This window comes from Microcaecilia unicolor, chromosome 3, assembly GCF_901765095.1.
Source record: "Microcaecilia unicolor chromosome 3, aMicUni1.1, whole genome shotgun sequence".
Lineage (NCBI taxonomy): Eukaryota > Metazoa > Chordata > Amphibia > Gymnophiona > Siphonopidae > Microcaecilia > Microcaecilia unicolor.
The window spans coordinates 255,352,022-255,496,200 of record NC_044033.1 but is presented as its reverse complement, the minus strand read 5'-3'; the positions used below and the strand labels follow the sequence as shown (position 1 = coordinate 255,496,200).

At 48.1% G+C, this 144,179-nt stretch overlaps 3 protein-coding genes across 3 annotated transcripts; 2 read left to right on the top strand and 1 right to left on the bottom strand.

Annotated features, from left to right (window-relative positions):
- The first annotated feature begins 19,724 nt into the window (after positions 1-19,724).
- HRC (histidine rich calcium binding protein) lies at positions 19,725-40,418 on the top strand. The gene is made up of 6 exons (XM_030195423.1): positions 19,725-20,888; positions 26,662-26,759; positions 27,299-27,367; positions 27,734-27,788; positions 39,207-39,243; positions 40,294-40,418. Exons 1-6 carry the CDS (start codon positions 20,141-20,143, stop codon positions 40,322-40,324), a joined length of 1,038 nt encoding a protein of 345 aa, XP_030051283.1. The 5' UTR covers positions 19,725-20,140; the 3' UTR covers positions 40,325-40,418.
- Positions 40,419-46,196: 5,778 nt separating this feature from the next.
- Positions 46,197-53,323, top strand: LOC115465024 (G1/S-specific cyclin-D1-like). Its single transcript, XM_030195422.1, has 5 exons — positions 46,197-46,429; positions 47,636-47,851; positions 51,850-52,009; positions 52,235-52,380; positions 52,630-53,323. Exons 1-5 carry the CDS (start codon positions 46,226-46,228, stop codon positions 52,777-52,779), a joined length of 876 nt encoding a protein of 291 aa, XP_030051282.1. The 5' UTR covers positions 46,197-46,225; the 3' UTR covers positions 52,780-53,323.
- A 3,434-nt stretch (positions 53,324-56,757) lies between these two features.
- PPFIA3 (PTPRF interacting protein alpha 3) lies at positions 56,758-121,861 on the bottom strand. Its single transcript, XM_030197952.1, is given in 29 exon segments — positions 56,758-60,933; positions 61,713-61,786; positions 62,597-62,771; positions 63,094-63,162; positions 63,337-63,512; positions 67,346-67,443; positions 67,785-67,960; positions 69,623-69,685; positions 70,044-70,244; positions 70,833-70,914; positions 71,307-71,403; positions 71,541-71,701; positions 71,845-71,941; positions 71,944-72,001; positions 72,553-72,775; positions 73,214-73,434; positions 75,315-75,462; positions 76,965-77,044; positions 81,986-82,048; positions 82,561-82,692; positions 83,228-83,311; positions 83,990-84,124; positions 100,180-100,326; positions 114,170-114,394; positions 114,818-114,904; positions 115,183-115,257; positions 115,442-115,606; positions 116,270-116,371; positions 121,521-121,861. Coding segments are annotated over 28 exon segments (3,633 nt in total). The 5' UTR covers positions 121,755-121,861; the 3' UTR covers positions 56,758-60,933; positions 61,713-61,727.
- Positions 121,862-144,179: the final 22,318 nt, after the last annotated feature.

Below are 144,179 nucleotides of genomic sequence, written 5' to 3'. Positions count from 1 at the left end.
CATTTCTGGGAGGTAGGTCCACAAGGTCTAACATATAGGCCGGGGCATCTCCGTAAATGATTTTATGCACAATCGTGCAGATCTTGAACGCGTTCCGTTCTTTAAGTGGGAGCCAGTGTAGTTTCTCTCTTAGGGGTTTTGCACTTTCATATTTTGTTTTTCCAAATATGAGTCTGGCTGCGGTATTCTGTGCTGTTTGAAGTTTCTTGACAAGTTGTTCTTTGCAGCCAGTGTAGAGTGCGTTGCAATAGTCTAGGTGGCTTAGTACCATTGACTGTATCAGGTTGCGAAAAATGGATAGAACATCTTCCATAGTTCCACATTAGTTATGTTCTTCACGTGGTTTTCGAGTGTGAGATTTCGATCAATGGTAACTCCAAGAATTTTCAGAGTGTTTGTTCAGCAAGGTGTGAGCCATTTTCAACGAGACTACCTCATACAACAGCCAGAACTGACAGCCTGCACATGGGCAATTTACTGAGCCTTGGTTCTAATCCCCGGCTCTGTCACAGACTCTGTGTGTGTGACCCTGGGGTGGGTCACCACATCTTCCTGTGTTTCAGCTCTAATCCCCGGCTCTGTCACTGACTGTATATGACTCTCGGGTGAGTCACTTTATCTTCCTGTCTCTGTCAGTGACCCTATGGGTGGCCCTAGGGAGAATCACTGTCTCTGTGCCTGAGCTCTAATCCCCAGCTTTGTCACCAACTCTCTGTCTATGACCCTTCCATGAGTCACTGTCTCCCTGTGCCTGAGCTCTAATCCCCAGCTCTGTGCTTGAGAAAGAGAAACGGTATTAATTCTCCATAGGGTAAAGAGGAGGAGCAGGAACCCCTCCCTTTCTCCTTCCCTTCTGCTCCTTCCTTGGTACCTCAATCAAAATAATGTCAAGGAATGTGTCTGGGCTGTTGTAATCTTTACTGCCAAAGATTAATGAAGTACAAACTGCAGCTCCCAGGTCAAGCAGTGAGAGTCAGAGAGGCAGACACACACACACACACATATGCATAGAGAGACAGAGATGCCCACACGTACAAAGATACATGCACATACAAACAAATAAATCTAGGCATACACACTCATATAAAAGACACACACAGCTGCAAACACAGACTCACATACACACACAATTCTGCCGCTCCCATTCCTGACAGAAACACATGCCTTGTCATTGTGAAAGAGCAGTTTTCAGACAATCGGGGCACCTCTGTCAGAGGGGACAAGGCATTGTCTCAGGGAGACTAAGGGGCAGTGGCGTACCAAGGGGGGGGGGCGGTGGGGGCGGTCTGCCCCGGGTGTCAGCGGGTGGGGGTGCTCCACGAGAGCCGACAGCTTTTTTTTAAAATCCATGCAGCGATTGCCGATGCAGGCAGCGCCTCGCGTCTGCCCTGCATGAACTGAAAAGAGGAAATCGCTTTGCTGACGTCGGGCCTTCCCTCGCTTGTTGTCCCGCCCTTGAGGAAATAGGAAGTTACCTCAAAAGAGGGCGGGACAACAAGCGAGGGAAGGCCCGACGCCAGCAAAGCGATTTTCTCTTTTCAGTTCATGCAGGGCAGACGCGAGGCGCTGCCTGCATCGCTGCACGGATTAAAAAAAAAAAAAAGCAGGGTGGTGGCTTTAGGGTGAAGAGGGCTCAGGGCTATCGATGGAGGGGGGCTCAGATAGGAGTGGGGGGGCTCAGAGGGGAGAAGGGGATTGGTGAGGGTGCTCAGAGGGGAGAAGGGGATTGGGGAGGGGAGAAGGGGATTGGGGAGGGTGCTCATAGGGGAGAAGGGGATTGAGGAGGGTGGGGGTGGTCATAGGGGAGAAGGGGATTGGGGAGGGTGGGGGTGGTCATAGGGGAGAAGGGGATTGGGGAGGGGAGTGCTCAGAGGGGAGAAGGGGTCTGGGGTCTGACAAGGGGGCAGGAGGGAAAATGGGTCCATGCCTGGGGCAGGTGGGAGAATGGGTCTGGGGCTGAAAAGGGGAGATGCAAAGCATGTGGTGGATGAAGGGGGCTGGAACTGGGGGCTGAAAAAAAGGTATTTGGGATAAGGGGGCTAGTACTGGAACTGGGGGCTGAAACAGGGCAGGGGCTGAAACTGGGGGCTTTAAAGGGGACAGGGAGAACTGGCTGGGGCTGAAGCTCAGGACTGATGGGAGAAAAGGGCTGGGGACTGGTGGGATATTGGGGCTGAAAAGGGGGGCAGGTGGGAGATGTGGGCTGGGGCTGGAACTAGGGGCAGGTGGAATAAGGGGGCTGAAAAGAGGGGGCAGAGAGAGAGGGGACAGACCCTGGATAGAAGTGGGGAGCGTGAGGGAGGGCAGACCTTGGATGGATGGGAGAGGGAGGGCAGACGGATTGAAGGGGCAGAGAGAAAGGGCAGATGGTGGGTGGAAGGGGGAGAGAGAAAGAGGGCAGACTGGGGTAAATGGTGGATGGAAGGGGCAGAGATAGAGGGCAGATGTGGATGGATGGAAGGGAGAGAGAGGGCAGATGTTGATGAAAGGGGGAGAGAGAGATGGCAGACTGGGGCAGATGGTGGATGGAAGGGGCAGAAATAGAGGGCAGACAGTGGATGGAAGGGAGAGAGAGGGCAGACAGTGGATGGAAGGGGCAGAGAGAGAGGGCAGACACTGGATGGAAGGGACATTAGAGAGGGCAGACACTGGATGGCAGAGAGAGAGAGCGAAGACAGATGCTGGATGGAAGGAAGACAGTGAAAAGAAGATGAGGAAAGCAGAAACCAGAGACAACAAACTGTAAATATATATTTTAATTATTTTGCTTTAGGATATAGTATTGTAGCTGTGTTAATAAATGTTTATAAATAGAACATGTAAATAAGGTAATCTTTTTATTGGACTAATTTTAATACATTTTGACTTAACTTTCAGAGAACAAAACCCCCTTCCTCAGATCAAGATAGGATAATGTAACAGCACTATACTGTATTGGCCTGAGGAAGGAGATTTTGGCCTCTGAAAGCTAAATATATTAGTCCAATAAAATGATATTATTTGTTTTATTTCTATTTGTTAATTTGTAAAGTGGTGATTGGTATTTGTTAGTTTTTTCAAATTTACATCTGCTGTCTTTATATTTTGCACAGTACTAGGGGACATTTTCTGTTTCTGTGGTGTTGCATTGTATGCAGAGTCTGGCATCTTGGGGGTTCAGTTTAATTTTTGTCTAAATAGAAAGTTTAAATATTACTACTTTTTCTATAGTGGATTAGGGTGTATCTGTGTTTGTGAAAAAGACATGGCTTTCAGTTGGCATTGACTGTGCAGGATCGACGATCTATATTATTCTGTCTGGTTTCGTTTTACAATAGGTGAATTGATGTTCTAGTGCTCACTGTAGTGTTTAAGATGCTTTCCTTTTCCTTGTGTGACTCGTAGAAATTACTGCTTATGGTATGGTAGAATCGCTCTATAGGTCCTGAATGTTTTGTATTCTCGGTATGCCTAGTACTGGATTGGGGGGGGGGGGGGTGTTAAAAAATGACCGGCCCCGGGTGTCAACTAACCTAGGTACGCCACTGCTAAGGGGTTATCAGAGAGGGCTGGGTGATATATCAGAGGAACTGTCCCTCAAACCCCTAGACAGGGGCGTAGCCAGGCACCCAATTTTGGGTGGGCCTGGACCCAACATGGGTGGGCAGAACTCCGCCCTGTCCCACAAGTGATTTGATCTCTCCCTCTCTTGCCTGCATGCCATATGGTCTCTCAAACATCCCTCCTCCCCTGCATAACTTTTAAGTAGCAGATTTTCACCGGCAGTGAGCAGCAACTAATACACACTGTTCGTTGGCCCCACAGCCTTCCCTCTGATGCAACTTCCTGTTTCTGCATAGGCGGGAATATATCAGAGGGAAAGCTGTAGGACCGGTGCGAACAGCATGTATCAGTCGCTGCTTGCTGCAGGTGAAGATCTGCTATTTACAAGGTATGCAGGAGGGACAGTTGTTGGGTGTGCTGCTACTGGGTGGGCCTGATCCCAAAGTGGGTGGGCCTGGGCCCACCCAGGCCCACCCTTGGCTACGCCACTGCCCTAGAATAACGAGTATTCTCTGTAACACTTTAGAAGGCACAGAGAAGAAAGGATTGGTGGCAGTCATGAAACAGGTAAGATTCACCTATCTCCATAAGAACTTCTCCTCCTTCCTTCTCTGGGATCCTTCAAGATCCTTCCATTTCTCTGTTTCAGTATAGGTCTTCTCCATATTTCCTGATGGACTAGCATGAGGAATAATGACCAACGTGGGGGGGAGAAAAAAATCTTAATAAATCCCAATAAATAAATATAGAAACATAGAAACGATGACAGATAAGAGCCAAATAGCCCATCCAGTCTTCTCATCCACATCAACCACTATCTCCTCTTGCCTGTCCCACGCTTTCTTAAATTCAGACACAGTCCTCGTCTCCACCACCTCCACTGGGAGGCCATGCCATGTGTCCACCACCCTTTCTATGAAAAAGTATTTCCTTAGATTACTCCTGAGCCTATACCCTCTTCACTTCATCCTATGCTCTCTTATTCCAGAGTTTTCCTTCATTTGAAAGAGGCTGATCTCCTGTACATTAATGCTGTAGATGTATTTAAATGTCTCTATCATATCCTCTCTCTCTCCTGCCTTTCTTACAAAGTATAGATATTAAGATCTTTGAGTCTGTCCCTATACGCTTTATGACACAGACCACTGACTAGGGGAGAGATATGGCTGAATAGGAGGAATAATGACAGATAGGGTAGAGATGTGGCTCAGCAGGAGGAATAATGCCTGATAGAGGAGGGATATGACCCTAGTAGAGGAATAATGACTGACAGGGAAGAGATATAACCCTACTGGAGGAATAATGACTGACAGGGAAAAGATATGACCCTACTGGAGGAATAATGGCTGACAGGGGAGAGATATGGCTCAGCAGGAGGAATAATGACTGACTGGAAAGTTATAGCCCTGCTGAAAGGCCTCAGACCTATCAACAATCGATAGTAGAAACCAATTTAATTTCACCACTGGAAAATACTCATATCAAAACCAGCTGCATTTTATATGATAAGCTGGGAAATTTTTCTATATTTTTATGAGCTGGAGTTGTAGTCTATAACTTCTTTTTATAGCCAGAGAAAGGCAGGTTGCTAAGGGCAACAGGCTGGGTCTTCTCTCTGTATCTGCCGACTGCTCCTCCCAGGCCTAATTCAGAAGAGCAGGTGAGATTCATAAAGATTTACAACTTTCCAATGAAATACCAAATCAACAAAGGTTTCTCTGCTATTTTTTGTGTTGATCACCGCACTGAAGTATCACAGGTCACCAGCTTGGGCAATTTTGGTTCAGGATTAAGAGGCAGCCATTTTGTTTTCTGCTCCAGCCTAATATGAAGCAAGGCATAAGCTTAGCCTTCATTTCTGAGCACTTGATGTCCAAGAATGTCCCTTCCTTGCTCACTCATAGGCCTCCTGCCAATTACAAGAATAATTAGAATTTTAATTCTCTTGATACAGTTAATACCAAAGATTCTGAATGAACTGGGTTCTAGAGGGAGACTCTAGGCCTGTCCTTGTTTTGTTGAACTGGCATCCATCCCATAGTTGTACTGTGAGATTTGTAGTTCCCATTTCTTTCATCAGAATAATGATGCAGAGACCAGACTGCAACTCGGGGATAGGGTGCAAGAAAGGCAGGATCTGAACAGCCTAGAGCAGGCCCATGGCATTAATTGTAAGATGTGTCCCTGATAGATCCTTGTAATGCCCCTTGAGAATACCTCCACCCCGAGGGGAAGGTAAAAGGCAGCAGCTTGGGCTCCCCGCTTGTTCCTCTGCTCATTCTGGATGTGCTCGGGGGGGGGGGGGGGGGGGGCTGGGAGTGACGTGGAAGGGGAGAGGAATGTCTGAATTAGGGGATTCTTTCCAGGCCTGTGGTGACAGAATTCCCCTGCCAGCAAAACCCAAACCATAGTAACATAGTAAATGACAGCAGATAAAGACCTGTACGGTCCATCCAGTCTGCCCAACAAGATAAACTCATTTTACATGGTATGTGATACTTTATATGTATACCCGAGTTTGATTTGTCCTTGCCTTTCTCAGGGCACAGACTGTAGAACTTTGCCCAATACTGTTCTTGTACTAAGTTCTGAAGCTAACATCGAAGCCCCTTAAAATTTACACTCCAGCCCATCCCTATCTATTCAGTCACAATCAGGGCCTAGACTGTAGAAGTCTGCCCCGCTCCCATCTTGTTTCCAATTACCGGCGTCGCCACCCAATCTCCGTTAAGATTCCATGGAACCATTCCTTCTAAACAGGATTCCTTTGTGTTTATCCCACGCATGTTTGAATTCCATTACCGTTTTCATCTTCACCACCCTTCCCTCTCCCCCTCCTTCACCCTCATAAATAATTCAGAGAACTGATCAAAGTTCTCTGAATTATTTATGTTACGCTCATGACCAGATTCAAACAACTGATAGCAAACGGCAACAACATACTACTGCTACAATTTGACATGTCAAGTGCATTTGACATGGTTGACCATGGAATTTTACTACACATCCTCGAATACTTTGGAATCGGAGGCAACGTTCTCAACTGGTTTAGGGGGTTCCTAATTACACGCTCATATCAAGTGACATCAAATTCGACTACATCAGCTACATGGACACCTGAATGCGGAGTCCCACAGGGATCCCCCCTCTCACCGACCATATTCAACCTAATGATGACACCATTGGCCAAACTACTATCGAATCAGAATCTAAACCCTTACATATACACTGATGATATAATGATCTTTATCCCATTCAAACAAGACCTAAGGGAAATCTCTAATGAAATCAACCAAAGCCTACACATCATGAATTCCTGGGCAGATGCATTCCAGCTGAAACTAAATGCAGAAAAAACTCAATGCCTAACCTCAAAACTCACCTCGCAATACAATAAGAATAAATTTACCATCATCAACACACCCAAACTAAGTCTACCAGTTTCGGATACCCTAAAAATTCTTGGAGTTACCATTGACCGACACCTAATGCTTGAGAATCATGCGAAAAACATAACTAAAAAGATGTTCCATTCAATGTGGAAACTAAAAAGAGTTAGACCATTGTTTCCAAGGAACATCTTCCGCAACCTGGTACAATCATTGGTAGGCAGCCACTTGGACTACTGGTAATTCACTCTACGCCGGCTGTAAAGAGCAAATACTCAAAAAAACTCCAGACAGCTCAAAACATGGCAGCCAGACTAATATTCGGCAAATCAAAATATGAAAGTGCAAAACCCCTACGAGAAAAACTACACTGGCTCCCACTCAAAGAACGCATTACATTTAAACTCTGTACTTTAGTCCATAAAATCATCCATGGTGACGCCCCAGCCTACATGTCAGACCTAATAGAACTTCCACCCAGGAACGCAAAAAAATCTTCTCGCACTTTCCTCAACCTTCTTCCACCAAATTGCAAAGGCCTTAAATACAAATTAATGCACGCATCTACCTTTTCCTATATGAGCACGCAGCTCTGGAACGCGTTGCCATGCAACTTGAGAACTGTCTATGAACTGACAAATTTCTGCAAACTATTGAAAACCTATCTCTTCACAAGATATACAACAAAGATCAACACATGTAACTGTATAATCTTTGACTTATCCAGAAATGTTTTATATTATCTTTTGCTTTAATACTATCATTTAACCCAAAACTCTCTGTTAATAATAAATGTATGTTCCCTTCTATTTCCCATATCCACGATGAATTGTAAGCCACATTGAGCCCGCAAAAAAGTTGGGATAATGTGGGATACAAATGCAATAAATAAATAAATAAAGCAAGGAGTGGGTGGAAATAGGGTATTAGATTCTGCTGTGAAACCCCTGCTAAGGGTCATGGGGCTCCTTTCCTCCCAAGAAGAGGGAGAAGGGCTTCTCTCAACATCTGACCTTACTTATCTTGAGAGGGACCCTTTGATAGCTGTGGCTGCTTACAGTGCCTGCAGTGTTTCTTGGGGGAGGGGGGGGGGTTAGAGAACATTCATTATTCTTTTGCTTTCACCTACCTTCCCTGGTGTCAGCCCCTCTCCCCCTCTTGAAAGCATTAGGAAGGGGGGCAGAGATGTCCCCAGCCTGCTGTCACCACTGAGACCATGTTTAAGGCCAAGGCCTCCTGTCTCTCAGCTAAAATTGGGTTTTTTTTATCCCCTCTCTCCAGATGGAACCAAGAGGCAATGCACCCCAAATTTACTGTCACCAAATACCTACCAGGCAGGTCTATATCTTCCATTCCCTACCTCTGGCATTTGATCCTGGGCATCTTCCTGTACCTCAGTTCTAATCCCCGGCTGGCTCCATCACTGACTGTGTGTGTGACCCTGGGGGAGTCACTTATGTCCCTGTGCCTTAGCTCTAATCCCCATTTTGTCACCGACTGTCTGTGTGTGACCCTGGGGGTATCACTTTATCTCCTTGTGCCTCTGCTCTAATCCCGGCACTGTCAGTGACTCTTTGTGTTTGACCCTGGGGTGGGTCACTTTATCTCCCTGTGCCTCAGCTCTAATCCCCGGCTGGCTCCATCACTGACTGTGTGTGTGACCCTGGGGGAGTCACTTATGTCCCTGTGCCTTAGCTCTAATCCCCATTTTTTCACCGACTGTCTGTGTGTGACCCTGGGGGTATCACTTTATCTCCTTGTGCCTCTGCTCTAATCCCGGCACTGTGAGTGACTCTTTGTGTTTGACCCTGGGGTGGGTCACTTTATCTCCCCGTGCTTCAGCTCTAATCTCCGGCTGGCTCCATCACTGTGTGTGTGACCCTGGGGGAGTCACTTATGTCCCTGTGCCTTAGCTCTAATCCCCATTTTGTCACCGACTGTCTGTGTGTGACCCTGGGGTGGGTCACTTTATCTCCCTGTGCCTCAGCTCTAATCTCCGGCTGGCTCCATCACTGACTGTGTGTGTGACCCTGGGGGAGTCACTTTCCAGCTTATAATCAAAAGAGAAAAACGCCTATATTGCGACCCAAATCGGGAGATGGGCGTCTTTCTCCCGTGGGCACCCAAATCGGTATAATCGAAAGCCGATTTTGGGCGTTTCCAACTGCAATCCGTCGCGGAAACTGGTAAAGTTGATGGGGGTGTGTTGGAGGCGTGGTGAAGGCGGAACTGGGGCGTGGTTATCGGCCAAGGAGAGATGGGCGTCTTTAGCTGATACTCGGAAAAAAAGGCATTTTTACCGCGATTTTGGGTCACTTTTTTTTTACCCTTTTTTTTCACGAACAGGTCCCAAAAAAGTACCCCAACTGACCAGATGACCACTGGAGGGAATCGGGGATGACCTCCCCGGATTCCCCCAGTAGTCACTAACCCCCTCCCACCAAAAAAAAAAACACTTTACAAACTTTTTTTCCAGCCTCTATGCCAGCCTCAAATGCGGTACCCACCTCCATGACAGCAGAATGTGTTCTATCCTGTGACAGCCTTTCCCTGGTTCTGATGTGGCTCTCGGGTGAGTGTGACACCTTTTCTGTTATGCGCACTGCAGAGTCACATCAGCAATGCATTGTGGTGGGTGTAGGGTATTGGGCTCTGTGATTCCACTAGCTTGTGGCAAATGCTCACGATGTTGGTAGTTGGTAGGCTCTACTCCCATGATGCTTTTCCCCCTGCTTATTGGGTCAGAGTGTGCCCTGTTTTGTTTCCGGTAGTCTATGAGGTAGTGGCCATTTTTGTAAGCCAGTTTTAGATCCCTTTCACTTGTTAGCCACGTTAGAGAACTTAGTTCTTCCCTTGAATGTGGCTGAAAGAGGGCATTGTACAGCATTCTGCCAGCTCGGACCTACTGCTCATCTCAGTACCAGGGAGACTCGTTGCCAGTGGTGCACAACCTCTGATCTGCAGTTAAATGTGAGTAAGCGTGCTTATTCCAATAAAGGACGTTTTCGGAGAGATTAGTCTTCAGGTGTGAACTGCTGTGCCAATGTTATATAGCAGCAACCAGTCCTAGTGGCCTGCGTGTATACAGGTCCCTGGAGCACTTTTAGTGGGTATCGCAGTGCACTTCAGCCAGGTGGACCCAGGCCCATCTCCCCTACCTGTAACACTTGTGCTGGTAAATCGGAGGCCTGCAAAACCCACTGTACCCACATGTAGGTGCCCCCTTCACCCCTAAGAGCTATGGTAGTGTTGTACATTTGTGGGTAGTGGGTTTTGGGGGAGGGGGGTTGGGGGCTCAGCACCCGTGGTAAGGGAGCTCTATGCATGTGGGAGCGTTGTCTGAAGTCCACCGCACTGACCTCTAGGGTGCCCAGTTGGTGTCCTGGCATATCAGGGGGGCCAGTGTACTACGAATCGTGGCCCCTCCCACGATCAAATGGCTCGGATTAGGACGTTTTTGAGCTGGGCGTTTTTAGTTTCCATTATCGCTACAAAAAACAAACGCCCAGCTGAAAAACGTCCATTTTTTCAAAAATACGGTCTGTCCCACCTCTTCATGTACCCGTTTTCGGACATAGACGCCCATGGAGATAGGCGTTCGCGTTCGATTATGCCCCTCCACATCTCCTTGTGCCTGTGCACTAATCACGGCACTGTCAGTGACTCTTTGTGTTTGACCCTGGACTGGGTCACTTTATCTCCCTGTGCCTCAGCTCTAATCCCTGGCTCCATCACTGACTGTGTGTGTGACCCTGGGGGAGTCACTTATGTCCCTGTGCCTTAGCTCTAATCCCCATTTTGTCACCCACTGTCTGTGTGTGACCCTGGGGGCATCACTTTATCTCTCCAGTCCAGTGGTTTCGTGGAGTCCCAGTTTCTTGCTACACTGTGCCTTTCAATGTGCCCTGACCATTCTTAAATCCTCAGCTCCTGCAGCACATTATCAGGGGTCCATGGGGGGGGGGGGGGGGGGGGAGGTGTAAGAAGGTAGGTAGGCAGTGGCAATGGAGACTCTGTCACCCCTTTGCTGACCAACGTAGATCTGTGTTGGAAACTGGAAACTCAGCAGAGGCCGGAGTAGAATTTATTGGGATGGGGGCCAGGGTTGGGGCCATTACTCTACTATTTATAGCATCAGGACAAACTGGCATCCCTTACACCCCGTTCCAGTTACAGGGGTTAGCACTTTTCTCATCTCTACCTCTGCTTGCTCCCAGCATTATTATGTACTGAAAAGGTCTCTGTGCTGTTAACAGCCAGGGGCTAATGTGTTGGGAGTGGAATGGACTGGATGGGACAGCAACAGAGGACAGGTGTGTGGGCGGAGTTTTTAAAAATAGGAAAGACAGCAGGAGTGTGCAGGGCAGTCTCTTGTGTATGAGAGACATTGGAAGAGGCAGATGGTGCAGTCTTGGGTTCATATAGAAGCCAATAACAGTCATTACATCACGGGAAGACTTGACTTTTCTGAGATAGGATGTCAGTGTAAGGCAGGATATGGTCTCTGTGGTTGGTGTGCATTACGTAGGCATGCTTTGTGCAAAAGTGAGGCCTATGAATGTAGCAATATGTCTAGTGATGAGTGTATGTGTTTGCACATATGTTAGTTCATTAATATAAGAGCAAGTAGCCTCTTTGTGGAGGGTGTGAGAGCGATCCTGCCTTCATCTCTCAGACAGGAAGTGACATGCTAGACCCACAGGAAGTTCAAGAGGGCCACAAAATGGCTGCCCTGTTGTATGTCCTGAGGTTACAGCTGGCCTTTCCAGGAAGAAAGCAGTCAATGAGTGTTTATGAGCATTTTATTTTTTAAGTACATCCCTTGGGGTCCAGTAGAGGCTACCTCTGATACACTGAGTGCTCTCTTTTAAGGAGTGACAATTGTTCTTACAGCCAGGGGCGTAGCTACGGGGCGGGCCTGGGTGGGCCCAGGCCCGTCCAATTTCACCTCAGGCCCGCCCAAGCGCACACACTGCAGCGCAGCCTTTTTTCAACGTTTTCTACTGAGTCATCGCACGATCGCGTAGCGTACGACCGCAAACAGCACCCGCTCAGCTGATCTCCACTGCTCCGTCCAGCCCACTGAAATGCAGGTCACGTCGCGCAGCTTGGTCCATCCTAAGTGCGGTATGACATGGCAGCATGCACAGCCTCGACCTCACTCACTCCGCTCTGCTCCGCTCATGGCCATCTGCAGCACAGTGAGAGTGAGGGAGGGAAAAGGATGAAGTAATGCTGACCTGCGGGGTGGACTGGGAGTGAGTGGCTGTACTTGCAGGGTGGGAGAGGGGCAGGCTGGGAAACAGTGGCTGCACCTGTGTGGGGTGGGGGACTGGAGGCCGAAGAGAAGGGAAGGGAAAGGAAAGGAAAGGAAAGAGGTTCTAGACCTACAAAAGGGAGGGGTTGGCTGGAAAGAAGGCAGAGAGGTTCTGGACCTGCAAGGGGGGAAGTGGCTGGCTGAGGCAAGGGAGAGAGGTGCTGGATTTATTGGGGGGGGGGGAGGGGCTGGACTCTGGAGTGAAGGAAGAGAGGTGCTGGACCTAATGGGGAGAGGCTGGGGGCTGGAGGAAAGGAAGGAAGTTGCTGGACCTGCAAGGAGGGGCAGGCTAGAAGAAAGGGAGGTGCTGGACCTATGGGGGGGGGGGGCTAGAGGGTAGGCTTGCAGGGGAGGCTCAGGGAAGGAACAGAGGTGCTGTAGCAGGGGGAGAGATTAGGAGGGAAGGGAGAGAGATGACTGGTCAAGGGGATGAAGGAAGAGGGAGACAAATTTTTAACTCACAGTAGGAGAAAGAGCCAAAAGCTGGAAGGAAGGAGAGAAGCTGGATAGGTGGGATCGCAGAGGAAAGAGAGACATTGGTGTGGGTGAGGGAGAAAGGGGAGATACAGAAACAGATCTGAGATGCTGTATGGGGATGGCATATGAACACAGAGGGGCAATGCCTGACAGAGTGGGGGGGGGGGGGAATTTGGGAATAGAGAGGCTATGCTGGACACTGGGAGGGAGGGGTATATGGACACAAGGGAGAGATACTAGATATAGGAGAGAATAGGAACTCAGAAGGGAGGTAGTGGATATGGGAGGGCATAGGGACACAAGGGGTGATGTTGGACACAGGGATAGGGGATAAAAGGGTGATGGATGCAGGATTTTAAACACAGTGGAGATACTGGACAAGGAACTTTGGGGACACAGAGATGGGAGATGGATCGTGGACATGGAGAGAGAAGGCATGACAAATAGACAGGAGACCTGGTGAGTGAACTAAGACGGAGGAAAGCAGAAACCAGAGACTAGGACCAAGCTGATTTGAAAAATAAAATAGCCAGACAACAAAAGGTAGAAAAATAATTTTATTTTCTATTTTGTGATTAGAATATGTCAGATTTGGAATGTACATCTTGCCAGAGCTGGTGTTAGACATGGCTGGAGCCCAGGCCATAAATTTGGGAGGGAACCCCAAAGCCCATCACGAGACTGCACTGCCTTCAGCTTCCATCATGCTTGTGGCTCTCTCTGGCCAGGGGACCAAGAGCAATTGCTCCAGTTTCATTCTTCTAACACCATCCCTGGCACTTACTATCTTTACATTTTGCACAGGAGGAAATGCATTTCTTTCTGTTTCTCTGCAAGGTCTGGCTTCTTGGGGTTTTGATTAAATTTATGTTTATAATTTGTAGTTGATTATTCTATATTTTGGCATTTTTGGTCCATGTGTGTGATTGAGGTATTCTGTTAGTATGAATTTTCTATGTAGCCTTCTGTAGTAATTTTGGTTTGTTCAGTTTTCCCAATAGACATATTGCTATTTTAGGACCCCACTGTAATATGTAGGGCAATGCCTTTTTCATAGGTAGGATCCTTGTTTTGGAAGTTAGTGCTGGCATCGTAGATTTGCTCTAGGTTATGAGTGACATTTTGTTTTAAAGATTGTTTTATTTACTATATGGCGGCTGTTGAGATTATGGTGAGTTTTATTGGGAAATGTCCTAATTCTGCTCTGCACCCATTGGGACGGGTGTGGGGGGGGGGGGGGGGATGTCAGGGGGTTCTGTGGATGCAGAATTTATTTGCCTTTAATACTACATTATACTTTCTGGGATTGTTTCTATAGCGTGTACCTAGAGACATGTGTTGAAAAGTGTTTGGTCTTGCTATACAGGCTAAGTATGTGTGTTAGGGGACCGAGGCTGAAGAGTGCAATCTCTTGTACTTCTCCCTAGCCCTCGATGTGGCCTGCAGTCACTGAAGCCTGCACTGCTACCCTCATTGAAGTTATTGGGAGTGGGGTAGAGGTGGGGCATCGGGAGGCAAGTTTTTCAATTTCAAAAAGTTGGCAACCCTGGTGCCCACCCATCTGACCTGTTGGCCCACCCAAAAATTGCCTTCTGGCTACGCCACTGCTTACAACAGAAATGGATTTTGCCCCTGATGCAGGCTGGGTAGTTATTTAACATTTGAATAATAGGACAATACGAACACACTATATTATGCAGTACCACCAAGGGTTGCTTTATCAAGAAATTATATTCTGACGGTTATTGGCTGCTTCCTTGCTAGACCTACATTTTGCTGCAGCCATTGTTGTGGTTCTCTCTTTCTTCTGCACTTCTTTCCATAATTGGGGCACGAGTTTGGATTTTAAGATTTACTTACCTTTTTTCAAATCCAAGCTCAAGGTGAATTACAAGTCATTTTCAGTCCCAAGCGAACGTACCATCTAAGCTGGAATTGAAGCAATGGAAGGTGAACTGACCTGTCTAAGGTCACCAGGAGCATCAGTGGGAGAGAAGGGATTTGAACCTTAGCATCCCGGAGTAACAGCCTGCTTTTAACCATTAGGCTTCCTCTCAACTCACTGAATATGAGAAAAACAAGAGAAGGGTCACTTCTAGAAGCCATAAACAGTCTCTCCTGTGAGCGAGAGGGTCTCTGGCTCCACCGTTCCTGAATTCAGAAACAGATGGTTTAGTAAAGACCACAGCTGCTTTGCAAGTGATTAGGTGATACTCTAGTCCTCAGCTCATGGTCTTTAGAAAGACTCTTTCAGACTGCAGAGCTTCCAGTCCAACTGACAAATCTTTCTAAAATACTCCTTCCTAAGATTTCCTAAAAATAATAAAAGGGGAGTATATCTCTGATCTCTTCCATCTCATCCAGTGCCTCCTCAGTCCACATATGGGTGACACCCATTTACTGAATCACCATGGAATATGTAGAATATAACTCAAATCAATATAGCAACTTTCTACAATTATTAGAGTGTTGAAAGGTGTTCTAGGATCTGCTTATATGAAAAAAGATATGGAGAAAAAAAGACCTCAGTAAGACCGGCCACACCTCCCTTCAAAGGATACACCTTATAATAAGAAGGAGTGCCTCATTAATCATCAGTCTTTAAAAAAACTCCACATTATATAACTTCTTAAGCTGTTATCCAAACACCTAATCAATCACCCATCAGTTGATACACAAAATTTCAAATATCTTGTACCATACAAAAATGTTACTTATCTTGGATGGTAAGCCAATAGACAAACGTCTTCCACAAGTCCGTATTATACCTCAAAAAATGTGGCATTGTCTTCCTATCCCGACAGGGGGCCCTGTTTCGCCAAACAATCGGCTGCGTCAGAGGAAAGATTTCGATACCAACATCCAAGAAATGAGCTCACCTTCTGTGCTTCCTTAGGCTTACAAATGAAATGAAATGGCCGCCATTTTTTTTATGTATTTAAACTTTTAGAATTTTTACAAGCCATTTACAAACTTGAACAGGCAATACAGACCCATATTTTGAAATCATAACTTATTCAAATAATTTTCCATCCTCCTTATACCACAAAAATAGGGGACCACATGAAGGAAAAATAACAGGAGAAATCTTAAGGAAAAGAACAGTAACAAATATATAGCCTAACACACACCTAGCCACATAAACATTCTTCTCGGCTCTGGTTCTAACCAGTAGACAATTTCTTAACTTTAACAAATTCACTAAGATGTTCAGGTTGAAAAAATATATACTTTATCCCTAAATACTTAACCACACACTTACAGGGGTAATTGAGATAGAATAATGCGCCCAGAGCTAACGTTTCAGCTCTAAGAGCTAAGAAAGCTTTCCTTCGCTTGAGTAGATTTAGTCACATCTGGGAACATCCATACCTTTTTGCCTAAGAATAGGACTTTTGCATTTCTAAAATACAGACGTTTAACCGATTCTAAATCCTGCTCAAATACAAAAGTCACTAATAAAGTCCATCTTTCAGAGTCCTCGGTCATAGAAGTCTCTAGAAAATCAGACAAGTTCAGAGTGTCCTTATTTTGGTTTAACGATTCAGTAGTTTGTAAACCTGGTTGAAAATCAGACGCTTTTTTTGGTTGAATATAGTAAATCTTACTTATCGGGGGAAACATTTCAGGAGAATAATGTAAAATTTCTTGTAAATATTTCTTAAATACGTCTAATGGGCTAACCCCCAAGGACTTTGGAAAATTCAAAAAACGTAATGTTAGTCTGCGGTGAAAATTTTCAATCTGTTCTATTTTCCAATGGATAAAAGTCCTATCTTTAACAGTTGTTAAATTAAACTCTTGTAGAGTCTTCATTTCTTGTTTAACTTCCACCAACTGAGAAGAAAATTCTTGTTTTGTATTTTCCATACTATTAGAAAGTGAATCTACTTTACTCACGAGAGACGAAATTTCCTTTGTAGAATTGGCTACTGATATGTCCAAATGCTGGAGAGCTTCCCAGATACTCTCCAGCATCACCGCCCCAGATCTAGTAGCTAGAGCTCTCGGCTCAGGAATGGGGATTCCCCCCTTCTTCCCTCCCTCTTGTGTACCCAATCCCGGTCCCAAGAACCCCGGCTGAAGATAGCGCCCTTCGGGTTGGGGCGGCGGATCGAGTTCCGGGGGAGATGTGGAGGGGCATAATCGAACGCAAACGCCTATCTCCATGGGCGTTTATCTCCGAGAACGAGTCCGTGAAGGGGCAGGCCGAACCGTATTTTTGAAAAAAATGGACATTTTTGAGCTGGGCGTTTGTTTTTTTTAGTGATAATGGAAACTAAAAACGCCCAGCTCAAAAATGTCCTAATCTGAGCCATTTGGTCGTGGGAGGGGCCAGGATTGGTAGTACACTGGCCCCCCTGATATGCCAGGACACCAACTGGGTACCCTAGGTCAGTGCGGTGGACTTCAGAAAAAGCTCCCACATGCATAGCTCCCTTACTACGGGTGCTGAGCTCCCAACCCCCCTCCCCCAAAACCCACTACCCACAAATGTACAACACTACCATAGCTCTTAGGGGTGAAGGGGGCACCTACATGTGGGTACAGTGGGTTTTGGAGGCCTCCCATTTACCAGCACAAGTGTTACAGGTGGGGGGGGATGGGCCTGGGTCCACCTGGCTGAAGTGCACTGCGGTACCCACTAAAAGTGCTCCAGGGACCTGCATACACGCAGGCCTCTAGGACTTGTTGCTGCTGTATAACATTGGCACACCAGTTGACACCTGAAGACTAATCTATCCGAAAATGTCCTTTATTGGAATAACCGCGTTTACTCACAGTTAACTGCAGATCAGAGGTTGTGCCCCACTGGCAACGAGTCTCCCTGGTACTGAGATTAGCAATAGGTCAGAGCTGGCAGAATGCTGTACAATGCCCTCTTTCAGCCACATTCAAGGTAAGAACTAAGTTGTCTAACGTGGCTAACACAGGAAAGGGAACTAAAACTGGCTTACAAAAATGGCCACTACCGCATGGACTACAACAGGAAACACAACAGAGCACACTCTGACCCAGTAGGCAGGGGGAAAAGCACCATGGGAGCAGGGGCGTAGCCAGACAGCAGATTTTGGGTGGGCCTAGTCAAGAAGTGGGTGGGCACCAAGTGTTCTCCCCCCCCCCCCCCCCCCCCCATGCGATGAGGCCAGTATCAGCAGCTTAGGAAGCTTAGACTGCTGAAGTGGAAAGCAGTGTTTTCAGCACCATCAGGGGGAGGTCTTCAGCTGGCAAAGCTTGGGATCCCCACTAGCTAGCACTAAATATGTGCTGCTGTTGGGTGGGCCTGAGTCCTAAGTGGATGGGCCCAGGCCCGCCCAGGCCCACCCGTGGCTACGCCACTGCATGGGAGTAGAGCCTACCAACTACCAACATCGTGAGACTGTAACACAAGCTAATGAAATCACGGAGCCCAATACCCTACACCCACCACAATGCAATGCTGATGTGACCCTGTACTGCACCCGAGAGCCACATCTGACCCAGGGAAAGGCTGTGACAGGATCGAACACATTCTGCTGTCATGGAGGTGGGTACGGCATTTGAGGCTGGCATAGAGGCTGGAAAAAAAGTTTTTAAAGTGGGGTTTTTTTTTTGGTGGGAGGGGGTTAGTGACCACTGGGGGAGTCCGGGGAGGTCATCCCTGATTCCCTCCAGTGGTCATCTGGGCAGTTGGGGCACTTTTTTGGGACTTGTTCATGAGAAAAAAGGGTCCAAAAAAAGTGACCCAAAATCGCGGTCAAAATGCCTTTTTTTTTTTCGATTATCAGCTACAGACGCCCATCTCTCCTCAGCTGATAACCACGCCCCAGTCCCGCCTCCACCACGCCTCTGACACGCCCCATCAACTTTATTCGTTTCCGTGACGGAGTGCAGTTGGAAACGGCCAAAATTGGCTTTCAATTATACCAATTTGGGCGCCTTTGCGAGAAAAACGCCCATCTCCCGATTTGGGTCGAAATATAAGCGTTTTTCTTTTTCGATTATAAGCTGGAGAGTAACATTAAGTCCCATACCCCCATGGTCTCCTTCCGAGGAGGTTGCAGGACTATCCCCGGAAACCTGGATAGGTGCCGTTGTGGCGTATCTCTCCATTGTTTGCTGCCCTGCGGGAGGCCTGGGAGTCGAGGTTTCTCCCCTAACTGTCCCTTTACGCTTTGTATGGGGCATTCTTGAAAAAGGTAAAAGTTTTTGGCATACAAAATTCAGGAGCTCACAAGCCACAAACTAACGTGCCGCCATCTTGTCACGTGACCGTTGGCAATGTTTCGCCACATTTTTTTGAGGTATAATACGGATTTGTGGAAGACGTTTGTCTATTGGCTTACCATCCAAGATAAGTAACATTTTTTGTATGGTACAAGATATTTGAATTTTTGTGTTTCCACTGATGGGTGATTGATTAGGTGTTTGGATAACAGCTTAAGAAGTTATATAATGTGGAGTTTTTTTTAAAGACTGATGATTAATGAGGCACTCCTTCTTATTATAAGGTGTATCCTTTGAAGGGAGGTGTGGCCGGTCTTACTGAGGTCTTTTTTTCTCCACATCTTTTTTCATATAAGCAGATCCTAGAACACCTTTCAACACTCTAATAATTGTAGAAAGTTGCTATATCGATATGACACCCATTTACCCCAAGTCCGAGCCATTCAGTTTCCTATACCAAAGTCCAAACACGAGGAAGATAAATGTCCTCCATGATCCAGGCATCAAAGGAAGGCGACTAATTTTCCCATTACACCTCAGATCACAGTACCCTTAGTAGAGAAGGCCCAGCTTCCATTATTCAGTAATCAAGGGTGGGAGGGAGGCAGCTAAGGAGGAGGGAGCAAAAGGAATCCGGAATCCTCCTGTGCTGTTTGTCATGATCAGATGTGACATCTAAGGTCTAATTATAGTAATGTAGGAGCTTTGCTTAGTGGGTATATCTGACAGCTGACCTCGGACACAAAGTCAGATTCAAATATGGTAAGGTAGGACCATGTGTCACTGCCACTTTCTATATTAGAGGTTCTGAAGGGGGTGAAGTGGAAATTAGAAAAGAAAAAAAAAAGCATCTACCCACATGGTCATTGGCTGGCAAAGGATAGGTTTTACTTTGTACATCTGCTGCTTTCAGTCAGGCAAGCTCAGTTCCTTCATTCTTTAGACTCGGCCTCCTCCGGCAACTTTCTCTCTGGATCTCTGGACATTGAACTTCTGAGATAGTTGGATCTGTTCTGGAGTTTAAGGATTATTTTATTTCCACAAGGAACAAGAGGTTTGCTCCAATCAGATATTGGCTTTGCCTTTTTTTCACCTGCCACGCAAGCTGGCTCTTTGTGGATACTAACAGACTTCTTTGGGTGGAGAACTGATTGTGCTACTTTGCAGAAGGGAAAGAATAACCTGAGGCCTGCCTTTTCCCCTCAAGATGGCCTCCCAAAAGGTGTGGCTTATTTGTTTGCTTCTCACATTCGTCTGTTCTTTCCATCTGTATTTAATACCCCAGGTCCAATGCCAGCCAGCTGGTGGAGCTCACCATGATAGTGATATTAATGATGATGATATAGGTAACGATTCAAATATTAATCACCATGATGATGACAATAACGTAAAAGAGAATGAGGGTGGTATAGACAGCAATGATGATGACAGTAGTGATGATGATGATGAGGATGATGATGATGATGAGAAAGATGATAATGACGATGACAATAATGAAGATGACAGTGTCAATGGAAAAGATGATGATGAAGATGAAAAAAATGATGATGAAGATGAAGACAATGATGATGACAAAAAAAATGATGAAGATGATGATGACGACAATGAAGAAGATGATGATGATAATGAAGAAGATGATGATGATGATAGTGAAAATGAGGATGATGATAGTGAAAATGAGGATGATGATAGTGAAGATGAGGAAGATGACGATAGTGAAGATGAGGATGAAGACGATGATGATGACTACGATGAAGAGGGCAAAGATGATGATGAAGATGATGACAGTGACGAAGATGATGATCATGATGGCAAAGAAGATGAAGATGATGATGATGACAGCAAAGAAGATGACAAAGACGATGACAAAATTGTAAAGAGACATGAGGATGAAGACGAAGATGACAACACTGATGATACAGTTGTAACACAGCACGATACTGACGACAATGAAGGTAACAATAATTAAACTGTTTCATACTTTTGAAGTGAGATAGGGATCCGTTCTATCCATTGTCTTTCTTTACCATAGCTGTTCTTGGGGTATAATTATTAATAAACTGTTGTTTGTGTATCAAAAACAGAAATATTAAACAACTTTACTCACTCTTTGACTTATGCTTTAAGTAGTATCAAATCTATGATGCTCACACAAACTTCCCTGGCCTACTAACAGTTAATGGTGGGTTATAAGTATAGTCAGGATGCTGCCTCTAGCTGCCGGCTTCTCTAGAAAACAATATGCTTTGCCCTCCACTCTTTTCTGTCTTCTTTTATCAGAATCTAGATATTTCAAAGTGGAGATAGCATTGGCTTGAACTGGGTTGGACTGGATGTCTATTGGAATGAATTGGTTTTCTAATGGTATGAACTGGTGACCTCTGTATCAAGAGCCTAAGAGGTTTGCTGTACAAATCCCTTCACCTCAAAAAAAGGTAGGAAATACCCACAAAATAATTGGATCTGGAGAGCATCCCAAGAGTACATCTTCAAAATCTAATCTAGGGCAGACATGTGAAAAGGAAAAGGCACCCCACAATGGCTTTCTACTTCAGATGAGACTTGATTCTTAGTGGTTTTGGTCGCATGCACCAGTTCAGAGAACAACCTCTTCACCAGTAAACCAGACCTGTCAAGTGCCGGAGTTGGCCTAAGGCTCTTCCTGAGCCTCCCTTGTGAATTCTGCCATTGAATCACTGTTAACTTACCTACTGGTATTTCTGTTGGTGTTGCCTCCGGCTATATCGGAGACCAACACGTGTCCCAAAGGACTTTCGGGACTAAGTGTACGGCTGCTTGGTCTACGACTTTTCTTTTCATTTATTATAAACTGCTTTGAATCCTTTCTGGAATGATAGGGGTATATAAAACTCCAGTAGTATAGTACAGTATAGTAAAAGAGACTGCTCTGTAGTTGTGCTGTCACACGCTTCATCTGTGTCTACACACTTCACCAGCACCGGATCCAAGTTCTCTTCACATGCCCATTGCTGTTGAAATGGATGGGAATCTAGATTTTTCTCATGCCGTTTTCATCCAGTCTTGTTCACTATCATTTACACACCTTGACAATGGTATTGTCACTATGTGTGTGTGTTCCAGAGTGTTAAGCTGAATACGACTAACTGTTAGAACATAGTAGCCATACTGGGTCAGACCAATGGTCCATCTAGCCCAGTATCCTGTTTTCCAAACAGTGTCCAAGTTAGATCACAAGTACATGGCAGAAACCCAATTAGCAGCAACATTCCATGATACCAATCCCAGGGTAAGCAGTTACTTCCCCATGTCTGTTTCAATAGCAGACTATGAACTTTTCTTCCAGGAACTTGTCCAAACCTTATTTAAACCCAGATACATTAACCGCTGTTACCACATCCTCCAACAAAGAGTTCCGGAGCTTAATTATTCTTTGAGTGAAAAAATATTTCCTCCTATTTGTTTTAAAAGTATTTCCATGTAATCTCATTGTGTATCCCCTGGTCTTTGTACTTTTTGAAAGCGTAAAAAAATCAATTCACCTCTACCCATTCTACACCACTCAGGATTTTATAGTCCTCAATCATATCTCCCCTCAGCCATCTCTTCTCCAAGCAGAAGAGCCCTAACCAGCAGCATACCTACATTATACAGCACCCAGGGCAGAGCACACACCCTCTGGGCAGAGTGCGTGCACACATACCCCCTCCTCCAAGCAACGGACTGCGCACAGCAGGTCTGCACTGTTGGCTTTGCCAGTCCCCTGCCACCTCAGATGTCAACTTCCTGTTCCAGGGCAAGAGACCCACATAGCCGATAGCATGCTCTACACACCCCCTCGCTGCCAGTACCCAGGGCAGAATGCCCCCACTGCCCCATCCTAGGTATGCTAGAAGCCCTAACCTCTTTAGCCTTTCCTGTTTGCTTTTTTTGGCTGCCACCACACACCGAGCAGATTTCAGCGTATTATCTACAACAACACCTAGCTCATTTTCTTGGGTGCTGACCCCCAAGGTGGACTCTAGCATCAGTTAACTATGATTTGGTTTATTCTTTCCAGTGTGCATCACCTTGCATTTGTCCACATTAAATTTCATCTGCTTCTATGTGCAGTGTTATAAATACCTGCAACCATACACAGTCTGAAAATGGTTTATAAGCACAGCAGGGGCAAGAGAATATCCACAATCAATACATCAACATCTTCAAGGAAAATATGGGTAAAGCTAATAAATCAAGTCATGTTGAAGCCTCGGAAGCAAATCTCTTCACACGAGGATACCACTCTGTGGCTGCCCAAATCATCATCAGCTCCCCTGCATCATGGCTTTGTTCTCTTTCTTATGCAGTTTTGCCATTTATAATTTTCATTTTAGCAAATATTTAATATACTATCACTCCGTGTGTGTCTAGTATGATTTTCATGAGAAACAGGTAAGTTTTAAAAGCGATAGTAAATTAAGGGCCCCGTTAGCGTCTTTAATGCGTGTTAAACATGTACACGCGTTAACCATGTAGGCATCTACAATATCCCTATCCCCTACATGGTTAACTTGCCCACTAATTGTAGGCTTGTTAAAAACGCTAATGCGCCTTAGTAAACAGGGCCCTAAATATTTGTTAAAATTAAAATTATAAATGGTAAAAATGCATAAGAAAGAGAACAAATGAGGATGAGGGGGGCAGGGGGAGGAGGGGGAATAAGGGGGGAGGTAGGGGGGAGGGTGGGACGGGGGTTACTTGGGGGGAAAATGAGTTGTGGAAATTGTTGGAAAACAAAAACAAATGACGTTTGGAATGTTATGGGAGTCATGAGCTCCAGAAAGTTGTTAAATTGCTGGTTTAATAAAAATTTTATAAATCAAAAAAAAAGAGAGAACAAAGTCACGATGCAGGAGAGCCGATGTTGATTTTTGGCAAGCCACAGGGTCCTATCCTTGTGTGAAGAGAGTTGCCTCCAAGGCTTCCACATGACTTATTAGATTTACTCAGGGGGTCTTTTACTAAAGCTTAGCTCGAGTTATCTGCAGCAGGGCCCATTTTATTCCTTGAGCTAAGCTTTAGTAAAAGACCCCCTCAAATTTCCCTTGAAGACATTATGATGTATTGATTGTAGGTATTATAAATACTGCACGTAAAAGGTACTTTCATGAAGGTCACCGAAAGTTAAGATGCTAAACTGCTGGGTACTAACAGCAATTTCTGTATTGCGCATTCTGCGTGGGATTCCCGTGTTAGGTTACTGGTGTACGTTGGCATTTTAGCTGTGAACTGACAATGGCTGGTGGAAACACACTTAAATGTGACCATTACGTACACGACCGACGGGCTTCTATAAACTCTGCATGTATTTGCTTGGCATGCTCCCTGCGATTTCTGCACTGTACATATTTATTGTTAAGCTTAGAGAATAGTTATGCTACTAACTACAAATTAATGACAATTAGTGCTTGTCAAAGCTAAGTATCAGTACCCAAAACCAATTAAGTGCACATCGCCCCTTTATAATCACTGAAAGAATCAGGTACCCTTACACTCTGCCAGGGGCCTGTGCCCTAGGCCTAGAGAATGGCATGGGGATGGGGACCCGCGATAACCACGGGGACAGAGCCTGAGGAGACAGAGACAGATCCCACAGGGATGGGGACAGAGCCTATGAGGATGTGGACAAACTTTGTCCCAGTGTCATTTTCTACTTTGAAGCCTGTTAATGAACTGGACTGTTATTTATGTTTGAGGGATGCAGACAACGATTTTTAGATTTTTTGGAAAAACAAGCAAACATGCTGGCCCTAGCTAGCAAAATTTGCATGGGGGATCCTGTACATTCCTGCTACCAGAACATCTTCTAAGAAGACATCTTCTATTGTAGGAAAGACTGTGGAAGGCAGGAGAGCTAGGCTGAATCCTGAGATGACTTATTCATCCACAGATTAAAAAAATCATAACAGTGCTTCATAGGGCATATTTCTTCCCTCTAGGGCATACAGAATGGGTTGTATTTTGTACCCCTGGACATTTTAACAGGGTGGATTAGGATTCCCTGGGGTAGTAGAAGTCAGTTATTGTTGAGGTTGGAAGGGTAGAGGGTGGTGGTGGTGGGGTTATTATAGTTGCTCGTTGTTATTATTTTCTATTTGTTATTTATAAACAAAAACTACAAAGTATATTCCTTTTTATACGTTAATAAAAAGATTTAAATATAAAATCATAAGTGTTTGAGGCTTCTGCAGATGAGGACAGGGCCCACAGGGCTGGGGACAGGGACAAGCTTTGTCCCCGTGTCATTCTCTACTGTGCCCGTCATCACTTTATAATCACTAAAAGGACCAGATGCCCCTACACCCTGCCAGAGACCTTATCCAGCTCGATTTCACCTCCTCTTTTGACATTGTCAACCATTTTGTTCTGCTGACCCGCTTGAGGGAAGCTGGAAGAAAAAGGTATTGCACTTGACTGCTTTCATTCTTATGTGTCTCTCCGCTCCTTTGAGCTTTCTCTGAACAACAGAACATCCATTCCTTCCCTTTTCACGATCCCATGGTGATCTACAAGGCCCTGGCCCTGCTGTCATCTTCTTCATTGTCTTTATGACTCGCTTGGCAACCTTCTGACAGGCTCTGGGCCTCCATGAGTATTTCTACGCAGAAGACACACAACGTTTTGTTAACCTCGATGCCCGGAACAGAGGATTCACATTGCCTCTTGCGGTCTGAGCACAAATTAAAACTTTTAGCGCCTCAAAATCTGAAGCTGTCCACAGAGCAGATACCAGTGCTAGTTACACCTCAGGCCCTTTCTTCTACGTAGTACCCTTTCCTCTGGACCCATGTCTCCTCTCTTATCCTAAAATCCGTTCAGGCCCACCTCAAGAGGATTTGAGTCCCTCAAACCTTTGCTAGAGTCCTGCACCTGGAAGCCCTGGTTATCGTAGCTCCTTATGTGCAAGAACATTTTTCTTCACTCAATGTGTAATTAAACTCTGGAATTTGTTGCCAGAGAATGTGGTAAAGGCGGTTAGCTTAGCAGGGTTTTAAAAAGTTTGGCTACCTTCCTAAAGGAAAAATCCATAGACCATTATTAAAATAGACTTATGGAAAATCCACTGCTTATTTCTGGGATAAGCAGCATAAAATGTTTTGTACTTTTTGGGGATCTTGCCAGGTATTTGTGACCTGGATTGGCCACTGTTGGAAACAGGATGCTGGGCTTGATGGACCTTTGGTCTGTCCCAGTGTGGCAGTACTTATGTACTTATGTAAATCTTCCTATCTCCTCCTTAAAATGTCTCCAACTCATCCAAAACAATGCCATTCAACTGATTGATGAAGAAAATAAATATGGTTTTACCTGTCCGAAGTAGAACTGCTTCTCCGCAGTGTCCATCCCTCAGCAGCCTTATGTACCTTGCGCTCCTCAAACACAAAGCTTCTAGTCGACCGTCCAGTCACCAACCAGGCTGGACTCTTCATGTGTCAAGAACCTTGGCCCTCCTTAAGAAATTGGCTTCCTATAGACCTTCGTAGCAAACCTTCTACTTAGAAATTTAAATCCAACCTAAACCTGGCTCTTCTGAGGAGCTCCATCCCCCAGAGGACAAGAAGATCAGTCAATTGCCCTCTTAGGGATCTTGGGAGCTCTGAATCACACCTGATCAGCGGACATGGTGAAGAGTTGGGGGGGGGGGGGGAGAGAGATACGATTATGCTGAATATCTTTGCATCCTCTGCATCTGCTTTCTTGTTCCAGAGGAAGAAGATGAAGATGAGGAAGACAAGGAGGAGGAGGAGGAGAAGGAGGAAGAGTATGAGCTGGGTTCCCTATGCAATTACTGCTCCTTCTGCAAGGTAATATCCCCTACCCTGGGAACAATGCAGCCTCTTAAATCAGTCACCTTACTTTCTAACTCTTCTTACTCTCTTACCTATCTATATGTTCCATCTTTGCTTTACCCTTCGCTATCAAATAAATGTTCTATTGTGTTGACATTGTAAGTAGTAACTATGCCATACTTTATATTGTTATTTGAATATTTTTACTGCTGTAATTGTCTATTGTTCATTTTTGTTCTATTCTTACTGTATAACGCCTTGAGTGAATTCCTTCAAAAAGGCGGTAAAAAAATCCTAATAAATAAATACTAAATAAACAGCCATAACCCCTGAGTCCCCTCACACAGAGCCACAGACACATCTTTAGGAAATATGAAGTGGGCTATAGATCCAGATAATGATGTGTCATCATCTAGATCCTGGCCCAGCCCCCCCCCCCCCCCCACCAAGTGAGCATGACAGCTCTGCAGGGCAGGACCTGAAAGGAAATCCACAGAGAAGAGCGGGTGATCTCAGGGGCTGGACCTCATCATCTCTATCTCCCTCTTTCACAGCACTGTGATGAGTGTGACAAGTGCCCCTGTGAGGAGAAGGACCAGAGCGAGCACTGTGAGAGCTGCGAGGTAAGATCACACCCCACCCCTCCAGGACTTAGACTGCAGGTGACCACAGTGAATAACCCACACTCACACCAAGCCTCAAATCCACACACCCACTGTGAATGACCCACACTCCACACACCCACCGAGCCCCAAATCCACACTCCAAATCCACCGTCAACAACCCACACTCCGCATACCCACTGAGCCCTAAATCCACACTCCCACTAAATAACCCACACTCCACACACCCACGGACCTCCAAATCCACACCTTAGGCACCCACAGAGCCATAACCCCTTATGCTCACCTTGAGTCTAGCAGCCACCTTGTCTCTTGCACTTTCTTGAAACGGTGTCTTGACTTCCTCTGTCTTGTCCTCTTCTCTAGTACTGCCATTTCTGCTACATTTGCCCTGTTCTCTGTGAGACAGCCTGCAAACCAGGTGAGCTGACACAGCATGTATCTAAAGACCACACAGGTAGTGGGGACAAGAGCGACTGTCACTGGTGGGGCCAGACGTGGGCTGGGGCAGGAGGCTACAGAGAACCAAGCCCCATCTTTAAAGTGGGCTTTTGGATCCTGGGAAAATATGCCACAACCATGCAAACCCACAATACTGAGCTCTGAAGTCCTGGGTCCTTGCTTGCCAGCTCACACCCCACAACACCCGTAATGGATCACTTCCTCTGCAGAAGCTAATCCAGCTCTCTTTTTAGATGGAAGTGTTCCAGGTCATCAGGGACAGGATGAGCCAGGCCTGCTTTTACTTCCAGTGTAAGTGGCATTAATAAAACCAGGCCTGGCTCTATCTGATCCTGAGGACAGCCATCGCCCTCCAAGCAGAGCTGGTGCTTCCATTAGGCAAACTAGGCATTCGCCTAGGGTTACCATATAGCTCCAGAAAAAGGAGGATAGATTGAGCCAGTCTGGGTTTTACTTCCATTGCTTTCAATAGAAGCAAAACCCGGACTGGATCAAAGTGTCCTCCTTTTTCTGGAGCCATATGGTAAACCTACATTCGCCTACAGTGCTGGGATTCTGGGGAGGGCAAATGACAGCCGGGAGCTAATTTTAAACCCTTCCCTCCCAGAGGCCCTGTCCCAGCAGTTCAGTCCCCATGGCCAGCATGATGAGGGCACTTAAATAGTTCTATTTCCTCTTCTTTGCAGGAGCCACAAGATCCCATACCAGCCCTGCACAGTAGAGAATGCTGGAACCAAGAGGGTTGATGAACAGGAGACGGCATGAAGTCACAAAGCTGAAGCCGGTCCACCCAAGCAGGTTTTCATTCTCCGCAATGCAGCCACTGCCATGTTGGTACACCCAAAACAATGTAATTGATAAGGTGACACAAGCTCTGCCTTCTGGCTGCTGCCGTCTCCTGTTCATCAAACCTCCTTGGCAGGAACAAGCGCCCTTCCTCCTGCAGGCTGAGCAGCCAGGGAAAGTGCTGGGTTAGGGCCTCTGGGGGAGCCATAAGTACATAAGCATCATCATACCGGGATAGACGAAAGGATCATCAAGCCCAGTATCCTGTGGCCAGTCCAGGAAGTTACAGTGTGTGTTGGGCAGACTGGATGGACCGTACAGGTCTTTATATCACCAATCTACTACATTTCTTTGAAGGGGTGAACATACATGTGGATAAAGGTGAGCCGGTTGATATTGTGTATCTGGATTTTCAGAAGGTGTTTGACAAAGTACCTCATGAAAGACTCCAGAGGAAATTGGAAAGTCATGGGATAGGAGGTAGTGTTCTATTGTGGATTAAAAACTGGTTAAAAGATAGAAAACAGAGAGTAGGGTTAAATGGTCAATATTCTCAATGGAGAAGGGAAGTTAGTAGGGTTCCCCAGGGCTCTGTGCTGGGACAGCTGCTTTTTAACATATTTATAAATGACCTAGAGATGGGAGTAACTAGCGAAGTAATTACATTTGCTGATGTCACAAAATTATTCAAAGTCGTTAAATCGCGGGAGGATTGTGAAAAATTACAAGAGGACCTTACGAGACTGGGAGACAGGGCATCTAAATGGCTGATGACATTTAATGTGAGCAAGTGCAAATTGATGCATGTGGGAAAGAGGAACCCGAATTATAGCTACGTCATGCAAGGTTCCACGTTAGGAGTCACGGACCAAGAAAGGGATCTTGGTGTTGTCGTTGATGATACGTTGAAACCTTCTGCTCAGTGTCCTGCTGCGGCTAAGAAAGCAACTAGAATGTTAGGTATTATTAGGAAAGGAATGGAAAACAAAAATGAGGATGTTATAATGCCTTTGTATCGCTCCATGGTGCGACCGCACCTCGAATATTGTGTTCAATTCTGGTCGCCGTATTTCAAAAAAGATATAGTGGAATTAGAAAAGGTGCAGAGAAGGGTGACGAAAATGATAAAGGGGATGGGATGACTTCCCTATGAGGAAAGGCTAAAGCGGCTAGGGTTCTTCAGCTTGGAGAAAAGGCGGCTAAGGGGAGATATGATAGAGGTCTATAAAATAATGAGTGGAGTTGAACAGGTAGATGTGAAGCGTCTGTTCACGCTTTCCAAAAATACTAGGACTAGGGGGCATGCAATGAAGCTACAATGTAGTAAATTTAAAACGAATCGGAGAAAATGTTTCTTCACTCAACGTGTAATTAAACTCTGGAATTCATTGCCAGAGAATGTGGTAAGGGCGGTCAGCTTAGCGGAGTTTAAAAAAGGTTTGGACAGCTTCCTAAAGGAAAAGTCCATAGACCGTTATTAAATGGACTTGGGGAAAATCCACTATTTCTGGGATAAGCAGTATAAAATGTTTTGTACTTTTTTGGAATCTTGCCAGGTATTTGTGATCTGGATTGGTCACTGTTGGAAACAGGATGCTAGGCTTGAAGGACCTTTGGTCTTTCCCAGTATGGCAATACAGCGAGGTTACTAACCTGTAGCAGGTATTCTCCGAGGACAGCAGGCTGATTGTTCTCACGATTGGGTGACGTCCATGGCAGCCCCAGGATCGGAAGATCTTCCTAGCAACAGAAGTTTGCTAGCTCTCGCGTGTCCCGCGCAAATTGCACATGCGCGACCATCTTCCCGCCTGTAGCGTGAACGTGCTCCCCAGTCCAGTGAAAAGCAAAAGATAAGGGAAGACACAACTCCAAAGGGGGTGGAGGAGGGCGGGCTTGTGAGAACAATCAGCCTGCTGTCCTCGGAGAATACCTGCTACAGGTTAGTAACCTCGCTTTCTCCGAGGACAAGCAGGCTGCTTGTTCTCACGATTGGGGTATCCCTAGCCCCCAGGCTCACTCAAAACAACAAACATTGGTCAATTGGGCCTCGCAATGGCGAGGACATAACTGAGATTGACCAAAACAACAACTAACAGAGTACAGTCTGGAACAGAATAAAAATGGGCCTAGGGGGGTGGAGTTGGATTCTAAACCCCAAACAGATTCTGCAGCACCGACTGCCCGAACCGACTGTCGTGTCGGGTAGCCTGCTGTAGACAGTAATGAGATCTGAATGTGTGGACTGATGACCACGTCGCAGCCTTGCAAATCTCTTCAATAGTGGCTGACTTCAAGTGGGCCACTGACGCTGCCATGGCTCGAACACTATGAGCCGTGACATGACCCTCAAGAGTCAGCTCAGCTTGGGCGTAAGTGAAGGAAATGCAATCTGCTAGCCAATTTGAGATGGTGCGTTTCCCGACAGCCACTCTTCTTCTATTGGGGTCAAAAGAAACAAACAATTGGGCGGTCTGTCTGTGTGGGCTTGTCCGCTCCAGATTGAAGGCCAATGTTCTCTTGCAGTCCAATGTGTGCAACTGACGTTCAGCAGGGCGGGTATGAGGACAGGGAAAGAATGTTGGCAAGACAATTGTCTGGTTAAGATGGAACTCCGACACCACCTTCGGCAAGAACTTATGGTGAGTGCGGAGGACTACTCTGTTATGATGAAATTTGGTATAAGGAGCATGAGCTACCAAGGCTTGAAGCTCACTGACCCTATGAGCTGAATTTACTGCCACCAAGAAAATGACCTTCCAGGTCAAGTACTTCAGACGGCAAGAGTTCAGTGGCTCGAAAGGAGGTTTCATCAGCTAGGTGAGAATGACATTGAGATCCCATGACACTGTAGGAGGCTTGATAGGAGGCTTTGACAAAAGCAAACCTCTCATGAAGCGAACAACTAAAAGCTGTCCCGAGATAGGCTTACCCTCTACACTACTACTACTACTTAACATTTCTAGAGCGCTACTAGGGTTATGCAGCGCTGTACAATTTAACAAAGAGAGACAGTCCCTGCTCAAAGAGCTTACAATCTAATAGATAATAATACACGATAATGAAAAGCACTAATTGCGCTAAGATGAACCCTTACAGAGTTGGTCTTAAGACCCGCCTCAGACAAGTGCAGAAGGTATTCAAGCACGGTCTGTGTAGGACAAGAACGAGGATCTTGGGCCTTGCTGTCACACCAGACGGCAAACCTCTTCCATTTGAAAGCATAACACCTCTTCGTGGAATCTTTCCTGGAAGCCAGCAAGACTCGGGGGACACCCTCAGAAACACCAAAGGAGGCAAAGTCTATGCTCTCAACATCCAGGCCGTGAGAGCCAGGGACCGGAGGTTGGGATGCAGAAGCGCCCCCTTGTTCTGAGTGATGAGGGTTGGAAAACACTCCAATCTCCACGGTTCTTCGGAGGACAACTCCAGAAGAAGAGGGAACCAGATCTGGCGCGGCCAGAATGGAGCGATCAGAATCATGGTTCCACGGTCCTGCTTGAGTTTCAGCAAAGTCTTCCCAACCAAGGGTATGGGAGGATACGCGTACAGGAGGCCCTTCCCCCAATGAAGGAGAAAGGCATCTGATGCTAGTCTGCCATGGGCCTGAAGTCTGGAACAGAACTGAGGGACCTTGTGGTTGACCTGAGTGGCAAAAAGATCTACCAAGGGGGTGCCCCATGCTTGAAAGATTTTGCGTACTACTCTCGAGTTGAGAGACCACTTGTGAGGTTGCATTATCCTGCTCAACCTGTCGGCCAGACTGTTGTTTACGCCTGCCAGATACGTGGCTTTGGAGAAACATGCCGTCCTGGCGAGCCCAAAGCCACATCCTGAAGGCTTCCTGACACAGGGGGCGAGATCCGGTGCCCCCTTGCTTGTTGATGTAGTACATAGCAACCTGATTGTCTGTCTGAATTTGAATAATTTGATGAGACAGCCGATCTCTGAAAGCCTTTAGCGCGTTCCAGACCGCTCGTAACTCCAGGAGGTTGATCTGAAAACCTGTCTCCTGGAGGGACCAACATCCCTGGGTGTGAAGCCCATCGACATGAGCTCCCCATCCCAGGAGAGACGCATCCGTAGTCAGCACTTTTTGCGGCTGAGGAATTTGAAAGGGACGTCCCAAGGTCAAATTGGAGCGAATTGTCCACCAATGTAGGGATTTGAGAAAAACTGTGGACAACTGGATCACGTCTTCCAGATCCCCCGCAGCTTGATACCACTGGGAAGCTAGGGTTCATTGAGCTGATCTCATGTGGAGACGGGCCATGGGAGTCACGTGAACTGTGGAGGCCATGTAGCCGAGCAATCTCAACATCTGCCGAGCTCTGATCCGCTGAGACGCTCGTACCCAGGAAACCAGGGACAAAAGATTGTCTGTCCTGGCCTTGGGGAGGTAGGCATGAGCAGTCTGGGAGTCCAGCAGAGCTCCTATAAATTCTAGTCTCTGAACTGGAAGAAGGTGGGACTTTGGATAATTTATCACAAACCCTAGTAGCTCCAGGAGTTGAATAGTCACCTGCATGGACTGTAGAGCTCCTGCCTCCGAGGTGTTCTTTACCAGCCAATCGTCAAGATAAGGGAACACATGCACTCCCAGTCTGCGTAGAGACGCCGCCACTACTGCCAGGCATTTCGTGAATACTCTGGGCGCAGAGGCGAGACCAAAGGGTAGCACACAGTACTGGAAATGCCGTGTTCCCAGACGGAATCGAAGATACTGCCTGTGAGCTGGTAGTATCAGAATATGAGTATAAGCATCCTTTAAGTCCAGAGAGCATAGCCAATCGTTTTTCTGAATCATGGGAAGAAGGGTGCCCAGGGAAAGCATCCTGAACTTTTCTCGGACCAGATATTTGTTCAAGGCCCCTAGGCCTAGGATGGGACACATCCCCCCTGTTTTCTTTTCCACAAGAAAGTACCTGGAATAGAATCCCAGCCCTTCCTGCCCTGGTGGCACGGGTTCGACCGCATTGGTGCTGAGAAGGGCGGAGAGTTCCTCTGCAAGTACCTGCTTGTGCTGGAAGCTGAAAGACTGAGCTCCCCTAGGGTAATTTGGAGGTGTTGAAATCAAATTGAGGGTGTATCCTAGCCGGACTATTTGAAGAGGTTACGAGAGGCCACCTTTGGTGAAAAAACTTTAACCTCTCCCCCCCCCCCCCCCCCACAACCGGCAGATCGTCCGGCACAGACACTTTTATCTCGGCTATGCTCGCCTGGAGCCAGTCAAAAGCCCGTCCCTTGCTTTTGCTGGGGAGCTGCAGGGGCCTGAGGAGGCGCACGCTGTTGATGGGAACGAGCGCGCTGAGGCTTGGCCTGAGCAGGCTGGCGAGAAGGTGAATTGTACCTACGCCTATTAGAAGCATAGGAACATTCCTCCTTCCCCCATAAAAACGTCTACCTGAAGACGTAGATGCTGAAGGGGTCCGGTGGGAGAGCTTTAAAGAACAGACGATCAAGAAACTCCAGACGGCCCAGAATACCGCAGCCAGACTCATATTTGGAAAAACAAAATATGAAAGTGCAAAACCCCTAAGAAAGAACCTACACTGGCTCCCACTGAAAGAACGTACCATGTTCAAGATATGCACGATTGTTCATAAAATCATTCATGGAGATGCTCCGACCTACATGCTAGATCTAGTGGACCTTCCACCCAGAAATGCTAAACGATCTTCCCGCACCTTTCTCAACCTACACTTCCCCAGCTGTAAAGGGGTCAAATACAAACTCACACATGCATCCAGCTTTTCCTACATGAGTACGAAGATGTGGAATGCACTACCAACTCACTTGAAAACGATCAACGAATTAATTAGCTTCCGCAAAGCTTTGAAAACCTATCTCTTTAACAAAGCCTACCACAACCCATAATGACTTGAACACAACCCTTACACGCCTTTATTCAGAATGTCTCACTGTAAAGCTGCATAACCAGATCCTCTTGTTTTCTTCTATCTCTTTGCAACACCAATTGTATTTCTTCCCTGTTATGACGATGCCATAACAGATCTTTGTAAGTCACATTGAGCCTGCAAATAGGTGGGAAAATGTGGGATACAAGTGCAATAAATAAAAATAAAATAAAAAAAACATCAAAAGTGTCGTAAACACCCCTGGACAGGAATTTTCGACACGCCTTCAGCTGCCTGACCACCTCCTGAAAAGGCTTGGCTTGCTCCGATGGGAGCTTATCGACCAAGTCCGTCAGCTGCCGCACATTGTTCCGCATGTGGATGCTCGTGTAGAGCTGGTAAGATTGGATCTTGGACACGAGCATAGCAGAATGGTAGGCCTTCCTCCCAAAAGAGTCCAGAGTCCTAGACTTCCGCCCCGGGGGCGCCGAGGCGTAATCTCTAGTACTCTTGACTTTCTTGAGAGCCAGATCCACAACTCCAGAGTCATGAGGCAACTGGGTCTTCATCAACTCCGGGACCCCGTGGATCCGATACTGGGACTCAATCTTTTTGGGAATCGTGGGGTTACTTAATGGTTTCGCCAGTTCGCCATCAATGTCTGTTTCAGGACATTATGAAGGGGAACAGTGGACGACTCCTTAGGTGGCGAAGGATAGTCCAGGACCTCGAACATCTCAGCCCTGGGCTCATCCTCAGTAACCACTGGGAAGGGAAAGGCCGTAGACATTTCCCGGAGCAATGACAAGAAAGACAGACTCTCCGGGGGAGAAAGCTTTCTCTCTGGCGAAGGAGTAGGATCAGAAGGAAGACCACAAGACTCCTCGTCAGAGAAATATCTTGGGTCTTCCTCTGCCTCCCACGAGGCCTCACCTTCGGTATCGGACACCAGTTCACGAACTTCAGTCCGAAGCCGAGCCCGTCTCGACACCGAGGAATGAGGTCCTCGATGGCAGTGCCGAGAAGAAGACTCCCGCGCCGCAGGCGACGAAGCTCCCTCCAGCAACGTTGACGGGGAGTCAACCTGGGTGGCAGCAGAGGCCAATGCCGCAAGCGGTACCGGCATCGCTGTCTTCACCACGGGCGGACAGCCAACTGCCACATCTCTCGACGGTACCGGTGGCGCAGGCACCGAAGGTACCAGAGCAGATAAATGCAGCAGCCTTTCCAGGATCCCTGGAAGAAAGGCCTCGAGGCGCTCGTCCAGAGTGGCTGTCGAGCAAGGCAGCGGGGCCGGTACCAGTGACGAAGTCAGAACCTGTCTGGGGCGCGGAGGCGGTACCGGGCTGTCCGGAGCAGAGCACATCGACACTTCCTGAATGGAGGGTGAGCGGTCCTCCCGGTGTCGACGCTTCGCGGGTACCGAATCCCTCGGTATCCTGGAGCTCTCGGTACCGTGACGGGAAGGTGACTGATGGCGATGCTTCTTCGCCTTAGCTCGAAGCACGCCAGTGGTATCTCCCGGTACCGAAGAGGACGATGTAGAATCCAGATATCTCCTCGGGGCCGGGTCCGAAGGTGGTCTGTCCCGCAGGGTCTGTACCGCAGGAGCCCTCGAGACAGGTGGAGACCCACTCGATGGCTCACTGCTACCAGCATGGGACCTCTGGACAGCCATCACCTGCACTCCGGACGTCAATGCACCCTCCGATGCCGACATCGATACCCGCGATGACCTTGGTACTGCTGGCTCCGCCGACATCGAAGGACCGGATGAGGATCCAAACAGAACGTTCCACCGAGCCAATCTCACCGCCTGAGTCCTCTTCTTGAGCTGGAGGCACAAAGTACAGGCGTTAGGGCGATGACCAGCCCCGAGACGCTGAAGACACGAAACGTGCCTATCAGTGAGCGAGATCGTCCGGCTGCACCGCGTGCACTTCTTGAAGCCGCTGGCAGGCTTCGATGACATGGGCGGAAAAATCACGCCGGCGAGGTCAAACGCGATGATGCCAAAAAAAGGGCACCAAAAAGGGGGAAAAGACCTGTATGGGCGGCAAAAAAAGCCACTCACGCCAAAGAAAGAAAACTTACGGGAAACTTCTACGAAAGTAAACGGAAACAAACCAAAACTTTTTTTTTTTTAATGAAGCACACGAGAGTGAGAAGAAACAAGCCGAAAAGGCGAAAAACGTGGAGAAGAACGCAGCGAAGGCCTCTCTGGGGTAGAGAACGAATGATACACGGCTGTTCTGAACCGCAGAAAAAGAGAGACTGGGGAGCACGTTCGCGCTACGGGCGGGAAGATGATCGCACATGCGCGATTCGTGCGGGACACGCAAGAGCTAGCAAACTTCTGTTGCTAGGAAGATCTTCCGATCCTGGGGCTGCCGTGATGTCACCCAATCATGAGAACAAGCAGCCTGCTTGTCCTCGGAGAATTATGTACTTATGTTATTATGTTATGTCTGCAATACTAAAGATTAATATCCTTGCATTGACCCTGTCTCCACAGGGGATTTTTTTTTTTTTTTTTTAGTTCATATCTTTTTTATTACTTTTTTTTAAAGTAAAGTAACAAAAACATGTACACAAAATGATGTTTCATCAGAGTAATGCCATAGGGAAATGACATACAGTGGTGGAAATAAGTATTTGATCCCTTGCTGATTTTGTAAGTTTGCCCACTGACAAAGACATGAGCAGCCCATAATTGAAGGGTAGGTTATTGGTAACAGTGAGAGATAGCACATCACAAATTAAATCCGGAAAATCACATTGTGGAAAGTATATGAATTTATTTGCATTCTGCAGAGGGAAATAAGTATTTAATCCCTCTGGCAAACAAGACCTAATACTTGGTGGCAAAACCCTTGTTGGCAAGCACAGCGGTCAGACGTCTTCTGTAGTTGATGATGAGGTTTGCACACATGTCAGGAGGAATTTTGGTCCACTCCTCTTTGCAGATCATCTCTAAATCATTAAGAGTTCTGGGCTGTCGCTTGGCAACTCGCAGCTTCAGCTCCCTCCATAAGTTTTCAATGGGATTAAGGTCTGGTGACTGGCTAGGCCACTCCATGACCCTAATGTGCTTCTTCCTGAGCCACTCCTTTGTTGCCTTGGCTGTATGTTTTGGGTCATTGTCGTGCTGGAAGACCCAGCCACGACCCATTTTTAAGGCCCTGGCGGAGGGAAGGAGGTTGTCACTCAGAATTGTACGGTACATGGCCCCATCCATTCTCCCATTGATGCGGTGAAGTAGTCCTGTGCCCTTAGCAGAGAAACACCCCCAAAACATAACATTTCCACCTCCATGCTTGACAGTGGGGACGGTGTTCTTTGGGTCATAGGCAGCATTTCTCTTCCTCCAAACACGGCGAGTTGAGTTCATGCCAAAGAGCTCAATTTTTGTCTCATCTGACCACAGCACCTTCTCCCAATCACTCTCGGCATCATCCAGGTGTTCACTGGCAAACTTCAGACGGGCCGTCACATGTGCCTTCCGGAGCAGGGGGACCTTGCGGGCACTGCAGGATTGCAATCCGTTATGTCGTAATGTGTTACCAATGGTTTTCGTGGTGACAGTGGTCCCAGCTGCCTTGAGATCATTGACAAGTTCCCCCCTTGTAGTTGTAGGCTGATTTCTAACCTTCCTCATGATCAAGGATACCCCACGAGGTGAGATTTTGCGTGGAGCCCCAGATCTTTGTCGATTGACAGTCATTTTGTACTTCTTCCATTTTCTTACTATGGCACCAACAGTTGTCTCCTTCTCGCCCAGCGTCTTACTGATGGTTTTGTAGCCCATTCCAGCCTTGTGCAGGTGTATGATCTTGTCCCTGACATCCTTAGACAGCTCCTTGCTCTTGGCCATTTTGTAGAGGTTAGAGTCTGACTGATTCACTGAGTCTGTGGACAGGTGTCTTTCATACAGGTGACCATTGCCGACAGCTGTCTGTCATGCAGGTAACGAGTTGATTTGGAGCATCTACCTGGTCTGTAGGGGCCAGATCTCTTACTGGTTGGTGGGGGATCAAATACTTATTTCCCTCTGCAGAATGCAAATAAATTCATATACTTTCCACAATGTGATTTTCCGGATTTAATTTGTGATGTGCTATCTCTCACTGTTACCAATAACCTACCCTTCAATTATGGGCTGCTCATGTCTTTGTCAGTGGGCAAACTTACAAAATCAGCAAGGGATCAAATACTTATTTCCACCACTGTATACAGCCATAATAAACCGACAGTTTTCTGTGAATAGCAAAGGGTATTGAGTAGATATAAGACACAAGGGTCCTTTTACAAAGGCATGCTAACATTTTTTGCACGTTAAAAATAACACGCTAAATGCTAGAGACTCCCATGTATTCCCATGTAAAAGGGCCCCCAGTTGCCTTGAGCCTTTATATCCATACATAGAACGTCAATGTGATGACAAATCTTGTTTTAATTATGCATCCAAAGGTTTCCAAAGAATGGCCTGTTGGTTATTTGTTTTTTTTTTTTCAGAAGATTTGAATTCACATTTTGGTATCATATATACTGTGTTCCACCAGAATGTAGCATCTAACATGTTTGCATCTGCAGGGCAATGGAGATTAAAATATCAAAAACTTTGAGATCTGATTCCTGCACATCTAACTGAGGATGTGCAGAACGTACAATTATTATATTAATTGAGAGCTTGGCTTGACAGTGGAATATTCATTTCTCTCTGTTTTTTCCCTTAGGGAGCTATATTGATGAGTTTTCAAGCGCCTTGTATCAGTAAGTAACCTGGTCTCCTAAAGGTGCCATCTCACTCCAAGTCACAGTCTGATCCACTCCTGGGTTTCCGTAGTTAGGCTTTTTCCCTAGGAAATCAGAGCTACAGCTCCCAGGATGCAAAAGGGTGGGAGGGGGGAATATAACCTGGGCTGGATCAAGTGAACTGAAGTGAAGTGCCACCCTAATCCAGGGGCGTAGCCAGACAACCAATTTTGGGTGGGCCTGAGCCTAAAGTGGGTGGACATCCGGCATCTCTCCCTCCACTCCCTCCCCTAGGCGACCAATAATTTCTCAATTCCACCCTCCTCTCCTCCCCTTCATACCTTTTCAAATCTTCAGTGCTTCACTTTCTGCAAACAGTGACTCATACCCGCTGCTTTCACCAGTCCAGAGCCTTCCCTCTGACATGGTACCACTATTGTGGAAAAAGGAAGTCGCATCAGAGGGAAGGCTCTGGGCTGGCACGAGCTGCAGGTATGAGTCGCTGTTCGCAAAACATTGAAAGATTGAAAAGGTACAGAGAGGTTGGGGGATTGAGTTGACAGATGCCAAAATGTCTGTGGGGGATGGGATGGAGAGATGCCAGGAGTCTTCTGCTGACAAGGCTTAAGGAGCCTCGCCAGCCAAATCAGAGTTCTGCCACTTATGGGTGAGCCTGAGCCTAAAGTGGGTGGGCCTGTGCCCACGCCACAGCCCTAATCTCTTCTTTAAGCATTCTGCAGTTCTCTTTTCTTTTTAGTGTGGCACTGTGGCTACTGCACAAATGCCAAGTTACCTGGTTCTAGGCTGGAGATTTGGGGACATTCCTGGGTTTGAACCTATATTCTAAAGCAGTGTGAGATTTGTAGTACCTGATTTTGCCCATTGAAATCAGTGCTGCAAATCCCAGAGTGCACCAGGATAGAGTGGTCAGAAATCCAGGACTGACCTTAAAATTTCCAGCCTGAAACTGGGTAACATGGCAGCTCTGCTACTGCAGAGGGAGAATGGATTGGAAAGCTGGGGATGTGTTCTTGGAGATATTTATTGTATCCCTTCTTGTCGCTTTAGGTCAGTGGCAAATATCTTTGAGCAGAACTGAGGAGCCTGGCCAGTCCTCACTACGAGGAGCCCTGGATGGGGGCAGGGAATTGTTTTCCCCCAGCCTTGTGGAAGAGGGGCTGCTGGGTGACAGACAGGACTCTTACATACTACATCATAACCCCCCACCCCTTTCTGCACCATGCAACGGTCAAGGTCTCCAAATGAAAGAACTGAGGAAGGACACAGATCCCCAACAGACTGTCCTGAAGGCAGACAGAGACAGTGTCCGGTGCCCAGTGTCCCTTGAGTCACCTCTCTCTTCTGCCTCCGCTGACCTTGAGGGTCTTAGACACAGAGACAAAGACATAAAGTATATCAAAATGCCTGGAATACCAGGCTTAGCGCAGAGTAACCCTCAAATAAAGAATGGTGGCTGGCAGTCCTTTCTGTGCGCTGCTTTCTGTGGGTCCCAGAGGGGTCAGGGGTTGCCTGCGTTAAACATGGCCAGGAGGACCAGAGAGAAGACCGTGCCTTGGATGACCCCCCTCCCCCCAATGCCTTCTCCTGAGCTCTCTGGCACCTGCACTGGGACCTCCTTGCCTTTGTCCTGTTCTGTGGCATGTGGCTGCAGTTGTCGCTGGTCATACTTGGTGGTTGTCTGTCCCCTGCACATCACTGTACTATCTCAGTCTGCACTGATGACCAGTGGCCAGCAGGTGGCAGTAGGGACTGCAGGACTAGCCTGTGGGCTCAGTCTGAAGTAACCCCAGGCTGGTCCAGCTCAGGAAACGACCTAAAGTCCTGCAGAACTACAAATTCCAACATGTAAAGAGGAGGAAAAAAAAAACCTAGGGTTCGCCTAACATTACAGAACTAGACCCCTGAAGATCCCAGAGCCAGCAATGAGTACTGATAAACTAGCATCCCTCACCCCCGAGAGGCAGCTACCTCTGTTATAAGGATATTCCCCCTCCCAAGACACCCCCTTAGATCTCCCCCCAGAGCCCCTTTATAAGAATATTCCTTCTTTGTTTTCTTTTCCAGGAATCCCTGTTATAAGAACATCCTTCCATCCTACAACACTCCTTGTGCAGGCAGCACAAGGTCTTTTGGGTCTTATGTTTCTAAGGTTCTGATGGGTTCTGTACTGTATGGACCCCAACCCAGAATGGTCATTGCAATGACCCAACTGCATGTGTGCTGGATGAGAGGTGGGATGTTTGGAGACTATAACCCCATGTAGTATGAATTACAATGGTCTCACCCTGCCTCTGACTAACAATGAGAGGTCTCTTCCCTGGCCCCCAATTCCCTCTCTCTGACATATTTTCAGTACCATCTTCCCCCCTCTGCTCCTAATAAAAGAATGAAACATTAACCAAGTGCCATGCTGCGCCCTCCCCTCTCCCGGGGTGCATTACAAGCCTGGCTGCCCCTGAACACTGAGCCCTGCTGTAATAGGGCTTGAAATGAGGGACAGGGACAATATTGACACCTGCTGCTTTTTAAGGAGGGAGTCGTCTGGGAGGGAGTGACTGTGGAGGGGAGGGCTGATAGGGGTCAGGAGGGGTGGCATCCAGATGGTGGCAAAGGCTGTAAAACAATCAGAACCCCATCCCACCCCTCCATGCATAAAACTTCCTAGTTTATCCATCCTGAAAATGAGAAGGGAGCAGCTGCTTAACCACTACTTAACCACTGCTTAACCACTACTCAGCTAGCGATGAAGAGAGGTAAGGCGAAACAATCCAAGTTGTTAAAACAGCTGAGGAGTGGGAGAAATTGCAGAAGGATCTTGTGAGTCTGGGACTGGGTCTCTAAATGACAGATTCTTTTTAGGGGAAATAATCCAAATTACAGGCACAAAACGCTGACGTCACCACCCAAGAGAAAGAGATTCTCTGAAAAGGGCAGCAGAAGAAAACGCAGAATCTCATGATGCCTCTGTTTAGGTCCCTGGTCCTTTGAGCTGTTCTTGTCGCCCCTTGTACTGCTTTGGGATCTTGCCAGGTATTTGTGACCTGGATTGGCCACTGTTGGAAACAGGATGCTGGGCTTGATGGGCCTTTGGTCTGTCCCAGCATGGCAATACTTATGTAAGGGCGACAAAAATGATAAAGGGGACGGAGCCCCTCCCTTATGCAGAAAGGCTAAAGAGATTAGGGCTCCTCAGCTTGGAGAAAAGACTAAGAGCATGAGGGAAGGTCATAGAATCTTTGGTGGGATGGAAGTGAACTATGGGAGATAGATCTGCTGCACCCTTGTGACCCAGACTGACCACTGTGGGAGAGGCGATGCTGGACTCTGTGGACCTCAATCAGACTCTGCAGGACTTTTCTGATGTTGCTCAGTTGCCCCCTTACAGCTTTGTAAACCTCCTTGAAAGTCCTCTAAACAACTTATACTTCAAGAGGTCCAAAGAAACCCCCCCATTCAAAGGAATGGTGGGGGGAAGAGATGGAATTGGATTATATTTTCAATTTAATTATTCACTTTCCAAACCCAAGCACAGGGCAAATTACATTCAGGTAAAGCATTGAAGCCCCTTCCCCAGAGGGCTTTACAATATAAGTTTGATGGCTGAGGCTTGTTGAAGGCCACAGAAGCCATCAGTGGAAGAAGCTGGATTTGAACTCCGGTTTTCCAGCTCCCTTCTCTGAGCCTTAAGTTTTGACAGAACTGGGAAGGAGGGAGGGAGGTCGAAGCTGCCTCTATCCTTTCCTATAGTATGAGATTCAGTCATTAACACTTACAATGTGTTTTCCACAGACTGGTGACCCCAAACCTCTTGTTCAGTAGTGACAGGCAGCAGACACAACAGGGCACCTGCTGGGGGAAGTGTGTGGGGGTGGGGGGGCTGGCCGCTGAGACTTGCCTTCATGACATAGGGAACAGTCATCCCTCCCCCTGCATAAGTTACTCATTTGTAGGCTTTTATTCAGGCAGAGATAAAAGGACCCCCCCCCCTTCACACACACAAATACATCCCTCAATAGTCTCTAGGGTCCCCTGCTTCAAGTTCAGTGGCCTGAGATAATGTTTAAAAGGAAAGGGGGCGGTGGGGTCTGGCCATTAGATTTTCATGAGAGTGGCCTTCATTCTTCCTACAATGGGTGGAGGGACAGCTCCTGGATTGGGGGCGAGGGGTGAAATAGATTCATTGAGGTGGGTCCAGCTCCCATGAGCTTGCACATATGGACCAGGTTCTGCCTCGTGTCCTGTCTGTAAGCTATAAATCAGATAGAGGGAAGTATCCCAGGACACCCTCTATCTCTCAGCCTCAGAATCACCGGATACCCAAACCCTTCTTTTAAGCCTTTTACCAGTCTGCTGAACTTTTCTCTCTCATGTGCATCTTTCACGCTGCAAAAATAAGGGCGGCTGAATCCAATACCCAACTCACACACACAGCCATAGCAATTCCATGCCAAACATGAATACAGTACAGACAGCTGAACAGTGGATCTTCTTCAGAGCTCTATGCAGGTATCACACACATGAAGCATGAATGCAGCACAGATAGCTGAACAGTGGATCTTCATTTGAATACCACACAGACAGAACCCTATACAGGTGTCACACATGTGAAGCATGAATACAGCACAGACAGCTGAAGAGCAGCTTTCTATCACAGCCCATAGGAATAAAGCACAAATGATGAAATGAAGAAGTGGAAGTGCGCATGATATCAAAGATGTTAGGAGAACACAGAGGAAGACTGATCCCCATAGAAAAATTTTCTTGAAAGGAAGGCAAAGGTTGGAGTCGGGAACAGAGTAGGCTGGGGGGAAGGGGGGCCCCAGGAACCACTACTATCCTTCCATCCTGACACCCCAGTCTCCTCTTAAGTGGGGGGGGGGGGGGGGGGGGGAGCGGTATTTCTTATCAGCTCCCTGTGCTCTCGGTGTGAGCTGGGTTTTAGTTGGGTTGGGGGTCCACTTTGTTCAGACTCAGAGACCCTCCATCCCTATTTTGTCTGACAGTATTTCATTGTGCTCTAGAAACTGTTACTTAAAAAAAAACTTTTATAATTTCCCCAACAGGCTGGCGGGGGGGGGGGGGGGGGGAGGAAGGTGTCAGACCCAGAGATTCCCTCATTGTTCTATTGAAAAATCTTTTCATTTGGGGGGGGGGGGTGAGGGGGTGCATGGCATGGGACCATCCTTAGAAATCCAGGGAAGGAGACGGACAGCTGTCGGAGAAGGGGGGGTGGTGTAGGGTGTCAGAAGCTGAGCCCTTCACCCTTCATCCCTCACTCCCTCTATGCCCCATGATTTGAGTTTATAAAGAGGGGAGATCAGTAGGAAAGAGCTGCTGTAGCCAGCTCAGAACAATCAAAATAGATCCTGACAGTAACATCACCACCTACACTTTAATGCATTTTTACAGCATCATTTTAGAATGAGGGTATTAGGGGGATTCTTGTTTATAAGTACATAAGTATTGCCGTACTGGGACAGACCAAAGGTCCATCAAACCCAGCATCCTGTTTCCAACAGTAGCCAATCCAGGTCACAAATACCTGGCAAGATCCCAAAAAAGTACAAAACATTTTATGCTGTTTATCCCAGAAATAAGCAGTGGATTTTCCCCAAGTCCATTTTAATAATGGTCTATGGATTTTTCCTTTAGGAAGCCGGCCAAACCTTTTTAAAACCCTGCTAAGCTAACCGCCTTTACCACATTCTCTGGCAACAAATTCCAGAGTTTAATTACACATTGAGTGAAGAAAAAGTTTCTCCAATTTGTTTTAAATTTACCACTTTGTTTCTTCATTGAATGCCCCCTAGTCCTAGTATTTTTGGAAAGAGTAAACAGACGCTTCACGTCTACCCTTTCCACTCCACTCATTATTTTATAGACCTCTATCATAGCTCCCCTCAGCCATCTTTTCTCCAAGCTGAAGAGCCCTGGGGGGACGGACCTACATCTAAAACTTGAGTGGGTGCAGGGTTGAATATTTGCCTAAGGTTCATTCACTGATTGCAGATACACTGGTTATAAACTCAGGTCACTGACTAATTATAAAGATGCTGCTCGTTCAGTTGTTACCTTGCTCAAGCTGTTACTTCTCCATGTCCTGTCTTTTCATCCTGTTATCTGTGAGGAGCATCGCTCTTCAATATTTTATGTAACAGGATGTCAGATCAGGGAAGACCATCCCTGCAGAACTTCAAATGAAAACAACTTAATGCATATTTATTTAAGAAAGATATAGCAGCATTAGAAAAGGTTCAAAGAAGAGCGACCAAAACGATAAAGGGGATGAGCTCCTCTCATATGAGGAAAGGCTAAAGAGGTTAGGGCTCTTCAGCTCAGAAAAGAGAGGACTGAGGGGGATATGATTTTATTTTATTTATGGCATTTATACCCCGCTCGACAGCAGGTTCAGTGCGGCTTACAAGGTATGGTACAAAGTATCACAGAGATAACACGAAGGGAGTCTTTGTCCCGTATGAATTCATTTTTGAAAAAATGTATTTAAGGGGGTAGAATCTCCACTGAGTGGATGAACGCTAAATCCCATGAGGAGAAGATACAAGAAAACAAAGTGGGAAGTGGTCTACAGGCTGTCGAATGGCTTTTCATGTAACGCGCGCTAAATCTGTTAGTGAAATTAGTACAACTCCTCCTTTGTGTCTTTCCTGCTTGTTTTCATTCCCTAACAACATGAAACAATCTTTGCCATGTTGTTTTGAAGGAATACACATCAGTACTGCTAAAGGTAACTCACATGTGCCCTCTGTGGACACAGGGAAGGAGTTTACCCAATACAGAGCTGGCACCTTTGGGGTGTGTATCTGTCCTCCCTGTATCCACCCTCTTCCTCCTCCCTCCCTCTCTCCCTTTAATCTGTGAAAGGGGCTGGGCCTGAGCCATCCCTGGGGTATTTGGAAGACTGGGTGCCAGTTTAAAGGGATGAGGGACAGAGGCTCTGCAGATGAGAAAGTAACTGGAGATGGACGAGGACAGGCAGCTGCTGTGCTGGGAGGCTGGATTGGAACTCAGAGCCCGGAGGGACCCAGTCCTGCTGCAGAGCAGAGTGCTCCAGGAGCTGCTGGATACTGAAGAGCGTTACCGGCCCTCAGCCTCCTATTTCCAGCAGGTGCAAGAGGAGGTACGGCCACACATGAGAGGCCTCCTGGTACGCTGGATGATGGAGGTGAGTTACACACTTTTCCCACCTTTTCTATCTCATTTCTTTTTCCAGGTGGAGTTAAAAAAAACTTCTGGAGCTGTATTTATTTATACCCCTGTCTGTCCTTCATGCCTACAACAGAGTAAGAAGGATTAAAGACCTGCCTTAAACTGGGATCAGGGTATCGTAACATAGTAAATGACGGCAGATGAAAACCTGAATGGTCCATCCGGTCTGCCCAAATCACACTCATTATCAATTCATAATTAAACCAACAATGTATGTGATATAAAATACTTGATTGTCGTCTCTCTTTGGTGATTCTGGGACATAGACCGTAGAAATCCACCCACCCCCATCCTTAGGTTCTAACTACTGACGTTGGGGGTCAAAGCTAACTCCAGCCTATCAAAATCCGTCTTGTCCATTTGTGGGACACAGACCATAACGGTCTGCCCGGCACTGTCCTCACGTTCCCATTACTGGAGTTGCTGTCGGAAAATGGTATAAAGGAGACCTGCTTCAGGCTGGTTTAAGAATGTAAAGGACACCTGTCAATCAGGCTGGGATCACAGAGTAAAGGGGACCTATTTTTCTCTGAGGCAGGGATGTCTGTGTTATGGAGACCTGTTTCTCTGTTTGAGATTAGAGTGTAAAGGACAGTCTCCCTCTGAGGTTGAGATCAGGGTATAAAGGAGACCTATCTCCCTCTGAGGTTGAGATCAGGGTATAAAGGAGACCTGTCTCTCCCTGAGGCTGGGATCAGAGTGTAAAGGAGACCTGTAGCTCCCTGAGGCTGGCATCAGAGTGTAAAGGAAACCTGTTGCTCCGAGGCTGGGATCAGACCTGTAGCTCCCTGAGGCTGGAATCAGAGTGTAAAGGAGACCTGTCTCTCCCTGAGGCTGGGACAGGTCTCCCTGAGGCTGGGATCAGAGTGTAAAGGAGACCTGTAGCTCCCTGAGGCTGGCATCAGAGTGTAAAGGAGACCTGTCGCTCCCTGAGGCTGGGATCAGACCTGTAGCTCCCTGAGGCTGGCATCAGAGTGTAAAGGAGACCTGTCGCTCCCTGAGGCTGGGATCAGAGTGTAAAGGAGACCTGTCTCTCCCTGAGGCTGGCATCAGAGTGTAAAGGAGACCTGGAGCTCCCTGAGGCTGGGATCAGAGTGTAAAGGAGACCTGGAGCTCCCTGAGGCTGGGATCAGAGCGTAAATGAGATGTCTTTCTCTGACAGGTCTGTGAAGAGCATGGATGTGAGCCTGAGGTCTTCCCACTGGCTGTGAGTTGCTTGGATCGCTTCCTGTCTCTCCGCTCCATGGAGAAGAAGCGACTGCAGGTTCTGGGGTCTGCGTGCCTCCTGCTCGCCTCCAAGCTGAAAGAGACCACCCCGCTGAGCACAGAGACCCTTTGCCTCTCCTCGGACTTCTTGTTCAGTGCGCCCGAGCTCTGGGTAAGGACCAGACTGCAACCCTGACTCTCTCTTGCATCTCCTAAACTTGAAGGACCCGGATAGGACAGCTCTCTCTCTCTCTCTCTCTCTCTCTGCACTCTCTGGAGTGCCAATGTGTGCATGTATTGCCAAAGGAATGGTTAAATTAAGAGGGAAAAGATATAGAGTTATTAATCACAGCGAACTAAACTGACAGAGTCCAGAAAGGACAGTAAGAGAGACAGTTCCAGAGTTCTGGTGCCAGCCCAGATTGTCTCATTTCTGGCCAGGTGGCAGACACCACAGATTCTGTGCCTCTAGCTGCTCTGTCCCCCAGGATGATGTCAGTTTTTCTGCTTGATCTTTGCAAGGCAGTCTTTGATTTCTCTTTGGGAAATGTGTCTCTTCTCTCTGGATTTTGCTTCTTTCTCTGCTCTTGCGCTGCAGACAGACTCTGACATCTCAGGGTTTCAGGCTCAGTTTGTGTATGCAGGTTTCTATTTCTAAGTACTTTGTGGTCCCTTATTTTGTGTTTCCTGAGGCTCTATGTTCGGTGTGTAATCAAGGTGGGGGATCTGTCAGTCTGGCTGGTTCTGTTCTCCCCCTAGGAGGAGACGAACTACCTGTTCCTCTGATCCCATTCCTACCCACCTTCTTAACACCATCTCTCCTACTCTCACCCCTTTTATCTGTCATATCCTCAATCTCTCTCTTTCCACTGTGACCTTTCCTGATGCCTTCAAACATGCTGTGGTCACACCGCTCCTGAAGAAGCCTTCACTTGACCCTATCTGTCCTTCCAACTATCGACCCATCTCCCTCCTCTCCTCCCCTTCCTTTCCAAGTTACTTGAACGCGCCGTTCACCGCCACTGTCTTGACTTTCTCTCATCTCAAGCTGTTCTTGACCCATTCCAATCTGGCTTTCGCCCTCTTCATTCAAGTGAAACTGCACTTACAAAAGTTTCCAACGACCTGTTCCTGGCCAAATCCAAAGGTCTCTCTTCTATCCTCATCCTTCTCGATCTGTCCACCGCTTTAGACACTGTTGATCACAGCCTACTCCTTGATACGCTGTCTTCATTTGGATTCCAGGGCTCTGTTCTTTCCTGGTTCTCTTCCTACCTCTCTCTTCGCACCTTTAGTGTACACTCTGGTGGATCCTCTTCCACTTCTATCCCTCTTCCAATCGGTGTACCTCAGGGTTCTGTTCTTGGTCCTCACCTATTCTCCATCTACACTTCTTCCCTTGGCTCTCTGATATCATCCCATGGCTTTCAATACCATCTCTATGCTGATGACTCCAAAATCTACCTCTCCACACCCCACCCCCCGAAATCTCAACCAGCATCCAGACCAAAGTTTCAGCCTGCCTATCTGATATCGCTGCCTGGATGTCTTGTCATCTGAAACTTAACATGGCCAAAACCGAGCTTCTCATCTTTCCCCCTAAACCTACCTCTCCTCTCCCCCCTTTCTCTATTTCTGTGGATGGCACTCTCATTCTCCCTGTCTCATCTGCTCGTAACCTTGGGTCATCTTTGACTTCTCTCTCTCTCCTTCTCTGCTCACATTCAGCAGATTGCCAAAACCTGTCATTTCTTTCTCTATAACATCAGCAAAATCCGTCCCTTCATCTCTGAGCACTCTACCAGAACCCTTATCCACACTCTTATCACCTCTCGTCTTGATTACTGTAACCTGCTTCTCACCGGCCTCCCTCTTTCTTAGCCATCTCTCTCCTCTTCAATCAGTCCAAAACTCTGCTGCCCGACTCATTTTCCACCAAAGTCGCTATGCTCACATTAGCCCTCTCCTTAAGTCACTTCACTAGCTCCCTATCCGTTTCCGCATTCAATTCAAACTTCTCTTACTGACCTATAAGTGCATTCACTCTGCCGCTCCCCAATACCTCTCCACTCTTGTCTCTCCCTACGCCCCCCCCCTCGGGTACTCCGTTCTGTTGATAAATCTCTCTTTTCTGAACCCTTCTCCTCTACTGGTTTTCCTCTTATCTCTCCCACCGCACCTTCAGAGTACACTCTCATGGCTCTTCCTCCACCCCCATCCCGCTCTCTGTTGGAGTTCCTCAAGGATCTGTACTTGGACCCCTTCTTTTTTCAATCTACACCTCTTCCCTGGGCTCACTGATCTCATCTCATGGTTTCCAGTACCATCTTTATGCTGATGACACCCAGCTTTACCTCTCCACACCTGACATCACTGCGGAAACCCAGGCCAAAGTATCGGCCTGCTTGTCCGACATTGCTGCCTGGATGTCCAACCGCCACCTGAAGCTGAACATGGCCAAGACCGAGCTTATTGTCTTCCCACCCAAACCATCTTCTCCTCTCCCTCCACTCTCTATCTCAGTTGACAACACCCTCATCGTCCCCGTCTCATCTGCCCGCAACCTTGGAGTCATCTTCAACTCCTCCCTCTCCTTCTCTGCGCATATCCAGCAGATAGCCAAGACCTGTCGCTTCTTCCTTTACAACATTAGCAAAATTCACCCTTTCCTCTCTGAGCACACCACCTGAACTCTCATCCACTCTCTCATCACCTCACGCCTCGACTACTGCAACCTACTCCTCACTGGCCTCCCACTTTGCCACCTATCCCCCCATCAGTCCGTTCAGAACTCTGCTGCACGTCTTATCTTCCGCCTGGACCGATATACTCACATCTCCCCTCTCCTCAAATCACTTCACTGGCTTCCGATCAGGTACCGCATACAGTTCAAGCTTCTCCTCCTAACCTACAAATGCACTCGATCTGCAGCCCCTCCCTACCTCTCTATCCTCATCTCCCCTTACGTTCCTACCCATAACCTCCGCTCTCAAGACAAATTCCTCCTTTCAGTACCCTTCTCCACCACCGTCAACTCCAGGCTCCGCCCTTTCTGCCTCGCCTCACCCCATGCATGGAATAATCTCCGAGCCCATACGCCAAGCCCCTTCCCTGCCCATCTTCAAATCCCTGCTAAAAGCCCATCTCTTCAATGTCGCCTTTGGCACCTAACCACTACTCAAGAAATCTAGACTACCCCAACTTGTCATATCGTCCTTTAGGTTGTAAGCTCTCTTGAGCAGGGACTGCCCCTTTTTTGTTAAATTGTACAGCGCTGTGTAACCCTAGTAGCGCTATAGAAATGTCAAGTAGTAGTAGTAGTAGTACTGCTAATTCCAGACTCCGTTCCTTTTATCTTGCTTCACCTCACGCTCGAATAGACTTCCCGAGCCACGTCTAGCCCCCTCTTTGACTGTTTTCAAGTCCAAACTTAAAGCCCACCTCTTTACCACTGCTTTTGACTCCTAACCACTGCTCACTTGCCCTGTCCTTTTTATCCTCACCTCTTTATTCCCTTACCCTTAATTGTTCTGTCTGCCTTTATCTAAATTGTAAGCTCTTTGAGCAAGGACTGTTTTTTTTGTGTATGGTGTACAGCGCTGCGTATGCCTTGTAGCGCTATAGAAATGATAAGTAGTAGTAGTAGTAGTAGTATTGGGGTTCCAGGGCTTGGTGTAACATTTGCAGTGCTGCCTTTCCTGGGCAGGGTTCCTGCTATATCAGGTCCTGGCAATTAGTGCTGTTATTGAGTGGCAGGTTTGCTCCATAGGTGCTGTGTCCTCTCTGACAGCTTCTTACACTGCCCTCTCTCTCACCTCTGGCTGTCTCTAGAGCTGCTCTCAGTCTCCCCTGCTACTCTCTCTGGCAGTCTCTGCAGCTGCTCTCCTCCTGTCACTGTCCTTCAGCAGTTCTCTCTGGCAGTCTCTGGAGCCGCTCTATTCCGGTCACTGTACCTCTGCAATTCTTTCTGGTAGTCTCTGCAGCTGCTCTCTGTCACTGCCCTTCTGCAGTTCTCTCTGGCAGTCTCTGGGCTGCTCGCTCCCTCTCACTGTCTCTCCGGCAGTCTCTAGAGCCGCTCTCTTCCTGTCATTGTACCTCTGCAGTTCTCTGGAGCCATTCGCTCCCTGTCACTTTGTGGAATCACTCTCACATCTTCCTTGTCTCTTGCAGTCTCTGGAGCTTTTGGTGCTGAACACCCTGAGCTGGGATATTGGGGCTGTCACCCCACTCGTCTTTGTCCAGCACTTCCTGGAGCTGCTGTACATCCCCCAGGAGAGGAGACCTGTGGTCTGCAAACACACGGAAACCTTCATTGTCCTGAGCGCACACGGTGAGCGTGTGCATGAAAGAAATGCTGGGGTTGTAAGTCATGGTATCTGAGAACTGCTGGAATTATGCAGGAATCAAATAGGATCCTTAAGGGAAGGGAAAACTGAATGAAAGCCCTGGGATGAGTCTTGGATGGCAGGTGGGAGAGGGTGGAGGAAACCATGCAGTGGGCCACACCGCTATCTTGCTGTGACCCTCCTTACGCCTCTTCTCCCTCTTTTTTCAGACTGCAGCTTCCTGGTGTTCCCCCCCTCTGTAATTGCTGCTGCCAGCATTTGCGCTGCCATGACGGGGCTGCGCCTGGGGGTCCCTTCTGCTAGCGCTGATATGACAATCACAGCTCTCCTGGCCCACACCATCCAATGTGATGTGGTATGAAACTGTACCCCATTCTCAGATACCTGTTCCCCATTCCAGGACACCTTAACCCCCGTGGCCCCATTCTTAGATACCTTAACCTCCATGGCATCATTCCTGCATACCTCAACCCTCCATATCCCCTTTCCTAGATATCTTAAACCCTTCATATACACCTTAACCCTCTCGTCCTCTAGATATTTGTGTACGTCCTGTGCCCCTCACCCGTACCTCCCTTAACCCCCTGCCTGTCACCTCCTGTAGGATGCTGTGACAGACTGTCAGGAACGGCTGGAGCGAGCCCTGGTCACCTGCCTTCGGGAGGGGCAGCGGTACCAGGCGCGAGTGGACAAGGCTCAGGACAGGCAGCAGCGGGCAGGAACACCCACAGATGTCCTCCATGTCCACCTGTGACCACCAGGCCGTCTGCCACAGGACACACTGCAATTTCTGGCATTTCTGTCACTCACCTGGGACCCAGTGCTGTTATTTACGAGAGGATATTCTGCCCTGAGAACAGCTCTTCGACTCCACTGGGATGCAGCAGCAGCATCTTCTAGGAGAATTATAACATGAACACATCCAGTTTTCACATGTACAACTGGAACCTGTGGCCACCTCAGGGCTGGAGGGCTTAGCAACCCTAGCTCAGTAAGCACAGGCCCAGGGGGATGCAATGACTTCCCCCCAGAACCACACACACAGAGTCAGTGACAGAGCCGGGGATTAGAGCTGAGGCACAGGGAGATAAAGTGACTCACCCTCGGGTCACACAGAGATTCAGTGGCAGAGCCGGGGATTAGAGGTGAGGCACAGGGAGATAAAGTGACTCACCCTCAGGTCACACAGAGATCAGTGGCAGAGCCAGAGATTAGAGCTGAGGAACAGGGAGATAAAGTGACTCACCCTTGGCTCACACAGAGATTCAGGGCCAGATGCACTAAACTTAATGAGCCAGCAACCTGGTTTTTAAACCAGTTCTAGCCAGTCTAGCAAGCAAGTAGTAAAACAAGACATGCACAAAAGGGTTCTCTGAGCCATTTTCCTGTCACAGTAGCAGCTAAGGAAAACGGAATGCAAATGAGCTAATTAGTATTATAATGCGCATGCAAGGCAGATGCACAGCCGTTTTCCGACCCCATGCACCATGGAAAACCTAACGGGAGGTCTGCACCTCTCGTTGGGGCTGCAGTGGGCGGGACCCATGCAGAGGAGGACGCCCATCGCAAAAACCGGAAGAAAAAAAAAACATCCAAGTGCTCGTCAGGGACGTCCTTTCAACTGCCTAACAGTTGGACGTCCTTCACTCAAAAAAAAAGGACATCCCTGACGAGCACTTGAACGTTTTTTTTCTTCAGATTTTGTGATGGGCGTCCTTCTCTTGGATGTGTTTTTCTTACTACTAAGGTGCCCGAAATGACCACCGCCGGAATCGGGGATCAGGACGTGCTAGGACGTCCAAATCAAAACTATTTGGATGTCCCTTTCGATTATGCCACTCCAGGTCTCTCTCAACCAATCACAGCATGTTTAGCTGTCACTGGTGTCAGCTAAATGAGCTGTGATTGGCTAAGAGAAACCTGGAGGGGTATAATCGAAAGGGATGTCCAAATAGTTTTGATTTGGGCATCCTCGCACGTCCCGATCCACGATTCTCTTTCTAGGGCCCCGCTCTCTCCTGCACAATGCCCAGCAATTTATTGGTTGTAGACGGCTATTATACACTCAGCTTGTCTCCAATGACCTATTAATTGCTAAATCCAGAGGTCAATATTCCATCCTCATTCTTCTTGATCTTTCCGCTGCTTTTGACACTGTCGATCACAGCATACTTCTCGATACCCTGTCCTCACTTGGATTCCAGGGCTCTGTCCTTTCCTGGTTCTCTTCCTACCTCTCCCTCCGCACCTTTAGTGTTCACTCTGGTGGATCCTCTTCTACTTCTATCCCTCTGCCTGTCGGCGTACCTCAGGGTTCTGTTCTTGGTCCCCTCCTCTTTTCTATCTACACTTCTTCCCTTGGTACATTAATCTCATCCCATGGCTTTTCCTACCATCTCTATGCTGATGACTCCCAAATCTACCTTTCTACCCCTGATATCTCACCTTGCATCCAAACCAAAGTTTCAGCGTGCTTGTCTGACATTGCTGTCTGGATGTCTCAACGCCACCTGAAATTAAATATGACCAAAACCGAGCTTCTCATTCCCCCCCCCCCCCCAAACCCACCTCCCCGCTCCCCCCATTTTCTCTTTCTGTTGATGGCTCTCTCATTCTGTCTCCTCAGCTCGAAACCTTGGGGTTATCTTTGACTCTTCTCTCTCCTTCTCTGCTCATATCCAGCAGATCGCCAAGACCTGTAGTTTCTTTCTTTACAACATCCGTAAAATCTGTCCCTTTCTTTCTGAGCACTCTACCAAAACCCTCATCCACACCCTTGTCACCTCTCGTTTAGACTACTGCAATCTGCTTCTTGCTGGCCTCCCACTTAGTCACCTCTCCCCTCTCCAGTCGGTTCAAAACTCTGCTGCCCGTCTCATCTTCCGCCAGGGTCGCTTTACTCATACTACCCCTCTCCTCAAGACCCTTCACTGGCTCCCTATCCGTTTTTGCATCCTGTTCAAACTTCTTCTACTAACCTATAAATGTATTCACTCTGCTGCTCCCCAGTATCTCTCCACACTCGTCCTTCCCTACACCCCTTCCCATGCACTCCGCTCCATGGATAAATCCTTATCTGTTCTCTTCTCCACTACTGCCAACTCCAGACTTCGCGCCTTCTGTCTCGCTGCACCCTACGCCTGGAATAAACTTCCTGAGCCCCTACGTCTTGCCCCATCCTTGACCATCTTTAAATCTAGATTGAAAGCCCACCTCTTTAACATTGCTTTTGACTCGTAACCACTTGCCTCCACCTACCCTCCTCTCCTCTTTCCTCTGCACATTAATTGATTAGTTTGCTTTATTTTTTTGTCTACTAGATTGTAAGCTCTTTGAGCAGGGACTGTCTTTCTTCTATGTTTGTGCAGCGCTGTGTATGCTTTGTAGCGCTATAGAAATGCTAAATAGTAGTAGTAGCAGTAGTAGTCTTTGGCATGCGCAGAGCAGCCAGCATAACGTTTGGCTGCTCTGCGCATGCTCAGCTGGCCGACTGGCTTCCCCTCCTTAGGAAGAAAATCACATGCAAATGAGCTAACAGTGAGCAGCTCATTTGCATACGATTTCCTTCATGTATGCCCGTTTTTTACCGAATCGCTAAGGGATCGGTAAGGGAAAGGCTCTTTCCGTGGAGTTAATGCATCTGGCTCTCAATGGCAGAGCCAGGGTTTAGAGCTGAGGCACAGGGAGATAAAGTTACTTACACAGGGTCACACAGAGTCAGTGACAGAGCTGGGGATTAGAGCTGAAGCACAGGGAGATAAAGTGACTTCCCCAGGGTCACACACAAAGTCAGTGACAGAGCCGGGGATTAGAGCTGAGACACAGGAAGATAAAGTGACTCCTCCAGGGTCATATACAGAGTTTGTGTGACAGAGCCAGAGACTGGAGCTCAACGTAGTCTGTAGTCTGTGGTAGTGTCATCCTTACATGATGATTTTTGTTTTTTTGTCTTAAGTTATTTGTATAATATTAATAATTTATTATTTATTGTGTTATCATGTTGGTTATATTTGAAATTTATTATTGTAAGATTCCCTATTTCCCTGCTCCTGAAGGTTGTGGAGCGGATTAAACCCTCCCTGTGTCCATGACCTATAATTGCTGGGGGGGGGGGGGGGGGGGGTTAAAAACGCCCCAGGCAGCACAAGTGCATGGTGGACAGGTTGGAAGAAAGAATGGGCAGGGGGCTGAGCCCATCCCTGTAGGAATCACCTGCTGGCCTTGTCCCCAGCCCCTCTTGATAAGGAACCTATGGAATTCTGAGAAAATTATATTAAAATTCTGCGCACAATAGACCCGATATTCAAAATAAAAGAGCTGATAAATTCAGGTGGCTAAGTCAGACTCTGAAAATGTGTGCCCTATTTTCAGCTGAAAATTCATCTTGATGTAGAAGCTTAAAAGTTGTCTGTCAATATTCAGCTGGTGGCCACTTTTTTAAAAAAGAAATGCTGACCTGATAAGGGCAGAATAGGTTAGGCAGTTAGCTTAGCGGGGTTTAAAAAGGTTTGGATGGCTTCATAAAGGAAAAGTCCACAGACCATTATTAAAATGGACTTGAGGAAAATCCACTGCTTATTTCTGGGATAAGCAGCATAAAATGTATTGAACCTTTTTGCGATCCTGCTAGGTATTTGTGACCTGGATTGGCCACTGCTGGAAACAGGATGCTGGGCTTGATGGACCTTTGGTCTGTCCCAATATGGCAATACTTATGTAATAAGGGCCCAGATCCTCAATGCCAGGCCATATCTGGAGCCACCTGATCTTATGCAGGTCTCGAATGATATCGGCCAGGACTCACGTAAGGGAAGCAGGTGTCCTCACTCCCTCTAAATCCCACCCTTCTCCCAAAAACAATTAGAGCTGCCAATCAGCCCCCCCCCCCCCCCCCCCGACGTACTTTGGATATCCTTGGTGATGAGGGGGTTCTACAGGCAGTACAGATGACCACTCACTCCAGCTCTGGCCTCAGAACGGTGTCTGCCTGCCTCTCCACATATTCATCCGTGTAACTGAGTATCGGCGCTAACCACCACTGCAGTCCACGGCTGGAGCCAGTACTTAACCAGTTAGCTGTGATATTTAATCTGCTAACCAGCCACGTGGACAACGTTAGGAGAACAGAAAGGCTGTCTTAACTTCATCTGCTGAGTTAACCGGGCACTGCTCTGAACATCAGCCGGGTGACTGTACATGCCTAGATATTCAATTACCGCCGGGCACGCCCCCAGCACTAGAAAATACAAAAATATTGGCGCGCAGTGTGAGTCAGAAGTCTACCACAGGACCAAACTGCCCCATGGCAAGCCCATGGTAGGCTTGCCACGCTTTTGTAAAAGGACCCTTTATGAGCTTAGTGCTAAAAATCAGAGCTAAGCTCCTCCCTGCCCTAAATCTGCCCCTCTTACCATCCACTTGTCATGCTCCTAAATTTAAGAGTTTAGTGAAATTTTCAATAAAAGGTTCTGCATTCAGCCCTAGCCAGTTTTCAAAGAGGTCAATTTATGAGCATAACTAGGGCACAAAATTAGGAGCAGCTTTTTCTTGAATACTGGGGCCAGTATTTTCTTGGGGAGGGGCCCAGCAAGCCAGCCCATCCCCATCTGAGTCAGTGACGGATGTATTTTAGGGCACTATTATGCCTTTAACCTATTTCTGTAATTTTGAATTGCTTCTCTGGTATAAAATGCACTTTATTTGTTAGGTCTGGGCGAAGGGGGGGGGGAGTGCACGGAGCCAATGTTTTATACTGAAATAATAATGTTCGCAATAAAATAAAACGTAATATATAAAAGAATCAATCTGTCTGTTTAACTGTGTGATATGAGCAGAGCTTCTGAGAAAAAGATTTTTAAAAAGTGAAATAAAATTCCAGAAAGAATGGCACAATGGAAAGAGAACAGGGGCTGAAAATGACAGAGAGACAGCGGCACCACAGAGGGACTCATAATGCAGAGAGGGCAGGGGCAGAAAATACCAAACAGCAGCACCACAGAGGGATTCATAATGCAGAGGTTGAAAATACCAGACCGACAGCTGTAGCAAAACACAGAGGGGTAAATATTCATCTGGCAGTGGTAAGCGTTTTGCTGGCTGCTGGCGGTGTTATTCATGGATATAAAATGCCAGGCTGTGTCCGGGCTTTGGCACTGCATATCCAGTTTTTGCTGTGCCGGCTAACATATAGCCAAATATGCCAATATTCAGAACGTAACCAGCCATGGGCTGACGCATAAACATATGACTGTGTTTTATTTGTCCCATTTATGTGGTTTCCCTGGTCGGTTAAATGTTGGCTCCGCCCCCGAAATAGCTGGTTTTCATTTAGGCGCTAATTTTCCACAGCAACAACCAGTTAAGTGCGGTTGAAAGTTAGCGGATATCTCTGAACAAGCGATTTAACTGGTCAGCAACTGTTTCTGGCCAGTTAAATCATTTTGAATATTGACCAGAGACAGCACAGGAGAGCAAAAATACCACAGATACAGCTGCACCATAGAGGGCATCATAACACACAGAGTGTAAACGCTTAACATACTGAACTAGAAACATAGCTGCAGGATGGAGAGAGGGAGGGAACTGAAAATCCCCCTAGAGAGTGCAGGGACTGAAAATACCAAAGACTGTAGCACGAAGCAGGAAGCACAGAAGACTGAAAATATCAACCTGTAAGTACATCGCAGAGAGCACAGGAGAATGAAAATATCAGCTTGTAGTACATTGCAGAGAGCGCAGGAGAAAAAAACGCCAAAACCTTGAGCACAATGCAGGCAGCGCAGGAGACTGAAAATATCAGCCTGTAGTACATTCCAAGAGATCAAAGGAAATTGAAAATTCTAAAGACTGAAGTACAAGGCAGAGCACGCAGGAGACTGAAAATACCAAAGACTATAGAATAATGAAGGCAGCTCAGGTAACTGAAAATACCACAATGAGACTGCACTCTCTTGCTCTCTCCTTCCAGTCCAGAATTTCACTGTTTCGGACTCCAGCCAGATGACGGACGCAGAAATGACACACCCCAGCACCAATGAGGCCTGCTTTGTGATTTTCAATCGTCTTTTTTCCAGAAACAATTTTCATGACATCATACACACAGCGTCTGACAAGTGCCATGACATCACAGCAGGAAGGAGAAAAATATATCTATACACAGGGAACCGCCCCACCCCGCCAGCTGCAGAGGTTTGGGGAGTGGGGTACCCTCTTTCTTTTTGTTTTTTTTGTACATGAGGGAGAGATGTTTAGTATTTTCATCAGAGAGGAACTGGCTCCTCCTCCCCCAGATTTTCATAATGTCATGCAAAAAAATTAAAAAGTTAACATTCAAAAATCATTTACACAGTTCCAACACGATATAACATTATACATATAAATACAATTTATACTATACAATTGGCAACCTGTGCCCCTCTCCCCCCTCCCGCCCTCTCCCCTCTCTCAGGCTTATGCAGAGCTTCCCTGCAGCTGTTTTTGCCCCAGATCAGGGGGTGAGGTCAGCTGTATGATTCAGGTCTGCCACAGCTGGATGGAAGGGGACAGCTGTATTCAAGCCCCCAGGGCTCCCATTCAGGGAGGGGTTGGACACGGAGAGGGGGAAAGCTTGGAGATATGGGGAAGTATCAGTGCCCAGACAGTATCACCATTGGCGCCAGCCAGGAACAGCCATACTAAGGGTCTCACATTTGCAGGAGGATAATACAGTAAGAAGAGCAGAAGCGCCGAATTGAACTGCTAAGAATGACACTGGCCATGAAAAAATCAGATGGAGATGTTAACCCACATCTGAGGATTCAAGTCAAAGGATTTACCCATAGTAAATGTGCCAGGGAGACATAAAGGAAACGGGGCCTGGGTCCTTCCCAAAGTCACTGTACCAACACGAGGTACAAGGAACAAGGCTTGGGACCTATCTAAATTCACACAGGTGACATAGCCTGGGGCCTGCCCAAAGTCACTTTATTAGGCCTGAAGCCTTTCCCCAAAGTTAATGTACCAACGTGGCGCTGGAGTCTTCCCAAAATCACAATACCAATGTGACATACAGGGAACCGGGCCTGAGTCCTACCCATAATCAATGTACTAGTGTGATATACAGGGAACCGGGCCTGGGGCCTTCCCAAAGTCACTTTATCAATGTGATGTACAGGGGCCTAGGGTCTAACCATAATCAATGTACCAATGTGACATACAGGGGACAGGGGCTAGGGGCCTTCCAAAAGTCACTGCACCAATGGGCCTGGGGTTTCTCCCAGTTACGTAACGGGTACAAAGTCTGTGGCCTACCCACAACTCATTCCACCCCCCTCCCCCCTTAGGGCTGCCACCTCACCCCCAGGCAATTCAGTTCTGGTGTTGCCCAATCCCTTTTTTTAGGCAGATCAGAACAAATCCATGCACCTAAGGAGAGCAATTCCAGTGCCGAATCAGACCTATGATCCTTAGCAGCTTCAAGTACAAATTACCCCACGCTCCAGACCAAGACCAGCACAGTCCGGGCTAGAACACCTCTCCCTCAGCCGCAGGGGTTAATTACCTCCCCAAAACAGCACAGAAGGGGGGGTCCAGCCTTATAATGGGAGACAGAAAGGATGTTAAAAACAGAGTAAACCGACATCCATCTCCTAGCTTCAAGAGCACCTTTAACCCCCCCCAAGGAGTTTCCACGCTACCCACCCCATAAATACAAATGTAATATATTAACCAGGGACCCCCTCACATTACTACCAGTATCCCACATGGGGCTAGAATGGGTACAGAAGAGGACAGAGACTGGGGGGTCTTCTCACTGCTCCCTCTCTTTCCAGAGTGATAGTATGCAGGTGCCCCCTCCAGCAAGCATAATGTCAGTCCTCGCATGGCGTGAAAAGTGCTTCCAGTGGTCTTATTACCACAATATTGTCACCTGTAAGAGGGGGAGGAAAGCAGTTATAATTCTACTGGCTGGCCCCCCTCTCCCTTTGAGCCCACATCCCCCCCTTCCCTTCCTCTCTGTGAAACTCCCTAATCTCACTCCAAGCTCTGCTTTAATTTCTTCCCTTCCACCTGCCCTCCCCTTCCCTCACTGGAATACACCCCAAGCCCTCTCATGCTCCCCTCTCTCGCTGGAATACACCCCGAGCCCTCATGCTCCCCTCCCTCGCTGGAATATACCCCGAGCCCTCTCATGCTCCCCTCTCTGGCTGGAATAGACCCCAAGCCCTCTCATTCTTCCCTCCCTCAGTGGAATAGACCCCGAACCCTCTCATTCTCCCCTCCCTCGCTGGAATATACCCCGAGCCCTCTCATGCTCCCCTCTCTGGCTGGAATAGACCCCAAGCCCTCTCATTCTTCCCTCCCTCAGTGGAATAGACCCCGAACCCTCTCATGCTCCCCTCTCTCGCTGGAATACATCCCAGGCCCTCTCATGCTCCCCTCTGTCGCTGGAATATACCCCGAGCCCTCTCATTCTCCCCTCCCTCGCTGGAATACACCCCGAGCCCTCTCATTCTTCCCTACCTCGTTGGAATACACACCGAACCCTCTCATGCTCCCCTCCCTCGCTGAAATACACCCTGAGCCCTCTCATTCTCCCCTCCCTAGCTGGAATACACCCCAAGCCCTCTCATTCTCCCCTCCCTCGCTGGAATACACCCCGAGCCCTCATTCTCCCCTCCCTCGCTCTCTCTTTTCCAGGACACTCACCATGCTGGGCCTGTATTAACAGGAGTAAGTCCTCACTGACATATTGTCTGTGCGCTGGTTTCCCGAGGAGCTTCCTGCAAGAGACAGGTAGACTGTGAAGACCATAAAATCTCCTGCTCCCAGCCACGATACTGGGAGATCCCTACATACAAAATTGTGCAAACCAGTATAATCAACTTATAATGAAAATAGCACCTGAAAGACCTGAGAGGCCACAGTGGACACTAAAAAGGTAGGACTTCTTTTCAAGTGGGTCAGCTTTTATTTCATGGGTCTAGAAAACTCCCAGGACATAACTTTTCCTTTGGTTATGATTATTTCAAGCCATTAACTAAGACTTCCAAATCTTCAGTTTGCAATTCTTTCAAACAGGTTTTAATGCGTTTGTGGGTGCAGGGTGATAAGAAAATGTTTAGCCTCAGTTAACAGCTTGAAATAATCATAATAAAAGTAAAAGTTATAAAGTCCTGGGAGTTTTTTTAGAGCAAAGAAAGCAAAGCTGACCCACTTGACAAGAAGTCCTTCCTTTGTGGAGTCCACTGTGGCCTCTCAGCTCTTTGTCTACCTATATGACGAACAGCATTCGACTGACCCCTTACACACCTCAAAACCCCCATCCCACACACATTTCTACTTCACAGTATGTATGGCTGGGTGGAGTTTCAGGGAGTGGAGGTGGAGCTGACTGCGACTGCAGTGCAGTGAGATTCCTCCCAGCAGTGTCCTCTTAGTGTTGGGAAGGAGTGGTCCTGACAATGTGAGCTTCCTCTCAGCAGTGTCCTGTCAGTGTTGAGGGAGGGGGATCTCTGGCAGTGTGAGCTTCCTCTCAGCAGTGCCCTGCCAGTATTGGGGGAGGGGGTCCCAAGCTCTCACGCCTCTGATACCTTCAGACTGGAATTTGCGCAGCTGTAATGCCGGCGAGGTGATGGAGCACACAGAAGCAGTGCGGAAATTGACAGGCAGCGTCTCGGCAGAGTCGGGGCTCACCCCCCTCAGGTCTTTCTCTCGGAACATCTTCCTCCAGGATGGGGAGCGGCTGAACGGCTTTGTGCTGTCTGGCTGGAAGGTGGGGGGTAAGACATGAAAAGAACATGGAAGGGGTTTGGTTCTTCACCTCCAACTCCTTTGAACCCATCTCTCTCCTTCCCTTCCCTTCCCTGCCCTCCCTTCTTTCCCCTCCAGTTCCTCTCCCCTTCCTGCCCTCCCCATCCCCTTTCCCTCCTTGTTCCTCTTTACATCTCCTTCCATTTTTTATCTCTCTCCTCCTCCTCTCCTACCTCCTCCCTTTCCACTCCTCTCTGCCCTCCTCCCTCTCTCCATCCCTGCCTCTCCCTTCAACGTCCTGTTTCCTTCCTCCTTCCCTCTCTGCCCTGACACTTACCTCATCCAGCCTGCGGTCTGTTCCCACGCTGATCAGGTTAGCAAATTCCTTTTCCAGGATTTGCCGTGCCTGTAACAGCCAGAAAGAAAAATGAACGGAGGGTCTGTAGCTGAGAGAACAGAGACCTCTGCACGGACCGTGATCCCCACCCATCCTAGGTAAGAGTGAGGTAAAAGGCATCTTCACTGACCCCAACCCTCCCCTAGATCTAAAGGAGCAGCCTCACCTCCCTGGGGCCCCCACCTGTGTGTTCTGTGTCGGGATCTGTAGCAACAGTGCCAGGTCGGTGAAGTCAAAGGTGTCGTCCAGTGCAATGAGCGACCCATGGACCCCACTCTCCTGCAGGTTCCCTGCAAATTCCTTCAGCCCCAAAGACTGCAGCCAACACATCACCCGCTCATTGGACCAAACCATCACATCTGGGGGAGAGAAAGAGAGATGAGTTATTCAGGCCTAAGCAGTCACCCAACCAACCAGAAACACACACACAACTACTTACTAATACAAACCCACACACATCCAGCCAACCAGAAACACACACACACCCCTTGGATAAATGTGGGTTATAAATAAATAAACATAAACACAGCCATTCACTAATACATACCCAAACTCACCCAAACAAATCAATGTGGAAACTCAAACGCTTGAAACAATTCTTCCCGAGGGAAACATTTCGCAACCTGATACAATCAATGGTACTAAGCCACATAGACTACTGCAATGGAATTTATGCGGGATGCAAAGAACAAACCTTAAAACCGCACAAAACACAGCAGCTAGGCTTATATTTGGAAAAACACGATTTGAAAGCGCAAAACCCCTCTGCGAAAAGATACACTGGCTCCCAATCAAAGAACGCATTGCTTTCAAAATCTGCACCCTGGTTCACAAAATCATCTACGGCGAAGCCCCAGGATACATGACAGACTTGACTGACTTACTAACTAGAAACACATCCAAATCAACACGAACGTTTCTAAATCTGCACTACCCAAGCTGCAAAGGACTCAAATATAAATCAACTTACGCATCCAGTTTCTCCTACATAAGCACGCAACTGTGGAATGCACTACCAAAAGCCTTGAAAATGACGTACGACCACCTAAACTTCCTGAAATCACTAAAAACTAGCCTGTTTAAAAAGGCATACCCTATCGATCCAACTTAAATACCTGATCTCTGCAACATATCAAAACTAAAATACGTAATGGACATAACTCAACTCTTCCGTTGCACGATTCCCTAATGTGGCTGTGCCACATGAACTTTATCTTACCACAACATCATTTTGTATTTGCTCACACCGGAGTCTGCAAACGCCTCTCCGTTATTATGTAAGCCACATTGAGCCTGCAAATGGGTGGGGAAAATGTTGTAACAAATAAATAAATAAATACCCCCACACACAATAACCAGACTAGACCACCATGTCCAGTGGTCAGAAAGAGAGATGAGTTATATATTTCTCCACATACTTCCACTGACCCCACCAAAGCCCAACTCTGAACCAGGTCATCACGTCTGTGGCACAGAAAGACAGTCAGAAACCCCAAGACTGTCATGTCCCCTACCTCAACGCAAGCAGCGTCCTCGGGCTGCGCAGGGTCCCATTGACATGCACACTTGATTGGCACTGCCTGAGCCATGTGTGTGTAGTCCTCTCTGGGTTTGTTCAGAGAGCAGTGGTTGCAGGCTCCTTAATTGCTTTGCTTCCATGCACCTGTTTCTGCTCTCTCTCTGCCTGGCTTCCAGGCTCCTTGATTGCTTTGCTTCCACCCACCTAGGTCTGCTCTTCCTCTGCCTGGCTTCTCTTGCTTGTCTCCTATTGGTTTTCCAGTTCCTCTTTCCCTTGCTCTTGTCCTATGGCTGTGCCCCTTCTCCCTGCTGATGTCAAACGCCAGCACTATCAGCTGAGCTCTCCCTTGGCTCCATGCTTCGGCTTCTACTTTGGTAGGTGTTTCTAACTCTGTAGTCTGCTTCTTATCTACTGGTCCCTTGTTGCTGACTTTGCCTGTACCTGGATTACCCTTCTGCCTGCCTACTGACTTTGGCCTGCATCTGGATTACTCTCTTGCCTGCCGCTTGCCTGCTGACTTTCGCCTGTACCTGGATTACTCTCTTGCCTGCCGCCTGCCTACTGACTTTCGCCTGTACCTGGATTACTCTCTTGCCTGCTGCCTGCCTACTGATTTTTGCCTGTACCTGGATTACTTTCTTGCCTGCCGCCTGCCTACTGACTTTCGCCTGTACCTGGATTACTCTCTTGCCTGCCGCCTGCCTACTGACTTGCCTGTACCTGGATTACTCTCTTGCCTGCCACCTGCCTACTGACTTTCGCCTGTACCTGGATTACTCTCTTGCCTGCCGCCTGCCTACTGACTGCCGCTTGTACCTGGATTACTCTCTTGACCTGCTGCCTGCCTGGCCGATACATTCATCCCCCCGCTTCCAGCTCCGTTCCCTGTCCTGCAGGCTGCCCGCACCTAGGGGCTCAACCTCTGGGGAACAGCGATCAGCACAGGTGAAACCCGGGGTTGTCCAGCCGCCAAGCAGAACCTAGTCCGAGTACCAGGCTCAACAGCGCTCTACTTGGTACAAGAACTCACAGTCTGACAAAGACACACAGAGAGACAGAGCCAGAGAGAGACTGAGATGCACTCCATGGAACTGACAGGCAGAAAATTTCAAACAAATTGGAGAAAGTATTTTTTTCACCCACTGTACAATTAAGTTGTGTAATTTGTTGCATTAAGAGATGTGGAAGAGCAGCTGGTTTAAAAAGAGCCTTGACAAGCTAATATCCGGAACCCATTGCTGAAACAAGTGGTAAAAGTGCTTAGTGTAGCAGGGTTTAAAAAAGGTTTGGACACATTTCAGAAGGAAAAGACCAGAAACCATCAGGGCCGGCGAGAGGGGGGGGGGGGGGGGCAGGGGGGACAAAATTCCTGGGGCCCGGTGCTGCAGTCCCCAGTCTCACTTGCCTGACCTCTGCTCCGTCCGCCACTGAGCCCCCTGCATTAAAATCGGCAGCACCTCAGCTGAGCTCCGTTTGGAAAGGCAGATCGCCTCCCTTCGGGCCCTCCCTGTGTCCCTCGCAGAAACCGGAAGTTACATCAGACGAGGGCGGGACACAGTGAGGGAAAGCCCGAAGGGAGGCGATCTGCCTTTCCAAATGGAGCTCAGCTGAGGCGCTGCCGATTTTAATGCAGGGGGCCCAGTGGCGGACAGAGCTGAGGGCAGGCAGGTGAGACCAGGGAGCTGAGGGCAGGCAGGTGAGACCAGGGACTGCAGCAGCGGCGGGGGCAGGGGGTTGGGGGTGGCCTTGCCCCAAGCCCGGCTTAGTCTCTCGGTGGCCCTGGAAACCATTATTAAGGCAAAAGCAGTTATGTAACTGGGTTTAAAAAAGGTTTGGACAATTTCCTGGAGAAAAAGTCCAGAAACTATTATTAAGGTAAAAGCAGTTAATGCAGCTGGGTTTAAAAAGGCTTCCTTGTTCCTGGGGCGGCATGGAGAAGGGAGGCTGCTTTGACAATGGATTTCTTTGACTGGCAGGGCTTCAGCACCCACCAACAAAGGAATGGCTACTATTCGCCAGGTACTTGTGACCTGACTTGGCCACTATTGGAAGCAGGATACTGGGCTAGATGGACCATTGGTCTGACCCACTATGGTTACTCTTATGTTCTTAAGGTTTGGATAAATTTCAGGAGGAAACGTCCAGAAACCGTTATTAGGGTAAAAGTAGTTATGTAGCTGGGTTTAAACAATGTTTGGACAAATTCCAGGAATAAAAGTCCAGAAAGTAATTTTAAGGTAGACTTGGGGAAAGGCACAGCTTATTCCTGGAGGCAGTAGCAGGGATCTTACCACTTTCTGGGACTGTAACAGGTACTTGTTACCTGGACTGCTACTGTTGGAAGCAGGATACTGGGTTAGATGAACCATTGCTCTGACCCAGCATGGCAATTCTTATGTTCTAAAAGTCCATGAGCCAAGTAGATTTAGTATCTCTGGCTGTTGCTGAGGACAGGATATTGGACTTGAGGGGCGGCTGGCTTGAGCCAACATGGCACAGCCTATGTTCTTATGCAAAGGAAAGGCAGACACGCGCCACAAACCCGCTTCTCTGGTAAATGGATTTCTGTGAGTTATAGGTGCTGAGGAGGGGGCCTTGGACTAAGATCACACATTAATAAGATTCCTATACAATCCAGAGGTCCAGATTCCTGTGTCAGGGAAGGGTCTGTACCTTTCAGCTGGTTTTGACTCTCATCCCGTCTCCTCTCCAGCTCCTTCCGGTCATAGTTTAGCCGTTTCAGACACATGATCCCATAGTGCAGGCTGACCCTAGGGGCAAAATCACAGGAGAGGGGCACAATTGAGAGGTAGGCTGCTATGCCCTTTTGCCTACATCCCCCTCCCTCCATTCCTCCTCCCACACCTTCATCCTTCCCTAACCCCTCACCCACAGCTCCCTTTCTCCCTCCTACGCATCCTCTTCTATTACCCTTACCTCCCCACAGCCCTCCTCCTGTCCATTCCTCCTCCTTTACTTTATACTCCCTCCATGCCCCTATTCACCTATCCTTCAAACACCCTTCAAATCCTCTATTCCTCCCCTCCCTGCTCTCTTCACCTCTCTAACCCCTCCTCCACAACTCCCCACCATACTGTATCCCCTCCCTCACCTGTGAAAGCTGTCCACCATCTTCAGCTGTCCTCGGAGCTCCTTCTTGTTGAGGTGGTCCAGCATCCGAGCATCCACGAGGGACTCCATGAAATAACTTCGGTACTGCGGCAAGCCCAAACTGGGGAGCCAGTCATTCCCCACCCACTCGTGATTCATGTCGCCGTACGCTAAGATCTGAGAGAGGCACAAAAGCAGGGACATTGAGTACATGAGTAACTGGGGAGGACCGGAAGAGGGGGGGGGGGGGTCAGTTAATGAGAGGACAATTGGGGAAAGGGCGACTCCAGGAGAGAGGAGAACCAGAGCAAGGGGGACATCAGGTGAGAGGAGAACCAGAGGAGAGGGACACTTGTGAGTCTGAGGAGGAGGGACACCAGGTGAGGAACAACCAGAGGAGGGGGGGCACTAGGCAGAGGATAGCTGGAGGCAGGGGGACACCAGGTGAAAGGAGAACCAGAGGAGGGGGGGACATTGGGAAAGATGGGATAGTGCATGAGCCATCAGACAGAGAATAAGGGGATTTATGGCCTTATTTTCACTGGATGACAGCTTTGAGCCCAGGACTGGCTGGAAGGGCAGGTGAGAGGCTGCTGTGCTGGAGGCACAGTAAATCCAGAGCTCACTGATATGCTGGGTGTAAGCCAAGGTTCCAGAGTGAGAGAGAGATGCCCATACCTGTTCCCAGCTGATCTCCTTCGACTCCTGCCAGAGATTGGGGGTTAGCGAGCAGGAGAAAGGAGAAGTGAGAGGGCAGCAGTTAGCAGTGTTATATGAGCTTCTGCAGGCAAAGAGAAAGCACGGAGAAGCAGGAAGTAATAGGAACCAGGCATAGCACAGGATCACTACAGGACCACAAGGCATGCAAAGCACAGAAGCATTGAAAGCCATGCAAAGAGCAAGAGAACTGAGACCCCTGTGGCACCCACAGTCATACAAAGAACAGGAAAACTGAGACCCCTGTGGCGCTGAGAGCTGTGCAAAGAGCAGGAACAGCAAGACCCCTTACATAATGGCACATTTAAAACAAATAGGAGAAAATATTTTTTCATTCAACATACAATTAACCTCTGGACCAAGTAAAAAAAGCAGTTAGTGTAGCTGGGTTTAAAATAAAATAAAATAAAGACAAATTCCTGAAGGAAAAATCCATAAACTATTGTTAAGGTAGGCAAAGCCATTGCTTATTCCTGGGATCTGCAGCCTTGGAATCTTGCAATTTCTGGGACTCTGCTGGTATTTATGACCTGTACTGGTCACTGTTAGAAACAGGATACTGGGCTAAATGGACCTTGGTCCAGGGGTGTGCTGGTAAATTGTTAACAGGGGGCTCTCTCTCATCAGCAAAGTAAAAGAGAATTCAGGAGGGGCCCAAGCCCACATTTTGGGATCCATTTGTTAAAGTAGCCATGGAGAACCGGCTCCCAAAATTCTTAAAAACTTAACAAACGGCTCTCGAGAGCCTGTGAGAGCCTGCTCCAGCACACCACTGCCTTGGTCTGACCCATTATAGCAACTCTTATGTTCTTATATTTTGCAGTGGCAAGAGTTATGTAGAGCGCAGGACCACAAATTATGCAGAGTGCAGGAACACTGAGACGCCTACGGTGCCAAGATCCATACAGACCACAGGAACACTGAGATGCCTGTAGTGCCAAGAGCCATACAGACCATAGGAACACTGAGACGCCTGCGGTGCCAAGAGCTATACAGATCACAGGAACACCGAGACACTGCGGTGCCGAAAGCCATGCAGAGTGCAGGACCACAAATCATGCAAAAAACAGAAGCCCTGTGACCTCTGCACGAGGAGGAAGAGAGTTGAGCAGTAAGACTCACTGGTTTTGTTGTGGCAGTCAAGGACTCCATCTCCTCATGGGTCATCCAAACGTTGCCAGTAGACTGCTCACATGATCCAAATGAAATCAGTCACATCCATCACCCCCAGGATGTCAAGAAAAAGGAGAAAGGAACTAGGAATTCATATGCTGACAGAAATCCTGGAACATACAAAGCCAGACGTGCCCACAACGAGAACCATATGGTACAAAGTGGGACAGTATGAGGTCAGACAGGGTCATGCAATGAATGGGATGTTAAAAGGCTGGACAAGGACCATCATTCATGAGGACGTACCAGGTAGGGTAGGGTTGTGCCAGAAATGGGATGGTACCAGGACGGGCAGACTCATGTCACACATGATATGAGACAGGGCTGGGCAGGGTCTCATGCACACGGCTGAGTCGAGACATCCTCTTACCGTGCGGGATGTGGCTGGTGCAGATGGGCTAGTGAGAGACACCATTTCCTGGATGGCCAGGCGCAGCTTCAGTCGATGTAGAGGGTTACTAATGCCGATCTCTCGCTGGATCTCTGGGTCTGATAGGTTGGCCATAATGGCGCCACTTTTCACATTCGCTCGGCAGGCAGCCACATACCAAGCAGGCATCCCCACCCAAAGCTGTGGAGAGAGACAGCATGTCAGGCAGCCAGGAAACAGAAACCTAGGACAGTGCAAGGCCTTCATGGACCGGTGGCTCTATCAGCCCAGCTCGGACAGAGGGTTGAACTTTACTGCATTCAGGTACCTTTGACCCTAACAGGGGCACAAACAGATGCTTTGGGGCATCCAATAATCAAATGCCAACCCCAGAGATGCAACCAACCTTAGTGGAGTGAATAAGAGAGGACAAGGACGTGATATTGAGGAACGGATATACCTCATATACTGATATGCTCAGTACTCCTCGTTCTTCCTCCACCCTAACTGATATCCCCTGCCCCGTATCCCTCTCCTACTTACATGTATCATCCCCCCGTAAACATGCACACCCCTTAGTACCTCCTCACACACAGACATACTGTTCCACCTTTTCACCTATGCATCACAGTTTTACCCATTCACTCCCCTCCAAAAAAATTATCCCTCAAAAATACCTCCTGTATTACCCCTTACATACATGCTCCTAATATATCCTCTCCCACATTTAGGATCACATCACCACCAGCCCCCTCACTCTGCACACAGACCCAGAACCCCATATGATACCTCCAACCAGGACACGACTGTAGGTCCATCCCATGCAGCAAAGGGCAGCCCCTGCCTACAGGCATCTTCCAGCAATTCATGCCTGCAAGGGACAGAACAGGTCATTCATTATGTGCCACAGCCCCTTACCACCCAGAAATGTCCTAGTCCTGATTCTGGGTTGTATGACCCACTTTCTGCGGACTTCCAAGCCCAACCCTGTACAAGCATCCATCTCTGGGTTCTAAGATTCACTCTGCACAAGTACCCAACTCTGGGTTCTAAGCCCCACTCTGCATAACAACCCAGCAGTGGGTTCTAAGCCCCATGCCCAGACATCCAGCTCTGAGTTCTAAGCCCTGCCCTGCATAGGCACCCAGCTCTAGATTCTAAGCCCTGTCCCAAACAGGTACCCCCAGCTCTGGGTTCTAAGCCCCCACCCTGCATAGACATCCAGTTCTGGGTTCTAAGCTCTACTTGGCCTCAGGAACCCACTCACTTTTCTTGTTTCGTCTGTCTTTCTCCACAGACCCTGCAAGCTTGGTGAGACCCATGGGATCTGCAGGAGACATCTCCTCTGAGGGGGTCCCAGCTGTAGAAAGAAGGAAAAAGAGATAAGATACTGCAGCCCCCCCCCCCCCCCCCATGTAAGCTCCTGTTTCTCTTCACCAAGGAGCAAGGTTGTGAATTGGCACATAAACATGTCGGGATACGGGATGTGGCCCTTACCCAGTGAGGGGGAATCCCGGCCACCCAGCTGCCCCATCCGGCCTTTCTCTTTCTTGCCGAAGAGGCGGCCAATGGAAGATTTGATGCTTTTCTTCTTTGTGACCTTGTGAAGTGAATCCTGGCTGGTGCTGTTGACACTGCTCAGACCCTCCTGACCCAGGCTGGAAGGGCGAGGGGGAGGGAGAAAGATAACAGTTACCAATACGTGCCTCTAGGAACCCCTTCCTCCTTCATCTGCTTAGTACTCGGTAGTCTTACCCCTCCAAACCCCAGCGTTCATACTGTCTCAGTACGCATGGCCTACCTTCCCCGGAGCTCCCGGCCTTCCTCCAGTGAGCTGTTCTGCAGCGCTAGAGCTTGCGTCATTCTCTCCAGACACACTGCCCGTGGCGTCATTGGGGTGTGATCTCACTAGGGACCTGTGGCTTCTCCTCACGAACATCTTCCTTTGGCACATGGTTCTGGGCGGAGTGTGAAAGAAAAGGTCCGTGAGAGTTAGAGCACAACATTTATACCCAAAACAACCCTGCAAGAGTAATCCCCAGTAACCCCCAAAAAATCATCTAGAGGAAATCCCCAGCACCAACAGATAACCCCAGCACCCCAAAAAAATAACACTGAAGAAACCCCCAGTAACCACAGAGAATAACCCCCAGAACCCTAAAAAAGTAACACAGATGATACCCCCTAACACAAAATAGCAAACCAAGGATAACCTTAGCCTCCCAAAAGAGCAAACTCAGAGGTTAACCTCTAGCACCCCAAAAAAGAAACACAGAGGAACCCCCCAGCACCCCATAAAATAACACAGAAAAAACCCCCAGCACTCCAAAATAGCATTCAGAAAGAATGGCCCCTTTCTCCCGAGCGAGAAGCCTGACTCATAGCCCTGCCAGCACAGCTGCACTGAAGCAAAAGGTACCAATGCGCCTCTCATTTTGGGACCCTACGGGGATAGTGGGTGTGGCAGGCTGCCCAAAGGGGTCGCAGAGTGGGCAGGGTGGGTACTTACAAACTTCTCTCCCTCCCGGGCAGGGCTATGGGGAGTAACCCTGGGTGTGGAGTGCCCACTGCTGGGTGGGGAGGGGCTGGCCAAGGTGGAAGTGGTGACAGAAGTGGGGATGGAGGCAGCGGAGCGATAGCGACCCAGAGAACCATCCAGCGTGCCGCTGGTCACCCGACTTTCAATCTCTTCTGCTCGAAGCTCTGTAGTCTCTTTCTCTTCTTGTATCAGCCTGAAAGGGAACAGAAGCAGAGTAAGGACAGGAAGGGGAGAACAGAAAGACCTGATCTGCTCCCCTTGGTTCCATCCCCAAGGCAGCAACAATCCCTCCCTTGATTTCCTTATAAATAAAATGTCACAGACCAAAGGCCTCACAGCACAAATAGACTTTATGATGCAGACAGAACTTAAGGCACAGACAAACCCTACAATGCAGATAGGCCCTGCAGCACAGACAGACCCTACGGTGTAGACAAGGCCTGTGGTGTGGATAGACCCTACGGTGTAGACAAGGCCTGTGGTGTGGACAGACCCTAGGGTGTAGACAAGGCCTGCTGCGCAGACAGACCCTACAGTGTAGACAAGGCTTGCGGCGCAGACAGATCCTATGCTGCAGTCCTATCTCTGCTGTGGGTCCTAATACCCCCACCCACCCACAGTGACCCCTCACTTTATCTCCTTGTTGATGGCTTCCAGCTGTTCCTGAAGCATGATTGCCAACGTCTGAACGTCCGTCTGGCCACTGGGGGACAGCAGGTCGGCTGAGTTGAACAGCGTGTCTCGATCATCCTCATCCGAGCCCTCCAGCTCCCCCTCAAAGGCCTGTGCCACATTTGCCAACACGCTGGCCTGCTGCACTCGTTCCCACTCCTCCTCATCCAGGGTCAAGATCTGCGCATGACACGAGGGGAGACAGAAAGGGGGGATGGGCGGAGAAAGAAAAAAAGAAAGAATAAGGAAAATGAGGTTGAAGAGAAAGGAAAGAGAAGGAGAAAATCATTGGGAGGAGGAGAAGAGTGCGAGGGAGGGAATGAGGAACATGTGGTGGAGAGAGGCAACCAAGAGTGATAAACGATGAAGAGACGGTGCAGAAAGGAAGGAGAAACAGGTTTCACCATTGCTTCCTAAAGGGATCCTCAATCCAGTCCTCCCTCCCAGAAACTTTAGGTCACAGAGAAGCACAAAAGATACTTACATGAGCAGCATCCAGGGAAGGCCAGGGAAGAGAGAAGGAACCACTTTATCAGGCAGTACCAGAGAGGGAAGGACAGCAGTAACTAACATTATCACATGGGCAGAGATGGGAACGGACAATTTTATAAGGGCCTACAGGACATGGGAAAGTATCACGTGTGACACAATCACTGAGTGCAGACAAGGGCAATAACCACATTACCAAGAGGTACTAGGGAGGGGGGTAATAATGGCCATACCAGGGAGAGGAACAGTAATAAATGTGATACAACCACATAGCACAGGGATGGAAAGTGACAACTATCAGGGCACAAAGGACACAGGGAAAATATTAAGTGTGACATTGTATTGTATATGTTTCACATATTTTATAATTTTTTATGTTTATATACTATTTTATATGTTTTTAGACTCTTGAGGCAGGCCTCTGGCCGAAACACAGATCTGTGTTGAGTCCGTAATAAAGTTTTCCTGTTCTTCTCAGTTGTCCCAGTCTCTGGAGTTATTTGTCCACTTCACGCTTTTTCTTTTGATTTGCACAGAGAAGGAACCACATTATCAGAGCATACAGGAGAGGGAGGACAGCAATAGGTGTGACACAATCTCAGGGTGCAACTAAGGGAGGGAACCACATTATCAGGGCATACAGGAGAGGGGGACAGCAATAAGTAAGACAGAATCTCAGGGTGCAGATAAGGAAGGGAACCACATTATCAGGGCATACAGAATAGGGTTACCATATGTCTGGATTTACCCGGACATGTCGTCTTTTTGAGGACATGTCCGGGCAACCGGGCAGGTTTTGCCAATCTGCCCATTTGTCTGGATTTCTGGACAAACGGTCAGGCTGGTGGGTGGACAAACGGGCAGATTGCTAGCCTCTCCTCCCCTTACTTACTACTGCCCTGGTGGTCTAGTGTAGGGTTACCATATGGCTCCAGAAAAAGGAGGACACATTGATCCAGTCCAGGTTTTGCTTCCACTGAAATCAATGGAAGTAAAACCCAGAATGGCTCAATCTGTCCTCCCTTTTTTGGAGCCATATGGTAACCCTAGTCTAGTGACCTCTTCCGCCTTCCTGTTGCTGATTCAAAATGGCCACCGAGAGTTGAAGTGACCTTGCGAGACTTCAACTCTCAGCAGCCATTTTGAATCGGCACCGAGATCAGCAACAGGAAGGATGCATTAAGGGCAGCGCTCTGGGCATGAAAGAGGGGGCTCTTTCCTGCCCCAAAGAGGTCACTAGACCACCAGGGCAGTAGTAAGGTAAGGGGAGGGGGGTGACGGGGAAGGGGGGGTGATGGGTGTGTGATGGGAGGAGGGGAAAATGTGACAGGGGGCGGAGCGAGGGTGTGAAAGGGGGCGGGGCATGTGTCCTCCTTTTGGGGGACAAAATATGGTAACCCTAATACAGGAGAGGGGGACAGCAATAAGTATAACTCTATCACACAGTGCAGATAAGGAGAGGTGCTCCAGACATAGCTAAGGGACATTATTGCACTGGACAAACTGCTGTAGGTGAGCATCTAGTCCCTGAAGTCATGCAGGGAGAATTTAGATCAGCGCTTGTATCATACCTTGGAAGGGTCATCTTTAAGTGCAGCCCAGCGACCCCTCTTCGGCCTGCGCACGACTGCACTACTGCTGTAGTGTTCCCCGTGACTCCCCATGGGGAGCGTTGGGGCCTGAGAGTAACGGAGCTCCAGTGCACTGCCTGGGAGGGACCTGGAGGAGGGCAGTACAGAGAGAGGAAGTGATTGAGGGAAGGACAAAAAAAAGAGAAGGAGAAATGTTTTTGGAGTAGATCCATCCACAATCGATAGAAACAGAGTGAATTCTAGATATTCATATAAAATGGGACATGGGAAGGTAGCATCCCAGAAAACAGGACCTGGGACAGGTTAAGGGGAAAAATGAGCAAAATGTACTGGGATAACATACCTAGAACAGGCAGGGGAGGGATACGCAGGCTATAGTGAACATGGAGTAGGCAGAGGAGGGGTACATGACCTATATTGGAGTAGGTAGAGGACAGATACACAGGCTGTAGTATACCTGGAGTATGTGCAAGAGGGTACATACTACTATTACTACTATATAACATTTCTAAAGCGCTACTAGGGTTACGCAGCGCTGTACAATTTAACATAGAAGGACAGTTCCTGCTCAAAGAGCTTACAATCTAAAGGACAAATGTACAGTCAGACAAGTAGGGGTCGTCAAACTGGGGCAGTCTAGATTTCCTGAAAGGTATAAAGGTTAGGTGCCGAAAGCAACATTGAAGAGGTGGGCTTTGAGTAAGGATTTGAAGATGGGTAGGGAGGGGGCTTGGCGTAAGGGCTCAGGAAGTTTATTCCAAGCATAGGGTGAGGCGAGGCAGAATGGGCGAAGCCTGGAATTGGCGGTGTTGGAGAAGGGTACTGAGAGGAGGGATTTGTCCTGTGAGCGGAGGTTTCGGGCGGGAACGTAAGGGGAGATGAGGGTAGAGAGGTAATGATGGGCTGCAGACTGAGTGCATTTGTAGGTAAGAAGAAGAAGCTTGAACTGTATGCGGTATCTGATCGGAAGCCAGTGAAGTGACCTGAGGAGAGGGGTGATATGAGTATATCGGTTCAGGCGGAATATAAGACGTGCAGCAGAGTTCTGAACGGATTGAAGGGGGGATAGATGGTTAAGTGGGAGGCCAGTGAGGAGTAGGTTGCAGTAGTCAAGGCTATATTATACTTGGAGTAGGTAAAGGAGGGATACAAGGCTGTACTATAACTGGAGTAGGTAGAGGATGAATTCCCAGGCTGTAGTATATCTGGAGTATGTAGAGGAGGAGTACGTGGGGCTATAGTATACCTGGAGTAGGTAGAGGAGGAATACATAAGCTGTAGTATAACTGCAGTATGTAGCGGAGGAAGTCCAAGGCTGTAGTATACCTGGAGTATTTAGAGGAGGGGTACGTAGGCTATAGTATACCTGGAGTAGGTAGAGGAGAAATGCACAGGCTGTAGTATATCTGGAGTAAGTGGAGGATGGATATGTGGTTTACAACATACCTGCAGTAGGTGGAGAAGGGTTATATGGGCTATAATGTACCTTAAGGATGTGAAATAGGGATACACAGAGTAGTGAAGGAGAGATACATAGGCTGTAGTATATCTACATTAAGTGGAGGAGGGATTCACATGCTGTAGTATACATGGAGTAAGTGGAAGTGGGCTACACAAGCTTTAATATACCTGGAGTAGGTTGAGGTGGGGCGGCCTCTCAGCTGATCAATCTCAACTTGCATCCTTTCAATCTCAGCTAACAGCTGCTCCTGGAAGGTAAGAAAAAAAGAAAGGGGAGGGGGATTATCACCTTGCATCATCAACTGGCTGGGGGAGGGGGGACTTTCTCTAAAACAGCTCAAAGATCCACAAGCTGCCACACAAAGTGGAGAGTCACACAGGCTTCAGTCCGCAGATTTGAGCCATGCTAAATGAGCATTTCCCAGATACCTCCTGCTCTCCATCCCTAGACTTTCCCTGGTCCTGCCCAAACCTAGTATCCACTATCCTATCAGTGCAAAGTGTGGGGTAAGCTGGAGTGCAGTCTAACAGTATTTGCTAATACATTCTAACAGCTTGTTCAGCAATGAGACCACAAGTCAATTTGCAGCTGTCACAGCTCTGAGTAACTGCTGACAGCTGCAGAGTGTTAGGATTGTAAACCAGATCTGCTGAAGGTCACACTGTAAGAGCTAGAGAGTGTCAAAATGGTGAAAAATTCTGTGCTGAAGATCATATTGTGAGAGATGGTGGGAGTAGTGGGATTGGCTGTCACAGCTCTGACTGATTCTATGCTAAAGGTCAAACCATGAGAATTTGTGGACGCAATGGGATTGTAAACCAGATCCACAGGCATCATAGTTCTAAGTGATTTTTTAAAATGAAGATTACAGAGTGAGAGATGGTGGGAGAAATGGGATTGTAAACCAAGTCCACAAATGTGTGGGCTCTAAGCTTTCATCCTGGGACTATAGTGGCCCAAACCTTGCAATGACGAACTGGACGAATCAGGCATGCAGACACTCCCTCCCAAAAGCAAGGGATAAATGAGCACCTCTTCCCCTCATCACCCAAAAGAACAGGGATCAGAGCTCCTTATGATCCCCATACAAGGCAAGCAGCCACAGATAACACACATGAAGAAATTAGGTCTTACCTGATAATTTTCTTTCCATTAGTCTTTCTCACTATTCCAAAACCATTGTAATAGTTGTGTCCATCAACCAGTAGGTGGAGATAGAGAACTGAAAACTGAGCTGAGACCACTCTCTTGGCATCCAGTCTAGCTCCACAGTATTTACATAAACAAGCAGTAAGGAGAAATTCAGAATAAAAACAACAACCTTAAACAACTCGCAAACCTTAACAATAACCAGATGAGCAAACATGTGTGGACCTCTCTTATCTCTGGAGAACTTGTAGAGAACTAGAGATATGCAGGAAGCACCATGCAAGGTAACAGCCGTTATTTGACCCATAACTTTGCACCGACTAAACATCTCAGAAACATCAGGCCTCTGGAATAGTGGGAAGGATTAATGGAAAGAAAATTATCAGGTAAAACCTAGGTCAAAAGCAACTCCTAGAGTGGGTGGAATCCTGGCGCCGCCGCCGCCTTGAAGACCAAAGCCCCAAAACTGGCTTCTGAGTGGGCTGCAAAGTCCTCCCTGTAGTGCTTGGCAAAGGTATGCAGCATTGACAACATCGCTGCCTCACAAATATCTGCTGGGGACAGTAAGGTAGTCTTGATGTCACTGTACGTTGACGCAATAGTCTCCTTCAGCCATCTAGCAATGGTGGGCTTGGAAGGCATGAGATCAAGCCTCTGTTTACCAAAAAGCACAGTCTGTCTGATTTTTGAAACTCATTCATGACTTCCAGATGTCTAATGAGGACTCTACACACATCAAGAAGTATTCAAGGAAGAATACTGAGCCTCTTTGCCCTCTCTGTAAAAGGCTGGAATCTCCACAGATTGGTTGAGATGAAATGCTACTACTACTACTTAACATTTCTAAAGCGCTACTAGGGTTACGCAGCGCTGTACAGTTTAACAAAGAAGGACAGTCCCTGCTCAAAGGAGCTTACAATCTAAAGGACGAAATGTCAAGTTGGGGCAGTCTAGATTTCCTGAATAGAGGTATAATGGTTAGGTACCGAATGCGACATTGAAGAGGTGTGCTTTGAGCAAGGATTTTAAGATGGGAAGGGAGAGGGCTTGGCGTATGGGCTCGGGGAGTTTATTCCAAGCATAGGGTGAGGCGAGGCAGAAAGGGCAGAGCCTGCCATGTTCAGTTTCAGGTGGCGGTTGGTCATCCAGGCAGCAATGTCGGATAAGCAGGCTGACACTTTGGCCTGGGTTTCCGCAGTGATGTCTGGTGTGGAGAGATAAAGCTGGGTGTCGTCAGCATAAAGATGATATTGGAAACCATGAGATGAGATCAGCGAGCCCAGGGAGGAGGTGTAGATTGAAAAAAAAGAAGAGGTCCAAGGACAGATCCCTGAGGAACTCCAACAGAGAGCGGGATAGGGGTGGAGGAAGTGGATACCACTTTCGGAAGAAAGGAAGGAACCATGCGCAGGGAGACCCGTGCCTCTGAAAAACAAAGAAAAGGATCCTAACAAGAGAGAGCTTGAAGCTCCAAAACCCTATGTGCCCTCACAACTGCCACCAAGAACACTGTCTTTAGCGTAAGATCTTTCAAGGAGGCCTTCTGGAATGCCTCAAAAAGAGGCTTCTGAAGAGTCCAAATGACTAAATTAAGATTCCACTCTGGACATGGGATACAAAAGGAAGGCCACAAGCGGCCTGCTCCCCACAAGAATCGAATGATATCCGGGTGAGCCTCAAGAGACGTCTTCTATAGTTGGCCCCTGAAACAGGACAAAGCTGCAACCTGAATTTTTAGAGAACCCAACACCAGTCCTTTTTGAAGACCTGCCTGGAGAAACACTAGGATGTGCACAATCTGAGCAGAGAAGGGAGAAAGTCTGTGCTTAGAATACCAGCCCTCCAACATTCTTCACATCCTTGATTATGCCATGGATGTAGAGTATTTCCAAGCCTGAAGTAAAGTAGCAATGACAAGATCAGAATAACCTTTTAGTCTCAACCGAGCACTTTCATGGCCAAACCATAAGACCAAAGGGGCACAGATTCTCCATAAGCGCTGGACCTTGCTTCACTAGGCTGTGTACCTGCAGAAGATGGAGAGGATCCACATCCAGGGCAACAAGAATTATTTGACCTTGGTGCAATGCGATCCTTTTCAACACACGGCCTACCAGTAGATGTGTCTCCGGCCAGGGCTGCAGTAGGGCATCGATCCCCATCAAGCCCGGTTCTTTCCAATGGCTTTAGTACTTTGGCACTTTGGCTTTCCTTTTTGTCACCATCAAGCCCAGAAATGGAGAACCCCCATCGGTCCACTATCAGCTGAAAATCCTGGCTGGATAGTTCCCATTCTTCCGGGTCCAAGAAGTGCCTGCTGAAAAGTCTGCCTTCACATTCAAGGATCCAGCGATATGAGTTGCCGACAAACTCATGAGGGGGGACCGCCTCCACCACAATCGGATGGCTAAGGATCCCACCTTGTTTGTTGATATAAGCCACCACCATTGCATTCTCATAGAAAACTCGGGGCCCCCCCCAGAAAAGCCACATTGAGCCTGCATAGAGGTGGGAAAATGTGGGATACAAATGCAATAAATAAATAAATAAATAAATAAATAAAAGGAGCAAAGTCGAGTAAGGCATAGCGCATGCCCTGAGCTCCAATGCTAAGGTGGTCTTCTTAGGTCACCGCCGTAACAAGGGAGTCCACCCTGGGAAACTGCAATTTATCTTTCTGCCCTGGAACTAACGGGTAGAGGCAAGCCATGGCTATTCCCACTCTCAGCCCCGTGTCCAGTGAGACCCATTCTGCTATAATCAGGTCTTGAACATCTGGATGAATTGGGAAGGCCTTAGAAGGACCTCTAAGCCCCCTCATGATCGAGAAAGATGGAACTCCTGATGCCGAAGCAGAAGGCTCCTAAATGTAAAGCACCACCAGTGTCTCAGAAATAAGAAATATGAACCACCTCATTACTTTTGGATCACCCCCTCCTCAGGAGGGAGCTCTCCTCCTCTAACGCCTCCTTCAACGATGGATCCTCTGAATAGACCGAGGCCACTTCAGATAAGGAGAAGCAGAGACAGCCTCATCTGCTCACTCCTGGAGGTCTAAACAAGATCTCTTAGGAGCCAGAGGAGCAGCAATTCGGACTGTCCCTGCTTAAGTAAATAGGCCTAGTGTAAGAGCAATATAAAATCCCGAGAAAACAAAGATACTAATGCAGCTGAATGCTCTGTCGGGCCCTGAGGCTGTAAAATGGTGGCTGAGCTCCGCACATGATCAGGCAGAGGCTGCTCCTCACTAGCAGTTGGCCCTGACAAAATGGTGCCCATTCCCGCGCCCTCCTGCATCAAACTGAGTATCAGCCCTGCCGTAGAGCCTGAAGACCCCAACATATTCGGATGCTGCGTCAAATCTGAAGATGTGTTGTCGCCAACCATTTCCTCTGCACTCCGTGGGAATCCTGACTTGCAGGCACTGCAATGCTCCTATGTCGGCCGGTGGGTCCCAGAGCAGGAACACCCTTAACTGCCTCTGCATGAGTCACTCTTCACACCAGCTGTCACAAGTGTAGCACAACAGAGTCCCAAATGGTGAGTCAGGATCCCTCCCCTGCACTAAGTAGGACTTGCAGCCTTCTAAGGTTAGTCTCCAAGTCTTACCCCAGAAGAGACAGAATCAGGACTGTCCCATGCTCTCCAGCAAACCTCTTTCCTTCTACCTTTTTTTTTTTTTAAAGTTTGTTGTGCTGTAAGGGAGAGTTCCACAGGAAACAGGGGAGAGGTGAAGGGAGGGAAGAAGTAAATTCATGGGGCATCAGAGACAGGGATCTGTGCAGACTCAAGCCACCCCCAAAGCTCAACTGGGGACCCGTTGACCAACTGGACCAGGAGCAAATCAGTCAGAACCAGAGGCTGAAAAGTGTGTCCATCCATCTGCTGGAGATAGAAAATACTGAGGAGCTGGACTGGATGCCTAGAGAGAGATGTCTCAGCTCAGTTTTCTATCTCCACCTGCTGGTTAATGGACACAACTATCTCGCAGGTTATGGAATAGTGGGAAGCTACGTAATGGAAGGAGCCATTTACAAACCTTGTTGAGGAGAATATCATGCTGTAGCTTTTTCAGGTTGGCTATCTCCTCAGAGAGTGCGTTCTGACAGCAGGAGGGGAGAGAAAAGGACAAACAGAAAGAGAGAGAGAGAGAGAGAGATGAGACTTCTGCAGACAGACAGACCCTTCAGCAGGGGCTTGGAGGGGACAGTTACAGAGAGGAAAGGAGTTACAGGTGCAAACAGTGATGAAGATGATGAGTGACTGATGGAGGGCAGTGCATGACTGTGATAGAGCAGCAGGCGACTGAGGGATGTGGGCAGCTTGGAGGGGAGGGAACACCAGATATGAAACTCCTAATTAGCAAGCAAAGGGCAGTGTTCAGTTAGGAACATCTGGGTTTCCATCCTCTAGGAGCTGTTGTGAGGTGGGAATATTTGGAAGATGGTTGGGTGGGTTAACCGTCTTGGTCAGTGCCCCCATTTTCTTGGTGTGGAGGTGTGTGGGGGATGGATGGGGTGAGGCCGACATGTTTTGTTTTTTTGGGGGGGGGGAGGGATTGGGTAGGGTAGGGGTGTTTGGGTGTGGATAGGGTGGGGGAGGGATGAAGGGTACCTTCTCCTCCAGGGCTCCCATCCTCTCCTTTAGGTGCAGCTGCAGCCGCTCATTGGACTCTGAGAGGAGTTTATCTACAGTCTCTGACAGACGCTTGTTGTGTTCGTCATTCATCTTCTCCCTCTGACGGGCCTATGAAGGATGAAAACATTCCATGCGCTTATAGCACTCCGCGGTCCTGAAGCACTCAGGACACATCTCCCTACACCAAGTCTCCTGCTCCGGGACTTCTCCACCTAGGTCCCAGGCTCTTCACCTCCTCCTTAACCTCTTGTTCTGGACCTCTCACTCCTGAGGATCCACACCCTGGATCTCTTACCTCTCACCCCCTCTCTCAGCTTCTGGTTCCAGATCTCTCACCTCCTGTGACTCTAGACCTAGATCTCCTCCCTCCCTCCCCCTCTGCTCATGGTTCCAAATCTCTTACCCCCGGTGACCTCAAGCCCTGGATCTCTTACCCCTCACCCCCTCCCTCAGCTCCTAGTTCCAGATCTGTCACCCCTGTGACTCCAGACCCTGGATCTCCTCACACCCTCCCTCTGCTCATGGTTCCAGATCTCTTATCCCCTGTGATCCCAGGCCCTGGATCTCTTACCACTCACTCCCTCCCTCAGCTCCTGGTTCTAGATCTGTCACCCCCTGTGGTTCTGGATCCTGGATCTCTCACCCTCTGTAGCTCCTGGTTTTTCTCCTCCAGCTGACCTTCTAGTTGTCGGAGCCTCTCTTCAAAGTTTCCGTGTCTCTCTTCAGCCTGTGGGTAGGAAGGCAGGGGACAAACAGAGACAATTAACAGAGCAAGAGGCAGACACAGACACAGACACAGACAGAAAGAGCTTCTTTGATATCAAATACTAGCTGTACCAGAAATAAGATCTTCAGAACATGTTATCCAGGGCAAACGCCCATCACACTGGAATTGTCAGAAGTCTTTCCCCAGCCCACATGTGCTGCAAAAGAAGTGGGGGGGGGGGGGGGGGGGGAGGGGACAGGGTAGGCTTTGAAGTCCCCTAGGAACTGACACCCTTAGGCCCTATGGTTGCTCTGTTTGCAAGAGGGGATTTAGGGCAGATTGGCAGAGGAAAGCCATTTTCATTTATGGAAAGAAGTGTGTACAAACACACACAATCTTTCTTCAGCTGGTCAGAACGGAAGACATGGGGTGGAAAGCTGGGCACAGAAGGGCCCTTCCTTCCCCACACCCCATTTCTCTGACAGGGATCAAGAGCTCCTGCGCCCTAGTGCCACTGCCAGACAATAGAATATGTGTATGATAAAACTGATACAGCAACAATTAAAAGGCAGCCTGAGCTTCCCCGTCCATAATCACACTGCAGTAATTAACAAAAAAAATTATGGCAGCGGAAAAGGCTCTGCCCTCACCTCAGACCACGACCCTCCCCAACCATACCCCGATCTGGCTTCATGTTACCTTGTTGAGAGCAGCCACACGCTGGGCTAGCTGAGCCTCGATCTCCGGGAGCGTCTCAGCCTTTTGTAGCGTATGTTGCAGCTTCTGTTTTGCATCCTCCAACCACTCTTGCAGCTGACGATTCTTCTCTTCACTCTGCGGAGAGATACAGAGGTGATCAGGAGCCCAGTGGCCCTTTTAAAAGTCACTGGCCCACAGTGGAACCTGCAGCTGCTGGTCAGTGAATCACAGGAGGACCCGGTGGTCACTTATCCAGGGAGGATCACGGGGCCACTGGCCAGTCAGCCACAACAAAACCCACAACAGCAAATTACAGAACAGAGAAGTGGCCTAGTGGTTAGGGACCCGGGGAAGCCAGAGTTCAAATCCCACCACAGTGGGATTTGAAGCAAGTCACTTAACCCTCTATTGCCTCAGATACAAAAGTTAATTTTAAGCCGTCTGGACTGTGGAAAGGTGAGATCATACAGAACCTAAATCCACAGTGTAATTCACAGCCACTGATCTGAGACACAGAGACCCTGTACTCATCTGAGGAGAACCCCCCCCCCCCCGTACCTATCTGTGAAGAATGGCTCCCTGTGCCTATCTAAGGAGAACCCTCCCCCATACCTGTCTCAGAACCCCTCCCCCTGGACCTGTCTGAGGGAAGCCTCCACCCTTCGGCCCCCTGTACCTATCTAAGGAGAATCCCCACCCCCCATATGTGTTTAAGGAGACTTGCTCTCCCGTACCTGTCTAAGGAGAATAACCTAAGAGTAGCCATACTGGGTCAGACCAATGCTCCATCTAGCCCAGTATCCTGTTTTCCAAACAGTGGCCAATCCAGGTCACAAGTACCTGGCAGAAACCCTCCATACCACAAATCCCAGGGCAAATAGTTGCTTCCCATGTCTGTCTCAATAGCAAACTATGGACCTTTCCTCGAGGAACTTGTCCAAACCTTTTTTAAACCCAGATATGCTAACCGCTGTTACCACCTCCTCCGGCAAAGAGGTCCAGAGCTTAACTATTCTTTAATCCACGGGAGACGTATGTGTTAGGCGGTGAGAGTCTGATAAGTACGGACGGGCAGGGCCGTGCCGATGCGGTAAGCGAGGTAAGCGCCGCAGGGGGGCGCCCACCTCTGGAGGGCGCCGCCGCGGTGCTTACCCTCGCCCCGGCGCCCCAGCCCAATCGTGGACTTCGGACTTCCCTGCTGCCCTCACAAGCGTAGCGCTTTTGTGAGGCAGCTCGGGCTCTCCCTCCTTCCTTACTTGGTTCCCGCTCTGGCTCCCCGATCGGCAGCCCCCCCCCCCGTGTTTTAACCTTTACTCTCCGACGTGGCAGCGATGTCAATCAATGAAGAACGTACAACAGACTCGCTTCCAGCTTCTCTCCTCACAGTGTCCCGCCTTCAACGTCAGCGATGATGCACTTCCTGTTCCCGCGAGGGCGGGACACTGTGTGAAGAGAGAAGCTGGAAGCGAGTCTGTTGTACGTTCTTCATTGATTGACATCGCTGCCACGTCGGAGAGTAAAGGTTAAAACACGGGGGGGGGGGGGGGGGGGCTGCCGATCGGGGAGCCAGAGCGGGAACCAAGGAAGGAAGGAGGGAGAGCCAGAGCTGCCTCCCAAAAACGCTGCAGCCTGCCACATGTAGGGGGGAGGGCAGGGGAGAGGAGAATTGTTGGCCATGTATGGATGCAGGGCAGGGAGAGAGAAGAAATCACTGGACAGGAGGGGAGAGGGCAGAGCAGGGGAGAGAATTGCTGACATGGATGGAGGGGAGGGCAGGGAAGAGAGGAGAATTGCTGGGCATAGATCGAGGGGACAGGGGAGAGAGGAAATTATCTGGAGATAGATGGAGGAGAGGGCAGGGGAGAACGGAGAGTTCCTGGACATGGACGGATGGATGGATGGAGGGGAGGGCAAGGGAGAGAGGAGAATTCTGGACATGGATGATGGGAAGATGGGATCCGGAGATGGGAAGGCGGTAGAACAAGAGGACATGAAATGAGATTGAAGGGGGGCAGACTCAAAAAAGATGTCAGGAAGTATTTTTTCACAGAGAGGGTGGTGGATGCTTGGAATGCCCTCCCGCGGGAAGTGGTGGAGATGAAAACGGTAACGAAATTCAAACATGCGTGGGATGTGCATAAAGGAATCCTGTGCAGCAGGAATGGATCCTCAAAAGCTTAGCTGAAATTGGGTGGCGGAGCAGGTGGGGGGAAGAGGGGTTGGTGGTTGGGAGGCGAGGATAGGGGAGGGCAGACTTATACGGTCTGTGCCAGAGCCGGTGATGGGAGACGGGACTGGTGGTTGGGAGGCAGGAAATACTGCTGGGCAGACTTATACGGTCTGTGCCCTGAAAAAGACAGGTACAAATTCAAGATAAACTTATATCTTGGGCAGACTAGATGGACCATGCAGGTCTTTTTCTGCCGTCATCTACTATGTTACTATGGATGGATGAATGGAGACAGGGAAGAGAGGAAATTTTCTGGAGATGGATGGAGGAGAGGGCAGGGGAGAACAGAGAGTTCCTGGACATGGATGGATGGATGGAGGGGAGGGCAAGGGAGAGAGGAGAATTCTGGACATGGATGGATGAATGGGGACAGGGGAGAGAGGAAATTTGCAGGATATGGGTGGATGGATGGAGGAGAGGGAAGGGGAGAATGGAGAGTTGTTGGACATGGATGGATGGAGGGGAGGGACGTCAGGAAGGAGATGCACATGGATGGAGGGGAGGGAAGAGAGGAGAAATGCTGGACATGGATGGAGTGGAGGGCAGGGAAGAGAGGAGAAATGTTGGACAAGGATGGGGGGAAGGAAAGATAAAGGAAGGAGATGCACACGGATGGAGTGGAAGGGAGAGAGGAGAAATGCTGGACATGGATGGAGGGGAGAGAAGACAAAGGTTGTAGATGCACATGGATGGAGGGGAGTGAGGAGAAATGCTTTATATGGATGGAGGGGAAATTGCTGAATTTAAAGGCTGGATTGGAACACTTTGAGGGCAGATGTTGAAACTGGAGAAAGGATAGGGTGGTAGACAGGACGCATAAGGACACAGAAAGATGGTGGACATGATGAGAGAAAAAAATATCAAATGGAAAGAAGACACTGGGACCAAAGCTAATAGAAAAACTAAATGCTCTGACAGCAAAGGTAGAAAACATTTTTTATTCAAAATTTATTAATTGGAATATGTCAGCTTTTGGAAATGTACATCTGTGATATTTTGCATGTAAGTTTCAATGTTTCTAGTATTGCTGCATGCTGTCTGACTTCTTGTATTTTGCCTTCATATCTGTTGTGTCCAGGGGCGTATCTGCGTGGGGCCTGGGCCCCCGCAGATTTTGCCCTGGACCCCCCTACCGCCATCAACTCTCCCCCGCTGCCGTTCTTACTTTTGCTGGCGGGGGACCCCAACCCCCGCCAGCCGAGGTGTGCTTCCACCTGCCGCTGCCGTAAAAACATCTTCTTCAGCCGGCGGGGGACCCCAAACCCCCGCCAGCCGCCCCGCGGTGTTTGAAATTCATCTTCGGCCTCCGTGGCCGTGCTGCTGTGATAGGCGCTGTTGAAATCCACTTCGGAGTCTGACGTCGTTGTACGTTGTACGTGCTGCGACGTCAGACTCCGAAGTGGATTTCAACAGCGCCTATCACAGCAGCACGGCCACGGAGGCCGAAGATGAATTTCAAACACCGCGGGGCGGCTGGCGGGGGTTTGGGGTCCCCCGCCGGCTGAAGAAGATGTTTTTACGGCAGCGGCAGGTGGAAGCAGACCTCGGCTGGCGGGGGTTGGGGTCCCCCGCCAGCAAAAGTAAGAACGGCAGCGGGGGAGGGTTGGCGGCGGGAGGGGGGTGGAGAGAGTCACATTGGTGGCGGTGGGGGCTCGGCGGTGGGGGGGGCGGCGGCGGGGGGGGGGGGCTAAAATGTGCCCCCTCCCTCTGGCTCTGGCCCCCCCTACCGCCGGAGTCCAGATACGCCCCTGGTTGTGTCATGTGTTTTTCATGTGTGATCAAGATGCAGTATTCTGCTAGCGTGAAGTATTTGCAGCCCTTTTTGTTTTATTTTGGTTTCACTAGGTTGTGTACTGGTGTTTTAGAGCCCGGTGTAATTATAGTGCTGCCTTTCCACACATAAAGGTTGTAGCTCGTCCTGTCCTTGGAATTAGTGCTGTTATGGTTTGGTAAGGCTATGAGTGTGTTTTGCACAAGTTTGTATATAGTGTTTTGCAGTGGAGAGATTGTGTGTTGGCCTTACTAAGTTGACACCAAAACATCTGAAAGGGTGTACAGCGTAAATCATGACACACTACCTCTTGAAGGATCTACATATGGTCGTTAATAAAAGGAGCTCATTGTGAACACTAGCCACCCTAAAAGGGTGTTTTTTGGCTCTACACGTATCATGATATTATGATCCCTTGTTTCATATTGTTGACGGTCTGCATGTTCCGTATGGTGGTATATTGGTGTATTAGGGTCTTCCCAGTGTAATATTTATGGTACAGTAAGGTTCTGAGTGTGTTTTTGCACAAAGTTGTGCATAGTGTTTTGCAGTTGAGCGAACCACTTTATTCTTTGACATATGATACATATCTAATATCTAAATTTAATAAAAGGTATTAATTGTGACATTTTTATTTTTTTTTTCTGTATGTGATCAGACAATTATGGATTTAAGCTCCACCCCTGGCCCACCCCTAACCCCGCCCCCTTTAGCCTCCCCAAACAGTTGGGCCACCGACCGCCTATGGCAGGCATGGATGGGAGGGCAGAGAGACAGGCATGGATGGGAGGGCAGCAGCAGGGCCCAGGGAGAGGACAAATTGCTGGAAGTGGAGGGGAGAGAGGAGGATTGCTAGCTATGGATGCAGCAGGGAAGGGCAGAGAGGGACAAGGGTGGACATGGGGGCCCAGGGAGAGGACAAATTGCTGGAAATGGAGGGGAGGGGAGAGAGGAGGATTGCTGGCTATGGATGGAGGAGGGAAGGGCAGAGAGGGACAAGAATGGACATGGATGGGAGGGCAGGACCCAGGGAGAGAGAAGAAATTGCTGGAAATGGATATAGAGCAAGAAATAAAGAAGAAAGGAGGAAAGTAAAGAAATAAATGGAAAGGAAGCCCTGGAAATGGAGTTAAGAGGACAGATAGCAGCAGACTCAGATACTGGGCCAGCATGATCGGAAAAAGAAAGTCACCAGACAACAAAGGTAGAAAAAGGAGAAATTAGATCTTACCTGCTAATTTGCTTTCCTTTAGTCCCTCCGGACCGGACCAGGATTGGACTGTTGGGTTGTGCCCGCCTACCAGCAGGTGGAGACTGAGAAAAAACTCTGACTCTAGAGAGCCAATAGGAGCCCTGGCCATGTGACCTTAGCCTCAGTATTTGAATAACAAAGCAGGAAAGAAAGAAAGAACTTCTGTGCCGTATGGAATCCTAGCAGCCACAAATTCCTCGGCAAAACCGAGTACTAGAGCTCACCAGCAACTCTCACCAGAGAAGTGGTATGGCCCATTTGTATTAGAGCTCACCAGCAACTCTCACCAGAGAAGTGGCATGGCCCATTCATATTAGAGCTCACCAGCAACTCTCACCAGAGAAGTAGTATGACTCAAGGTTTTATATATATTCCATCAACTGAGCTCACCAGCAACTCTCACCAGAGAAGTGGCATGGCCCATTCATATTAGAGCTCACCAGCAACTCTCACCAGAGAAGTGGCATGGCCCATTCATATTAGAGCTCACCAGCAACTCTCACCAGAGAAGTGGTATGACTCACTTAAGGTTTCATATATATTCCATCAACTGAGCTCACCAGCAACTCTCACCAGAGAAGTGGTATGACCCATTAAGGTTTTATATATATATATTCCAGCAACTGAGCTCACCAGCAACTCTCGGCAGAGAAGTGGTATGACATATTTAAGGCTTTATATATATTCCAGCAACTGAACTCACCAGCAACTCTCACCAGAGAAGTGGTATGACCCATTAAGGTTTTATATATATTCCAGCAACCGAGCTCACCAGCAACCACCAGAGAAGTGGTATGGACCACGCAAAATCTTTTTTTTTTTTTTTTTTTTAAACATTCCACGTGTGGTAAAGGAACGAGTACACTTCCAAACTTAATAAAAGAATCTAAAGAGTTGATAGAACACGGGAGGGGCCTGGTCCGGTCCGGAGGGACTAAAGGAAAGCAAATTAGCAGGTAAGATCTAATTTCTCCTTCCTTAGCATCCCTCCGGATCGGACCAGGATTGGACTGTTGGGAAGTACCAAAGCAGTAATCTTACGGGAGGGACAGACATTGAGAATGTGGTAGAGTCCCTGAAGACACCCAAACTAGGATTAATACGAAGCCAAAGCTTGACGATCCAAGAACCGCCAATAAACTAAATAGAATGACTACAAAGCAAAAAAGCTGAGGCTGAAAAGTCCAAGCGACGCTGAACATTGTCCCCTACCAAGTGGCCGCTATATATTGTCCCCTACCGCATCAGTGCAGCGCAAAGGACAGAGAGACTCGAGAAAAAACGACTGAAAGAAGGATGACAAAGGTAGAAGCAGAGCCGCCTGGAAACAAAAAATTGCAATGAAACTACCTCAGCTGAGAAAGTGGAAACCGAAATCCTGAAGTACAATACTCCAGATATTGTAGACTATTGCTGACCTAGCAACAGATTGGAAGTATGTCAAGCCTGTCAGTGAGAAAGTACCTGATCACTAGAAGCTAAATAGGTAAAAACAAGAATGCAGTTAAATAGTATGCAGAAGAAGAAGGTACCTAAATCCTTGCTGCAAACTAGACTGAAGGTCCAAATAAACTGACAGCCGCTGCAGTTACCCAACATGAAAAAAAAAAAACATATCTCAGAGCGCAATTCAACTGAGAGAGAAAGAATCATCTGTAGCTGTTGCCTCTGCAAGCCAATCACCTGAGACTCTTGTCGTAGACCCCAATTAGTGAAAACGGGAATAAATCAACAGTAGACACTTGTTAGTACCTTTCATCTGTTAGAAACATATAGAAGTCCATAAAACACTACACAGTTCCAGGAACAACATGTATAGAATGTTTGTACGTTTAGGAATCTAGCCAGGTGCTCATGGTCTGGATTGGCCGTGGACAGAAAGGTGGGCTCAATAGGACCTTTGAGCTTTTCCCAGTGTGGAATTACATATGTACTTATGTAGTAGAACTATAAATATACATATATATTTTCACAGATGCAGCCATCAAAAAACTGGTCACTGTGTATATGCTCCCGGCACACCTGCAGGAAGAATGCTCAATCTCAACCACCAGACCACTAGTGAGAATACAGAGGCCAACTGAGCGGAGGGATTCCATCAGAGATAAATATCTGGATAGGAGAGGGCATCTATCTCTGCCGCTGACAAGTCTTTTTAGCAAGAGAGTAAGCGAGGCACATGGAAGGTCAGAGCGAAAAGAAATAGTTGTAGAACTGGGACCTCCCCTTAAGGTACTATCCACTGAGAACTCTTTTTTTTTTTTTTTTTCTTCAATGGTCACAAAATTGACAGAGTGAAAAGCTGCCCAAAAAAGACTACCGAGACTCCAAAGCGAATGAAGAAAAAATTCCTTCTTGGGAGCTAGAAAGTAAAATTTTACTCTGCAAAATAGAGCAAGGTAATGGCCGAAGGCCCAAGAACATCCAGAGAAAACAGAAAGTGGGACGCTTGTAGAGAAGACAAAAACAGTCTGCGCCAACTTGACTAAACAAAGAGAGAAAAAATAGAAACATGCTATGAAATCTAATGAGATCACACGAGAGCTCAAAAGAGAGCTCAAATGAGAGACCTGGCTACATGCACCCCATAACCTAGGGTGTGCCTGAAATGCACCACCTGTTGCTTGACCTGACAACTCTGCCAATAAGACTGTCTGTAATGAACCAGACATCTATGGAAAGGATGAAACGACGAGACGTAGTTTCATGAGCGCCGCTGCTACTATGACCATAACTTAAGAAAAAAGTGCGCGGAGCCGACGCGAGACCGAAGAGCAGGGCAAGAAAACTGGTAATGAGGACCTTATCATCCTCGTATCACGGACATTACTCCTCCTATACTGAGCTGTACTAAGATGTACCGACCCACATCCATAAGAAATGAATGTGGTACTTGCAACCTGGATTGACCACAACTGAGAACAGGATGCTGGGGTTAATGGACTCTTAGACTTTCCCCGTATGACCATACTCATATACTAATAGCAAAAATGCACAGGAAGTGAAAGAATCCCCTTCCAATTGAAAGGAAGGTCTGGAATGAGGACATATAGAATGAAAATGAAAGGATCACCATATGTTGAGCGTGGACTGAGACACACTGGCCTTTAATTTTACCGGATCTCCCCAAACCTCGTATCATGTCATGTCTCCTTCCTCACTGAGATGTACAGAGATGAACAGATGCACACTCACAAGAATGAATGTGGTATTTGCAATCTGGATTGACCCCATCTGAAAACAGGATGGGGACTCTTGGCCTTTCCCATTATGGCAACACTTATGCCCTTATGGCAAAAAATGCACAGAAAATGAGTGAATCTCCTTCCAAGAGAAAAAAACTCTGGAGAGAGGAAGAATAAAATGAAAATGAAAAGGAATAGACCTGGAAAATACCTATTACGGAAAAGGTGGTGAATTTGTGCCACAGGAGACAAGACTGTACCTGACGTCAAGAAAGCCTGAAACAAGACCCTAAAATCTGTAAGGAAGAGAAAGGGATAGCAGATGTTATGGATGGTCATACTGGACAAAACCAGAATGTTTACCATGTGCCCAGGCTGAATAGATAGAGGAAACAAAAATACAAGTAGATGGCATGAGGACCTCCCACTATCCTTAAGTGGGAGAAAATGCAAATTGACCTGATAACTTTACTCCCTAAGTGGACATATATCTTGTAAGTCCTAGAAGAAAACTAAGATAACACATGAGAAACTCCAAGACAGTTGGAAAGTAGAGAAGATGTGAATAAAACATGCCTTCTAAGGCATCTGAGAAAACTAGGTGCTCGGTAGACAGGACTGAGTCTCCTAGAATATGAGAACCATCTGAACCATGTAGCCTATGCAACTGTCATCTGCTATGCCAAAGAGAACGCATAGCCATGAAAGAAAATTGCTGAAAGGAAGTAAGACCGTATGTCCAGAATTGCAAAGTACGCAACAATTGAGTATCAGACAATGTATTTCATTGCACATGGCATCTGAACCATATAGCCTACGCTCTAGAGAACGTTTGTTAAGATCTTAAAACACTGTATAAGAACATAGCCACGGAGGAAAATTTCCTGAAAGGAATTAAGATCTTATGTCCAGCATTGTAAAGTACCAAACAATGGCACCTGAACCAGATAGCCTATGCCATAGAAAATGTTTGTTAAGTTCTTAAAACACTGTATAACATCATAGCCATGAAGGGAAATGCTTGAAAGGAGCTAAGATATTATGGCCAGATTTGTAAAGTACTAATCAATTGACTATTAGACAATGTAGTCCTATTCACCAGGAAATGAGAAAGACACAGAGTGACACACACTGGACCTCCATAAAAAATGCGCTAGACAATAGCAAAGACCTTTCCTCCAAACATCACACACAAGGGAAAGGAATAGGAAATTGGTTATTTTGGAGCTGAGATATAATTTAATTCGCCCCATTGTCTAAAACAGAGAATTCCCGACTGAGCTGCACTTTGAAATCGGAGTCTTGCCAAGAACAAAGAAATCGCCAACTGAGCTGCACTTTAATTCACAACATTGCTAGCAACCAAAAAGTCCCCGACGGAGAAAAAACAGAGGGAAAAACAAAATGAGCGCCATTCGCATCGTAACATTTCGGTTTTTTTTTTTTGTTTTGTTTTTTTTTTAATAGCTTGAAAAATACATGTAAAAATTAATTGCGGGGAAAATATACTACCAATTGCCCCAACTACCGGAGAAACAATATCTCCTTTCCATTGCACAAACAGCCAAACACAGTAAAAGCAGAAAAACGCTGCCGCATCAATGGAAATTGCAGCTGCAAGCAAAACAATGGCGGCCAAGCGCGCCAAAATGAGAAGAATAAAGTTCGGGGGAGAAAACCACTGACCAGACCGACGAAGAAGCAGGAAATCCGTGCCGCTGAAAAACAGATAACCTCCGATGTCGCACAAAACATGGTTTAGCCTCTGGCCCGACAGGAACCGTCAATACAGCTCCCAAGCTATACAGACCTGTCCAAGAGCGAGCACGCGCTTAACAGTTCGTGCCTCTTCTTTTTTTTTTTTTTTTTTTACAACTACCGCCGCTAACAACGCCGGATAGCAGAGGAAAAATAATGAAGATAACAAAAAACCACCGATTAAAGTCACAGACGCTGACTTTTCATTTTTTTTTTTTTTTTTTTTTTAAATAGCTCCGCCAGAAAAGAAAATAAAGACTCTTCAAACAGAATAAGACAGAAGAGCTACCTGCTCGTTATAAGCCTGGGGAAATCAAAAACTACTTCCTTTAAATTCCTTTCATTTGAATTAATTCTTTTAATTTTCTTTTACTTGATTTAATTCTTTAAAAACAGCTGCCTATTAAAAGTGGCTGCCTCTCCCAAAGACGGTACACCTTTCCAGAGAAAGGGACGGCCCTTCCCTGCTAAGCCAGGGAGATGGGGAGGAAGGGGGGTGGACTCGAGACACCCGAGTTTAACACCCCAGAGGCTGTCAAAGAAAGAAAAGAAACCCTGTCAAGCCTCTAATTACGATTCCAGGCACAGAAGAAGTATTATAAATATATCTGTAATATCTTATAGTGAAAAAGAGAGAGAGAGACTAATGGGCTCACTTCCTACCTGCTGAGAGACTGAGAAAATACTGGGGCTAAGGTCACATGGCCAGGGCTCCTATTGGCTCTCTAGAGTCAGAGTTTTTTCTCAGTCTCCACCTGCTGGTAGGCGGGCACAACCCAACAGTCCAATCCTGGTCCGGTCCGGAGGGATGCTAAGGAAAATCATTTTATTTTCATTTTAGCGTTTGGAATATGTCCACTTTGAGAATTTACATCTGCTATCTTATTTTGCAATGTATAGCAATTTGTTTCTAAGAATATTGCTGACAATTCCTGTCAGTGTGGCAAGTGGTGAGCGATCATTTTCACCGGGGGGGGGGCGTGATCATTTTCCCGGGGGTGGGGGGCGCCAACTGATAGTCTGCACGGGGGCGCCAGAGACCCTAGGCACAGCCCTGCGGACGGGGAGAGGGATCTTGGGGTGATAGTATCTGAGGATCTGAAGGCGACGAAACAGTGTGACAAGGCGGTGGCCGTAGCTAGAAGGTTGCTAGGCTGTATAGAGAGGTGTGATCAGAGAAGAAAGGAAGTGTTGATGCCCCTGTATAAGTCGTTGGTCAGGCCCCACCTGGAATATTGTGTTCAGTTTTGGAGGCCGTATCTTGCTAAGGATGTAAAAAGAATTGAAGCGGTGCAAAGAAAAGCTACAAAAATGGTATGGGGTTTGCGTTACAAGACATATGAGGAGAGACTTGCTGACCTGAACATGTATACCCTGGAGGAAAAGAGGAACATGGGTGATATGATACAGATGTTCAAATATTTGAAAGGTATTAATCCGCAAACGAACCTTTTCCGGAGATGGGAAGGCGGTAGAACTAGAGGGCATGAAATGAGATTGAAGAGGGGCAGACTCAAGAAAATGTCAGGAAGTATTTTTTCATGGAGACTGACTTTAGTAAAATGGGGGAATACCTGAGGAAGGAGCTGATGGGCTGGGAGGACGTACGAGAAGTGGAAGGGCAGTGGTCCAGGTTGAAAGAAACTATAAATAGGGCCACAAACCTCTATGTAAGGAGAGTAAATAAAAGCAAGAGAAAAAGGAAACCGATATGGTTCTCCAAGCAAGTGGCTGAGAAAATAAAGGCTAAAGAGTTGGCGTTCCAGAAATACAGAAAAACTCAAAAAGAGGAACACGGAGAGGAATACCGGATGAAACTGAAGGAAGCCAAGAGAGAGATACGTTTGGCGAAAGCACTTGCGGAAGAACAAATGGCTAGAAAGGTAAGGAGGGGTGACAAAAATTTCTTCAGGTATATTAATGAAAGGAAAAAGACTAAAAAGGGAATTGTGAGACTGAAAGATGCTGCGAACCGCTATGTAGAAAATGATGAAGAAAAGGCAAATTTACTAAATAGATACTTTTGTTCTGTTTTCAGAGAAGAAAGTCCTGGAGAAGGACCGAGATGGACTGACAAAAGTACATGTGAGAGTGGAGTGGATTTAGCATCGTTCACGGAAGAGAGTGTGTATGAACAACTAGGAAACCTAAAGGTGGACAAAGCCATGGGACCGGACTGGATCCACCCCAGGATATTGAGGGAGCTCAGAGAGGTTCTGGCTGTTCCTCTTAAAGATTTGTTTAATAAATCCTTGGAGACGGGAGAGGTTCCATGCGATTGGAGAACGGCAGAGGTGGTCCCTCTTCACAAAAGTGGTGATAGGGAAGAAGCTGGAAACTACAGGCCGGTAAGCCTCACTTCGGTTATTGGAAAAGTAATGGAAGCAATGCTAAAGGACAGGATAGTGAATTTCCTGGAAGCCAATAAGTTGCAAGATCCGAAACAACATGGTTTTACCAAAGGGAAATCGTGTCAAACAAATCTCATTGAATTCTTTGACTGGATGACTGGAGAACTGAATCAAGGATGTGCTATGGACGTAATCTACTTAGATTTCAGCAAAGCTTTTGACACGGTTCCCCACAGGAGGCTCTTGAATAAACTGGACAGGCTGAAGATAGGACCTGAAGTGGTGAACTGGATTAGGAACTGGTTGACAAACAGAAACCAGAGGGTGGTGGTGAATGGAATTCGCTCGGAGGAGGGGAAGGTGAGTAGTGGAGTGCCTCAGGGATCAGTGCTGGGACCGATTCTGTTCAATATATTTGTGAGTGACATTGCAGAAGGGTTAGAAGGTAAAGTTTGCATTTTTGCGGACGATACTAAGATTTGTAACAGAGTGGACACCGGGGAGGGAGTGGAAAACATGAAAAAGGATCTGCGGAAACTAGAAGAATGGTCTAAGGTTTGGCAATTAAAATTCAATGCGAAGAAATGCAAAGTGATGCACTGAGGGAGTAGAAATCCACGGGAGAAGTATGTGTTAGGCGGGGTGACTCTGATAGTTACGGATGGGGAGAGGGATCTTGGGGTGATAGTATCGGAGGATCTGAAGGCGACGAAACAGTGTGACAAGGCGGTGGCCGTAGCCAGAAGGTTGCTAGGCTGTATAGAGAGAGGTGTGACCAGCAGAAGAAAAGAGATGTTGATGCCCCTGTATAAGTGGTTGGTGAGGCCCCACCTGGAGTACTGTGTTCAGTTCTGGAGGCCGTACCTTGCTAAGGATGTAAAAAAAATGGAAGCGGTGCAAAGAAAAGCTACGAGAATGGTATGGGATTTGCGTTACAAACATATGAGGAGAGACTTGCGGACCTGAACATGTATACCCTGGAGGAAAGGAGAAACAGGGGTGATATGATACAGACGTTCAAATATCTGAAAGGTATTAATCCGCAAACAAACCTTTTCCGGAGATGGGAGGGCGGTAGAACGAGAGGACATGATATGAGAGTGAAGGGGGGCAGACTCAAGAAAAATGTCAGGAAGTATTTTTTCACGGAGAGAGTGGTAGATACTTGGAATGCCCTCCCGCGGGAGGTGGTGGAGATGAAAACGGTAGCGGAATTCAAGCATGCGTGGGATAAACATAAAGGAATCCTGTGCAGACGGAATGGATCCTCAGAAGCTTAGCCGAGATTGGGAGGCGGGGCTGGTGTTTGGGTGGTGGGGCTAGTTCTGGGCAAGACTTCTACGGTCTGTGTCCTGAAAATGGCAGATTCAAATCAAGGTAAGGTATACACAAGAAGTAGCACATATGAGTTTATCTTGTTGGGCAGACTAGATGGACCGTACAGGTCTTTTTCTGCCGTCATCTACTATGTTACTATGTTTTCATGGAGAGAGTGGTGGATGCTTGGAATGCCCTCCCGCGGGAGGTGGTGGAGATGAAAACGGTAACGGAATTCAAAAATGCGTGGGATAAACATAAAAGAATCCTGTTCAGAAGGAATGGATCCTCAGAAGCTTAGCGGAGATTGGGTGGCAGCAGTGGCGTTCCTGGCCTGGATGGCACCCGGGGCGGAACGTCGATGCGCCCCCCCCCCAGATGGCACCCCCCCCCCGGGTGCACGCCGCTGGTGGGGGGTGCTGTGGCGCGCCTGCTCCTCCGAGTTCGCTAAACTTCGTTGATTCGCTGCAGCTCCCTCTGCCTCGGAACAGGAAGTAACCTGTTCCGGGGCAGAGGGAGCTGCAGCGAACGAAGTTTAGCGAACTCGGAGGAGCAGGTGTGCGCCGCGGCACCCCCCAGCGGCGTGCACCGGGGGCGCACCGCCCCCACCTTGGTACGCCACTGGGTGGCAGAGCCGGTGGGGGGGGGGGAGGCTGGTGGTTGGGAGGCGGGGCTAGTGCTGGGCAGACTTCTACGGTCTGTGCCGTGAAAATGGCAGATACTAATCAAGGTCAGGTATACACAAAACGTAGCACATATGAGTTATGTTGTTGGGCAGACTGGATGGATCGTGCAGGTCTTTCTCTGCCGTCATCTACTATGTTACTATCAGGCTTATTTTCGAAAGTGATCGCCGGGCATCTTCCGACACAAATTGGGAGATGGCCAGCGATCTCTCAAAGGCGGCGAAATCGGTATAATCGAAAGCTGCTTTTTTGACACCATCGCCGCTTTCCCGTTGCCGAGCCAGCGAAAGTTCAATAGGGCGTGTTGGCGGCGTTGCGAAGGCGGGACATGGGCGGGCATGGGCATGGCTACCAGATGGCCGGCTTTCGCGGATAATGGAAAAAAAAAAGCGTCGTTAATCAGTATTTCGCTGGGTTTACTTGATCCTTTTATTTTCACGACCAAGCCTCAAAAAGGTGCCCCAACTCACCAGATGACCACCGGAGGAAATGGGGGATGACCTCCCCATACTCCCCCAGTGGTCACCAACCCCCTCCCACACTAAAAAAATAAAAATAAAAACCTTTTTTGCCAGCCTGTATGCCAGCCTCAAATGTCATACCCACCTCCCTGACAGCAGTATGCAAGTCCCTGGAGCAGTTTTTAATGGGTGCAGTGCATTTCAGGCAGGCAGACCCAGGTCCATCCCCCCCCTTACCTGTTACATTTGTGGTGCTAAGTATTGAGACCTCCAAACCCCCCCAAAACCCACTGTACCCACATGTAGGTGCCCCCCTTCACCCATAAGGGCTATGGTAATGGTGTAGAGTTGTGGGGAGTGGGTTTGGGGGGAATTTGGGGGCTCAGCACCCAAGGGAAGGGAGCTATGTACCTGGGAGCTATTTGTATATATTTTTTTAATTTTTAGAAGTGCCCCCTAGGGTGTCCGGTTGGTGTCCTAGCATGTCAGGGGGACCAGTGCACTACAAATGCTGGCTCCTCCCACGAGCAAATGCCTTGGATTTAGCCGGGGTTGAGATGGCCGCTTTTAGTTTCCATTATCACTGAAAAACAAAACCGGCCATCTCAAACCTGTCGAACTCTGGCATTTGGCCGGGCCAAACCGTATTATCGAAAGAAAAGATGGCCGGCCATCTTTTTCGATAATACGGTTCGGCCAGCTGTTTGCGGTGCCGCCAAAATAGATCGCAGGCAATCTATTCCGCTGGCGCCATTCGATTATTCCCCTCTATGTTACTATGTAAGTGAAAAATGTTTTCTCCTATTTGTTTTAAAAGTATTTCCATGTAACTTCCTCGAGTGTCCCCTAGTCTTTGTATTTTTGGAACGAGTAAAAAATTGATTTACTTGTACTCGTTCTACACCACTCAGGATTTTGTAGACCTCAATCATATTTCCCCTGATCTGTCTCTTTTCCAAGCTGAAGAGCCTTAACCTCTTTAGCCTTTCCTCATACGAGAGGAGTTCCATCCCCTCTATCATTTTGGTCGCTCTTCTTTGAACCTTGTACCTATCTAAGGAAAGCCTTCTCCCCCGGTACCTATCTGAGGAGAACACTCTCCCCCCCATATCTGTCAGAGGAGAATCGCCCCCTTGTACCTATCTGAGGAGAGCCCCCTCCCCCTCCCCCCCCCCGTACCTGTCGAAGGAGTGAATCTTTGCTGGCCAGCTCATTCTCCAGTTTGTCGTTTGCATCATGGAGCGATGTGGCTTCTCTCTGGGCGCTCAGGTAACGCTTCTCCAGCGTGGTGATCCGTTCCTCCATGTCCTCCCTCTGGGCTAGAGCCTGACATGGCCGGACAGACAGACAGACAAACAGACATTTTTATTTGATTTTATACTTTACTATACTACTGTGATTTCTATTCCGCCTCTAACCAAAATAGTGCAAAGCAGATTACAAACTGTCAGAAAATAATCCCAATCGGACGGAATTACAAACACATAATTAGTTTACAATCTATAAATTAAATATTAAACAATCAAGATTCTCGATACAAAAACAGATATGTTTTAAGCATACAGTTCAAGCTTCTCCTTCTTACCTACAAATGCACTCAGTCTGCAGCCCCTCATTACCTCTCTACCCTCATTTCCCCTTACGTTCCCGCCCGTAACCTCCGCTCACAGGACAAATCCCTCCTCTTAGGACCCTTCTCCACCACCGCCAACTCCAGGCTCCGCTCATTCTGCCTTGCCTCACCCTATGCTTGGAATAAACTTCCTGAGCCCTTACGCCAAGCCCCCTCCCTACCCATCTTCAAATCCTTGCTCAAAGCCCACCTCTTCAATGTTGCTTTCGGCACCTAACCTTTATACCTTTCAGGAAATCTAGACTGCCCCTATTTCACTGACTGTACATTTGTCCTTTAGATTGTAAGCTCCTTTGAGCAGGGACTGTCCTTCTATGTTAAATTGTACAGCGCTGCGTAACCCTAGTAGCGCTTTAGAAATGTCAAGTAGTAGTAGTAGTAAGTGCTTTACGAAAAAGAATATATGGTGTAATAAGATGAACAGGGATAGTGTTCCAGATCTTAATACCCTGAAAAACAAAAAGAACGTCTGAGCTACAAACCAGGCCCCCATTTCCCCCTCTCCCCTGGAACCAGCTCAGCACCTGTTCCTGTGCCCAGCGGATACAGAGTCTGCGTTTTCTCAGAGATATACTGAGCTGCCCTCAGCTTGGAGAGCAAATCTACATCCCAGACCCTCCTCGGAAAGACTTAGTTATTTCTAATCAAGCTGCAGAAACACACTGCACAAATAACCCTTCACCTTTCACCCCTTCACTCTCTGGGTGATGAGGAAGAAACAGCCTCACTTCAAACGGAACATCCACCCATGCAACCTCCGAGAACACTGACCCACCTGTTTCTACATATGTGAAAATAAAGCCCCTTCATAATGTCAACATCTCCAGCTGTCGGCCAAATCTGATGCACTCTGTGTGACCAGATACCATCTAGATATTTTAATTCCATTTCCAATAAAATCACTCTTCCACCTCCTCAACTTCCCCTCCCAGATCCTGTATCATACCCTCTATATATCCTGATTTCTCTCCCTTAGATACGTTCACCAAGCAATATAGAAATCATTTTGTTCAGGGAAGACGGCTTAGCAAAATCCAAATAGAGAAGAGACATGTTTCACAAAGAAAAGAGAGAAAAAACATAGAATAAGGGACCACAAATTAGAAACAGAAACCCCGAGATGTCAGAGTCTGTCTGTAATGCAAGAGCACAGAAAGAGAAGCAGAAATGCATTTCCTCCTGTACTGAGCAAAATCCAAAGAGAAGAGACACATTTCCCAAAGAGAAGAGAGAAAAACAGAGCATAAGAGACCACAAATTAGAGACAAAAACCCTGAGATATCAGAGTCTGTCTGCAGTGCAAGAACAGAAAAAGCGAAGCAGAAATGCATTTCCTCCTGTGCTGGGTAACATCCAAAAAGACAAAACATATTAATTTCCAGAGTCAAGAGAGAAAAACAGGGGAAGAGGAAGTGATGTCAGCGGACCGAATGGCTGCTTAAACACTGAGCTCCAGCACACCCGCGATAAAACGAACGATTCCCCCCTCTATACAGCGATGAACGTGGGCACAAAACGCTCTTGAGATCTGCTATAGGACACGGAGAGCGGAGAAGGAATGCAGGCGAGTGGCGGTCCATTAAATCTCTCCCAATTTGCTTTTGAAAGCAGCGCGCCGAAAAAAAAAATGGCGGAGCAAACCGAGACTGTGCCAAACACGCAGGAATCGGATAGGGAGTTGTTCCCATCCCAGGAGCAAATGGACCGGTTGGGGGAGTTGCTACCTGAGCTCCGCAAGTGGCTACAAGAAATCCGATCCGACCTGAACGCTAGGTGCCAATCTGAGGGGAGAAATCGCAGAAGTCGGCCAGAGAGTAGACGAAGTGGAAAATCGGATGGAAGACCAAACGGAAGCTCTGCATTCCCTAGATTTGCAGGTCTCCGATGTCAGACTGGGACAACAACAAATTGGCGACAAACTGGAGGACCTGGAAAATAGAAGCAGACGCTGTAACCTGCGATTCCGGGGTATACCGGACACATCCGGTCTACCAGGATGCAGAGAACGGTGGTGCAAAAAATAGCAGGTGCGCTACTCTCCAAGGAGGGAACTACAATGAACCCAGAGGAAATAAGATAGAACGAGCGCATCGGGCATTGGGCCCGACAAGACAGAACTTGCCTAAAGATATTATAGCCTGTTTCCAGGAATATAAGATGAAGGAAAAAATCTTGCAGGCCGCTCGTCAAGTAGCTGATTTTAAATGGGACACACATCACATAGAGGTGTATCAGGACCTGGCTGCGGCAAATTTAAAGAGAAGAGCGGAGCTAAAGCCAGTGACAATCAAGCTACGAGAGATGGGCCTGCGTTATAGATGGCGACACCCATTTGCGTTGGTGTTCTATAAGGATGGAAAGATGCACCAAATCCGCACGATAGCAGAAGCGCGGGAGGCACTCCCAGAGGGAGAACCCTTGGAGACCCCAACAGCGACGGATAGGAGCGGGCCGATGGGAGCATTGATCAACCGCCCCAAATGGCAGAGAGTGGGGCGCAAGAGGCTACAGCGCCAGCAATCAGCGGGACGGCTGACCTGAAGCTCCTGGAGGAGACCTATCCAAATTGGAAGATCAGGTGAAATGAGCAGCAGATCAATGGACCGAGACAGAGAAGAAATAGAACTGAAGACAGTTGATGTTATTTGTTGAGTTTGAGAGGGAGGGGGGATATATATCTGTATATAAGTTATATAAATATATGCATAGAGTCCAAGGTATGGGCTGAAATATAAAACTACCCCGGGGGGATGTTTTTGTACTAAGCAACAGCGACGCTTCTAATTAAGGTGACAGAAGGGTGAAAGGAGGTCACTTCCTGCCTGAGTAGCACCTACTGATTAAAAGTTCTGGTGCTTATGCTGAATGGGGAAGGGGAGGGAGTGGGGAAGGAGGAGGGAAGGGGGCGTAGAATTGGTTTATGGGGGGAGAAGCGACGAAGAGATGGACAGTGGGATGGCAGGATAGATATGCAGTATAACAGTAATACAGATGGCTCTTAATTGTGTGACTCTGAACGTCAGAGGCCTTAATACCCCTCAAAAGCGCTCTCAGATGTTCAGAGAGATGATACGCATGAAAGTAGATGTAATGTTCATCCAGGAGACGCACTTGAAACGAGGACATGAGCGACTAGTGAGGCATAAGAAATACTCACTAATACAGTATGCCTCCAATAGAGAAGGGATAAAAAAAAACAAAGGGGTTTTAATAGCGTTTTCCAGTGCGTGCCCATGAATCATACAGGAAATGATAAGAGATCCTGAGGGGAGATACCTCATGGTAGTGGCATCACTGTATAATGTACAATATACTTTGGTATGTGTATATGCTCCTAATGATGGCCAAAAGGAGTTTATAGAAGAGCTGGAAAAGATAATTCAGAAGGAAGCTAGAGGGCATCTCCTATTAGGCGGTGATTTTAATATCGCACTAGACCCACATGTGGATAATTCGGGAGGCATAGCGGGATATGCTCAAAAGGATAGGCAGCCTATGAGAAGCTGGATGGCACGGGAATGTCTGGTGGATGTCTGGAGAGAGATACACAGGAATGAGAGAGACTACACATACTATTCGCCTAAATATAAAACATATTCGAGAATAGACTATTGGCTGGGTGATGGAGCCATAAGGGGCAAAATATTGCAGACTGAGATTGAGTCCTGTTCCTGGACTGATCACTGCATGGTGAGGTTGGTGGTGGCAATCAGGACAAAACAGAGGGGGTGCAGAAACTGGCGCATGAACGAAGCTATATTATTAGATCCCCAAACTGCACAACAAGTTGAAAAAGGCATAGAAGAATACATCAAGATTAATGATACAGGGGAAGTTCAACCTGTGAGTGTTTGGGAAGGGCTGAAAGTAGTGATAAGAGGACAATTAATTGCTTTACAGACACACCTGAATAAAGAAAAAAAAAGATAAAGAAATTAAGATAAGAGAACAGATGGAAAGACTAGAAAAGGAACATAAGGCTGATCCCACCAATAGTAAAAGGGAGAAGGAAATACAGCAGATAAGAGAACAGCTTAATGCATTACATCTAGAGGAAATAGCCATTCAGCTACAGTCAGTGAAGCAAGAACACTTTGAATTTGGTAATAAAGCTAGCAGACTCTTGGCTCATAAATTAAAAAAAAGAGAACAGCGCAACTATATAGCTGCTATAAAAAATATGGAGGGGAATATACTTACTAAAAGTGAGGATATACAAGAAGCATTCCGGAACTTCTATAGCCAATTATATAAAGGGGAGCAGATAGCCACCAAGGAGGAATTGGCGAACTATGTGGAGGGGATAGAACTGCAGAGGGTAACGGAGGGCGAGAGAGACAGAATATCAGCAGCAATCACATTAGAGGAGATAGAGGAAGCAATAAGCGACCTGCCTAATCATAAGGCCCCGGGGCCTGATGGCTTTCCAGTACGATTTTATAAGATGTACAGGAAATGGTTGGCCCCCCTATTGCTGAAGGTGCTCACCTCTTTGATGAAGCGCAGGAGATACCCTATTCCTGGAGACTGGTGGAAATAGTACTAATTTTGAAACCAGGAAAAGACCCGCAACAATGTGGCTCATACAGACCAACATCTCTTCTAAATACCGACTACAAGATTTTCACTAAAATACTGACGCGTAGACTGAGAGGAGTGATGCCACGCTTGATTCATAATGACCAAGCAGGGTTCATAGAGGGGCGTCAAGGGGGAGACAATATTAGATGCCTGATGCATGTAATTCAGCAAATAGAGGATGAGAGGGACCCGGTACTCTTGCTCTCAGTAGATGCAGAGAAAGCTTTTGACCGGGTGGACTGGGCCTTTCTATTAACATTGGTGAAAAGGGTTGAAATGGGAGATAGATTTTACAAGTGGCTCCAACTCATATATGCGGAGCCCATGGCAACCCTAAAAATTAATGGTGGGCAGACTAGTCCGGTGTGGTTATATAGAGGTACGAGACAGGAATGTGCTCTGTCCCCTCTCTTGTTTGCCTTGTCTATAGAGCCACTAGCACGGAAAATTAGAGAACACACAGGAATTAAGGGGGTGGTCAGAGGCAAACGAGAACACAAGATTATGCTCTTTGAGGACGATATTCTGCTGACTCTCTCGCACCCGAGTAGGACCCTTCACGGGGTGATGGAGGTGATAACACAATATGGGCGGATGTCAGAGTTCAAAATCAATCTAGCAAAATCGGAAATCCTCAATTTAACAGTATCCCAAAAAGAGGTACAGGAGATAAAGGAAAGGTACCCATTTGTGTGGGCCCTAAAATCTATCAAATATCTAGGGGTACAGATCACCCCCAAGGTGGAAAAGCTATATCAGGCTAATTACCCTAGTAAAGTAAAAGAGCTATTTGCTGAGCTAGATAGATGGGAGAGACTAACTACGGCATGGACAGGTAGGATCAATGCGATAAAAATGATAATATTGCCCAAACTGCTGTACCTGTTCACGGCTCTCCCGGTGCCGATCCCGCACATTTTTTTTCGGCGTCTGCACCGGAGAGTATTTGCATACATTTGGATAAAGAAACCACCGAGGGTCCGCAGGGGGGTTATGCACCAGCCCCCAGCAGTGGGAGGTATGGGGGTCCCAGACTTCCTTCTATATTACCAAGCGGCTCAACTAAAAATATTGGCCGACTGGACGCCGACTAGCACTAAGAAATGGCTTCATGGAGGAAGTGACGTCACGAAACGGCATGGCTGCATGCTAGCTGAGCTCCGTATAACCCGCGGAGATCTACAAGCTAAAAAGCCTGTTTCAAGCGGCGAAATTATTGCAAAACGCGAGCAGAGGAGAGCGCAACACAGCGGGATTAAACTCCCGATGCAGACGGAGACGGAGAGAGTGAATTTCTCCCGCTTCGCATTTACATCGTTGGCGCGCGGAGAAAATAAAATGGCGGCCGCAACATTGAACCGCCCGGAACGGGCGATCGCGGCAGCGGAACTTGTAGAATCAGCACCCTCAGGGGAAACACACACCAATAAAGACCAGGAGGAGCCCGAGGAAGAAGTGGGTCCGGAGTGGCAGAAATGGCTGCAGGAGATTCGGGCAGACCTGAAGGCAATGCGAAGTGAGCTGGTGACTATGGGGGCAGATCTCAAAGGTGAAATAAGAGAGCTAGGTTCTCGCCTGGAGGAGGCAGAAAATCGGCTTGATGCCCAGTCAGACGCACTCGAGACCTTAGATCAGCGAACCACGGAAAGCCAGCTAGCCCATCAGCAGGTCCTCGACAAGTTAGAGGATCTGGAGAACCGTAGTCGCAGATGCAATTTGCGGTTTCGTGGCCTGCCGGAGTCCCCTGCCTACATTGACTGTGAGGATACTATACAAAGGCTGACAAGTGATCTGCTAACAGCTGGAGGAACAGCAATAGAACCAACCGCGATCCTCATTGAGAGAGCTCACCGGGCACTCAGCTCTCCACGAGCCAATCTGCCTAAGGACATAATAGTGTGCTTTAGAGACTTAAGATGAAGGAGCAGGTGGCAAAAAGCGGCACGACAGACCCCAAATTTTAAGTGGGATACATACACAGTGGAAGTGTATCAAGATCTGGCAGCCACTACATTGAAGCGCAGAGCGGAACTCAAACCAGTCACTAGAAGACTTCAAGAACTGGGGATCCGGTACAAGTGGAGGCATCCATTTGCGCTAGTATTTTATAAAGAGGGTAAAATGCAGCACATAAGAACACTTGCAGAGGCGAAAGAAGTGCTACCAGAGGAAGTCGAGATGGAGACATCAACTCCGACGACAGCAGCAAAGAGAGGCCCAACCCGGGTGATACCGCCTAAATGGCAACGAGTAGGCAATGGTCAGTGACGCCTAAAACGCCAACAGTCGGCAACAAAAGTGACCTGAATGAGAAGCACTTCACTGGGAAGCCTCGGTTAAGGAGCAACTGTTGAATCAGCAAAAAGACAGAAGTTGATTGAACGTGCGCTCAGTGGCAATGCTGCAAAAAAAAAAGTTGGACCTTAGGAAGTGATTGGGTGATGTATTTTGTTTTGTTAATACTATGCAAACACCTGTTATGTTGTTCTGTTGTCACTTAATTTTATAGAAAGGTTAAAATTGCAAAGAGACAAGGCTTAACTCAAAGATGCAGGAGCCTCCGCGGAAATATGGACTGAACAGCTTACACTTCCTTCTAGAATGCCCTTAGTGATATACAGGGGCAGCTTTCTAATGAGGGGAGGGGGGAGGGGGGAGGGAGGGAAACCCTGGGATAGGGACAAGAAAGAGGCCTATCAGGATGTTAAGGGGAGGGCTCATCAGAGGAAACCAATAGGAAATAGGCAAAGAAGCATAATGACTCAGAGATTAGCAGGCAATAGAGCAACTTATTATGACATCTCATGGCAGATATTAACCTACTACTGATTAATGCCAGAGGGTTGAATATCCCGAGAAAGCGACAACTCCTGTTTAGAGAAATGCTCCGTTTGCGAGCAGATGTGGTCCTAGTGCAGGAGACCCACTTACTATCCAGACATGAATATTTGTGCTACCATAAGAAATATCCCCATATATATTTTGCGTCCAATAGCGACAACACAAAGAGTAAAGGGGTAATGATGGCATTTGTGGGTGATAAACCCTGGAACATACTTAAAGTGACCAGAGACAAGGGGGGAAGATACCTCCTGGTAGTGTTGTCGCTATTAGGACAGATCTTTACTATAGTAAACGTGTATGGGCCGAATGCACAGCAAGAAGGTTTTTTCTCAGAGTTAGACCAACTGCTCCAGAAACATGTAGAGGGCTCCCTATTGGTGGGGGGGGGGATTTTAACCTTACCATGCAGGCTCATCTAGACAACTCCTCGAGTAGCATACAATATGGCCGAAGAGATAGAGCAAAATTGCACGAATTTGTGAATCATTGGCACCTAATAGACCTGTGGCGGCAAGTACACCCAAGAAAGCGTAGCTATACCTACTACTCTGCAGTACACAAGTCATCCTCCAGGATTGACTACTGGCTAGGAGAAGCAGCGATAGCAGGTTTGGCAGGGACACAGCAGATTTTACCTAGAACCTGGTCAGACCACTCTCCGGTTCTGATGCAGCTGACACTACCCAATACGCGAGGGAGACAGAAAAGCTGGCGTCTGGATGATGCTCTTTTGCAGGATCCGGCTAATCTAGTTAGCATTGAAACCAATATTAAAGAATATATCCAATTCAATGATAATGGGACAGTTTCACCGATAATAGTTTGGGAGGGATTTAAAGCAGTCATGCGGGGTCACCTCATAGCGCTGAAGGCACACACTAGGAAACAGCGGATGTTAAAAGAGGCGACTCTCCGGAAACAACTAGAACAGGAAGAAGCCAGGCTTCATAGTGGTGGATCGGAACATAAGCAGGCGAGCTTAGATAGAGCTCGCCGGCTGCGGGATCAAATCTGTGATTTGGAGCTAGCGGATATCTCCGAGAGTCTTCAGAAGGCTCAACAGACTCACTACGAATTTGGCAATAAGGCTAGCCGTCTTCTGGCCTATAGGCTAAAACAGCAAGCGAACCGCAACATAATTGCGAGCCTAAGGGATGAGGGAGGGGACACCCACACAGACTCTGATTATATAGAGTTAGCATTCAAAGACTTTATGAGAAGTTATACACCAGAGGCGAGGAGACAGATCATATAGAGATAACAGATTACTTAGAGGGGTTAGAGCTTCCAAGACTGACATCTAGTGCCACTCAGATGCTAGCATACCCCATTGAAATGGAAGAGGTTATTCACGCTATTAAGGAGCTCCCGGCAGGTAAGGCTCCGGGACCCGATGGCTTCACTGGCAAATTCTATAAAACATTTGGGAAGCTTCTGGCCCCATTGCTATTGCAAGTGTTTAATTCCCTAGAGGACAGTCCGGGGCTCCCCCCAACCTGGAATTTGGCTAATATTACAGTCATCCACAAGCCAGGGAGGGACCCACAGCTCTGTGGATCTTATAGGCCTATCTCACTGTTAGGGATAGACTATAAGATCTTCACAAAGATTTTGGCAACACGACTGCAAAAACATCTACCCTTTCTAGTTCATGAGGATCAGGCAAGCTTCGTGCATGGGAGACAGACATTCGATAATATACGTAGAGCACTACATTTGGTATACCATGCACAGGACACGCGGTCTCCATTATGCATTCTGTCACTAGATGCCGAAAAGGCGTTTGACAGAGTGAGCTGGTCCTTCTTGTTTGGAGTGCTAGATAAAATGGGATTCACTGGACGTTTCCTCCACTGGCTTCGTCTAATCTATAAAACCCCTCAGGCCTCCATTAGAATAAATGGCAGACTGACAGAGCCCTTCAATTTATATAGAGGAACAAGGCAGGGATGTGCAATGTCCCCCCCTGCTTTTTGCCATTGTAATGGAGCCGTTGGCGGTTAGGCTTAGGGCACATCCAGAAGTAAAGGGGCCACGATTGGGTAGAATCGAAACGCGGACGCTTCTCTTTGCAGATGACGTCTTGCTGATGCTAAAAGATCCTGAGACCTCCTTTCCGAAAATACTAGAGATGCTAAATGCATACGGGAAAGTCTCGGGGTTTAAGATTAATCTAGACAAATCTGAAGTGCTTGACATAAATATTCCCATTGAACAAAAATCCCGTCTACAGCAGGCAAACTCCGTTCCGATGGGCATCGCGATACATTCGATACCTGGGGGTTAATATTCCCAGAGACATCAAGGAGTTATACCAGGTTAATTTCCCCGAGATAGCGAAGCGTTTGCTGCAAGACTTGCAAAGATGGGGGGGTCTACAGTTGTCCTGGGTTGGGAGGATAAGTGCAGTAAAAATGGTAGTACTCCCAAGGATACTGTATCTTTTTATGGCATTACCAATTTCCATCCCAGATAGCTTCTTACGAGGCCTCCAGAGGGACATCTTCTCCTTTATCTGGAAAAAAAGACCACCGCGAGTTAGAAGAGAAGTTATGTACCAACCAAGGCAGCAGGGAGGGATGGGGGTCCCCTCTATTACCCTATATTACCAGGCGGCACATCTTAGAACAATAGCGGCTTGGTTCACAGACACAGAAAAATTGAGTGTCAGGATGGAGCAGGGCTGGGTGGGCCCCTTCCCGCTTAGGGCTATTCCATGGCTAGCTAAACAGGAGTTAGATGAACTCATCAAGGGATGTCCGCCGCTGATGCAGTGGCCCTTGCACACCTGGAGTGGGGTGCGAGAACAGTTCTTTCCAGGACGTAAGTTTTTTCGGCACATGTACCTTAGATTTGCTCCACACTTTACACCAGGAAGGCATACCACGGCCTACTGTGGCTGGGAAGATATGGGTCTGTGTACGTTGGGCCAAATGTGGGAAGAGAATACGACAATAGCGTTTGAAGAGCTCTGCAAGGAACATGGTTTATCCTCCTTACAGGCTTTCCAATATTACCAAGTACAGGACTTTATAAAGCGAAGGGCAAGAGATGAGCTTAACTTATCAGAAACTAAGATAGAAATGTGTATGATGAGAGGGGGAGGTAAGGGGAGCATATCAAGACTCTATGAAGCATTGCTTCTATACTCCAACCCCGTAGAACATTATTTAGCTATATGGAATGAAGCCTTGAAGGAAACATATACTTTTCAACAATGGAAATTAGCATTTAAATCTCTGCTTAAGGTCTCGATTTCTAGCTCTATGATTGAGAATGGACATAAGATATTATACTGCTGGTACTATACCCCGCATCGCATTGCAAAGATGTTTAGAGGATGCTCAGCTACATGCTGGCGACAGTGCGATGGAATAGGGGACATGTTCCACATCTGGTGGGCCTGCACACACGCTCAGACATACTGGACAATGCTTCTGAAATTTCTGACTGAGGTCACTGGGATAACCTACCCAATGAAGATGGATTACTGTTTGCTACATTTTAAACCCGAAGGAGTTCCAAATCCAATACATCAGTTTGCTGGACAACTGTTTGTGGCAGGCAAGCTGGTATTAGCAGCGGCTTGGAAACAACCATCACTGCCGGGCCTTCATAAAGTCCTGCAAAAATTAGACTACATTTGCCTTATGTCCAAACTCACAGCATTACGGAATGGACATTTAATACAACATCAAAAGACTTGGCAGCTCTATGAACAGTGGTTGTCCTCCCGAGACACTAAGAGACAGTAAATGTTAGGCACGAATGAGTAGATCGAGCGGGGGGGGGGGGGGGGGGTGGGGGGGGGGGGGGGAGGGAGGAGAGGAAGGGAGGGGGTGGGAGGGGCTCTGAGAAATTGAATGAGTGGAATTAGAAATGGGAAACAGTCCAGGCAAGGTGTCAAGCAATATGGTTGTATTAAAATTATTCTCTGTTTTGATATGTTTATACATGAAAATAATAAAATAAATGGAAAAAAAAAAAAAAGAAATGGCTTCATTGGGAAAGGGCATGGATGGGCTCCTGTTTTTTGGGAAATATATTGTGGAAGCCGAAAGCAAATGCCAGGGCGGAGGCGCGGAAACTCCCAATTGGGATGAATCACTTGCTTAATACATGGTTCCAAATTAGAGCAAAGGTTTTCCCTGAATGTCGCTATTTCTTGCAAATGGCCATAGGTGGTGCCCCGGGTTTCCCATTGGGAGAAGAAGAGAAAACGTATCAGATTTGGGCCAAGAAGGGACTATATATGCTGGGACAATTGTGGGAAGATGGGGAAATAAAGGGATTTGAGACAGTAAAAGAGGAGTATGATCTGGATGATAAAGACCAGGTCTATTATCACTGTGTGAGGAACTTCATCCAGAGAAGGGCAAGAGAGGAACTTGAGCTGACTGAGACGGGATTAGAGAGGGCACTGAAGGGAGGAGGGGGGAAGGGATGTATAACACGATTATATAAGGCATTGATACTATTCACTTCACCACAGGATTTCTATACGGATAGATGGGAAGCAGTGATACACAAAACTCTGCCGACAGGATGGTGGGCGAGCAGTTTAAGGTTCCTATTGAAAGCCTCAATCTCGCAGCCACTGGTAGAAAACGGATATAAGATCTTATACTGGTGGTACTATACACCAGATAGACTCCATAGGATATACACGAATGTGTCAGAAGATTGCTGGAGAGAATGTGGAGAAAGAGGGACATTTGTACACATATGGTGGGAATGCCCCAAGGTGCAAGTGTTCTGGGAAAAGATAGTGGAGGTGGTCAATGAGCTGGGAAAGGGGGGATACACGCGACAGATAGAATACTGCCTACTTCATGCGCGACAAAAGGAGAGCAGGGTGCAGGAACACAAATTGGCGATCCAAATCTTTGCTGCAGCTAAGATGCAGCTGGCCCGTGCATGGAAAAAAGTGGAAGTGCCCTCTATGCAAAGAGTAGGTTATAAAGTGGACTATATATATCAGATGTCTAAACTGACTGCGTTGAGAAAAGGACTGACGCAAGGGTTCCAGAAAATCTGGGAACCATATGAATGCAAAAGAGATCATCTATGGCTGCCATCAGGGGAGGGAGGAACAAGTGGGAGGGAGGATAGGGTGGAGAGGGTAGAGGGGTAAGACGAGAGGAAATGTGAGTTGGTTGATATGTACTATATAGAATGTATAGAGCTATGTAAGAAATATTTGGACCGTGTGGTCACCACTGTTCCAAAAGTTATCAAAAATTTAATAAAGAAATCTCTCTAAAAAAAAAAAAGAGAGAGAAAAACAGAGTAAGAGACCACAAATTAGAGTTAAAGACCCCACAACGTCAGAGTCTGCAGTGCAAAACCAGAGAAAGAGAAGCAGAGATGCATTTCCTCCTGTACTGAGCAAAATCCAAAGAGATTAGAGACATTTTCCAAAGAGAAGGGAGAAAAACAGAGAATAAGAGACCAGAAATTAGAAATAGAAACCAGCAGACACAAACTAAGCTGGAAACCCTGAGATACCAGAGAAAGAGAAGCAGAAATGCATTTCCTCCTGTTCTGAGCAAAATCCAGAGAGAAGAGACACATTTCCCAAAGAGAACAGAGAAAAAACACAGAATAAGAGACCACAAATTAGAGGAAAAACCCTGAGATAGAGTCTGTCTGCAGTGCAAGAGCAGCGAAAGGGAAGCAGAAATGCATCTCCTTCTGTTCTGAGCAAACTGCAAAGACAAAAGAGACAAGTTTCCCAAAGAGAGAGGGGAAAAGAGAGAATATGAGACCAGAAATTAGAAAAATAAACGTGCAGACACAAATTGAACTGGAAACTCTGAGATGTCAGAGTCTCTCTGCAGCGTAAGAGCAGCAAAAGAGAAGCAGAAAGATTCCTCCTGTACTGAACAAAATCCAATGAGAGAAGAGACACATTTTCCAAAGAGGATAGAGAAAAATAGAATAAGGGGATAAATATGCAGACACAAATTGAAAGAGAAAAATACCAAGCCTGTCCCCTCAGTACAGGAAAGTTTGGGGATATAAGCTCATCATGCCCAGAGGCTTCCCCCACACCCCCCCCCACACCCCCCCCCCCCCACACCCCCCTTCCCCCCCCACACCCCATCTTACCTCCTTCAGGTCTCTCTGGAGTTTAGCATTCACCTCCTCCGATTTGATAAGGTCTTTTTGTGCCGTATTCAGTTCCTCTTCCAGTTCAGCCATCTGGCGGCACATCATGGTGAGCCGTTCTTTCAGCTGGGACAGCTCCATCCTCTGCTTCTCCAGGACATCCTCCATCTCGGACTCCCGGCCCCCCCTTGGCTCCAAGTGTGAGGAAGCCCCATTCAACAAGGCCTGAACAAGAGAGGGCAAAAGCAGAGGAGAGGGAAAATAGATGGTAGATCCTGGCTTTGTTCACACTCCTTCCTATTTCCAATGGGAAAAGACGCAACAGCCTCACCAAGCTGCAAAGTCATCCCCTCGCCCCCATACAGACAAGGTCTCCCGTCACCAATAAGGACCAGACCCTCCTGTAACTGTCAGGACTCTTTTTAGGGTCCAGCCCTCTTCCTTCTCTTCCAGCTACCAAATCAAATGCGGATCATTCCCAACCTTCTGATCAGCTGGTTTCTTGAGGGAGCCAGAGCCTACTGGTATCAACTGAGCTCCATAATCTCCCCACTACCACCAGCCCCGATTGAATCCCTGCCAATAGAAGACCTCTTCTCCTCTCTTATACAATTCCCTGCCAATAGGAGACTCCTCCTCTCCTCTTACACTGCTTTGGCTGTTTCCATCTTTATCTTTACAGGTGTCATCGATTCCTGAACGTCTTCGGGCCAGCTGCTCCCGCAGAGTGAGAGACTAAAGGGCAGAAAGAGATTGACAGGTCACAGGCCTGACCCGAGCCCCCCCCAGCACTCCCTCCCTGCCTCCCTCCCGCCAACCTTTTCCCAGTGGCTCCATCACTCTCAGGAACCTCCAAGGACCTCCAAGGACACTGCTCACGCCAGTGGTGCATGGCTGGGGCCCACCACACCTCCAAACTCCCTGGAAAGGCTGTGAGGTGACCTGAGGGACAGCAGAGATGCCGGTGGCATGAAGCAGGGTCACTTTTCTGGGCAGGGTGCAGGTCACGGTACCTCCTGGCTGGAGATTTCCAGTTCTTCCTCCAGGACAGCCACTCTCTCCAGTGCCACTCTCAGACGCTCGCGGACCTGCGGACAGAGAACAAAAAGTTGGTGGAGGGGACTGTATATGAACTGCTCGTTTTCCAAACCTCCCATGCCCTCAGAAGAGATACTCCAGGCTCCTCAGAGCTCAGGTGCTATATCTAAGGTCTACCCGTCCTCACCCACCCCTCAAATCTCAGCCAGCAAGGGAGAGAGCAGCCACACTCACCTTCTCATCGAGAGCCTTGTGGTGTTCAAATAAGGATTTCAGAGCTTTCAACACTTCCACCTCGCTGGAGACCCCAGCAGGGGATTGGGCCTGCCGTTTCACCACTGTCATCCTGAGGGAACGCTCGTGCCGAGACACCAGGCATTCCAGGTGCTCCAGGAGCAGCTGGAAAGGGAGGGAGAGAGGGAGGCATAAGGAGGGAGACAACGACAGGACAAGTTAGGAAAGAGGTTAATCTATTTCACTGGGCTTCCACCATGATAAGTGAGGACATCACTATCCTCTCCCCAATTCATACATACATAAGTATTGCCACACTGGGACAGACCAAAGGTCCATCAAGCCCAGCATCCTGTTTCCAACAGTGGCCAATCCAGGTCACAAATACCTGGCAAGATCCCGGAAAAGTTCAATACACTTTATGCTGCTTATCCCAGAAATAAGTAGTGGATTTTCCCCAAGTCAATTTAATAATGGTCTGTGGACTTTTTCTTTAGAAAGCCATCCAGACCTTTTTTAAACCCCGCTAAGCTAACTGCCTTTACCACATTCTCTGGCAATGAATTCCAGAATTCATATGCCAGCACCCATCGCTCAGACACAGCATTACCCCAACTCCCCTCCCCGTTAACACACCAGCATCTTCCCCCACATCTCTTTCACTCAAACACTTGTATCTTTACCCCCTTCACTCAGACACCCATGTCTCTCCTTCTCTCTTCATCCCCAGGGGAGCATAAACTCTCTCCTCAGTCCTTTTCTCATTCATCGGGATCCCACGAAGCATCTCCCCGGCTTCCTCCCCAATTTCAACAGGGCCAGACTAACCCTGGTGTTATTCCTTTCTGCTTTTAACTCCGAAATCTCCTCCTCCCGTTCCAGGAGATGCTCCCGGCACATATTCAGTTCCTTGGTCAGGGCTGCAAATTCCTGAAGAGAAAGAGAGTCTGAGAGACAACTAAGGAAAGATAAAGGAGCTACTACAGACAGGGAGACACACACAATGAGAGATAAGATAGAGGCATTTAAATACCTCTGTGGTACAAATGAACAGGTGGAGGGAGATGAGAGACATGATAGAGACATTTAAATACCTCTGAGGTATAAATGTACGGGAGGTGGGAGAGGGGAGGTATGATAGAGACATTTGAATACCTATGTGGCATAAATGCACAGATGGATAGACTCAGGGTGATCTATGGTGTGGAAGAGGGGCTGAGTGCTTAGGACTAGGGAAAGCAGGGCTGTAACTTTTTCAAGGTTGGCTCATGAATTCACAGATGGTGTAGCTTTCCTTTCCCTCTCTGCATGCAGGTGACTTATTTAATTGGTTTGGGGTATCCACTATGCTGTGTGCTGAAAGGTTACTGTAAAATGAAATAAAAATATATCTCATTTAGCATTGCCTCAGGTACAAATTGAACCCTTTGGGCTCCCAGGGGCAGGGGGGTTCCTGCTGTACTTCACCTTAAATCCTCTGTCACATTACCAGTCCCATGTTTAGGAAACACTTTTCCAATATCTTTTCGGCTAGAGACAAATTTGTTGATATTTAAAGAGGAGTCATTATTTTGTCAGTTGATAGCTGGATTGATAGTTTTTAGTTTCATTTCATTAATGTTGTGTAATAACTTGTCTCTAATGTTTAACCGGTTCCCTGCATGGAATGTTATGATAAGTAGGCTATGAATAATTTTAAATAAAATAATAAATAAAACACAAAGCTTTGAGCTAAATCCAAACAAAATATTTTTCTTTCTGGAACAGGTGGTGGATAATGGAACAGCCGCCCTGTGGAGGTGGTGGAGTCGAGGACTGTAGCATGGGACAAGCACAGAAGATCTCTGAGGGAGAGGAAGGGATTGTAGAGGTTAGTAGTTAGGTGGATGGACAGACTGGATAGGCTGTATGGTCTTTATCTGTGTCATTTTCTATGTTTCTATGTACAGGGATCTCTGAGAGAGAGTAAGGGATTGCAGAGATTAGTAGTTGAGTGGCCGAACACCAGTGGCGTAGCAAGGGCGGGGCGGTGGGGGCGGTCGGCCCCGGGTGTCAGAGGGTGGGGGGGTGCTCCGCTCCCGCTGCTCCCACCCTGTACTACCTTAAAAAAAAAATTTTCGCAGCGCCGGAGTGGCAGGCAGCGCCTCGCGTCTGCCCTGCTGGTAAAAATCTCCTCGACGTCATGTCCGGCCTTCCTATTACCGCGAGGGCAGGCGGGACTCAATGTGGGAAGGCTGGACACGACGTTGAGGAGATTTTTACCAGCAGGGCAGGAGGCGCTGCCTGCCACTCCGGCGCTGCAAAAAAATTTTTTAAGGTAGGACAGGGTGGGAGCAGGAGAACAGAGCGGGTAGGTGTGTCAGGTCAGGTGGGAGGGGGGACTCAGATGGGGGAGCTGAGAGGGGTGCTCAGAGGGATGAAGGGGATTGGGGAGGGTTGGGGAGCCCAGATGCGGGTGCTCAGAGGGGAGAAGGGGGATTGGGGAGGGTGGGGGAGCCCAGATGTGGGTGCTCAGAGGGGAAAGGGGATTGGGGGGGGTGGGGGAGCCCAAATGCGGGTGCTCAGAGGGGAGAAGGGGATTGGGGAGGGTGGGGGAGCCCAGATGCAGGTGCTCAAAGGGGAGAAGGGGATTGGGGAGGGTGGAGGAGCCCAGATGCGGGTGCTCAGAGGGGAGAAGGGGATTGGGGAGGGTGGGGGAGCCGAGATGCGGGTACTCAGAGGGAAGAAGGGGATTGGGGAGGGTGGGGGAGCCCAGATGCGGGTGCTCAGAGGGAAGAAAGGGATTGGGGAGGGTGGGGGAGCTCAGAGAGGTGCTCAGAGGGGAGAAGGGGACTGGGGAAGGGAGTGCTCAGATGGGAGAAGGGGTCTGAAGCTGGAACTGGGGTCTGACAAGGGGGCAGGAGGGAAAATAGGGCCATGCCTGGGGCAGGTGGGAGAATGGGTCTGGGGCTGAAAAGGGGGGATGCAAGGCATGTGGTGGATGAAGGGGGCTGGAACTGGGGGCTGAAAAGGAGGGTAGTTGGGATAAGGGGGCTAGTACTGGAACTGGGGGCTGAAAAGGGGCAGGGGCTGAAACTGTGGGGACTAGGGGCTTTAAAGGGGACAGGGAGAACTGGCTGGGGCTGAAGCTCGGGACTGATGGGAGAAAAGGGCTGTGGACTGGTGGGATAGTGGGGCTGAAAAGGGAGGCAGGTGGGAGATATGGGCTGGGGCTGGAACTAGGGGCAGGTAGAATAAGGGGACTGGAACTGGGTGCTAAAAAGAGGGGGCAGAGAGAGAGGGGACAGACCCTGGATGGAAGGGGGGAGCGTGAGGGAGGGCTGACCCTAGATGGATGGGAGAGGGAGGGCAGACGGATTGAAGGGGCAGAGAGAAAGGGCAGATGGTGGGTGGAAGGGGAGAGAGAAAGAGGGCAGACTGGGGCAAATGGTGGATGGAAGGGGCAGAGATAGAGGGCAGATATGGATGGAAGGGAGAGAGAGGGCAGCCAGTGGATGGAAAGGGCAGAGAGAGAGGGCAGACAGTGGGTGGAAGGGACATTAGAGAGGGCAGACACTGGATGGCAGAGAGAGAGCAAAGACAGATGCTGGATGGAAGGAAGATGGTGAAAAGAAGATGAGGAAAGCAGAAACCAGAGACAACAAACTGTAAATATATATTTTTATTATTTTGCTTTAGGATATAGTATTGTAGCTGTGTTAATAAATGTTTATAAATAGAACATGTAAATAAGGTAATCTTTTTATTGGACTAATTTTAATACATTTTGACTTAACTTTCAGAGAACAAAACCCCCTTCCTCAGATCAAGATAGGATACTGTAACAGCACTATACTGTACTGACCTGAGGAAGGAGATTTTGGCCTCTGGAAGCTAAATGTATTAGTCCAATAAAATGGTATTATTTTATTTTCTGTATTTGTTTTATTTCTATTTGTTAATTTGTAAAGTGGTGATTGGTATTTGTTAGTTTTTTCAAATATACATCTGCTGTCTTTATATTTTGCACAGTACTAGGGGACATTTTCTGTTTCTGTGGTGTTGCATTGTATGCAGAGTCTGGCATCGGGGGTTCAGTTTAATTTTTGTCTAAATAGAAAGTTTATGATTATTTATTCTATAGTGGATTAGGGTGTATTTGTGTTTGTGAAAAAGACATGGCTTTCAATTGGCATTGACTGTGCAGGATCGACGATCTGTACTATTCTGTCTGATTTCGTTTTACAATATGTGAATTGATGTTCTAGTGCTCACTGTAGTGTTTAAGATGCTTTCCTTTTCCTTGTGTGACTCGTAGATATTACTGCTTATGGTATGGTAGAATTGCTCTATAGGTCCTGAGTGTTTTGTATTCTTGGTATGCCTAGTACTGGATTTGGGGGGGTGTTAAAAAATGACCGGCCCCGGGTGTCAACTACCCTAGCTACGCCACTGCCGAACACACTGGATAGGCCGTATGGTCTTTATCTGTGTCATTTTCTAGGTTTCTATACACAGAGGATCTCTGAGGGAGAGGAAGGGATTGTAGAGGTTAGTAGTTGGGCAGATGGACAGACTGGATAGGCCGTATGGTCTTTATCTATGTCATTTTCTATGTTTAGAGGATCTCTGAGGGAGAGGAAGGGATTGTAGAGGTTAGTAGTTGGGCAGATGGACAGACTGGATAAGCCGTATGGTCTTTAGCTGTGTCATTTTCTAGGTTTCTATGTACAGGTATCTCTGAGAGAGAGTAAGGGATTGCAGAGATTAGTAGTTGGGTGGCCGAACACACTGGATAGGTCGTATGGGCTTTATCTGTGTCATTTTCTATGTTTCTATGTACAGAAGATCTCTGAGGAAGAGGAAGGGATTGTAGAGATTAGTAGTTGGGTGGACAAACACACTGGATAGGTCGTATGGGCTTTATCTGTGTCATTTTCTATGTTTCTATGTACAGAAGATCTCTGAGGAAGAGGAAGGGATTGTAGAGATTAGTAGTTGGGTGGACAAACACACTGGATAGGTCGTATGGGCTTTATCTGTGTCATTTTCTATGTTTCCATGTACAGAAGATCTCTGAGGAAGAGGAAGGGATTGTAGAGATTAGTAATTGGGTGGACAAACACACTGGATAGGTCTTATGGTCTTTATTTGTATCATTTTCTATGTTTCTATGTACAGAGGATCTCTGAGGGAGAGGAAGGGATTATAGAGATAAGTAGTTGGTGTGGATGGACAGACTGGATAGGCCATATGGTCTTTAACTGTGTCATTTTCTATGTGCAGAGGATCTCTGAGAGAGAGGAAGGGATTGTAGAGGTTGGAATGCCCTCCCGCGGGAGGTGGTGGAAATGAAAACAGTAACAGAATTCAAACACGCGTGGGATAAACATAAAGGAATCCTGTTCAGAAGGAATGGATCCTAAGGAGCTTAGCCGAGATTGGGTGGCAGAGCCGGTGGCGGGAGGCGGGGATAGTGCTGGGCAGACTTATACGGTCTGTGCCCTGAAGAGGACAGGTACAAATCAAAGTAGGGTATACACAAAAAGTAGCACATATAAGTTTATCTTGTTGGGCAGACTGGATGGACCATGCAGGTCTTTTTCTGCCATCATTTACTATGTTACTATGTTAGTAGTTGGGCAGATGGACAGACTGGATAGGCCGTATGGTCTTTATCTATGTCATTTTCTAGGTTTCTATGTACAGAGGATCTTGAGGAAGAGGAAGGGATTGTAGAGATAAGTAGTTCGGCGGATGGACAGACTGGATAGGCCGTGTGGTCTTTATCTGTGTCATTTTCTATGTACAGGGGATCTCTGAGGGAGAGGAAAGGATTGTAGAGATTAGTAGTTGGTGTGGATGGACAGACTGGATAGGTCTTATGGTCTTCATCTGCCATCATGTTTCTACATTTCTATATTTCACTCAGGAGAAAGCACATGCTGGACAGACAGGGGGAGGGTGTGTAATATGTGTGTGTGGGGGGGGGGGTGACAAAGTGCAGCACACAAGGAGAAAGGAATTTAGGGGAAGACTTGTGGGATTTGTTGGGGGGGAGAGAGAGAGACATGTAGGTCTCTAGGCATTGTCTCTTTACCTGAGGAAGTGCGATGCTGAGCTGTCGCTGCAGAGATTCCTTCTCGTGGCTCAGTTCACGGAGACGTAGCTGTGCCGTGGCCAGTCCCTCTTGTGTCTCTCGCAGAGTCTCCAGCAGACGCTCTCGCTCATTCAACATGTTCACCATCAGTTGCTCAAAGTTGGCATCATCGGCGCTGTATGTGGAGCCGCGTCTGTTGTCTTCACTGATGGTCGGCATCACCTCACACATCATCCTGACGGCTCTCCGCAAGAGCGGGGCTCAACTTATGACAGGAAGCCAAGGAGGAGGAGGGACACCAGCACAGGAAGCCGGGGGCGGGCAGAGTCGCCTCAACAGGAAACCAGGGGGGGGGGGAGTGGGCAGTCTTCTCAGAACAGGAAACCAAGGAGGCAGTCACCTTAGCACAGGGAACCAAGGAAGGGGGGGGGGGGGTCACCGCAAGACTGGAAAACAAGGGGTGGGCAATGATGGGGTCACTTCAGGACAGTAAGCCAAAGGGGGTTAGTGACGGAGTCAACTCAGGAAAAAGAAGAAAGAGGGGCTCAAACCAGTTCAAGACAGGGGTCCAGGAGGGAAAGGATCAACTTAAGACAAGAATCTGTGGGGGGAGAGAAGGAATTGCAAACTGGGAAAAGACTGTGGCCACCTCACCTAGGGACAGGTAACCAGGAGGATGGGGTCAGCTCAAATAGTAAACTGGGTGGGCAGAGGTCACCTTGCCTCACGACAGGGAAGGGGGGAAGAGGGTTACTTCAGGACAGGAAGTATGGGGTGGGGGGCTCTCCTCAGCAAAGAAATTAAAGAAGGATGAGGGGGAGGGCTGAGGTCTCTTCACCTCAGCACAGGAAACTTGGGGGGGGTAGAGGTTCCCATCAAGACACAGGGTGGATCTGATAACTCCAGGACAGAAGATTCTATGAGGAGAAGGGGGGCACGTTAGGACAGAAAAAGACTCTGAGAGGGTCACTCCAAGAGACGAGACCCACTGGGGATCACTTCAGAACAGAAGACCCAGTGGGGGGGGTCACTCCAGAACAGGCAAATGAAGAAGAGAAGTCACTTCAAAACAGGAAACAGAAAAGAGCCAACATCACCTCAACTCAGAACAGGAAACTATGGGGAGGCTTGAGGGGTCCCTCAAGGGAAAGGAAACTGGGGATGCAGCTCACCGCTAGTCATGAAGCAAGTAGATCACCTCAGGAAAGGAAAACAGGGCTGGGTGATGAAAGTGGAAGAGGGGCATAGGGAGGAAGTTAAAGGGGAAATGGGATTCAATGAAGCAGGTACAGGATTTGTTAAGGGGATGAGAGAAAATGGAAACCAGGGATCACAGGGAAAGGCACAGGACTAGAAGTCAAAGGGGAAGGTGGGGAAGAGGAATGAAAGGGGTTACAGAGAAAGGTATGGAACTGAGGGGGTGGATGAGAGGGGGAGCCAGAATTAGGGGAGAGAGAGGGAAGAATTGGGGGAAGTGGCAGATTTCAGAGAAAATGAAGGGTCAGAGTGTGAAGGGAAGTGTCTGGCAGGTGAGGTAGATAACACACCGATGATCAGAGGTGCCTTGGAGGGGGGACATTTCCCGAGCCACAAGCCCTATGGATGTCAGCCGGGAATCTATGGGGAGACAGGAAAGAGAGAGATATATAAATCCCACATAGACCTAACAAAGCAAATATTCCACCCCCCCTTAAAAAAAAGCCATGGTAGTTATGCAGCCCAATGGGCCACCAGATGAAACATCACAGTGGTTTCTGGGACGTTCTACCCTTCCAGAAGGCAATCTCTCCCAGAATAAGGACTGAAGATCCAGGATCCCAAAGAGGCATTAGCAGCACCTCTCTTGGGAGCTGGATGTCCCCTAAAAAAAAGCACCCCCCCCCCCCCACTCTCTCCGTGAAGCTTCAATGCTTGGCAAGGTCTCCCACCCCCTGAAAGTCCTGTCACATATAAAGGTCCTCCCCAATTCTCCTCACTACCAGAACCTCAAGGCCTTTAAGACCCCTCCCCGAACATAACCTCCCCACCCAAGAAGAGGGGAGAACTTAGTCCGGTCCTCAGGGTCATGTACACCTCAGAATGGAGACCTGAACTTCTCATGCATTACTACTGTAGACAAGGAAAATATGAAAACTTTTCTCCACCATAATTACCTCCTCCGAATACTGCCTCATTCATTACTCTAATTGGTAATTAAAGCCGTTTCAAGTTCTGTCACAGAGACCGACTCTACGCCCAGATGTGAAGCGAGGCTGCCGCAAACAGCACAGTCGCTGCCTGTATGTTGCTGTTTATCCCTAGCTCCTGACTCACAGTTTGGCAAATTTTTAAATCAATTCTTCTAGTGAGCTTAGCTGGAACAAGCTTCTGTCATGGAAATGAATTGCTCTAGGCTAGTACTTGGTGAATGTGGGAATGACCCTGTGCCATGGATGTGAAATTCTCTAGGCTAGTCCTGGGTGTGTGTGGGAATGACCCTGTGTCATGGACATTATTTGTTGCACTTGTATTCCACATTTTCCCACCAATTTGCAGGCTCAATGTGGCTTACATTATACCGTAATGGCGATCGCCATTTCCGGATAGAGAAATACAAGTGGTATTGCATTTAGGTAATTAAGTGGTAAAGTAGAATACACAGTGGTATTGCACTGAAGTTCCTAAAAGATAAAGTGAATTATAAAATAAGTTAGATAATCAACTATAGAAAGTTCATTTCCAGTATATGAGATAAAGTGGTAGTGCGTATTGCTTCAATATCATTAGTAGCTCGTAGGTTATTATTCTAGTGCGCAGTTTTCGGTTTTGTCTAGTTCATGTAGAGTCTAGTTGTCTAGTATTTAGGATGGATCATTATGGTATGCCTTTTTGAACAGGTTGGTTTTCAGTAGTTTTCGGAAGATTGCTAGATCGTGCATTGTTTTTATGGCCATTGGTAGTGCGTTCCACAGTTGCATGCTTATATAGGAGAAGCTGGACACATATGTGGATTTATATTTCAGTCCTTTGCAGCTGGGGTAGTGGAGATTCAAGAATGTGCGTGATGATTTTTTTGTGTTCCTAGCTGGCAAGTCTATGAGGTCTGACATATAGATCGGGGCTTCACCGTAAATGATTTTGTGGATCAGGATGCAAAACTTTGAATGAAATTCGTTCTTTTAGTGGGAGCCAGTGTAGTTTTTCTCTTAGGGGTTTGGCATGTTCGTATTTCATTTTTCCAAATATGAGTCTAGCTGTCGCGGCTCTGATGTCACTCCGGTGTTGGTGAGCTCTCGAGTCTTCCCGAGCCCCACTAGGGCCAGGAAATCACCGAGCACCCCGAATCTTCACCCGCGGCGACCGCCGTTCACCGAGGGTTGAGCCCTCAGCTGCGGGCGGCCAGCAGGACTGCTGGAACCGCGGGGTGACGGCTGGCCTGGCTGGATGTGGGTACAGAGTCCTTGGTGAGCGTGGCTTAGCCGGGCGGCTAGCTGAGCACGGGGAACGGACACAGTCTATACTGGAAATAGCTAGCAGGACGGCTAGCTGGCACGAGGAACAAACACAGTCTTTACTGGAAATAGCTAGCAGGACGGCTAGCTGGCACGAGGAACAAACACCGTCTTCACTGGAAAGAGCTAGCAGGACGGCTAGCTGACACGAGGAACAAACACAGTCTTTACTGGAAATAGCTAGCAGGACGGCTAGCTGGCACGAGGAACAAACACAGTCTTTACTGGAAATAGCTAGCAGGACGGCTAGCTGGCACGAGGAACAAACACAGGCTTGGAATGTGGCTTCAAACAACAAAACGGAAGCACTGGACCCCTTCCGTGTTTCCGTTTAAATCCCCGCTCGTCCTGGCTGGGGAACCGCTGGAACCAATCCTCTTCGCCCAGGCCGGCAGCGGGGGGACCGGATTGGTCCTCCCGTCCGATGGGCGGAGTTCCTACGCGGATGCGCCAATCCGGCGCAAGTGGGCGGAGCCTCCTCGCTGGTCCCGCTGTAGCGAGGAGGACGACGACGCCGGTGCCGCCATCTTGGCCGGCGGATCTCCTTCTCCGAGGCCGGCGCTTGCTCTTCTGGATCGCCGGCCTCGGAGCAGCCTGCAGTCGCGGCGATCCCCGTGGCAGCCTTCCCCCGCCGCCCCGCATCCCATGGGCACCCCAGCCTCTCGCTCCGGCCCGCGGACCGCCAGGTAAGGGCCCGGAACGGGACAGTATCTTCCCCGGATGACCCCTTCTCCCGGGGCTTGGGTTTGGACGGATATCGGGCGTGGAAGGCTTTGACCAATTCTGGGGCATGAACATTAGCCACGGGTTCCCAGGAATTGTCTTCGGGGCCAAAAGATTTCCATGATAACAAATAATGCAGTCTTCCCCGCCGCCACTTTGAGTCGAGAATTTCTCCTACCTCGTACTCCAGGTCCGGGGCCACCTGGAGATCTTCTTCTTGGGCCGGGGGCGGGTGCCACCCGGACCCCCGGAACCGCTTCAATAACGAGATATGGAAGGCGTTATGCACTCGTAGGGTGCCGGGTAACCGCAACCGATACGTTACTGGCCCAATTCGTTCTTGGATTGCATATGGTCCCGCATATCGAGGTCCCAATCTTCGGGAAGAACCTCGGAATCTCAGATGTTTCGTGCTTAACCATACCTTCTGTCCTGGTTGGAGCACGGGGGCGGGCCGCCGATGGCGGTCAGCAAAGATCTTGTCCTTGGTCGCGGTCTTCTGTAATTGTTCCCTAGCCATCTTCCAGACCTTTTGTAGGTCGGCCACGACTTGGTCCCCCGCCGGGGTTATGGCGGTAGCCGGGAACGGCCCTGGAAGCCGAGGATGTCGTCCATATACCAGGAAGAACGGGGACTGCCCTGAGGACGAGTGGTCACTTTGGTTATAGGCGAACTCGGCCCAGGGAAGTAGAGAAACCCAGTTATCTTGTCGTTGGTTGACAAAAGCTCGTAAGAATCCTTTCAAGGTTTGATTAATCCTCTCAACCATGCCGTTGGTTTGAGGATGGTAAGCGGATGAAAAATGGTTCTCCACCCCCAAGGCCGTGCACAAAGTTCTCCAGAAGCGGGAGGTAAATTGGGGTCCTCGGTCACTGATGATCCGAGTGGGTAGTCCATGTAGTCGAAAAATGTGGTGAATGAAAGCTTGAGCTAGAGAGGCGGCCGACGGGAGGTTCGCGAATGGAACAAAGTGAGCCATTTTAGAGAACCGATCTATCACAACCCAGATCACGGTATGACCCTGGGAGCGAGGTAAGTCAGTGATAAAGTCCATGGATATCTCCGACCAGGGACTGGTCGGCACGGGCAGTGGCTGTAGGTCTCCCACGGGGGCTCCTCCTACTGGCTTGGTTCGGGCACATACCGGGCACGAGGTAACAAACTGGAGGATGTCTCGTCTCATCTGTGGCCATCGATAATGTCGTGTGATGAATCGGAGTGTCTTTTGGTACCCGAAGTGCCCGGCCCATCTAGACGAGTGCCCCCATTGCAGAACCTCTTTCCGATCGGCGGCCGCCACGAATTTCTGGATCGGTGCAACCTCCCCTGTGGCCGCACTGAGACAAGCGGGGTCTAACATCGGATGAGTCTCCTTAGTCTCTTCTGGTACCTCAAAGGCCCGGGAGAGCGCATCTGCCGGGGTATTCTGGGAGGCCGCCCGGAACACTAATTGAAAATTAAACCTGGCAAAGAATAATGACCACCGAGCCTGTCGGGGATTCAACCGCTGAGCCTCTTGGAGGTATAGGAGGTTCTTATGATCAGTGATGACCGTGAACCGGTGTTCCGCTCCTTCCAGCAAGTGTCTCCACTCCTGCAGCGCTAGTTTCAAAGCCAAGAGTTCTCTATCCCCTACCGTATAATTCCGCTCGGCTGGGGAGAATTTACGTGAAAAGAAGGAGCACGGTTGGCGCCGGCCTTCGGGGTTGATTTGAGAAATGACCGCCCCGGCCCCTAGGGCGGACGCGTCCACCTCTACAATGAAAGGTTTCTCAGGGTCGGGGGTCAACAGAATAGACGCGGACTCAAAAGCCTCTTTTACCAGATGAAAAGCCGCTTGCGCCTCTGGCGGCCAATCCCTGACCCTCGCGTTCTTGTGGGTGAGCGCCGTCAACGGGATTGTCAACCGGGAGTACTGGGGAATAAATTGGCGATAGTAATTGGCGAAGCCCAGGAATCGTTGTAAGGCCTTCAGGCCCTTCGGTTGAGGCCACTCTCGAATGGCTTGGAGCTTGTCTGGCTCCATCTGTAACCCCCCTGGAAGCAGGATATGCCCTAAAAAGGGTAAGGATCGCTGATGGAAAGCGCACTTACTCAGCTTAGCAAATAGATGGGCTTGACGTAGGCGGTGCAGCACTGCACGAACATGGCCCGGATGCTCCAGGGGGTCCTTAGAGTAAACTAGGATGTCGTCCAGATATACAATCACCGTGGAATTTAGCAAATCCTCTAGTACACAATTGATAAGGCGTTGAAACACCGCAGGGGCATTGCAGAGACCGAACGGCATCACCCGATATTCAAAATGTCCCTCGTGGGTGTTGAAAGCCGTTTTCTATTCGTCCCCGGACCGGATTCGTACTAGATTGTAGGCCCCCCGCAAATCTAACTTCGTGAAGATCTGAGCTCCTTGCAGTCTGTCCAAGAGCTCGGGAATGAGCGGCAGCGGGAACCGATCCTTCACGGTGATGGCATTTAATCCCCGATAGTCAATGCAAGGTCTCAGCGACCCATCCTTCTTGGTAACGAAAAAGAACCCTGCCCCGGCTGGGGATGTAGACGGCTGAATGAACCCTTTCCGTAGGTTCTCATGGATGTATTCTCGCATTGCCTTGAACTCTCCTCGGGACAGTTTGTACAGTCGGCCCCGTGGGGGTACCGTATCCGTCTTCAAATTGATAGCACAGTCAAAAGACCTATGCGGCGGTAGTACCTCCGCCTCCTTGGGATTAAACACATCTGCAAAGTCTCTATAATCCATAGGCAAGGAGCCCAGTTCACCCGGTCCCTCCTCGGGCAACGTATTTAAGGCCGGACAGCTGCCAGCCCGACCCTTACAACAGGTCTCTTGACAGGAATTACCCCACGCTTGAATTCTTCCCCCGGCCCAGTCGATAACCGGGTTGTGGTATCGTAACCATGGCAGTCCCAGAACCACAGGGTGGATGGTCCGGGATAATACTAAGAATTCGGCTTCCTCCCGATGGTTCTCCCCCACTTGCAGTCCCAACATTGGAGTAATCTCAGTGACCGGCTGGGGAAGGGTAGTTCCTTGGATGGAGGTTATCCGCAGCATCGGCCTCCGGGGGAGCGTGGGCCAGCCCATTTGCTGCAGCAGTTCGAGCCCAATAAAATTGCCCCCTGACCCCGAGTCCACCAGGGCTCGGGTCTGAACCGTGGCCTCCTGCCACCGTAAGGTCACCGGTAGGATGATCAGGGTGTCTGGTAGGGGAGCGGAGTGCCCCAAGAACCCTCCCCTCAGGGTGCCTTGGGGAGCGCATTTCCCGGCCGGATGGAACAAGTCCGGAGGAAATGCCCAGCCTTCCCACAATAGAAGCACAGTCCGTTTGACTGTTGTTGCTGTCTTTCGGCGGGAGTCAACCGTTGCCGGCCCATCACCATCGGCTCCTCCCCGGGCTCCGTAGTGTCCCGGTTCCCCTGGCGAGAGGACGGCCCTTTGCTCGTCCGGGAGGTCCCTCGTGCCCACTTCTGCCGCTCCGCCCGGGCTCTGGCTCGCTCCTGGAATCGGGTGTCCACCCGTATACAGAGTGAGATGAGGGCATCCAATTGTCCGGGAATCTCCCGTCCCGCCAATTCATCCTTGATTCGTTCTTGTAATCCCTCCATAAAAATGGCCATCAAGGACTCCGGATTCCAATGCAGCTCCGTGGCTAAGGTACGGAACCGGATGGCATAATCGGCCACCGTACCTTCTCCCTGATGAATCCGGAGCAGTTCCGATGCCACGGAGGAAGGTCTTCCCGGAAGGTCGAACACCATCCGGAACCGGCGCTGAAATTCGCTATAATCATCCAAAATGGGGTCATGTTGTTCGTTCAGGGGGGCCACCCAGTCCTGGGCTTTTCCTTCACAAAGGCCCATAATGTAGCCCACCTTACTTTGGTCCGAAGCAAAGGCCTCCGGTTGCATCCGGAAGGCCAGGTTACACTGGTTGAGGAACCCCCGACAACCTCCCGGGGTCCCATCGTATCGTGCTGGTTCAGGGAACCGAGGTCCCACGCGGAACCCTCCCATACGGGGAGCCGCTGCGGCCCCTTGGACCGCAGCGGCCTGGTTCTGTACCTGAAGCGTGGAAAGCTGAGAACATACATTCTGGAGCGCCCCAGACAGGGCATTGAGCTGTTCCTGTTGCTGCTGGAGAACCTTGGCCAGGTCCCGTAGATCAGGTTGCGTCGGCGAGCTCATGGCTTCCGTTTTCTGTCGCGGCTCTGATGTCACTCCGGTGTTGGTGAGCTCTCGAGTCTTCCCGAGCCCCACTAGGGCCAGGAAATCACCGAGCACCCCGAATCTTCACCCGCGGCGACCGCCGTTCACCGAGGGTTGAGCCCTCAGCTGCGGGCGGCCAGCAGGACTGCTGGAACCGCGGGGTGACGGCTGGCCTGGCTGGATGTGGGTACAGAGTCCTTGGTGAGCGTGGCTTAGCCGGGCGGCTAGCTGAGCACGGGGAACGGACACAGTCTATACTGGAAATAGCTAGCAGGACGGCTAGCTGGCACGAGGAACAAACACAGTCTTTACTGGAAATAGCTAGCAGGACGGCTAGCTGGCACGAGGAACAAACACCGTCTTCACTGGAAAGAGCTAGCAGGATGGCTAGCTGACACGAGGAACAAACACAGTCTTTACTGGAAATAGCTAGCAGGACGGCTAGCTGGCACGAGGAACAAACACAGTCTTTACTGGAAATAGCTAGCAGGACGGCTAGCTGGCACGAGGAACAAACACAGGCTTGGAATGTGGCTTCAAACAACAAAACGGAAGCACTGGACCCCTTCCGTGTTTCCGTTTAAATCCCCCGCTCGTCCTGGCTGGGGAACCGCTGGAACCAATCCTCTTCGCCCAGGCCGGCAGCGGGGGACCGGATTGGTCCTCCCGTCCGATGGGCGGAGTTCCTACGCGGATGCGCCAATCCGGCGCAAGTGGGCGGAGCCTCCTCGCTGGTCCCGCTGTAGCGAGGAGGACGACGACGCCGGCGCCGCCATCTTGGCCGGCGGATCTCCTTCTCCGAGGCCGGCGCTTGCTCTTCTGGATCGCCGGCCTCGGAGCAGCCTGCAGTCGCGGCGATCCCCGTGGCAGCCTTCCCCCGCCGCCCCGCATCCCACGGGCGCCCCAGCCTCTCGCTCCGGCCCGCGGACCGCCAGGTAAAGGCCCGGAACGGGACACTAGCTGCTGTGTTTTGAGCAGTTTGGAGTTTCTTAATGATTTGTTCTTTGCATCCAGCATAGATGGCATTGCAGTAGTCTAGGTGGCTTAGTACCATTGATTATTTCAGGCTACAAAATATTTCCCTAGGGAAGAAAGGTTTTATTCTTTTGAGTTTCCACATTGAGTGGAACATTTTCTTTGCTGTATTTTTCACATGGCTTTCAAGTGTGAGATTTCGGTCAATTGTAACTCCGAGGATTATCAAACTGTCTGAATCAGAAAGGGTGTAGTCTGGGGTGTTTATGGTGGTGGGTTTGTTCGTGTTGTATTGTGACACTTGACATTTCGCCCATTAGATTGTAAGCTCTTTTGAGCAGGGACTGTCCTTTGTTGTTAAACTGTACAGTGCTGCGTAACCCTAATAGCGCTCTAGAAATGTTAAGTAGTAGTAGTAGTAGGATAGAATGAGACTTTGGAGCATATTTTCAAAGCACTTAGCCTTCCAAAGTTCCATAGGTTTCTATGGAATTTTGGAAGGCTAAGTGCTTTGAAAATATGCCTCATTGTGTTTTTTCTGCGTTGAGCTTTAGTTGGAATGCATCCGCCCATGAATTCATTATTTGGAGGCTGTGTGTGATTTCATTTGTGATTTGTTAGATCGTGTTTGAACGGGATGTATATCGTGACATTGTCTGCGTAGATGTAAGGATTAAGACCTTGGTTGGATAGTGATTTGGCTAAAGGTGTCATCATTAAGTTAAAAAGGGTTGGTGAGAGCGGTGATCCTTGGGGTACTCCACATTCAGGTTTCTATGGTGATGATGTATTTGAATTTGATATCACTTGATATGTTCTTGCGGTTAGGAATCCATTGATCCATCTAAGTATGTTTCCTCCAATCCCAAAGTACTCTAGGATGTTTAATAGTATTTGGTGGTTAACCATGTCGAACGTGCTGGACATGTCAAATTGTAGTAGAAGTACACTATTGCCGGTTGCAATTCTTTGTTTGAATTTAGTTAGGAGAGTGATTAGTATTGTTTCGGTGCTGTGGTTGGATCGAAATCCTGACTGTGATTCATGTAGTATTGAGAATTTGTTTAAGTAGTCGGAGAGTTGTTTGGTTACCATACTTTCCATTAGTTTGACTGCCAGAGGGATGGATGCTACCGGGCAGTAGTTGGTTATGTCATTTGTTTTTTTTCTTTAAGTCTTTGGGTATAGGGGTAAGTAGTATATTTCCTTTATCCTTGGGGAAGAGATCATGTTGTAGCATGTAGTTTAGGTGTGACGTGAGGTCCATTATGAAGCGTGGGGGGCCAGTTTTAAAAGGTTGTTGGGATACATATTCAGTTTGCAGTGGGATTTGGCGAATCTGTTTATTGCTTTGGTGACGGTTTCGTCAGTTATAAGATCAAAGTTTGTCCAGGTTCGGTCTGCTGGGTATTCATTGGGAATAGGGTCCAGGCAGTCAATGAATTTTTCGTGATCGGTGGTAGTAAGTGGCAGCGTGGATCCTAGTTTTATGATTTTCTCATTGAAGTATTTAGCAAGGTTGTCTGCTGATGGGGTGTCTGTGCTGGTTGTGGTAACTGGAGTGGTATCTAATAGTTTGTTCACAAGTTAGTAAAGTTTATGTGCATCTTTGTAGTCTGGCCCTATTTTGGTTTCGAAGTATGCTCTTTTGGTTTGTCTTATTGTGTATTTGTATTTTCTTTGCATTTGTTTCCATGCGTTAAGTGTGTATTCATCTTTCATATTTTCCATGCTCGTTCTAGTCTCCTAACTTGTGTTTTTAGTTTTTTCAGTTCTTCGTTAAACCAAGGTATCGAGATGTGTCTTCGTGTAATTCTTGTTTGTAATGGTGCAATTTTGTCTAATATGCTCCTGCATCTGTTGTCCCAATTTAGGAGGTAGTGTTTGGAGTCTGTTTGTGCTATCCATTCGTTTTTGTAGATCTGTTGCCAGAATGTTACAGGGTCAATTTTGCCTCTCGTGGTGTAGGTTGTGCATTCTTGCTTGTGGTATGTGCCTTTTTTTCGCCACTGTAGGGCAAGGTTTAGTTTGTGGTGGTCTGACCATGGTATGTCAGTCCATTTTGTATCGGTTAGGATAAGGTTTAAGTCTGAGGACAGTTTGTGTGTGATGAGGTCAATTGTGTGTCCTTTGACATGGGTAGCTTGCATATTTGGCCAACTGAGGTCCCATAATTGGAGGAAATCCTTGCATTCACGTGCATTGGTTGCATTAGGGTCTTCTAGGTGTAGGTTTATGTCCCCTATTATAAGTAGATTAGAGTTAGATACACAGGTATTTGATATGAAATCCATGAAGTGTTGTTGGCATTCTTGCCAGTTACCTGGTGGTCTGTAAAACAAGACAACATTTAGGTGGTCCAGCAGGGTAGTACGGTGGATTCTAACTGAGGCAATTTCAAGTTTTGGTGTTATAGACTCGGCTGTTGTTACGGTGAAGTGAGATCTATAGATTAGTGCTATGCCTCCTCCTCTTTTTTCATTCCTTGTCCAGTGGGTGATTTTGTAGCCTGGGGGGCAGAGTTCTAGAATTATGGGGTCCTTGTGATTGTGGATCCAGGTTTTGCTGATGAAGAGTAGATCGAGATTGTCTGCCGTAATCCAGTCTGTGATTATTGTTGTTTTGTTGACTACTGATCTGGCGTTGAAATGTTCTAGGCTAGTCCTGGGTGTATGTGGAAATGAGCCTGTGTCATGGACATGGAATGTTCTAGACTAGTCATGGGTGTGTGTTGGAATGACCCTGTGTCATGGACACTCTGTATCTGTCATACCGGAATTGGCAATCGCCACCATGGTACTATGTAAGTCACATTGAGCCTGCAAATAGGTGGGAAAATGTGGGATATAAATGCAATAAATATATAAATAAATAAATGACCCTGTATCATGGATGTGACATGTTCTAGGCTAGTCCTGGGTGGATGGGGGAATGATCTTGCCTCATGGACATGAAATGTTCTAGGCTAGTCATGGGTGTGTGTTGGAATGACCCTGTGTCATGGACATTAAATGTTGTAGGCTAGTGCTGGATGGATGTGGGAATGATCTTGCCTCATGGTCATGAAATGCTCTAGACTAGTCCTGGGTGGGTGTGAGAATGACTCTCTATTATGTACTTGAAATGTTCTAGACTAGTCCTGGGTTGGTGTGGGAGTGACCCTGTATCATGTGCGTGAAATATTCTAAACTAGTCCTCCTGGGTGGGTGTGGGAATAGCCTTGATAATGGACATGAAATGTTCTAGACTGGTCCTGGGTGGGTGTGGGAATGGCCCTGTCATGTATGTGACGTATTCTAGACTAGTCCTGGGTGGGTGTGGGAATAACCCTCTGTCATGTATGTGAAATGTTCTAGACTAATCCTGGGTGGGTGTGGGAATGACCCTCTGTCATTTATGTGAAATGTTCTAGACTGGTCCTGGGTGGGTGTGGGGATGACCCTGTGTCATGGATGTGAAATGTTCTAGGATGGTGCTATGTGGCTGTGGGAATGACCCTGTGCCATGGATGTGAAATGTTCTAGGCTAATTCTGGGTGGGTGTGGAATGAACCTGTGTCATGAACATGAAATGTTCTAGGCTAGTCATAGGTGGGTATGCGAATTACCATTTTCTATAGATGTGATAAGTTCCACACTAATCCTGAGAATGTGTAGGGATGACCATGTGTCATGGATATGAAATGTTCTAGGATGGCGCTATGTTGATGTAGGAATGACTCTGTGTCACGGACGTGAAATGTTTTAGGCTAGTCCTGGGTGGGTGTGGAAATGACCCTGTGCCATGGACATGAAATGCTCTAGACTAGTCCTGGGTGGGTGTGGGAATGACCCTGTGTCATAGAAATGTTCTAGACTAGTCATAGGTGGATATGGAAATGACCATTTTCTATAGATGTGATATGTTCCAGGCTAATCCTGGGGGTGTGTAGGAAGGATCCTGTGTCATGGATGTGAAATGTTTTAGGCTGCTCCTGTGTGGATGTGGGAATGACCCTGTATTATGGATGTAAAATATTTTAGCCGGTCCTGTGTAGGTGTGGAAAGGACCCTGTGTCATGAATGTGAAATGTTCTGGAGTCTCTTTCAACAGGAAGCTCTGGAACGAGGGGATATAGGATGAAGGTGAAAGGAGATAGACTCAGAAGCTGAGGAAATACTTCTTCACGGAAAGGGTGGTGAATTCGTGGAACGGCCTCCTGGTGGAAGTGGAGGAGACAAAACTGTATCTGAATTTAAGAAAGCATGGGACAAGTACATAAGATCTCTAAAGGAGTGATAGGGAGAGTAGATGGCATGGATGGGCAGACAGGATAGGCCATATGGTCTTTTTCTGCCTTCATGTTTCTATGTTTCTGATCCCAGGTGGGTGTGGGAAGAACCCTGTGTTATGGACATAAAATGCTCTAGACTGGTCCTGGGTGGGTGTGGGAATGACCCTATACAATGGACATGAAATATTCTAGGCTGGTCCTCATTAGGTTTGGGGATAATCCCATGTCATAAACATGAACTGTTCTAGGTTAGTCCAAGATGGGTGTGGGAATGACCCTGTGTCATGAATGTGAAATATTCTAGGCTAGTAGGTGTGGGATGACCTTGTGTTACGGACATGAATTGTTCTAGGCTGGTACTGAGTGGGTGTGGAAATGACCCTGTGTTAGGGACGTGAGATTTCCTAGGCTGGTACTGGGTGAGTGTGGGAATGACCCTGTGTTAGGACATGAGGTGTTCTAGGCTGGTGTTGGGTGGGTGTGGGAATGTCCCCATGGTAAGGACATGAGGTGTTCTAGGTTGGTCCTCGGGGGTGTGCTACTGATCCTATGCCAGAGAACAAAAAGGACAGTAACCTGTTGGATGCCTGGCTCTCATCTGTAACCGTCTTTGGTTCCACACTTTTTGACATGGACATACTACCTGTACAGTCATTTCGTAGAGGTATTATTCAACACCAATCTTACCTTCGAACCGCAAATTTCTCGATTGGTGCAATTTGGTTTTCTGACAACTCGTCGCCTTCGTTCATTATGTAGTGTCTTAAATTTCTCTACTATGCCTACTCTTATACAAGCATTCTTAATTTCACAATTGGACTACTGTAACTCGGTTTCTACAGGTATTACCAAACAACGCTTGCAATGTTTACAAACCTTACATAACGCTGCCTCTAGTTTCCTGTGCTGTGCCCAAACAATATATTAGCTACCAATTCATTTTTGCACCCGATATAAGATTGTGTGTTTGACCTTTAAGAAAAACTACATTTGCTCCTAATCAAAGAATGAATTGCGTTCAAAATTTGCACCCAGGCTCACAAAATCATTCACAGCGAGGCCTCGAGCTATATAGCAGACCTTATAGACTTACCAACCAGAAACACAAAAAAGTCAGCACGCACATACCTAAATCTCCACTACCCAAGCTGCAAAGGTCTAAAATATAAATCAACATATGCATCCAGCTTCTCCTACATAAGTAAACAACTTTGGAATGCACTACCAAACGTTATGAAAGCAATGCATGACCTAACAATCTTTCGGAAATCACTAAAAACCAACTTGTTCAAAAAGGCATACCACAATGACCCAACCTAAACACCTGAACCCTGCAATACAACAAAACTTATACTAGAACTGGACAATACTTATTTCTTCCTCCTAGACTACCTAATTCATTCTATTACTTATGAACTTTAAAGCAATCACCACTTTGTATTTCTCTACCGGAAATGGTGATCGCCATCATGGTACAATGTAAGCCACATTGAGCCTGCAAATAGGTGGGAAAATGTGGGATACAAATGCAACAAATAAATAAGACCTACCATTTGGGTACTCCTTCCTACTTGTCAAGCATGGTTATTCCCTTTACCTAGACACGCTCTTTACATTTCCTCAACGGTCATCGTCTCACTCTTTCCGCTCCAAAGAAGGCGCACTATGAAAGTACTAGAACATCTGCATTCTTTTATTTAACTCCAAAACTATGGACTGACCTACCCCCTTAGATCAGAACTCTCCTTTTCAGAATTTAAATCCTACTTGAGAACATATTACTTTGAACTAGCTCATGGGTCAAGTTCCTGATTTCTTTTTTTCCCTCTCTTCAGTTCTGCTATGTCTGAAGGATTTCTAAGCAATCCCTTTTCCCCTTACCCTCTTTCTCCATGTTTTACCCTTTACCTTTCTTCTTTATTCAAAGTTTGAATGTGTCAACTTTGCTATCAATTTTAATGGCGTTCTTTTCTAGTCATTTTACGAATTTTATAAATGTAAACAGTTTTGACCAAATTCTGATAAAGCAGTATATCAAATTAATGAGTACACATAAGCATTCTCTTCAGGGTTTTTCTTTTAAAACGCCACACAGCTGCAGTCGTTCCTCTTCCATCCTTTCTCCCTGAATACTCCAGATATCTCCCTGTCCCCTCCTTGTATACAATGGACTCTTTGCTATGACAGAGCCCACCAGGCGCTTGCTTACTAACAACTCAGAACCCCCTTCAGGTAATTCCCCCCCCCCCCCCCAAGACATTCTTCCCCACAGCACGCATTCTGGATCTATTAAATTAAACCCCGTCTCCAGCAATGCCAAGCAAAACACCCCCAAACAAACCCCAGGCCTCACTTTACAGGCAACCTCCCCTACACGCCTGTCACTCTCTGTCTGCAGCTCACAGACCCCCCCCCCCCCCCCCCACAGCTCAGGAAAGGTCACACACAGAACCCTGAAAGATGCTGCCGGCCACCCACAGGCCACAGCTTGAGAAAAATAGTCTTTCTCTTAACATTTGTGAGCTGAGCCCCTAGGAATCCAAGAGAAAATCAGGAAGAAGCCTTTAATAGTCCCCATGACTCCCCTCCGAGCACCATGTTAACAAGCCTGTGTCTCTATAGGCCTTATGAAAAACCTGACAGTGGATCCACCATCATGAAGGAAAGAGGGAGAGAAAATGCCTCAGAGCGTTGGAAGGGAGGAGAGAGACACTCTGCACATATCAACTTGGTCCCAAATCTGAGGATGCCTCAGTGCAGAGATACATATGTCCGCAGGATGCAGGTTCCCAAAGAGGCAGGAAACACCTACAGCAAACCATGAAAAGGAGAGAAAACTAAACTACCATACAGCACACATTCTTTCAGATATGTCAGACCCGGCACACACACATAGGAAAGTCCACTGGATGGCTTTCCCACCACGTTAATTTTCTGCAGAGAGGAGAGCTGCAAACAGCAGGCACTTGAACTCAGGAAAGCCCCCTCTCTCTCTCCCTCCCCCTCCCTATAAGCTCTGCCTTCCTCAGTGATGGGCAGCAGAGGTCTCTTGGACAGATGAAATGATGGAAGGGTATGCAAACCCAAAGTGGGGGCAAACCAGGTGATTCTCAAATTAACCAAAACAGAGACATGGTGGGGTGGGGATGCTGGCATGATTAGGTGGGGGGATAGAGGGGAAACACCTCTGGCCAGATTTGGCGGTGGGGGTGCTGGTGCTTTGGATGGTGATGCTGAGAGTGGGGGATGCTGGTACTTTGGATGGTGATATTGGGGGAGGGAGACGATACTTTGGATACTGATGTTGAGGGTGGGGGATGCTAGTGCTTTGGATGGTGATGTTGGGGTTGGGGGATGCTGGTGTTTTGGACGGTAATGCTGAGGGTGGGGGGTGCTGGTACCTTGGACGGTGATGCTGGGGTGGGGATGCTGGTGCATTGGATGCTGATGTCCGGGGGGGATCCTGGTTCTTTGGATGCTGATTTTGGGGGGCTGGGATTCTGATGCTTTGGATGCAGATATTGGGAGTGGGGGATGCTGGTGGTGGTGGGGGATAATGGTGCTTTGGATGCTGATGTTGGGAATGGGGGCTGGTGCTTTGGATCGTGCTGTTGAGGGTGGGTATGCTGGTGCTTTGGATGGTGATGGGGGTTGCTGGTGCTCTGGATGCTGATGTTGAGGGTGGGGATGCTGGTGGTTTGGATGCTGATGTAGGGGGTGGGGGATGCTGTTGCTTTGAATGCTGATGTTGGGGTTGGAGTATGCTGGTGGTGCTTTGGATGCTGTTGGGAGTGGGGGATAATGCTGCTTTTGGGTGATGTTGGGAGGGGCCAGGGGGATGCTGGTGGTTTTGATGCTGTTGGGGGAGGGCGATAATGGTGCTCTGGATGCTGATGTTGAGGGTGGGGATGCTGGTGGTTTGGATGCTGATGTAGGGGGTGGGGGATGCTGTTGCTTTGAATGCTGATGTTGGGGGTGGGGGATGCTAGTGGTGCTTGGATGCTGTTGGGAGTGGGGGATAATGGTGCTCTGGATGCTGATGTTGAGGGTGGGGATGCTGGTGGTTTGGATGCTGATGTAGGGGGTGGGGGATGCTGTTGCTTTGAATGCTGATGTTGGGGTTGGAGTATGCTGGTGGTGCTTTGGATGCTGTTGGGAGTGGGGGATAATGCTGCTTTTGGGTGATGTTGGGAGGGGCCAGGGGGATGCTGGTGGTTTTGATGCTGTTGGGGGAGGGCGATAATGGTGCTCTGGATGCTGATGTTGAGGGTGGGGATGCTGGTGGTTTGGATGCTGATGTAGGGGGTGGGGGATGCTGTTGCTTTGAATGCTGATGTTGGGGGTGGGGGATGCTAGTGGTGCTTTGGAAGCTGTTGGGAGTGGGGGATAATGGTGCTCTGGATGCTGATGTTGAGGGTGGGGATGCTGGTGGTTTGGATGCTGATGTAGGGGGTGGGGGATGCTGTTGCTTTGAATGCTGATGTTGAGGGTGGGGATGCTGGTGGTTTGGATGCTGATGTAGGGGTGGGGGATGCTGTTGCTTTGAATGCTGATGTTGGGGGTGGGGGATGCTAGTGGTGCTTTGGATGCTGTTGGGAGTGGGGGATAATGGTGCTTTGGATGCTGATGTTGAGGGTGGGGATGCTGGTGGTTTGGATGCTGATGTAGGGGGTGGGGGATGCTGTTGCTTTGAATGCTGATGTTGGGGTTGGAGTATGCTGGTGGTGCTTTGGATGCTGTTGGGAGTGGGGGATAATGCTGCTTTTGGGTGATGTTGGGAGGGGCCAGGGGGATGCTGGTGGTTTTGATGCTGTTGGGGGAGGGCGATAATGGTGCTCTGGATGCTGATGTTGAGGGTGGGGATGCTGGTGGTTTGGATGCTGATGTAGGGGGTGGGGGATGCTGTTGCTTTGAATGCTGATGTTGGGGGTGGGGGATGCTAGTGGTGCTTTGGATGCTGTTGGGAGTGGGGGATAATGGTGCTCTGGATGCTGATGTTGAGGGTGGGGATGCTGGTGGTTTGGATGCTGATGTAGGGGGTGGGGGATGCTGTTGCTTTGAATGCTGATGTTGGGGTTGGAGTATGCTGGTGGTGCTTTGGATGCTGTTGGGAGTGGGGGATAATGCTGCTTTTGGGTGATGTTGGGAGGGGCCAGGGGGATGCTGGTGGTTTTGATGCTGTTGGGGGAGGGCGATAATGGTGCTCTGGATGCTGATGTTGAGGGTGGGGATGCTGGTGGTTTGGATGCTGATGTAGGGGGTGGGGGATGCTGTTGCTTTGAATGCTGATGTTGGGGGTGGGGGATGCTAGTGGTGCTTTGGAAGCTGTTGGGAGTGGGGGATAATGGTGCTCTGGATGCTGATGTTGAGGGTGGGGATGCTGGTGGTTTGGATGCTGATGTAGGGGGTGGGGGATGCTGTTGCTTTGAATGCTGATGTTGAGGGTGGGGATGCTGGTGGTTTGGATGCTGATGTAGGGGTGGGGGATGCTGTTGCTTTGAATGCTGATGTTGGGGGTGGGGGATGCTAGTGGTGCTTTGGATGCTGTTGGGAGTGGGGGATAATGGTGCTTTGGATGCTGATGTTGAGGGTGGGGATGCTGGTGCTTTGGATGGTGATGTTGGGGGTGGGAGATGCTGGTGCTTTGGATGCTGACGTTGGGAGTGGGGGAGATGCTGGTGGTACTTTGAATGTTGATGTTGGGGGTTCATAAGTACATAAGTACATAAGTACATAAGTAGTTCCTGGTGGTTTGGATGTTGATGGTGGGGGCTGCTGGTGCTTTGGATGCTATTGGTAGTGGGGATAATGGTGTTTTTGGATGCTGATGTTGAGGGTGGGGATGCTGATGCTTTGAATGCTGATGTTGGGGGTGGGAGATGCTGGTGGTACTTTGAATGTTGATGTTGGGGGTTCCTGGTGGTTTGGATGCTGATGTTGTGGGTGGGGGCTGCTGGTGCTTTGGATGCTGTTGGGTGGGATAATGGTGTTTTGGGGTGCTGTGGTTGGGAGGGAGAATGCTGGTGCTCTGGATGCTGATGTTGAGGGTGGGAATGCTGGTGTTTCCTGGTGGTTTGGATGGCGATGTTGGGGGTGGGAGATGCTAGTGCTTTGGATGCTGATGTTGAGGGTAGGGATGCTAGTGCTTTGGTTGCTGATGTTGGGGGTGGGAGATGCTGGTGCTTTGGATGCTGATGTTGGAGGTTGGGGAGATGCTGGTGGTACTTTGAATGTTGATGTTGGGGTTTCCTGGTGGTTTGAATGTTGATGTTGGGGTTTCCTGGTGGTTTGGATGTTGATGGTGGGGGCTGTTGGTGCTTTGGATACTGTTGCGAGTGGGGGATAATGGTGTTTTTGGGTGCTGATGTAGGGAGGGGAGATGCTGGTGGTTTGGATGCTGATGATGAGAGTGGGGGATAATAGTGCTTTGGATGCTGATCTTGGTCCCTGCCTCCCTCCCCTCGGCCGCTTCTCCTCTTACCTGTGTTTGGGTCCTCCTGGCCGGGCCTCCCCCTCCGCCGTCCCCGGGGCCGGACGGCCGCGCTCTCTCCCCGCAGCAGCAGCTGCCGATCCCCGCCGGTGCACCTCCCCTTTAACACCGCCCGCGAAAGACAACCGCCGAAGCCAATCAGCGGTCAGATATCAGCCAATGATCGCGTGCCCCGCCCTTCTCGATGGTTCCCGATCAATCAACCGCCGGCAGGGGCGGGGCTGATGAAAGGGATGATGTCATCCGCCTGTAGCTGCGATGACTTAAAGGGGAGGAGTGGTCCAGGAGAGGAAGGGAGGGGGGCGCAGGTACAGCACGCGCCAGCTGTGTGCAGATGCGCTGCAGGGCTAGGGCTCGAGCCAGCCACACAGGGGGATTCCCCGATCCATTAGCATTACATTTCCCCCATGCTAATTACACCCGAGACATCCTCGATCTATTAATATTACATCAGACCCCATCTAGAATACACCCAAGACAACCCCGATCTCTTATTATTACACCTTCCCCCCAACCTGGTTAGATATCCCCGATCTATTAGTATTACAACTCCCCCTACGTTAGATTACACCTAAAACAGCCAAGATCTATTAATATTACACCTCCCCCAATGCTAGATTACACCCGATACATCCCCGATGTATTAATATTACCCCTCCCCCAACTAGATTACACCCGAGATATCCTCGATGTATATTACACCTTCTCTCCCCCCCACATTAGATTACACCCGAGACATCCACGATCTATTAATATTACATCTCCCCCTCTAGAATACACCCGACACCCCCGATCTCTTAATATTACACCTTCCCCCCCAACCTAGGTTAGACACCACCGATCTATTAGTACTGTATTACAATTCCCCCTACGTTAGATTACACCTAAAACAGCCAAGATCTATTATTACCCCTCCCCCAACTTGATTACACCCGAGATATCCTCGATCTAAATTACACCTTCTCTCCCCCCCCCCACATTAGATTACACATAAGACATCCCCGATCTATTAATATTACACCTCCCCCCCCCCCCCCCCCCAATGCTAGATTACACTGGAGACATCCTTGATCTATTAACATTACACCTTCTTCTTCCAAATGCCAGATACAGCCGACACATCACCGATCTATTAATATTACACATTCCCCCAACCAGTGGCATAGCCACAGGTGGGCCTGGGTGGGCCGGTGCCCACCCACTTAGGGCTCAGGCCCACCCAACAGTAGCACATGTTTAGCGGTAGCTATTGGGGATCCCAAGCTCTGCTAGCTGACTTTCCCCTGATGGTAACAAAAATGCTGCTATCCACGATACTGGCACCTGCGCATGCTCAGTTTTCAGCGCATGTCTGCTGCAGACTGCCAAGGTGGAAAGAAGCATTTTCCCACCAACTGAGATATTTTTTTGGTGTCTGTGTGTGTGTGGGAGGGGGGGGGGGGGGCATACGGTGCCCACCCACTTCTTGCCTAGGCCCACCCAAAATCTGCTGTCTGGCTACGCCCTGGGCCAACACTAGATTACTAGCAAGACATCCTCGATCTGTTAATATTACACCCCTATGCTAGATTACACCCGAGAGATCCCTAATTATTAATATTATACCTTCTCCCCCATGTTAGATTACACCCGACACACCCCATCTCTTACTATTACACCTACCCAAGCTAGATTTCATCGGAGACATGATCTATTAATATTACACTTTCTCCCTTCCATCTTTAGATTACACTCGAGATATCCCTGATCTATTAATATTACACCTCCTGCAATGAAAGACTACACCAGAGACATCCCAATCTATATTACACCTTCCTCCCCTGAATGCTAGATTACACCCGAGACATCCCCAATCTCTAAATATTACACTTCCTCCCTCCAATGCTGTTTTACACAGACATCCCTGATCTATTAATTACATCGCCCCCAATGCTAGATTACTCCTGAGACATCCCCTTTCTATTAATATTACACTTTCCTCCCCCCAATGCTAGATTACACCTGAGACATCCCAGATCTATTAATATTACACCTTCCTCCCCCCCAAGGCATCCCTGATTTATTAGTATTACACCTCCCTCCCACTATATTACATCTGAGACATTCACGATCCATTAATATTACACCATCCCCAAAGCTAGATTACTACTACTACTACTACTTAACATTTCTAGAGTGCTACTAGGGTTACGCAGCGCTGTACAGTTTAACAAAGAAGGACAGTCCCTGCTCAAAGGAGCTTACAATCTAAAGGACGAAATGTCAAGTTGGGGCAGTCTAGATTTCCTGAAAAGAGGTATGGTGGTTAGGCGCTGAAGGTGACATTGAATAGGTGGGCTTTGAGCAAGGATTTGAAGATGGGCAGGGAGGGGGCCTGGTGAATGGGCTCAGGGAGTTTATTCCAAGCATGGGGTGAGGCAAGGCAGAAAGGGCGGAGCCTGGAGTTGGCGGTGGTGGAGAAGGGTACTGAAAGGAGGGAT

What these genes read in the sequence shown, in the direction of transcription:
- HRC (XM_030195423.1), top strand. Translation starts at nt 20,141, where the DNA reads ATGGCCTCCCAAAAGGTGTGGCTTATTTGTTTGCTTCTCACATTCGTC. An exon ending in TGAGACAGCCTGCAAACCAG is followed by an intron (nt 27,789 to 39,206) that starts GTGAGCTGACAC and finishes TTTTTCCCTTAG; the next exon opens with GGAGCTATATTGATGAGTTT. An exon ending in TTTTCAAGCGCCTTGTATCA is followed by an intron (nt 39,244 to 40,293) that starts GTAAGTAACCTG and finishes TTGTCGCTTTAG; the next exon opens with GTCAGTGGCAAATATCTTTG.
- LOC115465024 (XM_030195422.1), top strand. Translation starts at nt 46,226, where the DNA reads ATGGACGAGGACAGGCAGCTGCTGTGCTGGGAGGCTGGATTGGAACTC. An exon ending in TGGTACGCTGGATGATGGAG is followed by an intron (nt 46,430 to 47,635) that starts GTGAGTTACACA and finishes TTTCTCTGACAG; the next exon opens with GTCTGTGAAGAGCATGGATG. An exon ending in ACACCATCCAATGTGATGTG is followed by an intron (nt 52,381 to 52,629) that starts GTATGAAACTGT and finishes CACCTCCTGTAG; the next exon opens with GATGCTGTGACAGACTGTCA.